General features: G+C 41.5%; 5 protein-coding genes and 1 long non-coding RNA gene across 15 annotated transcripts; 2 read left to right on the plus strand and 4 right to left on the minus strand.

Moving 5' to 3' along the window:
• Window positions 1-22,333: 22,333 nt before the first annotated feature.
• RIBC2 (RIB43A domain with coiled-coils 2) lies at window positions 22,334-38,593 on the minus strand. Of its 3 annotated transcripts, none has more exons than XM_079975389.1 (9): window positions 38,505-38,593; window positions 37,908-38,056; window positions 36,476-36,557; window positions 30,074-30,418; window positions 29,423-29,541; window positions 27,374-27,601; window positions 24,802-24,968; window positions 23,616-23,736; window positions 22,334-22,805 (listed from the first exon to the last, which is right to left on the minus strand). In XM_079975389.1, exons 2-8 carry the CDS (start codon window positions 38,022-38,024, stop codon window positions 23,655-23,657), a joined length of 1,140 nt encoding a protein of 379 aa, XP_079831515.1. In that variant the 5' UTR covers window positions 38,025-38,056; window positions 38,505-38,593; the 3' UTR covers window positions 22,334-22,805; window positions 23,616-23,654. The 3 variants fall into 3 exon arrangements, with proteins under 3 accessions (XP_079831515.1, XP_079831514.1, XP_079831513.1); XM_079975388.1 differs by having other exon boundaries at window positions 22,334-23,003; XM_079975387.1 differs by lacking the exon at window positions 22,334-22,805 and having other exon boundaries at window positions 23,561-23,736.
• Window positions 38,594-39,619: 1,026 nt separating this feature from the next.
• Window positions 39,620-84,051, plus strand: SMC1B (structural maintenance of chromosomes 1B). 6 transcript variants are annotated; one of them, XM_079975100.1, is made up of 26 exons: window positions 39,620-39,779; window positions 41,000-41,108; window positions 43,804-43,992; window positions 46,238-46,350; window positions 47,813-48,016; window positions 49,597-49,835; window positions 52,512-52,770; window positions 53,226-53,366; window positions 54,812-54,894; window positions 56,594-56,801; window positions 58,179-58,364; window positions 58,708-58,887; window positions 61,852-61,998; window positions 62,610-62,747; window positions 63,997-64,113; window positions 65,817-65,923; window positions 66,727-66,868; window positions 68,602-68,747; window positions 69,469-69,622; window positions 70,240-70,338; window positions 76,232-76,388; window positions 78,335-78,489; window positions 79,365-79,516; window positions 81,777-81,846; window positions 82,830-82,940; window positions 83,160-84,051. In XM_079975100.1, the coding sequence occupies exons 2-26, from the start codon at window positions 41,000-41,002 to the stop codon at window positions 83,283-83,285; spliced, it is 3,732 nt and encodes a 1,243-aa protein (XP_079831226.1). In that variant the 5' UTR covers window positions 39,620-39,779; the 3' UTR covers window positions 83,286-84,051. The 6 variants fall into 6 exon arrangements, with proteins under 6 accessions (XP_079831226.1, XP_079831228.1, XP_079831229.1 ...); XM_079975101.1 differs by lacking the exon at window positions 39,620-39,779 and adding an exon at window positions 40,721-40,847; XM_079975102.1 differs by lacking the exon at window positions 63,997-64,113.
• A 1,392-nt stretch (window positions 84,052-85,443) lies between these two features.
• On the minus strand, window positions 85,444-101,528 carry FAM118A (family with sequence similarity 118 member A). Its single transcript, XM_079975395.1, has 9 exons — window positions 101,447-101,528; window positions 99,014-99,071; window positions 96,736-96,988; window positions 94,409-94,630; window positions 92,938-93,066; window positions 90,181-90,466; window positions 89,063-89,095; window positions 87,323-87,406; window positions 85,444-86,056 (listed from the first exon to the last, which is right to left on the minus strand). Exons 2-9 carry the CDS (start codon window positions 99,058-99,060, stop codon window positions 86,028-86,030), a joined length of 1,083 nt encoding a protein of 360 aa, XP_079831521.1. The 5' UTR covers window positions 99,061-99,071; window positions 101,447-101,528; the 3' UTR covers window positions 85,444-86,027.
• Window positions 101,529-103,869: 2,341 nt separating this feature from the next.
• On the plus strand, window positions 103,870-117,978 carry LOC307216551. Of its 3 annotated transcripts, none has more exons than XR_013839139.1 (5): window positions 103,870-104,054; window positions 107,040-107,155; window positions 108,051-108,124; window positions 111,447-111,525; window positions 115,045-115,083. It is a non-coding gene; the product is annotated as an uncharacterized lncRNA (long non-coding RNA). The 3 variants fall into 3 exon arrangements; XR_013839140.1 differs by lacking the exon at window positions 115,045-115,083 and adding an exon at window positions 117,863-117,978 and having other exon boundaries at window positions 103,871-104,054; XR_013839141.1 differs by lacking the exons at window positions 111,447-111,525; window positions 115,045-115,083 and adding an exon at window positions 108,947-109,021 and having other exon boundaries at window positions 103,879-104,054.
• LOC307216550 (uncharacterized protein) lies at window positions 110,107-117,950 on the minus strand. Its single transcript, XM_079976960.1, has 5 exons — window positions 117,850-117,950; window positions 115,404-115,559; window positions 112,809-113,046; window positions 111,633-111,712; window positions 110,107-110,710 (listed from the first exon to the last, which is right to left on the minus strand). Exons 1-5 carry the CDS (start codon window positions 117,929-117,931, stop codon window positions 110,574-110,576), a joined length of 693 nt encoding a protein of 230 aa, XP_079833086.1. The 5' UTR covers window positions 117,932-117,950; the 3' UTR covers window positions 110,107-110,573.
• Window positions 117,979-120,463: 2,485 nt separating the features above from the next.
• Window positions 120,464-129,450, minus strand: UPK3A (uroplakin 3A). The gene is made up of 6 exons (XM_079978548.1): window positions 129,369-129,450; window positions 126,691-126,849; window positions 126,092-126,371; window positions 124,574-124,656; window positions 122,778-122,910; window positions 120,464-122,373 (listed from the first exon to the last, which is right to left on the minus strand). Exons 1-6 carry the CDS (start codon window positions 129,421-129,423, stop codon window positions 122,259-122,261), a joined length of 825 nt encoding a protein of 274 aa, XP_079834674.1. The 5' UTR covers window positions 129,424-129,450; the 3' UTR covers window positions 120,464-122,258.
• Window positions 129,451-135,820: the final 6,370 nt, after the last annotated feature.

The following is a 135,820-nucleotide window of genomic DNA, read 5'->3' on the forward strand; positions in this document are numbered from 1 at the left end:
TTGCGTGTGTTGTGAAAGAAAATGTTTTGAAATGATTTTATTGATTACTACTGCATGTAGCGCACAGTTTTATAGCTTAGGCCTTCTTTTGCAGGTCTCAAAAATGAAGTGTAAAACCTTGGGGTGATGTGCCAGAATGCAAAGTCAGACAGTTCTGCTTGGTTTGGTTCTTCTGCTAAGCCACCAAGCATAGCCAGGCTCTGACCTCTGATCTGCAGGTGGCACCCCAGGCCTCTTCCAGCTGTCCCTAGGCTCCAACCCACAGCCCACCATCTGCCTGTTACCACAGCAACCACCTCCTGTTACCCAGATGCCTTCACTTTGAGAACCAGGGTCTGAGATTTGACAACCATAAAGGGAGTCTACACTTTTTCAAGCTTATGATTAAAACCATTTTTCCTTCCATCCACATTTGATTGGCTGATTTATCTTGTAATTGGCAGCTTGTACACTACAGGAAATATGGAGTGCAATTGTTTGAGTTGGGAGTCAGGCGTCATTTCCAGTAAGTATCTGTGAAAGGAATTTGCAGTGAATAATTTTCCAGATAAGCCTACCACCAGGGAGCTGGTAGCCTCATACTTCTGGTCACTGATCACTTTTGTTTATATTTAGTCTTATTCCATTCTGGTTCCAGGCACCTGAGTGCTAACAATAAAAATAAGATTGCTCTGGATAGAACTAAAAAATATAATAAAATCCAGTGCAGGACTTGTCTACAGGGGAGTGGCCTGAGACAGTACAGTGGTACCTTGGGTTACAAACGCTTCGTAACCCGAGGTACCACTATAATCTGCAAATGATTGCAACTTCTACCCTTCTTATTTTTTGGCAAACACACTGGTTTCCCATTTGTACAGGTCCAGTTCAGCTAATACAGGGACATACAGGCAGCCAACGGGACGTGGGTGGCGCTGTGGTCTAAACCACCGAGCCTCTCGGGCTTGTCGATTATAAGGTTGCCAGTTCAAATGTGTGTGACGGAGTGAGCTCCTGTTGCTCTGTCCCAGGTCCTGCCAACCTAGCAGCTCGAAAGCACAAAGTGCAAGTAGATAAACAGGTACCACTGTGGTGGGAAGGTAAATGGAGTTTCCGTGCGCTCTGGCTTCTTTCACAGTGTCCCGCTGCACCAGAAGCGGTTTAGTCCTGCTGGCCACATAACCTGGAAAGCTGTCTGCAGACAAACACCCTTGGCCTGAAAGCAAGATGAGCACCGCACCCCATAGTCAGGTTTGACTGGACTTAACCATCCAGGGGTCCCTTACCTTTTACTTATATAGGCAGCCAGGAAATATTCTTATTAGGTTGATAAATCTACTATACTGATTAATATTTTTATAATCAATTTTTATTAAAAGTTTTAGAATACAATAAAAGTAAAACAGGTGGGGGGGGAGGAAAATCATAAAAAGAAAAGAAAATGAGGAATAAGATGAAGAAGAGAAAGAAAAAGAAAGAAAGAAAGAAAGAAAGAAAGAAAGAAAGAAAGAAAGAAAGAGAAAGAGGAAGGAAGGAAGGAAGGAAGGAAGGAAGGAAGGAAGGAAATGAGGAAATACAAAGCCCTCTATCTTTACTCTTAGTCCACACAAAGGGAGCTAAGCCATCCCTGCTCTCACCTGGGGGCTTCTCCCTCTTCCCCCAGTCTCCCACCCTGGGAGATCCTCTCTACCCTGCCTCTCACGGAGGGCCTTTCATCTTCCATCCGTCACAGAACATAAATGTAGAAAGAGCTAACGAAAAAGAACAAAGTTTGAAAACCATAGAAAAAAAAAGATATAAAGAAAATTTGATTTAAAAATTGATCAACAGAAAAGGAGCTGCTGATTAATTACTGAGTATTTATATTTTTAAAAATAAAAAAATATAAATAATTTTTAGTTCAAAACAAAACATCTTGAAAGATGCATTCTCTCTCATCACACAACAGAGAATGCCTCTTCTAAGATGGTGCCTACTGTGATGTGTGCATGCATCATCCAAAATAAGTATGTATTTAAATCAGAACTAAGGCTTAATTTGTATGCAAATTTATGTAGAATTGCAGGGCACTTCAAAGAGGTGGAACTACCAAATCCAAGGCCGTGCCAAGCTGGGTAGAAGGCTGGGAAGAGCAGTATCTCAGCTTCAGCCTCCTGTTTCTGGGTGCAAAGAAACCTGAGCGTTCAGTCTGAGAGTGTGCCAGGGCAATGGGGTAGCTGCCCAATCTCCCTCTATTTAAAGGACATATGTTCCTTGAAATAAGAATATTAATGTCATTTTGTATACATCCACAACTTAATAATTTTCTTTGAAAAACAGCATTTTAAAAAATCGACTTGAGTTCAATCACCCTATAAATAGGCTTTTAAAATCCTTCACATGGAGAAAAGATCTGCTTTTCAGCTGTTACACTATGAATTATTGACACCAGCTTAAAACCTAATATAGCAGTTGGATTTCTTCTGTTAATACATTTCCCATAAGTTTTTTGGAGGAAAAAAGACTTAATAAATGCTGCTGTAAATATATGAAAAGCAGAACAGTCTATAATTGGGAACATGTGAGGAGAGAGGCTTAAAAAGAAGTAGTTTAATGTTAAAATATGTAATTTAGAATATGATAACCTACCATTTAGGGAGGCCTGGCTAGAAGGCCCCGCAGGAGCACGTTCCATCTTTGGGGACGGGTCTGGGCCCAGAGCCCTTCCTGGGACCCCCCACCCTTAAGGGAATCCTTTCAGGGTCCCCCCCCCTTGTAGCAAACAAATGCTTGGGCCTTCTTTTTCATTCTTCCCCAGCACCAGTGATGCACTGCTATGTTGGGGGCATAGTGGGGCATTAAAAAGACTTGGTGTTCCTCTCAGGGGCAGAAGGCACAGATTAAAAAAAGAATTCTTAATGGAAGTTACAAGTCCTAGTTCGCGCAGCCTGCCTATACTGAGCCAAGTGAAGCTAGTTTGGAAATCAGATTTCCTCTTTTGAAATTGCTAAATTATTTGCCAGAGCAGTTTTCTTGTAGCAAGGAGTTCTGCAGCTCACCTTTCTCCAAGTTAAATACATATATTCACTCTGGAAGCCCTGTGACTCAGCTCTCCATTTTAAGAGGAATTTGCTGCTCCGGAGCCTCAAAAGAATACAGCTTTTCATTTTATATCTTTCCCTTCCCCCACATCTCTCAAGCTGTTTTTGCTCCTCTTCTGCCATTTCTTCTCTCTGTCTTCTTTCACACTTAACTTCCACCCTCAAACTTTATTTCATCCCTCCTTTTAAATCCACCCCCCCTGCAAAACAACCACTAGTTTCCCTCTCTTATCCTGTTCCTTTCTCTTCCCACTTTATTATTTTAAGAGATATGAACCGTTCATCTCTCTTTCTAATTCCCTTCAGCGCTCCCCCGCCCCCAACATTTCTCTGGCTCTCCTACAGGGCAGTTTCAGTTCAACCAAGAAGCAGCGCATGAACATGAGGATGCTGAGCAGGTGGTGGCGCTGAGGTGCTCAGCCCAGAGGGGACTGAGGTGCTCTTTGGCCCTCCATTTCAGCCAGTCAAGTTGGCTGTTGTTATGTACTGAGTTGAATAGGATCCAATCTGCAGCAGTCTGATTGGTCCTAGAACAATAGGATCCAAATTGCAACAGTCTGATTGGTCCTAGAACAATGCAGCAGTATGATTGGTTGGCAGGAACCACCCAATCATGCTCCAGATATAAGTGAATCCACAACCTGATTGGCTTACAGTAGAATTCCAGAATTAGCCAATCATGTGCAGCCCATTGTGTAAATAATGTATATAAAGCAGATACTTTGAGGGGACTTTCATTCATTCCTCCTCACCACTAGGAGGTGAATAAAGAGCATGAAATCACTTTGCGACTCTGAGTATATTTCAGCTGTGTTCGGGGAAATTGTATCACAACTTCGGCAGGAAGTCTCCTGAGAAATTGTGCTTGTGTTGTAGATCCACACATGCATCTTTCCTCCTCCTCCTCCTCCTCCTCCTCCTCCTCCTCCTCCTCCTCCTCCTCCTCCTCCTCTTCTTCTTCTTCTTCTTCTTCTTCTTCTTCTTCTTCTTCTTCTTCTTCTTCTTCTTCTTCTTTGCTTCCCCTTAAGTCCCTCAGCTCTTCTTCCTGAAACCTGGACTTTCTGGCCCACCCCTCACGCCTCCCTCTCCACAAACGTCACTTTCCCTCAAGCTGGAAACCATTTCCTTTCCACATAAGCGTCACATCAACAAGGAAATTCTTAATAAACACATTAAACATGTTGCATGTGAGCCTGTATCAGTCTGAAAGCTGGGGTCCAAATGCAGTAAGAAATCATTACACAAATTAACACAGTCTCTCGGACAGGCCTTCCAGCCTTGAACATGGCTGACGCAGCCCCCTTTCCCCTCAGGCCAAGACACAGGGAACCAGTAATCATTCAAATCATTGTTTGGGGCTCCCTCTCCAGCTCTGTCTGCAGAGATTAAAGAGGCAAGCACATGCAAGGGTTGCTACATTTTGAAACAATTTAAATTATGCCCTGTACATTTGCTTTTCAAAGGAGAGGGTGGAGAACCAGGCCTGCTGATCATGATTGTCATTTCCAGTCACTTCCACAGACAACATTTGGTTCTTATTATCAAAAGATAACCGCATAAGCAGGGGAAGGGGGGCGTGCAGAAACAAAAAAGACTATCCAAAGTGCCATAAGAATTCCTCAATTTGTTACTGAGGCTTTCGGAGACATCTGTTATTTTTTATTTTGCATGTCCAAGTAAATTTTATGTCTTGTTTCCTTTGTATTATCAGGATTGACAAAACATTAACGTTTGATTTAGCTGAAAAGAATATATATAAAGAACACCCTGTGTATTTTAATACTTTGGATTGAGAAGTGAATTAAATACATACAAATGACATTAAGGATTACCTAACCAAGGAAAAATAACAAAGAATACCAAATTTCTGTGCACTTTTTCTGTACTCTCTCAGAATCACAGCACACATCCAACCCTGGAAATAAGACTAGGCCAGCTTGCATGTTAGCTTGCAACCATTTTGGAGTACTGTACATAAATGAGTGAATAAATAAATATATGTAAATTAATTTTTGCCTTTTAAATTAATGCATTTACAGTGGTGCCTCGGGTTAAGATCTTAATTCGTTCTGGAGGTCTGTTCTTAACCTGAAACTGTTCTTAACCTAAGGTACCATTTTAGCTAACGGGGCCTCCCACTGCCGCCACGTGATTTCTGTTCTCATCCTGAAGCAAAGTTCTTAACCCAAGGTACTATTTCTGGGTTAGTGGAGTCTGTAACCTGAAGCGTATGTAACCCGAAGTGTCTGTAACCCGAGGTACCACTGTATAGGACTGGAGGGTATGGAAGCACTTTTACAGTCAATATCGCATTAATTCACACAACACAACTTTACCATAGATACATACGGTAAATATCAAATAGAAGACTGCATTCTGTCAGAGGTACTTGCTTGTTACACATATACAGTGATGGTTAGGTAATTTTAGACTCTGAACTTAATGGTTTTATGGTATTATCCATTATCCAAGTTCAAAATGTGTTCATCCAATGCTGCTGTGCTATGGGACCTCCTTCCTGCTCATTCTGTCTTGTCCTCCTGCTCCTGGGGCTCAGGCAGGGAGAACCCCAATGTATTTATGTAATGATGACGAGTGCAAATGTGGGACAGAGAGACATGAGGATGACCGGGGGGTGGGGGGACGGGGACGGCTTAACACAGTAGGCTGTCTTTATTGCAATACATATACCCACCTATAAATGTAAGACTTCTAATCCCGCTCCCTTCAGCCTTAGGACTGCATTTCCTCTCTGCATTTGGGAATGGGAACTAAGGAAGTCAGACCCTTCTTAAACTCCATGGCCTGAACAAGGAAATATGCCCAAGAGTTTTAGGAGTATTCACATGTCCCCCACGTGCAAGGCTTATAAGTGACCAGAAGAAGACGAAGGTAGAGTACCCAGCACAATGGATCCAGGAAGGAAAGTTGCTAAATGTGCAACCATCTCTGAAAAAGATCCAAATGATGCAATCTGCTGAGAGTTTCTTTATGCCTGTTAAAAACTATTTTATTACGGCATAAGTGGACGAACTCCACTTCATCAGAGACATGAACAATAGACATTAGTTGGCAGGTCTGTTGTAAAAGAGCCAGATTTCAGGCAGCATGGAAGTGTGGAAAACCAGATGGTATCCTTCACAAAGGCTTTTGAAACACTGCTGCCAAAATGACTCCAGGCAAGGAGGGAGCATGTTGCAATTACAGCATCCTCACCACATGCTTTGTTAGTCGGGATATGGGTTGAAAAGCATGGCAACAAGAAGCCACGATAATATGCTGGGGAGATGCATGCTGCTTTGGAACACTGGTTTAAGATTATTCAGGGAGAACTTAAATTCCTCTTCCCTTTAAATAATATGCCAATATGATATAAATCCAGATACACATGTTATATACTAAAGACAATGGCATAACTATGGAGCTAAAGGTGAGATTATAGAAAAAACAACCCTGACCTGCTCCAAGGAGGCTGGCTGCTTCTTCTTGAGGAAGGCAACTCAGACGTCTGGTGGGGGCCCACGCTTCTTTCTATAAACTATTCTCCCCATGCAGAGAACACGATATCAGGGGAAAGACGCTTGTCTGCTGACAAACTACTTTTCTGTGTGCAGGGATTTATTTATTTTTATTATGAAGGAACATTCAGTCATATGAGACCCTAGTTGATGTCTGAAGTGGTACAGCTCAGTCACAGGTTTACCACCTAAACAAGGACTTGACACAAGAAGCTTAGTTATTGGGTGAGATCCTTCCTCTCTGCAATGTGCACAGCTCTGTATGGAAAAGAAAAATAGGGGTGGAGGCCTGCATCTGGTTAACCCTCCACACAATCCTTCTTTTTATTTTCCAGGCAGAGCCTTAATAAGCATGTGTAATAAATTCCTGTGACTGTCATTCATTTTAACTGTTTTTAATACGGAATTTTAAATGACTGTCACCCGCCCTGGGGCCTTGGGTTGAAAAGTGGATTAAAAATTTAAATAAATAAATATTACCTCTTGCTGAAAGAGAAAGAACTAAGTTGTGGGGATGTAGAATTCTATATGTGCTGCATCCCTATCCCAGATGATCATCTTCATTTTTAAACGGTGTTTTACATCTCTTAATCCATCTCTTAATCCCTTTCTATTAGTGATGCCATTCCCTTAATAAGCATTGGTTCTTGCATCTACGCTATGTTGGGTTTTTACCCCTCATTAAGTTCTAGGAAGCTTAAGCAGGGAACATCTACAATCCACTACACCATACAATAGGATAGCATTATTTTCAACACAAGGCAGCACAAGGTACAGTTCTAGAAACATAAAAACGTACTGATGGCAAATACCTCCAAACGAAGCTGGTTGCAAAGATCTCTGAAGAAAATCTTTTTGAGAAGAGTAATGGCATACTCTGCATACTCTGGTTCCTCAGTTCCAAATTTCTTAAACCTACCCCTGGTAGACCACTATCCCTGTTTTGTCTTTCAGGTGGGTTTTGACAAAATTGGTTTTTTAAAAATCCTTTCCTTCCCCTGGTTCCCTAGAAGTTAAATCTTGGAAAGTAGGACAGAGGTGCATATGTAAGCTGACAGGGCACTACATCAGAAAGCTGTCTGGAAATATTTGCCCCTGGTTATAATTTGTAGTCAATAGAATTTGACCAGTTGCTTCCTAAAAGCCATGGAATTTTCAAGGTTATGTTAATATGAGAAGAACTCAGCTGGCCAGAACATTCTTAAAGGACTGAGCCAAAAAGCCTTAGAGGCCCTCCCTGTGCTGAGGCTGGAAGGATTCCGATCTACATCATCAAGAAAAATATGGGCTTGTCTGCTCTTCCTAGCTTCCAGCTACTATGAACTGCATTGCAAACAATGGTCTGAACTGACTGCTTTTATTTTTTTTATTTTTTAAAATATTTTATTAAGAGTTTTGTTAATACAATAAAGAAAAGACATAACAAACAGATAATAGACATAGAGAAGAAAAAGAAGATTTAACATCTTATAATACCCATCTTTTCATCATCTTTTGGACTTCCTCACATCTCCCGCTCTTACGTTCCACATTTATAAAACTTTAGCCAGCAACTTATCCCCTTGTTTCGAATCTTATTATGCGCATTTCCAGTGCTTTGTGCCAACTTTGAATATTTTTATCTAAATCTTAAAACCTAATTTTGACACAATATTTATTCAAACTTTATTTTTCTCATAAGGTTCACTCATTCCCATAATATTGTCAGCTAACTTTATGGGCCCTGTTATTTTAAAATCTCTCATCCTTCTTAACACTCATATAATTTACAATGTTTTTGCACATAGTCCTTAAATTTCCTCCAATCCTCTTCCACGTCTTGCTCTCCCAGGTCTCGGATTCTGCCAGTCATTTCTGCAAGTTCCATATAGTCCATCAGTTGCATCTGCCATTCTTCCAGCGTGGGCAAATCTTGAGTTTTCCAATATTTAGCGACGAGTATCCTTGCTGCCGTTGTTGCATACATAAATGATGTTCGATCATTCTTTAACACCCTCTGGTCAACAATGCCCAAAAGGAAGGCCTCTGGTTTCTTGGGAAAGGTATACCTAAATACCTTTTTCAGCTCATTATATATCATTTCCCAGAAGGCCTTGACCTTAGGGCAGGTCCACCAGAGGTGAAAGAACGTTCCTTCAGTTTCCTTACATTTCCAACACTTGTTGTCAGACAGGTGATATATTTTTGCTAGCTTGACTGGGGTCAGGTACCACCTATATATCATTTTCATGTGGTGAAAATGCTTATCTGTGGTGATGCACAGGTATGCCTTTATAAAGGCTAGATTCAATGTTTTCCCATCAAATGTGTTGGGTAACAGACTCTCCAACGGACAGATCTCACTCCTCTGTGACTGTAAAAGTGGATCTATAGAATCGTTATATCATATAATCTTCTGTTGTCCTATACATTCGGCTTCACGGTCCAAGTTTCTGGCCCCATATTTATCGAGAATAGCTGACAGACCTCAGGAAGCCCAAATAATATACTTATTAAACGACGAAGACTCAAGTAGATCCCTTGCAGTCGCTAGATACCTGATTAATGTCTTATTTCATAAGAGGAGAAATGGATCACTGTATGACTCTGACAGCTTAGCCAAACTTAAGAACCATCAATAAGTGCCAGAACTAAGACGCATATCCCCCAAAATCTGAGGGATTTGAATTGCGGTTGACATAGAGGGAGCTTATTGTGTATAGTTTACTTAATTGAAGTAAAATTGGTTTTATAGGGGTGTTTTAACTTGGAACTGTTTAAATTGTATTGTTTATGGATAAATTTTGATGTATTGTTTTTAGATATGGGCCAATGGCCGTAATAAACCAATCAATCAATTTTCATAATATTTTCTTTCAAGGCATTACATGCCGTAAACTTCATACCGGTGGTCCATAACTTTTCCCAGTCAGCAAACATAATATTATACCCAATGTCCTGTGCCCACTTTATCATAGCTGATTTAACCGTTTCATCCTGCGTGTTCCACCTCAGCAGCAAGTTATACATTCTTGAAAGTAATTTAGTCTTAGGTTCTAACAGTTCTGTTTCTAATTTCGATTTTTCCACCTGGAATCCTAACTTTTTATCCAATTTAAAAACCTCTTTAATTTGAGCATAGTGTAGCCAATCTCACACTTTATCTTTTAGTCTCTCCAAACTCTGCAATCTCCAGTTGTCTCCATCTCTTTCTAATATTTCCCAATATTTTGGCCATTTGACCTCCATATTGGGTCTTTTCACAGCTTTCGCTTCCATAGGTGATAACCACCTCGGGGTCTTATTTTCTAATAAGTCCTTATATTTTGTCCAGACATTAAACACTGCTTTCCTGACAATATGGTTCTTGAAATTCTTATGTATTTTAACCTTGTCATACCACAGATATGCATGCCAACCAAAAGCATTATTAAATCCTTCCAAATCTAAGACATCAGCGTTTTCAAGAAGCAGCCAATCTTTCAACCAGCAGAAAGCTGCTGATTTATAGTAGAACCTTAAGTCTGGCAGGGCAAACCCCCCTCTTTCTTTAGCATCAGTTAGTATTTTAAACTTAATTCTGGGCTTTTTGCCCTGCCAGACAAATTTAGAGATATCTCTTTGCCACCTCCCGAAACACTCCATTTTGTCCACAATCTGTAAAGTCTGAAAAAGAAACAGCATCCTTGGCAATACATTCATTTTTATAGCAGCAATTCGACCCAACAAGGAAAGTTTCAATCTTGACCAACTTTCTAAGTCCCTCTTAATTTCTAGCCAACACTTTTCATAATTATCCTTAAATAGACTCAGATTTTTTGCTGTTATGTTCACCCCTAGGTATTTAACTTTTTTCACCACATTTAACTCTGTCTCTTTCTGAAACCTCTCTGACTCAGAAGTTGTCAGATTTTTTTCCAGTACCTTGGTTTTTTGTTTGTTTAATTTAAATCCCGCCACCCGACCAAACTCTTGAATCAGTTGTAATGCCCTTTTCGTACTGGACACTGGCTCCTGTAGGGTCAAAACTAGGTCATCTGCAAAAGCTTTAAGTTTGTACTGTTTCGCTCCGACCTGAATTCCTTCCACCAACCAGTCCCCTCGAATCATATTTAGGAGCACCTCCAGGACCGAAATAAATAACAAAGGGGAAATAGGGCAACCTTGTCGTGTTCCTTTTTCAATTTTAAACTCTTCTGTCACCACATTGTTAACTATCAGTTTAGCCTTTTGATCTGAATAGATTGCATCAATCCCATTTTCAAATCACCGTCCCACTCCCATCCCTTCCAGGTTTTTCTTCATAAACTTCCAAGAAATGTTGTCAAAGGCCTTCTCCGCATTTATAAATATTAGTACTGCTCTTGTATTAATATTTGTTTGCAAAAGTTCCAAAATGTCAATAATGTTCCTTGTATTAGCAAACAAATGTCTTCCTGGGAGAAAGCCTGCCTGATCTTTATGAATCACATAATTTAAAACCTTTTTAAACCTGTTTGCTAAAATGTCTGCAAAAATTTTGTAATCCACATTGAGAAGGGAAATGGGGCGGTAATTCTTAAGTTGTGTCTTTTCCAATTCTGATTTGGGTATCAATGTGATGAAAGCTTCTTTCCACGTTTCCGGTGCCTTCTTCCCCTCCATAATCTCATTGCAAACCTCCATTAGTGGGTGTATCAAGTGGTCTTTCAAGGTCTTATAATATTTGGAGGTAAGCCCATCAGGCCCTGGGGATTTTCCTAATTGCATGTTCTGAATGGCAACTTCAATCTCTTGTGGTGTTATTTTATAGTTCAGGATTGCTCTGTTTTCTTGAGACAATCTTGGTAATCCATTTTTTATCAAAAATTGTTCTATCTCAGCCTCATTTTGCGGCCCTTGTGTATATAATTGTTTGAAGTATCTCTGGAAGCACTTCCTTATCTCCACAGGGTTCTGAACACTTCTTCCATCAATCTCTAAGTTGGTGATCGTCTCTTTTTCAACTGCCATGCTAGCAGTTTTCCACATTTATTTGCCGAATCAAATGATCTTTGTTTCATTAACTTAACTTTCCACTCCACCTCCTGATTTATCAATTTGGAGTATTGTGCCTGATGAAATTTAATTTCTTTCAAAATCTCTTTTGACTTCGGTTTCGATCTTAGCTTCTTCTCACATTCTTTAATTTTCTCCAAAATCTTATCTTTTTTCTCATTTTGTGATCTTTTCTTTATGGTGTTCTGTTGTATCAGAAACCCCCTCATAACCGCTTTACTTGCGTCCCAGACAGTTCTTTTTTCCACCGTGGTGTTCAAATTTATCTCAAAGTAGTCCTTCAAAGCTTTTTGGGCTTTTTTGATAATATCCTGATCCCTAAACAGATTGTCATTCATCTTCCATCTAAAGGAACCGGTTGGGGTTAGTCTCATATCCATCCTTACAGCATTATGGTCGGAGCAGGTCTTTGGGCAGATTTCCACTTTTTTTGTTTTGGGTGCCAGACCCTAGTTATCCATATTTGGTCGATTCTTGTCCATGTCAGTTGGGCTTCAGAAAAAAATGTTCCTTCTCTTCCCAGGGGGTTCTTTGTTCTCCAAATATCAATCAAGTCCATATTGTCAGTCAGTTCAAAGAATGTTTTAGGTAGTCTGCCATCTTTTGTCACATTTTGGCTGTGTGACTTATCCATGTTGGTTGATGACACCCCATTCATATCTCCCATCATAATGATGTTGTCATAGTTCAGATAGTCCAGCATTATCTCATGCAGCTTCTTATAAAATTCCGATTTCCCCTCATTTGGTGCATAGATTCCTAATATCAAAAACTTTTCTCCTTGGTTTTGTATCTCAATTGCCAGAATTCTTCCTTGCTCATCTTTAAATAAAAATTTTGGTGACAGGCTCTCCTTTGCATATATCACCACTCCTCTTTTCTTGACTCGGTCTGAAGAGATAAATTCTTGGCCTAATCTTTTGTTTATTAACACTTTTCTGTGGAGCCTGGTTACATGTGTTTCTTGCAGGCAAATAATGTCCAATTGTTCTTTTTTCAATATGTGAAATATTCTTCTCCTTTTTTCCGGGGAATTGGCGCCATTGATGTTCCAGCTCAGAAGTTGCAGAGACATCCTGGACAAATCTATTATTCCTCTGGTGGTGGTATCTTTTTCTTCTGGTCTTCTGACCCCGAAGGTGTAGGTGTAGGTGCTGGTCCGGACCCTGGAGGTCTTTCAATCCCTTTCTGAAGGTCCTCTCCATAGGTACTCAAAAATTTATCTTTATCCTCAGCTGTTTTAATTTTAACCTTCTTCCCTCTGAATGTAAAAGATAGTCCTTGAGGGAATTCCCACCTAAAGACAATTGAGTTGCTCCTCAGCAATTTTACTAACGCAATATAGGTGGATCTAAGATCCAAAAGTTGTTTAGGAATGTCTTTGTAAATTTCAACCCTTTTGTCCGAAATGTCCAGTGACTTTCCGTAGTGTAGGCCTAGGATCTTGTCTCTTTCCTCCTTGGATCTCAATATAATCAGACAGTCTCTGGGCCTATCTTTCTTTGCGAATTTTCCAAGTCTAAAAGCAGTCACAATTTTAAAATCCTTTTCCTCCTCCAAAGGCCAAAACTTGGAGAATTCTTTTGCCAGGGACTCAATTAAATTCCCTTGTTCCAATTCTGGTACTGACCTTAACCTCAAGTTGTTCTCCCGATTCTGCAATTCAATCATAGACAGATAAGCCTGTTGTTCACCAACCAGTTTGTGCAGTGGTCTTACCTCTTGTTCTAATTCTTCAACTTTTTGGCTGGCTTCCTCCACCAATTTGCGGTTTTCTGCAGTGGTCTCAGATAAACTTCCAATTGATTGAGTGTTTGATGCAACTTGTTCCATTAATTTATTTGCACTGGCTGTGTTTTGTTCAATCTTGGCCGTTTGTTCATCTACCTACTTCTCCAAAACTTCCAGTTTTTCCAATATTTTCTCTAATATTGAGCCAGATGCTCCTGCAGCCATATCTTCCGTCAGTGGTTGCACAATTCCTACCTCTTCTTCTGACAAAACAGTAGGAACAGATGATCTACGCGGCTGTGAGGTTAAATTTAAAGTTGTTTGTTTGGCTTTCGCTTTGGCTGCTCTTGTTCTGCCAGTACCACTCATTCCAGTTTTATCAACGAGTCAAGGTCAGGCTAAATTGTTCCCATGGGAGTCTAACAGCCCAGAGAGTAGATAGTCAAATAGGAGGAAAGGAAAGAGAAAGCAAAGCCACCTACAGCTGTAAATCCAAAGGCCTCTAGAGGGAGTTCGAATATATCTTGAGGAAAGAAGCCAAATTGTAAATACCAGTTAGTTTCAGCTGTCCAATTAAATTTCAAAAGGGACCTTCAATTTTTCTTGCAGTCAGCAGAGTTGGTTTAAAAAATACTACAATGTCTCTAACCAGTGCCAGAAAAGTTGTTTCAATATAGCAAATCCAGAAAAGCTCAAATTGTAACACAGTCAAAAATTACAGAGTATCTATTTCTGCACTCTGACAGTTCTCTCTTTCAGGCAGACCCTCTACCTGGGCAAATAAATTTATAAGTTTGTAAATTCCAAAGGAAGAGGTAAAACACAGTCCATAGAACAGAAAAGTCACTTAAAAAAAGTTAAATCCTTATTTAGCATAAAAGCAGCTTCAATGGATGTACAGATTAGTTGTTTTTAACGCCTCTTCAAAGGCTCCAAAACATCCAGGTCTTTTGCTTTAGATCTTAAGTAGAAGCGGAAGACGGACTTCCTGTTTACGTTTCCGCTTTCGGCCGAATTTAAAGCAATTTGTTTTCAGTTCTTACTGTCTTTTCTTACTCACGGATTGTTGCTTTTCAAAGTTAGATGTTTCCAGGAAGAAAGGTCAGCGCTCACCGACAGCGGCTATGCGGCTTCACTCCACGGGAATAGCGATCGACTCACAGCGCCGCGATACCCCCTCCACGTTCAGAGACCCTTTATGGGGTCCCTTCTCCGTTTCGGGGGGCGCTTCTGGCGCCCGCCGAGTCCCACGGCCACAGGCTCTTGCTGCCTGTGGTTTTCCGATGCGGGTCTCCGCTTCGCTGTAGCGGACGACCCGTTTCCGTGGAGCTCCCTCTTCGCAGTTAGAAGAGGGCAGCCATTGCCGTTTGCGCCGCCTCCGGAAGTCCTGAAATGACTGCTTTTAATGAAAGGGCAGGTGCCGTGCTGTTTTTATTGTAATTATTTGTATGTTTTCAACTTACAGTGGTACCTCAGGTTACATACGCTTCAGGTTACAGACTCCGCTAACCCAGAAATAGTGCTTCAGGTTAAGAACTTTGCTTCAGGATGAGAACAGAAATTGTGCTCCGGCGGCGCAGTGGCAGCAGGAGGCCCCATTAGCTAAAGCGGTGCTTCAAGTTAAGAACAGTTTCAGGTTAAGAACGGACCTCTGAAACGAATTAAGTACTTATATGTATATACAGTAGTTTTAATTCTATCAATGTTTAATTGTTTTTTAATTGTTGTTTCTTCTATGTTTTTGCAACGTTTTTTATTATCTATACCTGAAGGAGCGTCTCCACCCCCATCGTTCTGCCCGGACGCTGAGGTCCAGCGCCGAGGGCCTTCTGGCGGTTCCCTCATTGCGAGAAGCAAAGCTACAGGGAACCAGGCAGAGGGCCTTCTCGGTCATGGCGCCTGCCCTGTGGAACGCCCTCCCATCAGATGTCAAAGCAATAAATAACTACCTGACATTCAGAAGACATCTTAAGGCAGCCCTGTTCAGGGAAGTTTTTAATCTGTGATATTTTAGTGTATTTTTGGTTTTTATGGAAGCCGCCCAGAGTGGCTGGGGAGACCCAGCCAGATGGGCGGGGTACAAATAATAAATTATTATTATTATTATTATTATTAGACACCTTGAGTCCAACTAGGGAAAAAGGTGGGGTAGAAATAAATACATTAACAACAAACAGCTGCAGCTTTGCATATATCAACATTAAAAGCACTGTTAGAAAGGGGGCAGAAATTCTCCAGTATATTTTTCTGCTGTTTTTCTCTTCACCCTCCAACTCTTCCTTACAATTTTAAACTCATATCTGAGATAAAGCAATGCTATTTACATACATCAAAATTGTATGTTGAATGGAACGAGAATTGAGAATAGCACAGTTATTTCCATTGTGTATGTTGTGTGCATTTGAACTCTGTGAGCCCGAAGTACCCACCTATGATGGAGGCTTCCTGCTACATCTCTGCATGACTCCCTGCTCCAACCTTTCTCTCCTCCACCTCAGTTAATCCCTGCTGGGAGCAGGTAATTCTGCCCCTTTTCTGCATTGGTTGCAGAAATGTAGTAGAATTACTTGCTCTCTCCTAGGAGCCTGCTCTGGGCTCCCCCCTCCCCCCCAGGTATTAAGAGTATGCTTCAATTTTAATCTAGGGGGAAAAATCTCTCTGTTATCAGAAGTTTGGAACGAGGAGAATAGTTGGACTGCAACATAGGTTTGGAAAATATGTGAAACTGCTGGAGTGGAAACATTTAGTTCAGCAAAACCACAGACACCCTCTTTATATACATTAACAGTTAGTTTTAGCATCAACTGCAGAAATAAAAAATGGCTGAATTGATATATTCTGGTCCCAATCTAGCAAATTAGATCCATCCACTTAACTGATCTGGTTCTCACTGAATTCTGAGGCCACTAATTGCCGCATGCAGCAAAGTTTAACTAGAATGGAGCCACTGCATTAGTTCCTTGGACTTCTCATACAAAAAAAATAGCAGCATGGTTCTCCCATCAGTGGGGATAATCAGGATTTAATCTGATGGGATACCTGACAGCAGAGCATATTCAAATCATTAGAGTGGCTCCATTTCAGGGATAAATAGCACCTCCTAGACACAACATCATAATCCTGTTTTTCTAAGCCCCAATTCTTCTGAATCCAAGCAGTTTATGGAAACCAAACAGTATTTCATTAAACTTGCCAAGAATAAGAGCACCGTTTGGGATTGCAAACTATGTTACGTCAGTGCTAATGCATTAAATGATTTTACCATTTACTTTAAAAATGTGAATGCTATATGATGACTAGGTTTCACTGACTGGAAGCTGGGGGCAGACAATACAGTTGTCTACTTCTAGGCAGGCATTGAATAAAGTTTTAGTTTGCCTCTCTTTATATTATATTGTCTCTATTAATTTGCTTTTAGCCTGCTGCTGCTTTGTATTCTTTATCTAATTTGTGTCATCTGTACTGAAATGGTAAGCCATTGTGAGTATTTTTGGTAAAGAAAAGAAGTAGAAATTGGACTGCAGAAATAAATTAGCAAAGGACTGATGGTAGCATGTGGATTTCTTTTCCTATATTCCACCTCCATTTCTGGTCACAGAGTTGACAGGTGTTATAGTGCTATGGAAACTCTGCAGGAGCAAGATTATGATGCTCATTTTTAGCTCCTCCGAGAGCACTTTGTCCTATAAGGTGAACCTAAAATGTTACAGAGAAATGAACTCCTGATCTGCTCTCCCACAGTGAGTTAGAATTAGGCAAAAGTGACCCTCTCTCAGCTCTGCTGGTGGTGATGGAGGGGCTTTAGCACTCTGGGCTTCCCCACTGCCTCCATTGCCACTGGCAATGCTAGCCAATGATCCAATGATAAAGATAGATCACTCATGTGAGGTAATCAATCAATTACTTAATTGGCTGGATCCCTAGATCTAAAACATGGGGCTAAAGATACTCTCTAACAAGAGAGAGACCATATCAGTTAAAAATCACAGAATCATGGGACTGTTAGACTGTTTAAATATCATTCTCTAGCCACTTACAGTGCTTCCTGTCTCTTCCCCTCTTGCAATGAGCAGACCACACCATTTAGAAAGTTAAAATGCCTTACTTACAAACTCAAAAGGCCAAATTCATATGTTATTCCATGTAGAAGCAAGAAGAACACAGGTAGATATTTGGGGATTCAAAAGATAGTGAAAAGGCTACATTACTAATTATTACATTTCTACCACATAAAGAGGTTATCCCCACCCCCCAAAAATGAACCCAGAATGTGAAGCAGCACATGTATGTGTCTGTATGTCACTATGCTTTCTGTGATTTTAACTCCTGTGTTAGAATTCATTGGATTAGGCTTTAAATTGTATTTATGGAGAGACAGTCATCCTATATGGTCAAACTCTCAATGTATGGAAAGTACAACCAGTATTGCTTAACCTGTACTTACCAGCATTCCTTTTAGTGCCCTGGCAAGCAAATCACAGAAAGGGATCTTCTTTGGGCCAGATTTAACAATGATACAGTCCCATCCCCATGCTTCCCAAGATAACTGGGAATGTGATGGTGGTGGGGAAGGTAGGGAGACAGAAGTGCTTAGTCTCCCTTGTTTCTCTGGAAATGATGTTTTGGCTGCTTTTTTTTTTTTTTTTGTAGAAAATGGGTGAGCGCGGGAAAGGCTACAATTCCCCCCAGCCCATCTTTTCCCTGAGTCTCCACTGCAAATCTCCCTGGCTTCTGTCCCATATTAGTATTACAAGGAAAACATGATGTTGGGAAACCTATTTCCCTCAAAACGTCTCTTTTGGCCCTATGTTCATGCATAGAGCAAGGGTGGGGAGTCTCTAGCCCCCAGGCCAAATGTGGCCCTCCAGGACTTTTTGGCCCTCAGCACCCTTCCCAGGCCACACTACCTGCTCCGCAGGTCACATCCTTCACCAGACCAGACTCCAGGCTCTTCTCAAGTACCTCTTTCTGGCTGGAATGTGTTCCTGAACTCAGATAATAATGCCTCTTTCTTGCCTGGATGGCGGAAAAAGGTGTGTGGAAACTTCTGCCTTTTATGTTTCTGGAATGTGGCCTACGATGGAAAAGTAAGCCACATCTGTTGCATCGCCTGCTTTTGGCTGTAACCCTGTTCTCTCAAAGTTGCCTATTAGGAAATGTGGCCAAGCTGAAAAAGGTCCCCCCCCCCCAGCTGATTAAAACATGTTTAATCCTCTTTTGCATTTCTGTATCCCAGAAGAATGGGGTAATCAAATTAGACCTTGCTTTGTTACTAAAACAGAGCTGCTTGTAAGCATTCTTTCCCTGTCCAAACGCAGATAAAGCTAGGAAGAAAGGGTAGTGAATCAGCCCAGAAACTTGTGATATGCCATTTTTTAAAGGGTTACAAACTGACAATGTAAGACTGCTTATTTTCTTGTGGTTTTTTTATATGGAAGGATTTTTGTGGTGCCTTTTGTGAAAAGGCTGGATTACTAATAAGGCACAGGAAATAGATTTCTCAAGCCTATTATTCACTTGCATTATTTCATGCTGCACTGTGTAGTGTTGTCTAGATCACAATGTGCAGATTCCTACACTTAAGAGTGGTTGACTTTTTTTTCTTTAACAGAGCTTTCAAGCCATGATGCTTCAAACCTCTGGATTTTGTGTGGTTACTTATTATATATATATATCTATGCCTCTGGGGTCTATGGGGTATTAAGGGAGGGGTAGTAGTCCTGGTGGGGGACACGTGCTGTTCCTTCTGGGGTAGTTTTCCACCTTTGGTCCCCACCCTGCAGTCGGCTCTGACCTGTGGCTCCTAGAAGCTGTCAGCATGCGACAGCGGTCACAGCCCACAAATGGCTTTGGCCGGCCAACTAAACCAGGTGAGGGTAGCCGATGGGTCTCAAACCCTCGGTGAGTTAGGGACTTCCCCCTGCATGTGAAGACACCTCCAGGGGATTGAGCAGATGGGACCAATAGTGGGTCCAAGAGTCAAGAAGGCAGTTTCTGCATGTGCTGTAGAGGGAAGTGAGAGGCAGATGGCACTCATCCACCTGGGAAGGTAGCCCATCTAGAAGGAAAACCTATCATCCTAAATCTCTGCTGCCTTGAGTAATATCTTCAGGAGAAGAAAAGGCTAAGGATTAAAATCTACACAAATCTGGAGTTGAGTCCTCAAGATGGTTGGATGGTGCCTTGTACGCAACTCCTGCAGCCCAGCTGGTGCCCAATGTCTTGCTCTGCTTTCCTTTGGACCACTTCAGTGAGGCCAAGAGGGGGGTCTTGTCGTCTGGGCAGCCCTGGACATCCATGCACACTGCCCAGGCTTGCACCCCGGAGAGGTCACTTTGGTGCTGCTAACACAACAGCTTGAGTTCACCCCCAGAGGCACACCCCACTGTCTCTCAAGACTGACAGATGCCAACAATGTGTGCCACTCCATTAGGAAAGCATGGATTTCAGCTGCTGACATTTTTCAGTGCTTCCAAAGTTGGGGTAGACAATCTGTGGCTCTCCTGTTGTTGTTGTATGTCCACCTCCCAGAAGTCCCAGCCAGCCCAATGGTCAGGGATGATGGGAGTTGTAGCCCAATGACAATCTGGAGAGGCGAAGGTTTCACACCCCTGTTCCAAACAACTGTATCTCCCTCTCAATGCATGGAGGAGACATCAATGACTGAAAGAAGAATGGACTTCTGTAAAAATTAACGGCAAGTACCGGTAGTTCATCTTGCCTCCTTTTCAAAGTGTTAATACAAAAGGAGGATTCTGAACTGAGTCACTAATCTTATTTTCTCTTGGTAAATGAGGCTCCTAAGCATGAAAGGGATGTGAAATAGTGAGACTTATACATCTGTCACTGATTCCAGCTTCATCTGTTTAGTTATAGAAGAAAAAGAGATGGTAGTATCTACCAGCTGCTGGCTTCAGATCTGAAATAAAATCATAGCTGATTACGGAAATTTTCCAGTGAACAGCATAAGGTAAGTCACAATGCTGAGGCACTGATAAAAAAATTCATTATTATTTTTTTAAATGGCCAATTGGGCTCAGTACTGTAACACATACCTCACATGCAAAATATGTCAGGTTTGATTCCAAGCATCTCCAGTTCAAAGGATTATTTTGGGTAGCAGAGCTAGGAAATACCTTGGGAGAACTGCAGCCAAATGGCGTCACCCAGTATAAGGCAGATTCAGAAGTTCTATATTTCAGGTGATTCCACTTTTTAATTTACCACTTGTAGTTCAGGAGTAGAGAGTATTTTCTATTACTCCTGTGAAAATATGCTCAAATAGGTGTTCTAGCTTTTCAAAGAAGCCAAATATGCATACAATTGTGCCACAAATTATAGAATAAGTGTATGTTTTAATTCTGGAACCAGTCTTTTTAATTGAAAGGAAATCTACTAACATACATAAAGAAATACCAACTATTTACTAAAAAGTAGAGCATGAAACTCTTAATCTCAGGGTTGTGGGTTTGAGCCCCACATTGGGCAAGATTCCTGCAATGCAGGGGGTTGGACTAGATGACCCTCATGGTCCCGTCCTGCTCTGCCATTCTGATTCTATGTATAACAGGAAAACTATCATTTGTTAGGGAAGGGGAAAAAGGATGAAAATGTTTTTGCTTTTGAATAAATGAATTTGGTAGGCTTAATACCATATATTTAAATGAAAAACTTTTGTGATGTGAGGTTATTGTACATTTGCTCTGACTTCTGTTGTGAGTGAGAAGCTCAGGATTGCCACACTTGCCTGTGCTTGATTTTGTTGAGAAAATCACTTATGGTATTTTGTAATCTGAATTTATTTACAAATATACAAGTTGAGTTTTGATAGAGGCACTCAGTTCAAAAACTCCCTACAGAAAGCTCTACTACCTCATATTTGGTCCGCAGAGAGAGGCGGACACCCCCACAAAATTGCTGCTACCTTAGACTCCAAAACTCAACTTTCTATTTTTGTCCTCCTAACTCAAGCTTCTCTTTGTTCCTTTTCCACAATAGATTAATAAATGCATTATTTTTGTTGTTTTTGTTTTGTAGAGTGAAGACACCAGTAACATTATCTAAGTATCGTACCCTACAAAGTGTATGATGCCGCCACGGGACATTGTCATTGTAAATTGCTTATATATTCTGTTGATAACATACCTGCTCCTTTTTGCTATCTTTGTTTGCCTGTTTGTTCTTATCTATGCATCCAACCTTCTCTTCGGCAGCAAGAACACTGACTGAAGACCCGCAAAATACAAATGCAAGCCAAAATTTAATGAGTCATATTTGCTGACTTCCTTCCCACAGCATTGAAATGTATCTCTGAATCTTGTACAACATCATCATATAGCTTTGAGAGACTGTGACTTGGTGTACACATGGAGCAAAATGGAGTAATAAAGATGACAATACTATTACATACTAAAGGTAGGAAATGTCATTTTTGAATGTTTCCCCACATTAAAAGCTCCCTGCAAACAAAACTTTTCACTTCTCAAGAGACAAGTTCTAAGCAAGCCACCCGCTGCCATGTCAGTTTCCTGGTTTCAGGGAGATGTTTGGGTTCTTTGGTGGTTTTTTGTGTAGAGGAGCAGCATTCAAAACTGGGATTCCCGCTCCACCTGCCGTCTGAAGTGGTGCAGGACACTCCAAGGAAAATGCCCCTCCGTTCCTCTGTATTTGTAGACCAGGCATGTCCACATACTGCTCTGCTGGTGCAGATGAGGGAGACACTCTTAACTAGTTACCCTGTCTCGTTTCCCCAAATGGTATTCAAGCTGGGGGTAAGCTTATCAAGCAATTTTTGAATTTAGTAGAGGAACTGTTGATAGGGAAAAAATAAATAAATAACTCTGACATGCAAGTATGTCTTTTGGATGTGTGGCCATGGGTAAATTCTTCCCAAATTTATGGGACAGAGACATGTATAAAAGATGCAAGACTAGTGAAGACTGAATTGGGATTTCTGAGTAACTGCCAAAGTTCTCCCACTGATGGTTAAAATCACAATTCTCCATGCTCCTCAGAATTCATTCATTTATTTTTAAATTCTACAAAATAACTCAAAAGTAAAAATGGTTCAAGAAGACACAAAAAGACCTTCAACCCAACTAAGCAAGGGGGCCCAGTACTTCTCCAAGACATATATAAAATAGTATCTAAGTCAAACTCAGAGTAGATCCATTGATATCAGCAGATCTACTCTGAGCATGACAGAGTTCGATAACTTTCTAGAAAGCTTATGGATGTTTTCTCCTGGGAGAAAATTCCATGTGAAAGTCTGAAAAGAGACCATGAAGACAAATTTTGGACAAACTTTTCCTAGTTGAGATGAATATTCTGGATAACATCCAATGTCAAGTGAGCTGATTTCTTCTTCTTCTTCTTCTTCTTCTTCTTCTTCTTCTTCTTCTTCTTCCTCTTCCTCTTCCTCTTCCTTTCCAACCCTGATGGACCCCTCTGTCCACATCTGCTCCAGAAGATCACCAAATCTCTAAAGCAGATTTTTGGGTTATTGGGGATGGGGGCAGTAGGGAGAGGGGAAATCTGTTGCACCAACTATGTGTGTCCTACTAGTGGAGTTTTCTGGTCATTCAATGAATCTTTATGCACAGGGTTGGATGTCACAAATGAGATGGGAATGCCTTTGTTCAGGTTTTCCTCCATAACATATAATATTGCTTATCTACTCCTGCCAGTGGCAGCCAATGATTTGGAATGGAGGTGGAGAAATGCACAGGTGATGGTGTTATTATATGGGGTAAGTGATACCATATGATACAGTGCAGAACGCAACATAGGAATGCTGTTTTCCATACTATCCGTCTCCTGCAACATATATTTCTGTCAGTAGTTTCATTGTAAAAACAGTCTGTTATCTGGAAACATTCTTATATAGATGTGTTTGTGCACTGAACAATTGTTAAGCAATCCATTTAATTTACTGTTTCCCAAAATTTTGCTCAATTTGTATTTGCTTTTATGAATTGGGCAGCATTAGATTATTCTGCTGAAACTGACACTGGAATCATTCGATGAATGGTGGGGCTACAAAATTCTCCTATAAATTCTTCTAGAAGCATTATAGCAGTATCAACAACTTTTACTAAGAACTGCAAATGTTCTATTATATTGTCTTCACTGTACATTTTGTATTTCTGCATTAATATTTCCTTTTGGAACCCCCCATCCTCTTGCTCATTATAAAGGCTTAGTTTCATAATATCCATATGTCAGGTAAAAAACATATTAATGTGGTTTTCTTTATTACAGTTTTGAAGTTGAAGCAAATACTTCTGCAAACCTTTTGGATATATCCAACTCGATAATATTGATCCAAACATCACCGGCTAGTGGTGTTAAATTGTGTGTAATACTGGCCAGAAGGAAAATTTGAATACACCTCTTCATCAATATATGCTTGCCTGGAAATAAATATATTCAATTAATAAAAGTTCTCATAAAAATGTAAAGTTCATTCTTCCTGTGTGCTGCTTACGCTTCAGATAACTGCTATGCATAGTAAAGTAGTCACCAAAAGCATCAATAGTATCATAGAATGACAACAGGTAATTGTTATTAAGTCTGACATTTTGTAAAAACTTAGCATGCTTATTTTTAAAGATTATGACAGATCACTGAATGTAGAAAATAGCAAGTTCTCTGTGGAATTTCAGTAGGATGAGCATTTTGGACCAAGTGCAACCAGTTTGATCAAAACAGAATAACTCTGCCAAACTCTTTAAGATGCCTTGCACAGAGTCAGATCATGGGTCCATCGACTTCAGTGGTGTCTAAAACGACTGGCAGTCCCTCTCCAGGAGACATACCCAACCCTACCTGAAGATGTTTGGGACTGAACCTAGGACCGTCTACAGGCAGACCTTTCCCCAGAAGGGGGTGTCTCCACATCAGGGTTTTAAAATGGAAAGACTAGAAACCTGAGCCTAAAGAACAATGAGCAGAAGACACTACAGTGGTGCCCCGCAAGACGAACGCCTCGCAAGATGGAAAACCCGCTAGACGAAAGGGTTTTCCGTTTTGGAGGCGCTTCGCAAAACGAATTTCCCTATGGGCTTGCTTCGCAAGACGAGAATGTCTTGCAGGTTCCTGCGGGGTTTTTTCCCTTTCCCCCCCCTTTTCCTAAGCCGCTAAGCCGCTTATCAGCTGATCCGCTGATAAGCCGCTTAACAGCTGATCGCTAAAAGCTGCTAAACCGCTAATAGCGCTAATCCGCTAAGCTGTCAATGGGCTTGCTTCGCAAGACGAAAAAACCGCTATACGAAGAGCCTCATGGAACAGATTAATTTCGTCTTGCGAGGCACCACTGTACTCTATTGATCAGCTAAAAAACAAAAACCAGGCTACTAGCCTTTATACCAGGCCTGATCAATGCCTGCTATTTTCTGGTGAGACTGAAGATGGTCATATGTGTAGATGATAGCTTACCAGACTAGGCACATGAGGTACGTGGTATAGACACTTCTTACCTTGTCTTTTGTTCCTGGGAGAGCTGTGCATTAAGATTATCTAATGTTCTCCGAAGCTCTCGATTCTGACGCTGCTGATGCCGTTCAAAAAGCACTTCTGCCCTAGCTTCCTGAATGCGCTTTCTGTCCCACTCCGCATTTCTTTGACGTTCTTCTTCTTCCAACCTCTATGTCAAAAAGGAAATGCTTGTTATTCCTTCATAAAAGGTAAAGGTAAAGGGACCATTAGGTCCAGTCGTGGCCGACTCTGGGGTTGCGGCGCTCATCTCGCTTTCTTGGCCGAGGGAGCGTACAGCTTCCGGGTCATGTGGCCAGCATGACTAAGCCGCTTCTGGCGAACCAGAGTAGAGCACGTAAACGCATTTACCTTCCCACTGGAGTGGTACCTATTTATCTACTTGCACTTTTGACGTGCTTTCAAACTGCTAGGTGGGCAGGAGCAGGGACTGAGCAACGGGAACTCACTCTGTCGCAGGGATTCGAACCACTGACCTTCTGATCAGCAAGCCCAAGAGGCTTAGTGGTTTAGACCACAGCGCCATCCGCGTCCCTATTTCTTCATAGCCAGCAACAATTCACAAACACCCCAATCCTAACTAGGGCAACCCTCATACCATCAATATGATGTACGTGTGCATGTATGTACGTGTGCAAATGGTGCTGTGCATGCCTTCTGTGTTTCAACAGACCACATGCCGGTGGCAGGGTTGGGATAACTAAGACAGTGGCAGAGTGGATTTCAAGCCCACAGCTCAGAACTCTGATCAAACTGCTTCCTCAGTCCTCATTGTAGGCAGGAAGTCTACCCACCCACCCAATAATGTGCTGGTTCCACAGTCTTAATTATGCTGGATCTGATGCAGATCAGGGCCACTGCTGGTGAGTTTCCATGACTGAAATTGGCATATAGTTATGCTGAGAGTTGCAAGTTGCCTGCCTCTGGCATAAAGGCACAATTATACAGAGCCCAGAATGTGGAAATACATTTAGAGAAATCCATGCAACTGACATTACCAGCTTTACATAAAATATTTGCCAAGTAGCATATGTCTCCACATAAACATATGAACCCTAATATACTTAATTTCTTCTGTAATTATCAAGGAGTAGACATACTGCGTGTTTGGTGGGAATGTGCAATGAAATAGGAGTTTTAGTTACAGTTAAGGACAAATGTTAAAAAGTCAACTCTATTAGTTCCTGTAATTATTATCTTAGGATATTTGGAAGATCAGTACAGTAACAGGAAAGAGAACTGCTATTTATAAATAGCTGTACATATTTTAATTGCACAATATAGAGGGGAAAGACACAATTATGAAACACGACATTAAGAGTTGGTCAAATTAAATGCATTAGCTTTCTGTCCATCTGGGCACAGTTTGGGCCTCCCCTGCTGGTGGTGTTCATCTTTGGTGACCGAGGCTAAGAAGAGAATGCACTCTAATACACCACACCTATGGAGGTACAGGAGATCTGCTTTCTGTCCCTTGCTAGATCAATGCAGCTGAGATGAGAGGTGTGGGCAGCCTTCCCCCTTCTCTTCCTTGTACCAACATGTACAATTTCAAGGTTCCCACCCACTGACATCAATCATCTTCTCAAGTTTCAGGGCTTACAGAGTTCTTGGTGCTTTGGGGAAACATGTCAGAGGAACAAGGGGATTCAACTCCAAGGCTGTCCGTGGCACACCCAGTCTTCATATGCAAAGACACACAGACACACACAGGTGTATCAGGGGCTCGCACAGGGATGTATGGACTACTCTGCTGACAAATTACACAGGCCTTTCAGCCAGACTCTGGCCAGCTACAGGACTGCAGCCTGAATTGGGCTGAGTGGATGAAGCATATTTTCATTTTTAAGGTTGTTAAGAAAATAATGAAGTCATTGGTAGGGCCGTCTTAAGCATATCCGGCACATGGTGCAAAGCTCCCTCTGCCCCCCCCATTTCCCAGAGTTTTTTAGGTAGGACGGCGCTGCCAGCGGGGCTGGAGGAGGCAGGCAGCGCCAGGGGGGCAGCTCCTCTGGCGGGAATGAGGCAGAGGCTGGACGTGGTGCCTCCCAACTCAGCTGGACACTTCGTGCTGCGGTGGTCACAGCAGACGGAGGCTCTGGGCGCGGCGCTGCTTTGGCGCGGCATGGCAGAGGCGGGCAAGCTGATGCCGGGAGGCGCCACATCCAGCCTCTGCCTCTTCCCTGGTGCCCTGCACCACTAGCCTCTATGGTGTTGGTTAATGTGGACAGATTATGTAATTGTTTTGTAGTTTTAATCATTACAGAGTAGCATTAGTAGATTTTATGAAGGAATAGTAATGATGATCAAAGTTATGGAATTATATTTTTCTTGATATGTTACACTGTTTTTAAAAAATAAGTGTCCCTGTGCAATCCCAAAATAATTGTGTGGTCAGGGTGGCAATGATGTTAAGTGTGAATTACGGTAGTTCTTACAATGAATTCTGGAAAACTGGTGAAAAGCAACTAAGTATTTGTGTTTTTTAAACATTCTATTTCAAAAGAGGATTCATAAGTTTCTACTGTAGCACAGTGGCAATATGAAAGTGAATACCAGCTTCTCCAGAACTTGTTGCAGCTGAACGTCACGTATTTCTTTCAGCTGATCTTGGTTCATTCCTTTCCATCGGTTAGGAATCACTCGACCGTTACCAAAGGAACTGGCAGCTTGCTGTGGGTTTTCAGAGAGCAGGTCTCCTCTAAGCAGATTTGAAATCTCAGCTATGTTATCTTCGTCTTCTTGCTGCTTTTCAAGTCGTCTTCTTGATGCAATGTCAGCAGCCTTAAAAAAGACATTGTTGTAGGAAAAACTCAGAAAAACAGCAAACCCTATTAATTATTCCAAAAGATTTACCTTGTTAAACCATGCACAGTTCTTAATGAGTACAGCATGATATTGTCATGTTATCTAATACACTTTACTACAATCCCTTCTCTTCAGCTCACAGGAGAAGCAAGATAGAAAGATAAATAAATAAGGAAGACCTAAGAATGGAAACATTAGCAACTGAATTGGACTAAATGAACTGAGGAAAAGGGAGCCAACATAGAACAGAGAAACACAAGAGGATGAGAATCAGAGGTAAGCATCCTGCTGCTGACTGTTTTTACTCAACTGAAAAAAATTAATCTTGCTGTTTTATTGATTTTAGTTATTGTATTTCTGAAGTGCACTGTCAACTGCTTTCTAAAGTTGTGAAAGTAAAGGTAAAGGGACCCCGGACCATTAGGTCCAGTCATGGCCGACTGGGGTTGCGGCACTCATCTCGCTTTACTGGCCGAGGGAGCAGGCATACAGCTTCCGGGTCATGTGGCCAGCATGACTAAGTCGCTTCTGGCGAACCAGAGTAGCGCACGGAAACATTTATCTACCTATTTATCTACTTGCACTTTTATGTGCTTTCGAACTGCTAGGTTGGCAGGAGCAGGGACCGAGCAATGGAAGCTCACCCCGTTGCAGGGATTCGAACCGCCAACCTTCTGATTGGCAAGTCCTAGGCTCTGTGGTTTAACCCACAGTGCCACCCGCGTCCCTAAAGTTGTGAAAAGTGGTATGCAAATACTATAAAGAAATAAAACAACAGAAGAAAGAGGAACAAGATGGGAAAGCGGCAAATCAATAAGTCGAAATAAAGGAAGAGAAATGACAAGGTAAAACTCTCAAAGATTAGAATGGGCCAAAACAGACAAGATTCACTAACTGACAAGAGTTAGTAGTAGTCTAACAAGTGGAAAAACAGAAAGAGAAGAATCAAAACTCACCCACAGCTTAAAAACAAGATAGGAAAGAACCAGATGAAATAAATAAATAAAAAAATGCAGAAGGGCCAACTATAAGTTTAAGAGACTAAAGTTAAAAAAAATTAAAATCTGCTCATAATTCATTAAACCCCACTTTATTTTGGAGGGAACTTCCTAAGCTGAGCCAGAATAAACCAATGATTTAAACATCAAAAGGTCAAGCAAACCAAATGTCAGATATCACTGTTGTTGGTTCTTTCTCTTACTGGAATCATTCATCATAAAATACGAGCCAATTCTTAAGTCATGCAGGATTCACTTGGAACGGGAGTTTTCCCACAGGCCTGCGGAGGACTTATCCCCCTACCCCTTAGAAGTCCTGAGTTTTATTCCAGGAACAAAAGGTTGACCACTTCCAAGGGGGGGGGGGAGGGGGAAAAGACAGTGCTTTGTACATTTGAAGGAAGTCTTTTTGCAGAAACTGAATAGGGATTGTTTGGTTCTGAAAGGGCCCTGAAAACATTCCATAAGAATAGCCTGTTCCATCGAAAATGTTGGATGGCCATTTGTCTTGGGATGTTTTAGCTGCGATTCCTGCATCGCACGGGGTTGGACGATGACCTTTGGGTCCCTTTCCAACTATACAATTCTATGATTCTATGAAACTGTTTTTATGTATGTTTTATTGTTAAATTGCTTTGAGATGTTTTATGGGAACAGATTAATAAATAAAATAAAGTATGTCTCTAGAGGATGTCTAAGTATTCTGAAATGTTTTTTCAGTGTCTTCTTTGTTACACTATATTACACTGAACTTGGAAAATAATAGTTCATCTTCTTTTCCCTTTTAATACTGATTTACCAGAGCTTTATTAAATTCTGTAGTAGTGATGCAAATGGCTCGTCTTGTTTCTTCATCTATTCTTTGAAGGTTCACAGCCTTTTGATCAAGTTCCATTCTGTGTTGGTCATGGAGATCATCTAAATTAGTGAAACAGAATTGGACACGTGTACACATGTAAATCAGGGGGCGGACACCTATTGTCTCATTCTGTTGCTTCTGCCTGTTCCTTGGACTCAAGTTTCCACGTTCACCTTACACAACCCAATTCATTTGCCCTGCTCTCCTGACAAACCAGTAACTTCTCTAAGCCCTAGATTCAGCTTTCTCCCTCCAATTAATACGCACCACATGCATATGATTCTGCAATCCAATGAATGTCTACTCTTATGTAAATCCCACTCATTTCAATGGGACTTATTCCCAGTAAATAGGTACTGAATTGCTCCACTGCTCCAGACTGTGGATTAGGGCTGACAAAACTGAAATGTATTCCAGCCAAAAAAACCACAAAAAGGCAACAAAACTAGTATGTCAGGGAGAAGTGTTCTAAATAAAAATATGTAAGAATGCTTTTGTCTGGCATGCAGCTGAACAACTTGACGACTGTTTGGCCAGCTACCTGAGATATAACTTTCAAAACAAATTCAAAAATCTAGGTTAATTTATTACCAGCATATTTTTTGTCTGCCAGTGCGTTCTCCCAATCTTTTTGTTGTTGCAAAAGCCATTCCCTTGTTTGCTCCTTCTGGAATTTCCACCTATTCTCACTGTTCAAATCTTCTCCCATAAACTTCTGCAAGCCAGATATGGTACATCGAGGGTCACTGTCTGCGAGACGAGCTGGAGTATCTTTCTTTAGGGCTTGTGGGTCAGACAAATCAAATTCACGCCGTGTTTCTGGCTGCTGATAAGTTTGGCGAAATTCATTGACAGCTTTGTTTAGAATTTGAGAGTCTCTTTTCTGTCGTTCATCTAAGATGCAGAGGATTTTGTCATTTTGTTTCATTTCAGCAGCTGGATTAAAAAAAGGAAAAAAGTCTCATACACAACCCAGATGAAACATATACTCTTTTTAACTATTTATCAATAAAAGAATTACAAACTTGTTGACCAGCATCCAAAGACTTGTATGTGCACATTTCTGATGGTTCCATGTAGGGTTATGCCAGCTGTTAGGAGGGTGAGACAGCCTGCTCCAGAGAGTCAATTTCAGACTGCAAATGCTCTAACATTTTTACCACCATGCAGGTAAGTGAGAGATGCCTTTTGGCACCAAATGTCTTTGAGCTGTCGCCAAACTTTTTCTTTATTAAATGTATATCTCACCCTCCTCCCAAAGGAGCCAGGGTGCCCGTTGTATGCATGCAGCATGGATTCCAGCTACCATTCTTCACACTTCTGTACCACAGGCTGCTGCTATGAAGCACATGCCACCCCCGGTTGTGGGGGGGGGGATCTTTTTCAGTGGCACTGCATGCAGAAGAAGAAGAAGAAGAGTTTGCACTTGATATCCCGCCTTTCACTCCCTTTAAGGAGTCTCAAAGCAGCTAACATTCTCCTTTTCCCTTCCTCCCCTACAACAAACACTCTGTGAGGTGAGTGGGGCTGAGAGACTTCAGAGAAGTGTGACTGGCCCAAGGTCACCCAGCAGCTGCAGGTGGAGGAGCGGGGAATCGACCCTGGTTCACCAGATTACGAGTCCACTGCTCTTAACCACTACACCACACTGGCTCTGCACTGCAGTAGGAAAAGAAGCCTCAGAATCCTCAGTATTTTTGACGCAAGCAAAGCGGTTATGAGGGGATTCCTAATACAACAGAATGCAATTAAGAAGAGAACTCAGAATGAAAAAAAGGATAAAATCCTGGGATAGAGGAAGGAGAGAAGAAACTGAGAGCAAAACCAAAGTCACAGGAGATTCTGAAAGAGATAAAGTTATACCAAGTACAATATACAAAGCTGATGAATCAGGAAATAGAATGGAAGATCAAACAGATGAGGCAAAAGACATTTGAATCGGCAAATAAGTGTGGAAAATTATTGGCCTGGCAAATGAAAAAAAGACAAAAACTAAATACTATTATGAATTTGGAAGTGGAAGGAAAGAATATACAGAACCCAGTGGAGATTAGGAAGTGTTTTCAGAGATATTTTAAACAACTTTATACACAGGAGAAGCAGAAAGAAATGGACATTGATTGATTTCTGAAAATAAATGGACTACACAAAATTTCTCAGGAAAAACAGCTAATGTTGAATTATAAAATAACTGATCAGGAGGTAGAAGGGGCCATCCAGAATATGGAATTAGGTAAATCTCCAGGACCAGATGGTTTGACTTCAAGATACTACAGATCTTTGAAAGAATGGTTAATACAACCATTGAAGGAAGTCTGTAACGAAATTTTGGAAGGGAGAAAGGCACCAGAGTCGTGGAAGGAAGCTTACATTACACTTATACCAAAAACAGAGACTGAAAAGACACAGCTGCTTAATGTGGATTATAAAATTTTTGCAGATATTTTGGCTAAAAGACTAAAAAAGGTTCTAGTTGAAGAAATTCATAAAGACCAAGCGGGCTTTCTCCCGGGTAGACACTTGTCTGACAACATGAGGAATATAATTAATATTCTAGAAAAATTACAAGTGAATATCAATACCAAGGCAGTTCTGATATTTGTGGACGCAGAGAAAGCCTTTGACAACATCTCATGGGGTTTTATGAAGAAGAATCTACAGGGGATGGGGGTAGGCCAAGGTTTTGAAAATGGTATAGGTGCAATTTACTCAGAACAAAAGGCAAAATTAATTGTGAACAATGTGGTGACAGAAGAATTCAAGATTGAGAAAGGGACACGACAAGGTTGCCCAATCTCTCCATTGCTCTTTATATCGGTCCTTGAGGTTTTGTTAAATATGATTAGAAAGGACCAAGAGGTTAAAGGTATACAAGTGGGAGTTAAACAGTACAAACTGAAAGCATTTGCTGATGACTTAGTGTTGACTTTACAGGAGCCAGAATCTAGTACTAAAAGGGTATTGGAACTGATTCAAGAATTTGGACAGGTAGCAGGTTTTAAGTTGAACAAGATGAAAACTAAGGTTTTAGAGAAAAATTTAACTGTGAATGAGAGAGAAAAGTTCCAGGAGGAGACAGGATTAACATTGGTTAAGAAAGTGAAATATTTAGGGGTAAATATGACAGCCAAAAATGTGAATTTATTTAAGGATAATTATGAAAAATGTTGGACTGAAGTGAAAAAGGATTTAGAAATATGGACAAACTTGAAGTTATCATTGTTAGGCCGAATTGCTGTGATAAAAATGAATGTGCTGCCAAGGATGTTGTTTTTGTTTCAAACATTGCAAATTTTGGATAAGATGGATTGTTTCAAGAAGTGGCAGAAAGATATTTCCAGATTTGTTTGGCAGGGCAAGAAGCCTCGAATAAAATTTAAGATATTAACTGATGCTAAAGAAAGAGGTGGATTTGCCCTGCCAGACCTTAAACTACATTATGAATCAGCTGCTTTTTGCTGGCTGAGAGAATGGCTGCTTCTTGAAAACACTGACATGTTGGATTTAGAAGGTTTTAATAATGTATTTTGTTGGCATGCATATTTGTGGTATGATAAGGTAAAAGCACACAAAGCGTTTAAAAATCATATTGTTAGAAAAGCATTGTTTAATGTGTGGATAAGATATAAGGATTTGTTAGAAAAGAAAACCCCAAGATGGTTGTCACCAATGGAAGCGAAGGCACAGAAAAAACTCAATATGGAGGCCAAATGGCCGAAATATTGGGAAATTTTGGAACAAGATGGAGACAGAATAAAATTGCAGAGCTTTGAAACATTGAAAAATAAAGTGCGAGATTGGCTTCATTATTACCAAATAATGGAGGCATACAATTCGGACAAAAAAGTTGGCTTCCAGGTGGAAAAATCAAAATTGGAAACAGAATTGTTTGATCCAAAAACTAAGCATTTGTCAAGAATGTATAACTTGCTGCTGAGATGGAACACTCAAGATGAAATGGTGAAATCAGTTATGATTAAATGGGCACAAGATGTTGGACATAACATAATGATGGCTGACTGGGAACAGTTATGGACCACAGGTATGAAATTTACGGCATGTAATGCCCTAAGAGAAAACTTAATGAAAATGATTTACAGGTGGTACATGACACCAGTCAAGCTTGCAAAAATTTACCATTTGCCCAATAATAAATGTTGGAAATGTAACGAGACTGAAGGTACATTCTTTCACCTTTGGTGGACATGCCCAAGGATTAAGACATTCTGGGAGATGATTTATAATGAAATGAAAAAGGTATTTAAATATACCTTCCTGAAGAAACCAGAGGCCTTTCTCCTGGGCATGGTCAGCCAACTAGTGTCAAAGAAGGATAGAACATTTTTTATGTATGCAACAACAACAGCAAGAATACTCATCGCAAAATATTGGAAGACACAAGATCTACCCACCCGGGAAGAATGGCAGATGAAGATGATGGACTACATGGAATTGGCGGAAATGACTGGCAGAATCCGAGACCAGGAAGAAGAGTCGGTGGAAGAAGACTGGAAAAAGTTTAAAGACTATTTACGGAAATACTGTAAAATTAATGAATGTCAGAAAAATGTTGGAATGAAGTTATATGGCTTTAGCAGAAATGTTATAAGGAATTAAGGACAAATAGATTAATAGAGTATTAAAGGGAAAATAAGGTTAGAATGTGTTAAGATAATTATAGGATTAAAAATAGAGGAAGATGGAAAGGAATTGCTGAAAGAATTAATAGAAGTGGAATACAAAAAGGGAGGTGTGAGGAGGTCACGGAAATAAGGGAATGAAAGATAAGATATTGAAATTATTTGATGTGTTTTAAATTGTGTTTGTTTTGTTTTGTTAGTTTAATGTTAGTGTTTTGGTTTTTTGTTTGTTTTTTGTATTGTATTGTATTGTGTTGTGTTGTATTGTATGGTTTTCATTCTTTGTAGTGTTTAAACTGTTGGAAATGGTAATAAATATTATTATTTTTTAAAAAAACAGAATCCTCAGTATTTTTGAGTTCCCCATGTGGTCAACTGGATCACTCCTTATTTTAAAAAAATGCTAAAGAACCATTCTTGTTATTGAACCAACTTGCTTTGGTGTAGAAATATGCAAATATTTGAGCAACAGAGAAAAGTGGGAGCATGAAAAGAGTAAGGGTGCAATTCTAATCATGTCTACTCAGGTAAGTGGGGTTATCAGGTAATCTGCCATCTTTCTACTCCAAAAGGCCTTGCTGCCTTGGCTGATTTTCAACCTGTGAGGTTCAAAATCCACACATGGATATGTAAATACCTGGTCCACAAGAGGGGTGGGGGTGGGGCCAGCTAGGACTGAGGAAACAGCAGGCAGGAGAAAGGCGAAGTTTCCCTTCTGAAGCTCCTCTTCTTTCCTTTTTCTAACAGTCACTAGAATTCTATTACACATATTTGTAGTATTTTGAGTTGGGGGAATCTTCTAATCCCTGGATCCAGCAAATGTTAAAATATAACACTTTATAGGCACTATAACAGAAGTATAGTGTCAAGATCTGGAAAGTCATAGTACAGCTCTATTCTGCCTTGGTCAGCCCCCCACCTGGAAGATTGTGTCCTGTTCTGGGCAATACAATTTAAGAAGGATGTTGACAAGCTGGAACATGTGCAGAGGAGGGTGACCAAGTTGATCAAGGAACTGGAAACCAAGTCTTATGAAGAATAGTTGAATGTATGTTTAGCCTGGAAAAGAGGAGACTGAGGGGAAATATGATAGCCATCCTCAAATATCTCAAGGGCTTTCACACGGAAGAGGGAGCAACTTGTTTTCTCCTGCTCCAGGCGGTAGGACTCAAACCAATGGATTCAAGTTACAAGAAAGGAGATTGTGACTAAACATCAGAAGGTTGGTTAAAGCAGAGGTTGGATGGCCATCTGTCACAGATACTTTAGTTGAGAATTCTGCATTGCAGGGGGTTGGACTAGATGACCCTAGGGTAACTTTCAACTTTACAATTCTATTATTCTATGATAAGCAATGATTCAAATTCCTGGTGAAGTGATAGTCTAGGCAATGGGCCATTAAGTGAACAAACAAAGTGGATCTGTGCCAGATAACAAACGGGTGGGCCACCATCCCTCAACTGGCTGTTAGTTAGAAAGACTAAAGGCCAGATGGAAGTGATCTGAGCTAGAAGCTAAAAGTGGGAAGCAACAGGCTCGGAAACCAGGGAGTCAGAGTGATGTTTCTGTTTGAATCCAAGGCTGCAGCTATGAGGTGTCAATGCTGTGAGGCCCTCTATCGTAGGCTCAGGTTGTATAGATGTGTAAATAAGCCATATATCATAAAGGCACCTCAGCCTCTGCTGTACCTTAGTCCAAAGGAAACACCACCCCTGTAATCTTGCACCACTCGGATATTGCGGTGGCATGCAACAGTACAGTAAGCAGGATCAAATTTGCATTGGTCCTACATTGGGTATATCTCTACTACAAATTTATAACGGATTTACGCCAGTGTAATTTTGATGCCTTCCCAAAGAATCATGGAATGGGAGTTTGGTGAGTATTCTCAATAAGAACTCACACAACTACAGTTCCCATAATTCGCTGGGGAAAGAAATAACAATTACACTTGTTTAAGTTAGTGGTGAACATATGTCTTTCTGTTGCAACTCCTACTGGCTGGAAAAACACACACAAAGACATATGCACCTCTTCCATGTACCTGGGGTTAAGTCCCACTTAATGGCACTTGCTTCCAAGTAGACATAGAACCGTAGAATTGTAGAGTTGGAAGGGACACCAAGGGTCATCTAGACCAACCCCCTCCAATGCACGAATCCTGCCCACAGCTAGCCCTGGGTGGAGGGTTGAGCTGTTACTATCTTATATAATGCTGGCAATTCATGACTTCCATCTTCACAGCAGAAGATTCATAGAAAATGTAAGGTGTTATTTAAGAAGAAAATAGTAAGAGAACAAATTTGGATAGTTGTTTGATAAATTACTGATTTAAAACTATTAACAAATATACCAATGGTGTCATCATATGCCCTCTGAGTTGCTTCTTGGATCTTTCTGTCTTTGATTTGAGCATCCAAAGCTTCCGTGTCAACCTGTAGTTAAAAAAACCCCCACCACAAAACTGGTTCAAATGTATAAATTATAAAGAAATTACTGTATTACCAAAACTATGCGCGGCTAACTTCAATACAGAAACTGCTATTCAAGATAAAGCATTTAGAAATGAACTAGTGATCAGATTATCCATGTAACTGCTCCAAGACTAATCCTTTCCTAGAATAGGATGTCATTATAAGTTCTCTATACGGGAGTAAAAAGGGTATTAATATATTTTGCAAACTCAAGATACTAGCTTGAAAATAAAGACTTGTGTTCATCTAATTATGTATCCAACGTATTTACTTCTGGAAAACAAGGAAAACATGTACATTTCCACTGAGAACCAGTGTGTTACAGAATGCTGGAATGGGATAAGGGAGACCTGTGCTTAAATCCCCTGCTGAGCGGCTTGGGTTCATACTGAGAGTACAACTGTGTTCACTGTGAGCACCCTACATAACAAACAAACAATATATTAGTAAGAGATTTCTGTCCTTAAACACATTATTTACTTGCCTTTAGGAGCGTCTATCCAAACATTGCTCTCAAATGTCTAAACATGATTTTACATAGATTTTTAAGAGCATGCCACAAACACTTGACGTACTTGCTTTGGGAACTACAGTATTACTCTGTTATCAGAGTAATTACAGCTAGTGATAAAGCATGGCATTTTCTTTAACCATGAAGTTCACTGAGAGGACTTTTGTCTAATCACCATTGCTCAGGTAGTGACCAAGCTTTTGTAAATTCAATGTCTTCATTGCATTTGTAGATATGATAAATGAGCAGTAATTAACAAAAGATTACAAATGAAAATAAAGGTAAATATAAATAAAATTGGGAGGGATTAACAGCAGTCTTAGTAGTAGCTGGTGATGCGAGTTATACAATATCAGAAAGAAAATATCCTAATAATTCAAGGAATGTCTATGTTTTCAAATTATTTTCCAGTGTTTTCCAAATATTTCTGTGGATTATTCATAACATTTGCAAAGGGAGTTTGCAAGAAGAGTTGCAAGTCATCTGAAAAAGTTTTATGCTGCTCATTGGGACATTGCGGTACCATTTATTTCATGATTGTATTGATCAGGCTACAAGAACCAACATTTTCAGTAAAATCAATTTTGACATTCCAATTTCAGAAATTTACAGGCAGGATACTTAAATCAACACTTTGGTCTAGATGTCCTAAAAGCAAGCATTGCCCCTTCCCAGGAGTCACTCTGCCCATTGCTAGAGGCACTCTGCCTACAGTACCAGAATTATTATTATTATTATATTATTATTATTATTATTATTTCTATTATTTATTCCCCCACATCCCTCTCCCGCACACTTACCCCGATGGTCCTGACCCTGGCGTCGAACACCCGGCTTTGCCTCTGCAGCTCCCGGTAGCGCCTCCGCTGGAGCGCAGCGTCCTCGGCCAGGTCTTGGCGGTAGTCCAGTTTCTGCATGGCGGCGGGAGGAAGGGAGCGCGTCTAAAAACCTGCAAATGGCAAAGCAACAATTGCCACTTATATGTCTGCGCGTGTGATTGTGTGTGTGTGTGTGATTTATATATATATAATCCTTCTTTCCCCCTGACAGGTATAATAGCAAAAGCTAAAAACATAGGGGGTAGGAAACACTTGTTAAAAAAGCATTAAACATTAAACAAAGCATTAAAAAAAGCATTAAACATTAAACAAGCATTAAACATTAATTGAATAAAAGCTACTGTATATGCATTAATCGAATTAAAGCTATATGCATTAAAGCTATATGCATTAATGCATAATTAATAGCATTATGCAGTTAATTATTTATATATATATATATATATATATATATATATATATATATATATATATATGAGATTTATATATATGAGATTTCTCATATATATATGAGATTTGCTGGAGTTACATCCAAAGCAGCTCCCAGCCCGCTCCCACCTGGCCTTCTCTCCTCCTGGGGATGCTAAGCAGGGTGTCAACAACGCGCGGTTGCCAAGGGAAACAGGCCGCGCCCCCCCGCCATGTTCTCTTCCGCCTTGCCCCATAAGCCACGCCTCTCTCTTGGCTCCGCCCACCCCGTCTCACCATCGCGCTTCCTCTCGCGCCTTCACTCTGTGAAGAACACGCCGCCCTCTTCCTTACTGGTACTTCCGGTGTACCCCCCTCGGACCAAAACACGAGGCGGGGCTTCACCATAGAGGCGCGCAGGCTAGAGCGACGCTGTGCTCCTCCCGATGCGTGCTTCGAGTTTCTTACGTGACTTTTTAAGGCTTCGCAGGGTCAGTTACACGTGTGTCTCGGATGCAGGCGGCGCGCTCCTCCTCCTGCCCACGGAGGGGGGGGGGCTCGCCTTCTCCCCCATGGAGGGGTCAGAGGCTGGACTCGCTTCGGCCAAAGTGAACATAAAGCAGTGTTTCCCGACCTTGGGCCTCCAGCTGTTTTTGGACTACAACTCCCATCATCCCTAGCTAGCAAGACCAGTGGTCTGGGATGATGGGAATTGTAGTCCGGAAACAGCTGGAGGGGAGGCCCAAGGTTGGGAAACACTGGCATCAAGTACTGAAATACTGTTTCAACGCATTGGATGAAGTGTTTGTTTTCTAAAACCTGCATCTCCATACTTCATACCACAGTAGACAATGTATTTTTAAAGTAAAATTAAAGGTTACTCTTCTAGTACAACCTAATTTTAGTCAGGGAGAGGATTCCAGGGTTCATTTATTATGCATTATGGTGCATAACTGATTTATGTTTATAGTGTATATTGATTTACTGCTTGTAATAACGAGAAGATTGTAGCGCGTAACTGATTTATGTGCTTTATTATTTGCCCCATTGAATCGCATGGAGCAATTTCATCAAAAAACGCGAAATAATTTCGCCGCTAAATCGAAGTTGGCCAGCCGCTCTCGGGAGTCCAGCGCCGGGCGCCCCTTGGCGGCTCTCGCCACCTCCCTCGGGCGGCGCAGTTTCAGCGCCCGCGCTACTCGGAAGCGGAAACACCGCCCTCAGAAAACGGGAGCCGTTAAACTCGGGGCGGGGCTTCCTTTCCGATTTCGGCGAAGCCCTTGGAACTGCCCCGCCCCTCTCCTGGGACTCTCGCGAGATTTTGTTCCCTTATGAAGAGCGGGGCGAGAGAGGGCGGGTGTGAGAAGAGACGCTCTAGGAAGAGACGATAGAGAGGGGTCTGTGAGGCGGCCTCCGGGCGAGAAGGTGGTCTTCTTCTCCCCGCTCCTCCCCTTCAAAGTCCTTGGGCGAGGAGACCCTCGGGGCTCCCCTCAGCTTATTTGTTTTGTATGATTTTATCGTGGTTTTTCTTTTAAAAAAAATGAGACTTATTTTCTTTTGGAACTGCCCGTTTGAATATGTTTAGCGCCACCTGGAGCTTATATTATATCATTACACATATATTTTGAACATGAGGGTGTGGAGAAAGCGGGTTACGTTATATCCACCTGTATTAAAAAAACCACACACGCACCACTGTACATATATACAGTATATGTGTGTGTGTGTGTGTGCGCATATCTATATTTATATCTACACACACACACAGTCTTGAGATTCCTGCATTGCAGTGGTTGGACTAAACGCCCCTCGAGGTCCCGTCCAACTCTACAGTTGTGCTTAATTTTACTTCTATATAGTAATGTTATATGGCACCTATTTTATTAACTATGTTGGTAATTTAAATATCGGGTGCTGAATACTGTATTGTCACTGACTTGTTAAAAATATTACTTAGGCTGCACCCCCTGCTCACCTGGGTTCAAAGGATTTAACTTCTGGGTAGGCTTGGTTAGGGTGGTGCTGCAAGAAACGTTTTTAAAGCGGGAATTAGACAAATTCATAGAGGATACATATCTATCAATGGCAGCTAATGGCAGTGGAATTTGTGGAGTTCTGTGTTGAGCGCCAGTTTAGTAGGGTCAGATTGGTTGGAGAGGGCAGTTGCCTTCATTATTATTTATTAAATTCGTGCCTTTAAGATGTGCTTATATTAAGGGGAATATGGGAACATGGAGAATATATATCAATAGCAGTTTATATTATTATTATTATTTTATTATTAACATATTTAATAAATTAATGCATAGCTACTGGCCTGCCTGTTCCAGCAATGTTTATATGTTACGACTATTATGTGTAATACAGTGGAAGGTCTCCATTTAATGGGATTAATGATTTATGGTATAATCCTGACTATGTCTCTTCAGAAATATATCCTATTGAATTCAGTGGCACGTACTCCCAAGTGAGCAGTGTTAGCCTGCAGCCCTGGTAGTTATCCATATCATTTCTACTGAGCAACTCTCATATTCAAAGGGTTGCAGTGTTTGATTGTTACTTAAAGTGTTTATTAACTATTGAGGGGAAATTGTCTATATATTTTTCTTTCAAAAATAATTTTCTCTCCTCCCTGTAATCCACAGATGGGATACTTGCAGCTTTTGATGGTGGAAAATTTCAAATCATGGCAAGGGAAACAATGCATAGGACCGTTCAAGAAATTCACATGTGTCATTGGTCCCAATGGTTCAGGTAACACGTGAACAATTCAGACAGACTTCTGCCCTGTTATCTCCACACTGTTGCTAGAGTTTTTCTTTATCCTGTGTATTATTTGTCTGTGATGTACCAAGCAAGATTTATTGTATGCTACTTTGAATGCTAAAAGGTGGCTCACAATTGCTTCTAATGAAATACATTTTTAAAAATTGATTGGGTGGAACGTAGTTCTACCTACCCAAATTGATTAATCTGTATTAATATAACCCATTGTAAACTAAACTTAACAAACTAGCCCTCTAGGGAAAGTTTGCTGAAGGTTTCTCAGTTTGTGAGACAATGGCTGTTACTCAAATATCAAGCTTTTAAAAGTCTTTAGCCCCCACCAATAATGCCTTTGAGGATCTTTCCATTCTTACCCCAATATAGAATTCTTCATATACAGTATGATATACCTGCTAAGTCTGTAGGTGGCATATGCATTGCTGAGGTTGCAATGTTTAATCTTCTGAGTTCTTCCGAGGTACCCTGTGTGCTTTTTTCCCTTTTTTCACTGGAACAACTCTGTGACCCTTACTTTCCTCCCCATATGCTATGCTTAAATTCTGTTTTAAGCATAAACAAGCTGTCTTATATACTTAAATTCATATTAAAACTAGAAAGTAAAATACAAGCTTATTCAACTGTAATTACTGAGGTAATAATTCATTTTATGTTGCAGAGGGGAAAAGTGGGGCTCAAAAAGAGGAGTAAACTTACAGCTGAGTAAGCTTATAGGTGGCTTTCATTTCAAAATGTTCTAGAAGAGATAGTTCCTGTCTCTTCTAAGATGGTACCTGCTATGGCAGGTTTGTATATGTTACAGAAAAATAATACATGTTTTGTCCCTTACGAATTATTATTAAAATTAATTTATCATTAATTTTTATAATAGTTCTGAAGGAAAAAACCTCATATATTATATAAAACTCTTATATAATATAATTACCCTATAAATTACCAAACCAAGACTTGGGGGTATGTGGTAATGATTTCGATGTTTTCTACAGTGAAGTCTTTGCTGTTTGTGCTTACGGTTAGGGGAAAGAAAAGAGTATAATTTAATATTAAAATTTGGCAGCACCTCTTAAGTGAAGCGAGGCATCTATCAGTGTCCTATCAATGAAGCAGTTTTATGGGGTTTCAGGGCTTTCCAACTTTTTTTGGTCAGTAGGCACATTAGGAATTTTGAGGGCTCCAGTCACAAAATGGCTGCTTTGGGGTATGCAGTGTGGCATAACATAAAATGGCTGCCACATCTAAAAGAGCAGAAAGAGTACAGCAAAATGGTACAAGCCTTCCCCTGCTCCCCCTATCAGTGGGGAAAAGGTACCTCTAGCAGCCACAGCTGTGCTTGCTCACAAAAAGGCACTTTTTGCCTATCTCATCCATTCAGAACAGAAGGAAAGTGTCTCCAGCTCTGAAATTTAATGAAATGTGAGTGTGATCAAGAGAGTAAGCTCAGCACAGGAGAGGTTAGAGATGTTGAAGGAAAACAAATAGGAAAATGGTCAGGGGGGCTTGATTTTTTTCTGAAAAAACGGGGGACACCACATTTTCCCCTTTTTTAATGGACCTTCACATCTTTACAGTACATGAACTGGGCAGGAAGAGTGAGCAGACTCGTAGGCATTGTGGGATTTGGAAGGGAACTTTTGTGGGTGGTTCTCACAGGCCCGGGCAGGGAGGCGCACAGACCCCAGTAGGTGTCCTGTTGGTGATCTCAGGCATCCCTGGGGCTCTTGCTTGCACCAGTATGGTGCCCCACACTCTGTGGGAATTGCTGTGTGAGGCACTATTTCAGAAATTGTGTATCTAGAGGTATAAAAATGTATTATAAAGAAGAAACCTGAGTTATATAGTCTCCTGTTACCTCTGCTAGTGATTTTTAGTCATAAAAGTACAGTGCAAAACTGTTTCAACCTGTATCTATGGCTGATAGCAAATCTTATTAAAGTTCAATATGGCTTAGTAAAATGTGCGTAGAAGTGTGTGCTAAATTGTGGAATTATACTAGCTCTGTTTATAATCTAACATAAAAATAATGTCTGTGAGTTCATTCTCACAACTAGGAGATAAAACATAGCTGTGGTGATACACGAGTCATGAATCTTTGCCGCGTATGAATCAAATATTAGTCAGAAGTTTTATCACACCACACAGTATTTTAAGCTTTTTTTGTTGTTATGGTTCATTTAGTATTGTTAATGGTTTTTACATGCCCTCAAGGTTTCATATCATCATGTATACAGCAAGCCTTCATTGTTATTCTTGAACTTTGGCTAGGCAAATGAAATAGAAGTCATCGAATCTGCCTTTCAGCTCTTCAAAAAGTTGGGTTACCCACTATGGAGTGTGTGATGAAAATTAACTTTCAAGCTTGGCTAACCTCGTTAAATTATGCCCTTAAAAAAAGAGGATAGAAAGGAATCTGAGAATAACTTCATTTCCCCCTAAATTCGGAGGGTTGGGTAGATGATACCCAACCCATAGAACCAAGAAAATCTGTTGGACATGTTTAGATGTACATACTGTCAAGGCCGTGCCAATGGATAAAAATATCTTAGTTAACGGGAAGTTTTTGAATTAAGAGTCTCTTAAATCTGATCTGAAATGAAAATAAAGATCCTTGTGATTATCTAAACTATATTTGAAAAGGGTAATATTTTGATCTTTTATACAACTGAAGGGAAATCAAATGTAATGGATGCACTTAGTTTTGTAATGGGTGAGAAGACATCTAATTTGAGAGTGAGGCACATCCAAGAACTGATACATGGAGCACATATCGGGAAGCCGGTTTCATCTACTGGAAGTGTTAAAATGGTGTACATGGAGGAAAATGGAGAAGAGAAAACATTTTCAAGAATTATTCGAGGTGAGTGGAGTTTTTCTAAATCATGGGTAGGCAAACTAAGGCCCGGGGGCCAAATCCGGCCCAATTGCCTTCTCAATCCAGCCCGCGGACAGTATGGGAATCAGCGTGTTTTTACATGAGTAGAATGTGTGCTTTTATTTAAAATGCATCTCTGGGTTATTTGTGGGGCGTAGGAATTCGTTCATTCCCCCCCCCCAAAAAAATATGGTCCACCCCCCCCCCCAAGGTATAAGGGACAGAGGACCAGCCCCTTGCTGAAAAAGTTTGCTGACCCCTGTTCTAAATAGTGGGTATGAGGTTTATATGGAAAATACATATAGAAGCTTTTCATTATATATGTTTTTATTTTAAGAAGTAATTATAGAAAAAAAATACATTAGCATAATCAGCAACATACATAGAAGCTTTTAAGCTAATTTGTATGGTTAAATATATAATTACTTTAAATTTTAAAATAGCTTGCTTTTTAACTGCTGTTGATTTTTTAGGTTGCTTTTTGTCTTGTTTTTAGGGTGTACATTTATCTTATTTTGTACTGTGTCAGTTCAGTGTAAACCACCTTATGTACTTCTGTAGAAAGGTGGATTATAAATTCATATTAATACTATACTTCTGTGTGGTGTGCCTAAATGTGAATATCTCAGTGATTAGCTGTTAACGACTTCTGGGGCCAAAGAAATTTGACATTAGAAAGCAGACCTATCACAGTGATTTGTTGTCGTTTAGTCGTGTCCGACTTGCAAATGTTGATGGCTCAACTGCCTAATTCTCATTTCAGCATAAGGCAGTCAGTGTTAAATCTTACCCCCTCCATTTCCTCCTATTGTGACACACAAGCGCCTCCCCCCTCCCAGCCTCCATCTCACCAATCTCCCTTTTTATCAAAGGGAGGACAAGCAGGCAAAAAGCTTTCTCTTTCTTTCCCTTTATTTATATAAGGGAAGCTATTTAGGGCCAACAAACGTCTTACTTGTACACAGGGGGAAAGGGGCTCTGTCCCAGCCTCAGATGAGCATTAAAGGCACCAGGAAGGGGAGAGAAATGACACAAGGACACACACAGAAGGGGAGAAAAGAGAAAGAGTCTAAAATAACAGGGCAACTTTTCCCCCTCTTACTCTGAAGAAAACAACCAGTTTCTTTTTTCATGGTGGGTAAGGCAGGGGCAAAAGGGAAAGGGGCTCCCAGCAAGAAGCCCCAAGCCAGCTCAGAGCAGCATCTCTAAATAGCACCTACCAGCCTGGCCCGCCAGCCCTACTTTAAGCAAGCAGAACCTGCTAAGTTTCTGCTGCTGGCTGCCTGCTGCTTTCCCAGCTGCTTTCTAAGTGTCATCTGCTCTTGTGATTAGTTGCCTCTGCAGCAGGTATTGGAGCTGAGCTGCTGCTCGCTGCAGAATGGGGGGTGGGGAGCCTATCATGAAGGCTGCTACACCTTCTCTTGTGAGTCACTCGCTGCCCCTGCAGGAGGCAGCGGAAGCCCTAAGAATCACTGGCTGGCTACATGGTTTCCCCAAAATTGGGATGTTTGCCAGGTGACATTTTATGAAACCATTATGATATGGACTTCGAAACCAGTTTTGGATTGATATATTGGTCCCCATCACTCGGTTAAGCCATTAATGTCAGTCTTGTCTGGTCATGCACTGCAAAGCTGCAGGTTATGAGCACCTTCTCCTTACATACTTTCACTTAGTGTAGTGTCTAGCAATACCTCCGCCTTCTGAATTCTCTTGCCTCTAAGACACATTTGTTGTATCACTTTTCAGACTTTCTTGGGAAGGCATCAGACAGTATCCATCTTGGAAGGAAATATTTGTATGTTTTCAATCACAGTAAAAGGTTTGGGAGAACCCAGTACAGTTAAAAGAAGACCCATGACACAAGGCATTCTTGTTGGTTTTTCTGGAATGCTAATAGATGACCTGGGTCTCACAGGAATGGAGAGACAACAGGCTTTGCCTCCCATTGCTTAGGAAGACGCCTGGTTCCTCCTGAGATCCATAACGAGCAACTTGTTTGGCTTTGATGCTGCCTACTTACTTTCAAAGGCATGCTTCTAAGCTTTTTGCCATCTCCGTGTAACACGAGCATACATGTGAATGCATGCACTAGTGCAAGAGCAGATCTGGTAACAGTTCAGAACTAAAGACCACGTCAGAAAATAATGAACCGTTTTCTTGGCTTGAGTAGTCATTATCTCTCTCAAAATGGATGGATTGTATAATCTGCTCTTTCTTCCAAAACTAGGCAGTGGATCTGAATTCCTTGTTAATGACAAGATTGTCAGCAGATCTGTTTATACAAAGGAACTTGAAGAAATTGGTATAATTGCTAGAGCAAGGAATTGCCTGGTTTTTCAGGTAAATATTTGTGTTGTAATCTAATGTATCAGGAAACTAGAGCATAACTTGACAGAGGTCTCTGCAGCTTCAGAGGCATGGAAGAATCTGGGAAGTAGAATGTGTGACATCCTGTGTCCGGCAGCCTCACACCCATTGATAGATTGAAGCAGGTACTGTATTAGCCTTGTATTTTAGCACCAGCTTAGCAGCCATGCAATGAATTGTGTGCAGAGGAAGGATAGAGTGCTCTGCCTTTGCCTGTGCCTGGCATAGAAACCAAGCAGGGCTACCAGAGGGCAAAAGCCGCCTCCTCCTTGTTCAGCATAGAAATGTGGCAAGCTGTTTTCAGCTCCCAGCAGGCTAGTAAACATTTTTTGCAGGCTAGTAATTTAGGCTTACTTACAGAACAAGTTCAGAAGCTTTTGTTTCCTCTTAACAGTTTCTGCTTAACTACACTAGAATTGTGGTTAACATTAACTGTGGTTAGTTGCATCGCAAGCCATAGTTTGAACCTATAATAATAACACATAAAATGACAATGTGAAGAAGCTCAGTGTTGGAAAAGCAGAAACAAAAGCTTCTGAATTTACCCTGGTCATAGAGGAGGAGGAAATGGGGGATGCACAAGACCAAAGCTAGTTGTGGTTTGTTTTTGCTTGTGCATGTCTTTCTAAACCATAGTTTAATGTAGGAGTGAGAAACTTCCAGCTTGCTGGCATCACCAAGTCCACCAGGCTTCACAGATTGGACAGGCTGTTTCGGACAAACTAGCCACCTTTCCTGTGTCTGATGTTAAAAACTGCAGTTCCCAGGATTCTTTGTGTGATCGGGAAAAGGGCTTTGAATGTACTTTACATGTACAGTGGTGCCTCGCAAGACGAAAAGAATCCGTTCCGCGAGTCTCTTCGTCTTGCGGTTTTTTCGTCTTGCGAAGCAAGCCCATTAGCGGATTAGCGCTATTAGCGGCTTAGGGGCTTAGCGGATCAGCTGATAAGCGGCTTAGCGGATCAGCTGATAAGCGGCTTAGCGGATCAGCTGATAAGCGGCTTAGCGGATCAGCTGTTAAGCGGCTTAGTGGATCAGCTGATAAGCGGCTTAGCGGATCAGCTGTTAAGTGGCTTAGCGGATCAGCTGATAAGCGGCTTAGAAAAGGGGGGGGAGGGAAAAAACCCTGCAGGAACTCGCAAGACATTTTTGTCTTGCGAAGCAAGCCCATAGGAAATTCGTTTTGCGAAGCACCTCCAAAACGGAAAACCCTTTCGTCTAGCTGGTTTTCCGTCTTGCGAGGCATTCGTCTTGCGGGGCACCACTGTATGTGGCCGAAGTTTGTTCCCAATTCTTTAAATCAGATGATGGTGTCATATGACATGCAAACATGGTCTTTGTTTTTAATCACTTTCTCATTTTTGTTGCTGGTGACAAGGTTTTGCTTCAGTTTTAACGCTTTGTAATTCTGTAGTTTGATCCTACTTCACTGTAGGGTGAAGTTGAAACAATTGCTATGAAGAAACCCAAGGAAAGAACTCTACTTTTTGAACAAATTAGTCATTCAGGAGAACTTGCTGCTGAATACGCAGAAAAGAAGAAGAATATGCAGCAGTCGGAGGAAGAGGCACAGTTTAGTTATAACAAGAAGAAAAACGTTGCAGCTGAGCGCAAACGTGCCAAGTTGGAGAAGGAGGAGGTAATTCAAAGAATAGCACAAAACATTTGGCTCTTAAAGTTTGTGTGCGAAGTTTAGCAATATTGTTTTTGGTTCTTAGGTGGTGTTTTTATTGTTTTCGGTAGAAATTCATGATTTAAACCAGGGGTTTTTTTTAAATAATTTCCCATTATAGAGATTTAGCTCATAAGCATAAGCACCAGCATTATTGTGCCAAAATATGCTTCCTCTGAATTCACTTTAACTATTTGTGCAGAAATCTTATAAATCAGGTTTCATTTGACATTTTTCTTTGCTTCTCCTGGTTCAGAGCTGAGAATCATGTGTCTGGGTCTTCTTGTTCAACAGTAGAAATAATAATCAACTAAAATAATCAATGGCTCTGCAATATCAGCAGTGGTGTAGTTTCTAAGGCAAAAGGAAAAGAAAATGAAAGAAAAATAAACTGCTCTTTCTGTTGTCCCAGTTTCTGCTCAGCCCTCTCCCTACCTGCTGCTTCCCTCCCCCTTCCCCCATGGATCCAGCTTCCCCTTTTTCAGTGCTTCCCTGGCAGCTGCTTTTCCTACTTCCCAGGCCCACCTTTTCTTTTTCAGCCAACATACTACTCTGTCTCCACTTCTCCTTCTGTCCCTGCCAACTAAACACCTGGTAATGGAATCTGTCCAATCAGAAGGGAAGTAAGTGCAAACAGTGAAAGGTAAGTAAAGAAGAGCTGGACCTTGAGCATGCAGCAGGAGGAGTGTGCACGACAGGGTGTGGATTGGCCATCCCCACAGCAGGCATACAGTTTCCAGAGGTTTGACCATAAGAAAACCTGGCCCTTGGACCAAAGAAGGTTAGCCATACCTGTTTTAAGGAGCAGAAGAGACATTCTGGCCTGCTTTTGTGCAGATTGAAACTGTGGCCCTTATGGCAGGCATGCCAATCTTTAACCTAGACCTGGCCTTAAAGTGTGTATCCCTGCTATGGATCTGGTCCTATTCCTCCAACACCTATAACCTGTTGTGACAAACTAAAGAATAATATAATTTAACAATTATCAAATAATATTGCTTTGGAGAAGGCAAAACCTATGAATGGAGTATGTTTCCTTTCCAGCTCTGTTAACCAGTGGCTAACATTTTATCCGTATCAAGGTGGTGAGTGTTGTAAGACAAGAGAGGCTGGGAGAGAGAGTTGACAACAATGCCTAGGCCATGCCCCTGATAGATTGTCAAGGCAGAGATCAGGGTAGGAGACCTTCCTTCTCTGATTCACACAGACCCAGCCTGCAGGAAACCAGCACTCAGGGCTTGGGCTGCAGCATGGCCAGATACCCATCTGCCCTTCATCCACCCCTCCCCCCCACAAAAACCACTGGAACCTTTGGTATAGTGATGTCTATTAAGAAATTTCTAATATTTACAAATACTGTTTTAAGGATTTAAATATACAGGCTGCATCTATAAATCACAAATTATTACTAATATACATTGTATGTATATTTAATATAACTGAAAGAAATGCAAGTTTTTTGTTTGGCGCTTTGCTTGCAACTTTTAACTACCAATATCCATTGCTGTTAAATATCAGTTAGCTGCTAATAATTTGGTTGTTTACAGGCAGAGCATTACCAGATGATGTTTGACAAATTAAGGGAATGTAGAGAGAAGCTGCAGATGTTCAAGCTGTATCACAATGAACAAAAAATTAACTTTCTGAACAGCAAATTGGCTGCAAAAAACAAGGATATTGATTCTAACAAAATTGCTGTTTCCCATGCTGAAGATGCAGTGGGAGCCAAGAAAAAAGCGCTTGGAGCATTAAATAGAAAACAGCAGCAGATCGAAAAAGAAATAAAGTAAGTGCATAAATGAACATTGTTGGGAAATGTTTGTTTCTACCCATCTCTCAGAATGCTGTGCTACACCTAGTGGGTGAGGATTTTGTTTCCCCATTTTCAGGAGGCAGTATAATGTTGTGAACTGCTTTGAGTGGGAATGCTTCTATTTACCGTATTCTCTTTCAGCTCTCCAGAGCCAGCCTGCTGAATCTGGAGATTATGCAAAGCCTCAGTTTCTATTTACTGACCAATATTGCTAAGAAGCTAAAATCCCAGAGGAGTTCAATATATATTTTTAAAATCTGATTTCACCCCTTCCCTTGCCAATCCCAGCTTCTTAGCATAACAGAAGAGTGAACAGAGCCTTGAAACCCAACCTTATGCCATCACAAAACAGGACTGTCCAGGGCCACTTTCCTGACATTTCAGAATATGAATTACCAGATTCCCCTTACTCCAGTTAAGGGCAAGGGTTCTTCTAAACCTATCAGCTCTCTACCTAGGGACCTGGGTAGAAGTGAGACATTTCTTCCTGAGACTCAAGAGCCTCCCTCAGGAGACACCTCATGACTTAGATAAGGAGAGAGGCCAGGGGAATGATTTGCCCAATGAGGAGGTTAAGGGAGCCAGATTATTTAATGCCTTGGCTTATCGTAAAGGCCATTTCCCATGTGGTTATGTGCTCTGCTTAACCAGTTCCAGCAAAGGCACCATCCAGGGCAGCTTCAGTCTCTGCATCTGTCAAAGTATCTCAGAAGGCAGCCTCTTTCCCTGCAATATTAAAGGATGTAGCAGAATCAGAGTGAGCCTCCCCCTTGAGTACTCTGCTTAACCAGTTCCAGCAAAGGCACCATCCAGGGCAGCTTCAGTCTCTGCATCTGTCAAAGTATCTCAGAAGGCAGCCTCTTTCCCTGCAATATTAAAGGATGTAGCAGAATCAGAGTGAGCCTCCCCCTTGAGTACTTAGAAATCAGATGTGTCCCAGTATATTAGATTAACCAGCCATGGGCCTTTTTATATGGGCATTGGGCAGAATTTCCAGGTAGATCTCTGGGTGATTTGAATAAAGTAACCCACCAAATGGATGTCTCCTTATGAAGTCATATTCAAAGTAAGTGGACCAGTGTTTATTTGGAAAAAGGTTGATGACTTTAATGGAGCCTTTCAAAATTCTTTCTTGAATTCCTTTGAAAAGTACCGTAGTTTTCGCTCCAAAACATGCACTTTTTTGCTCCTAGAAAGTAAGGGAAAATGCCTGTGCGTGTTAAGGAGCGAATGCACGGATCGGAGCCATGGCTGCCGTCAGTCAAGCAAAGCGGGAGCCGCTTACACACTCTACGAGGCTCTCGCTTTGCTTGCTTTAAAGCGACCTGGAGCCGGGGAGGAGGGAGGGAAGGAGAGCCATGGCAGCAAAGCGGGCAGCAGCCGCTTACACGGGAGGAGGGACAGACGCTAGCAAAGGTCCGTGCGCTCTCTAAACAGAGCAATGAGGCTGCAGAGGGACGGCAGGAAAGATAAAATTTAAGCAACCAGCAGCAAAATAAAACCAACCTCGAGCTCTGAGCCACGCAGTGAAAACCAGGAAATTAAAAAAAAAAGGCTGGGGATGAGGGAGAGGGGAAAACTTCGCAAATCCCCGGGTCTCAGCTGATCCGCTGGGAGGGAGCAGCTTGTTTTCAGGCAGGAGAGATTCGAGCATTGTCTGGGTCCTAGTGCCCCTACCACTTTTTTTGTGCTCCATTCTATTGCTGCTGGTGGCTGCTTATCACTCAGGCTACAAGGAGGAGCGCTTTTACACAGCTAATGGTGAATCCCCTGCAATCCAAGTCCTCCTCACTTGCTCAAATCTATTCTGCCTCAAAACAAGGAGCAGAAGGAAAAGGCTGCAAACTGTTAAATGGAAAAAAAAACCCAGGCACAGGGCAAGTACCTTAAGTATACCTTTAAAGCAACAGTGCTCTTTCCCTCCCTCCTCCCCGCTCAGCTCGCCGAAAAGCTCCTTCTCCACGCGTGCTCCTTGTCCCTTGAGTGCTTTTCCTTCCCTCCCCACTTAAAACGTGGTTACAAAGCACGGATCCACATGGATCCTCAGGATTTTTGCATTGGGCTACCCCAAATTCATGGGACGCAGGTGGCGCTGTGGGTTAAAGCCTCAGTGCCTAGGGCTTGCCGATCGAAAGGTCGGCGGTTCGAATCCCTGCGGCGGGGTGCGCTCCCGCGGCTCGGTCCCAGCGCCTGCCAACCTAGCAGTTCGAAAGCACCTCCGGGTGCAAGTAGATAAATAGGGACCGCTTACCAGCGGGAAAGTAAAACGGCGTTTCCGTGTGCGGCTTTGGCTCTGGCTCTGGCTCTGGCCAGAGCAGCGATGTCACGCTGGCCACGTGACCCGGAAGTGTCTCCGGACAGCGCTGGCCCCTGGCCTCTTAAGTGAGATGGGCGCACAACCCCAGAGTCTGTCAAGACTGGCCCGTACGGGCAAGGGTACCTTTACCTTTACTTACCCCAAACTCACCATCAGATCACATGTCTGTGGCCACAGCATGAACCATAAAAATCATGCACCCACTGTTTTGTTCAGAATATTTTTTTCTTGTTTTCCTCCTCTAAAAACTACATGCGTGTTATGGTCAGATGCGTGTTATAGAGCGAAAAATACGGTACTTAGTTCAAAGATCAAAATATATCCCTTTTTAGGTCTCTGGAAGTTTTGCTGAATCAAAAAAGACCTCAGTATATTAAAGCAAAAGAAAGAACCTCTTACCAAATAAAAAAAGTAGATACAGCTAAGAAAGATTTAAGAGATCATATGAAAGAACAGGCTAAGATAGAAGAAAACAAAAAAGAACTAGAGACAGAACTGATGGATATTGATAAAGCTTGGAAAGCATATGAAAAAAAGGTTGAAGAGGAAGCACTGCACCGAGGAAGAGAGGTTTTGCTGGAAGAAAGTCAGGTAAATTTCAAAACAAGCAGAAAAATGCTCAAGCTTTAACTCTAGGTAGTTTTAGACATATACTTAACACATCAGGAGTTCGTTGTTTTCACCATTTCATTTTAAATTCTTTTTAATTCATTTTTGGAGTGATTATTATGTCTTAGCCACATAAATCAGGAAGTTGTTGTAGTAGATATTCATTATCTTTTGTATGTAGAATATTAAATGATGTTGGGGTTTTTTGTTTCTAGTGTCCCATATAGTCCTACATGTTATTTTAAAAAGTTAATTAAAACCAGAAATAAAATAACTTTAAATACCTTAAATGGACAATGATTTGGAAAATTCAAGCTATAAAATTACTACATGGTGGATTTTTTAAAAAAAGAATAATATTTTACTGATTGCTCTTGAGCACTTTATAAACTTGGTAAATAGCTTTTATGGTAATATATGTCCGATCTTGTGTCCAGATACGTAAATATAAGGAGCTGAAAGAACTAGTTAGGAAAAAAGTAGCTGTATTGACTCAGCAACTGAAAAAACTGCACTTGGAGCAAAAGGCAGATGAGGACAAGATGGCATTTGAGCAGCGGAAACAGAGAGAAGTTGAGGTACTTGTAAATAATAACAAACCAAAAATTATTTTGGGGCAAGAGTTGTATTCAACCTGTTGGCCCTCTTGGTTTTCATATTTCTATGTTAATACTGCACTTGCTGTGCAGTTCAAGAAACGGTGTATTTTCATGCATTCGGTTTTGCTAACAAACAGCACCAAGGCAGTTTTTTCTCTGCCCTCCCTATTGCATCTAGTTAGTCCGGTAAAGAATAGTGATTGATGAAGATCCCAGCACATAATAGTCCTCCAATGATCTTTGCATGGCAGAGTTGAGGAAATTGAGGATGGAAACCTCAATTGTTCTGGAAACAAAACGGTGTAGTAGGAAGGCAACTAGATAGAGATGCAACCTTCAGGGGAAAAGGGAGCTGGAGACTGAACAACTGCAGGTGTTCCTTCATGAGACTGATTATCTAGATCCACTACAGTCTGGGTTCAGGCCCAGTTTCAGAACTGAATCAGCCTTGGTTGCCCTGATGGATGACCTTTATTGCGAGAGGGACATGGGAAGTGAGACCCTGTTACTTTTGCTTGATCTCTCAGTCGCTTTTGATACTGTCAACCTTGATATTCTCCTGGACTGACTTAGTGGGAGGGATATCAGAGGCAGTGTATGACAGTGGTTCTGCTTGTATCTTGTCCAGTAGTGTGTTAATAATTTTTTCCTAAATAAGTGGGAGACCAGGGAGAGAAAAAAGAAGGCTTACAAGCCTTTAGACACAGCTCTGGAACGGGAAGGTTGGCAGGGAAAGGAGGAGATTGCTTTGTGAGCTTCACAGGGGGAGAAACGTGCCTCTTGTGAAAGATGCTAACCTGAAGAGCCTTAGGGTACCAGGGACCCACCAGGCAGACTCTCAGGTAAATGAATGCTTTGGGGCTCTGAGAGCATCCTCCAGCAAACTCACAATGTTTCCTCTAATAAACTTTTCAAAGTGAGATCTTTCATTCTAAAGCCACTAGCATTTTAGAGGTAGAAGAGAGACAGTTTGCTACTGTTCATGGCATTGATTCTCTCAAGCCCAGAAGACCTGAGGATGTGTTTCCAGTACAAATGGGCAGTATTACGTAGATTGTCTTCTGAATCATTGGCTCTGTTTGGGGGAAGGGTTAATATGGTCATCTGTCATGGATGCTTTAGCTGAGATCCCTGCATTGCAGAGGGTTGGACTAGATGACCCACGGGGTCTCTTCCCCATGGTTAATGGTTGATTGGATGCCAAATTATGCCCAAAATGGTTTATTCAGCAGCATTACATCCTGAAGTTCTTCCAGTTGGTGGGAGGGTTAAGTACAGAGTGCTTTGCTTTGCTCTGCCTCTGAAGTAAGTCATAGGAGCAATCCATCCCCTGGATAACTTCCATCCACTAGGGAGAGAATAAGGGGAAGCCTCACATTCCTTTTTGATAAAGTAGTATCTTTTGACATTCTGTTTTTGTTTAGGCAAGTATGAAGCAAGTTATGGAACAGATAGAAGATCATGAAAAGCGGGTAGAGAAGTTGACAGAGTATAGCAGCACATGTGTGTATGTATTTATAAAATCTGATTAAATTTAAATTCATCACTTTTTGCACAAACATGAGCTATTAGCTTAAATATTTTGATAGTTCTTTGTTTGGTTTTCCGCATAAACCTGCTGTCAAAATAGTATATTAAAGGGAGAGCATTGCATGCAAATCTATAGGTGTATGCTATATAGTTTTGAGATGTAAACTGGCTTTCTGCATATACCCAGGTAAACTCACAGAGCTCTGGAGTGGGCTGAGTTTCATAAGTTTACTTATTTTTAATACATATAAAAATTATATCCTATGTTTTCTCCCAAATGAACCCAGGGTGACTGTCAGGACACTGTCAGAGGCTCCTGGCTGGTTGCCCTCTTTCAGCGGGTCTGGGAAGGCTCCCTCACAGAGGGAAGCATGGTTGCCCTCTTTCAGCGGGTCTGGGAAGGCTCCCTCACAGAGGGAAGCATTCATCACCCCGGGGAGCCCATCGCCCAGCCCTTCCCTGCTCGCTTCTGTGAGCCAGGATGGGCAAGGATCAAGGAGACAGGTGGTTGGTTTCACTCATCCAAGCAGCTTGCCCACACCTATACTGTCTTCCATTTTCCTCCTCCCTGAAGGGTCAGGATGGGGAGGTAAGTCTCCACCATTCCTCCTTCTCTGCCCAGTTCCTGACAGTGGCAGACGATACAGTAGTAAGAACAATACTCTCTCCCAATAAATCAGTATGAGCAAGGTTGTTTTGGTGCTAACACCACTTGAGGTGAAAAGGATAATGAAGGAGCATCTCCACCCCTATCGTTCAGCCCAGATACTGAGGTCCAGCTCCGAGGGCCTTCTGGCAGTTCCCTGACTGCGAGAAGTGAGGTTACAGGGAACCAGGCAGAGGGCCTTCTTGGTAGTGGTGCCCACCCTGTGGAACGCCCTCCCATCAGATGTCAAGGAAATAAAGAACTATCTCAGTTGTGGAAGACATCTGAAGGCAGCCCTGTTTAGGGAAGTTTTTAATGTCTGATGTTTTATTATGTTTTTAATATTCTGTTGGGAGCCACCCAGAGTGGCTGGGGCAGGGTATAAATTAATAATAATTATTGTTATTATTACTGGTCTTACATATGTACATTTTTGTAATGGATAGAAAGTGCCCTACCCAGCCAGGAAGGTTACTGTGCAAGGTGTGGGGGTGGAATGGGGAGATTCTTGTCTTAAGAATTTAGTTTAGTAAGTTTTACATTTGGGGGGTCTTTCTCTCACTTGAATGTATCTTTGGTTCATACTGTTTTTCATTGTGGGCACTTTGGATGATCAGGAATTTTCTCCTATAGCAGCTTTTTCCAGAGAGTTGTACTTCTATTTGCAGATCAAGATCCTGTAACTGAGTGTCCCCACCTAAGATCATTTACCTAGGGGTCAGGTAAAAATACTGTTGCCTAAGAACAACCAAGAGCCTTAAAGTGCAATCCTGATAGTTCCTTGGCAAGCAGGGTTTCTATTTGGCACTAAATGCAGCCCTGCCCGGACTGGCTTTTCTCGGCAGCTCCCGAATGGAGCCCCTCCCTGCTGAAAGTGATGGCAATCTGTTGATTGGCAGGTCCTTCAAGCCCTGCTTGATTTGACTGGGATCCTCCCTTGAAGGATGGCCTTCAGGATTCATGGCAGTATTGCTTAGTTGACATTAAACTAATTGGGCTGTGTTTTTTACCATTTTGCTTTGGTTTGAAGTGAATCTTTAGCAGAGAAAAAACAGGAAGAAGTAACACTCACAAATGAAATTGAAAGGTCAAAGATACGAATGACTGAGTTAAATGAAGAACTGAATAAAATTGTCAGTGACCTACATAATGCAAAAATCGATGTCCATGAGGGGAAACGCCAGAAGACAAGGGCTGAAAACTTGGAGAGCCTCAAAAGACTATATCCTGGTCACGTGGTAACTAGATGAACTCATTGTTACATTTTAAAGTGTTCAGTAGACTTCAGAATTTCGCCTTGTGAATAGCCAGTTGTCTTTATCATGTTTCCTACTTGGTAAATGCTGAGAAGTGTTGAACATAAGTGCAACTGAGAACTAGCAAACCATTTTTGAGCATCAGTATTTTTCTAACTGGGTAAATAAAGTAGCACTATGGTGGCTACATAACTTTTATGCTCACTAAAAGTGAGAAACTAGTAGCTAGCTAGCTATTTCATAAAATACATACCCCACCTGATTAAAAATAAATAAATCTCAACTTGGTTTTCAAAAAGAAACTATGGAACCACAAGAATATGTTTCTCCAACTGGCAGTAAGGGACAAGAGGAGCAGGACGTTGGAAACTCCCCGCTGAACCGCTCTGAGATGGGTGGACAACGCTAGGAGCCAATCCTAGTTTTCCCATTGTATCTGACTGTCCATACCGTTGGGAGGAGTATTGTGCTTTTCCTGCGTCTATGTTGCATCAGCACAGGTGAACATGATGTTGAGGCTGTGGAGAAGGTGCAGTTCACCTGAGCAGTAGTTTAATTCTTGGCACTCATTCACTTTAATCTTTGCAGATTAAAAAATACGTTTTTATTTTTAACAAATGATCACTAAAACATTCCATACACCCCCTTTTAAATAAATAAATAAATAAATAAATAAATAAATAAATAGTGTTTTAATTATTAGAATATCACTGACGCACCCATTGCAGACACTGTCTTTTTAGCAATGTGTTCAATGGCTGCGCTCAAAATGAATTTTCTAGACAATAAAACAATCCTTTTTATTATTATCGTTATGGCAGTGATGCCCTCCAGATGATGATGGACTACAGCTCCCATCATCCTTGACCATTGCTCTTGCTGGCTAATAGCTTGAGTCCCACAGTGTCTGGAAGACTCACATTGGCTAGCCATATAGTATGATATTAGGACTCTCATTCAAGTGGTTTTGCACTGAGCTAAAGCTGGGAAAGTGTTTTAGCAAGTTTGTTTAAAAATGGTGTGATAAAACATTGCCATAGTAATACACCAACATACCCAGAGGTTTCTAAGATGCTCCACATAGTAGGTTCTCATATGTGCTCAAATAAGGTTCATTTAGGTAGAATGCAGTGAATGTCTTTTCATAATGGATTTACTGCTCTTAAAAACATTCCTGTATTTGCTTCTAGAATGAGGATTGTAAGGTTCGGTTTTTCTGATGCCTCTTGAAAATGGATGCTTCCATCAAGAAAAAAAAATGCAATTTTAATTGAAAAAAATGGGAAATTAGCTAAAATGAAATGTGTGCTGCACAAACTCAAAAGATCAGTTTGCTTATTATTGCTGTTCTGTTTTTAGTTTGGAAGACTGCTTGACTTGTGTCACCCTATCCATAAAAAATATCAGCTTGCTGTCACCAAAGTTTTTGGCATGTATATGGTTGCGATTGTTGTGGCTTCAGAAAAAGTAGCTAGAGAATGTATTCGTTTTCTCAAGGAACAAAGAGCTGAGGCTGAAACTTTCCTTCCTTTAGATTACCTTAAGGTACACTTTTATTAAAAGTATATTATTAGTTTTTTAGTCACAAAGCTGATTGGGGATTACTTTGACATCGAAGAAATTTTGTTAGTTTAAATTTGCTTTAAAAATATTTTGTAAGATGTGACTGTAGTCTTAGAAGATTTTGTACAACAATTAAAGTGTCTAGGTTTGTATACTTGGTCTCTCTGTGGCTCCTTTTGGGCCCAATTAATATTGCTTTATTAATTTATGAGTGTCTGAAAGCATGTTTCGTATGTTAGAAACAAAATCTGATAGGATACTTGTAATCTTTGTTACAGGCTCTTTCATTGTATTTAAGTAACCTTTTCTAAACATTTTTATTTAGGTAGAACCAATCAATGAACAGTTGAGAGAGATAAAAGGAACTAAAATGATGATTGATGTTATACAGACATCGTTTCCTGCACTGAAGAAAGTAATTCACTTTGTTTGTGGGAACGGTTTAGTATGTGAAACAGTACAGGAAGCAAGACAAATAGCATTTGAAGGACCATACCGACTTAAAGTAAGCACAAAGAACCTCACTTTTAAAATAAGATTTCCTGTTGGCTTTTAAACACACAAGGTACATGTTCAGAAGAATCATGGAGCTCATCTTTCCAGAACTATATAACTTGAAATGCTAGCCAGTGCCAGAAACATTTTATAAAGCTAAAATAGGCTAGACTAACAATGTGGTTACAGAAGAGTTCAAAATTGAAAAAGGAACACGACAAGGCTGTCCTATCTCCCCACTGTTATTTATCTCGATTCTGGAGGTGCTCTTGAATATGATTAGAGGGGACCGGTTGGTGGAAGGAATTCAGGTCGGAGTGAAACAATATAAACTTAAAGCTTTTGCAGATGACCTAGTTTTGACCTTGCAGGAGCCAGAATCTAGTACGAAAAGAGTATTACAATTGATTCAAGACTTTGGTCGGGTGGCGGGATTTAAATTAAACAAACAGAAAACAAAGGTACTGGAAAAAATTTGACAGATACAGAGTCAGAACGGTTTCAGAGAGAGACAGACCTAAATGTGGTTAAAAAAGTAAAGTACCTAGGGGTAAACATAACAGCAAAAAATCTGAGTCTATTTAAGGACAATTATGATAAATGTTGGTCAGAAATTAAGAGAGACTTAGACAGTTGGACAAAACTGAAACTTTCTTTGTTAGGCCGAATTGCTGCTATCAATATGAATGTATTGCCAAAAATGCTGTTTTTATTTCAAACATTACAGATTGTGGACAAGGCGGAGTGCTTCTGGAAGTGGCAGAGAGATATTTCCAAGTTTGTCTGGCAGGGCAAAAAGCCCAGAATTAAGTTTAAGATATTAACTGATGCGAAAGAAAGAGGGGGATTTGCCCTGCCAGACCTAAGGTTGTACTATGAGTCAGCAGCTTTCTGCTGGCTAAAAGACTGGCTACTTCTCGAAGACACTGACGTATTGGATCTGGAAGGTTTTAACAATGCTTTTGGTTGGCATGCATACTTATGGTATGACAAGGTTAAGATCAATAAGGCCTTTAAGAACCATATTGTCAGAAAGGCAGTGTTTAATGTCTTATTGGAAAACAAAACTCCAAGGTGGCTCTCACCTTTGGAAGCTAAGGCCCGAAAAAGACTCAATAGGGAGGCCAAATGGCCAAAATATTGGGAAATACTAGAAAAAGATGGAGACAACTGGAAATTGCAGAGTTTTGAGAAAATGAAGGATAAAGTGCGAGACTGGTTACATTACGCTCAGATTAAAGAAATGTTTAAAAATGACAAAAAGTTAGGATTCCAGGTGGAGAAATCGAAATTGGAAACAGAACTGTTAGAACCTAGGACTAAGGTACTTTCAAGAATGTATAACTTGCTGTTAAAATGGAATACACAAGATGAAACGGTCAAATCGGTCATGATTAAATGGGCACAGGATATTGGACATAATATCATGTTTGAGGACTGGGAAAGGTTGTGGACCTCTGGGTTGAATTTCACTGCATGTAATGCTTTGAAAGAAAATGTTATGAAAATGATATATAGATGGTACATGACCCCAGTCAAACTCGCAAAAATATACCATTTGTCTGATAATAAATGTTGGAAATGTAAAGAGAATGAAGGAACATTCTTTCACCTCTGGTGGACCTGTCCTAAAGTGAAGGCCTTTTGGGAAATGATATATAATGAGCTGAAAAAGGTATTTAGGTATACCTTCCTTAAGAAACCAGAGGCCTTCCTTTTGGGCATTATCGGTCAGAGGGTGGCAAAGAAGGACCGAACTTTTTTCCTGTATGCAACAACGGCAGCAAGGATACTTATCGCTAAATACTGGAAAACCCAAGATCTACCCACACTGGAAGAATGGCAGACACAACTGATAGGCTACATGGAACTGGCAGAAATGACTGGCAGAATCCGAGACCTGGGAGAGGAGAGGAGAGGATGGAAGAAGACTGGAAGAAATTCAAGATTTATTTGCAAAAACATTGTAATTTGGTTGAATGTTAAGAAGGATGCTGGATCATAAATAATTTGGCACCACTAAACTAGATGGAGTAATGAAGATAAGCTATGTAACAATTTAAAATAATTTAAAATTTTTTGAATAATTATTAAATTATAGTTAAATTTCTAAGATTTGGTTAAAGGGGATTGGAGACCAGAAAATTAGATATAAGAGTAGAATCAAGATGATAAATTGCTGGCAAATTTTATTGGAATGAAGGTAGGAGCGGGAGATGAGAGGAAGTCCAAAGAAGTGGTGAAACTATGCTGAGATATATGTTATACTGTTTATTCTTATGTATTGTATTAAAAAATCTTAATAAAAAAAAAAAAAATAGGCTAGACTAAAACACTTCCCCCTGACATGATAACACTGGTGGTCCTCTGAACATTTGCTTTTGAAAATTTGTGAGTTTTATCTATTTTGATTATTTTGTTATAGCTACTGTTTTTATTGCTGTTTTAAATTAAAATAAAATGTTATATAAAATATAATGCTAGGTTGGCAGGAGCTGGAACAGAGTTTATAATCTAATGACACATTAGCTACTGAAGTTAAACATTGTCCCACTGAATGGGTAAAATAGGAACCTTCAGAGCTTAAAAGTCACCATACACACCAGGCTCATAAGACAATTGACATCCAGTGCAGGTCTTTTAAAATTGCTGTTATGAGAGACCAGCCAGAGGTTCTGGTTAGCTATAAGCTAGCCAGAGGTTATCACATATACTACCTTTCATCCAAGATACAGGATAGTCAGATACACACTGTATTATATAATTGTCTTAATCCTGAACTATTTCACTGGTTTTATGTCCCGTTTCTTTGTGTTTTATTGGAAGGCAAAATTGATTTGAATATAGCTAGTTTGGAATATCCACCCCCCCCCATATACTTGCCCTCACCTCAGTCCAGGAATTGTTAGTATACTTATGCCTAATTGCCCTCTAGTAATATTGATCAATTCAGAAAAAAGTGTTTAATTTTCAGACAGTGGCTCTGGATGGAACTTTATTTTTGAAATCTGGTGTAATCTCTGGCGGCTCAAGTGATTTGAAAAAGAAAGCTAGATACTGGGATGAAAAAGAGGTGAATGAACTTAAAGAGCAGAGAGAGAAGCTGATGAATGAACTAAAGGTAAAGCTATGCAAATTATGTCCAACAGTATCAGTGTTCGAAACTCCCATTGTTCCAGGTGCGTTTTGCAACAAACTACAGAATGGAAGGAAAGGAGGACCTTTTTCTGCCTCCCCACTTCCAGCCACTCTGAAGACTGGAGAAGAGACCCTCTTCAGAATATGAGGGAGGGCAGGGGAAGCATGGCTTTGTTTTTTTTCAGATGAGGACTAGATCATTTGAAATGAACATAATATTTTAGCTGTAGTGCATTCTTTTTCAGCTTTGTATTTTTGTTTTAAAAAAGCGTGCCTAGACATTCCGTTGTTGGGCCCATAACCTAAATTAAAGGTGCCAAAGTATCCTAATATCATTACTGTAATACTGTAAAAGGAACAATTCAACTTGTGATGAATTGATTCAATTTTCCCCCTAATGAACACATTTTTGAAATGCAATGTCCCATAATGTTATGCATTTTTTTGTTATTTTCACTAATACACAGCTTCCCCTAACATTATTGTACATATTACCTGGCTGGAGAACTGCACCGCAAATTTTTTACAGAAAGTGCGATTTAGGTAGGTTTCCCTCTAAATGCAAACTAATTCAAATTTCTCTCCTATACTTAGGACTTGATGAAAATCAAGCGCAAAGAGGCTGATTTAAAGCAGTTGCAAGCTCAATGCCAAGGAATTCAAACACGACATAAATATTCGCAAAATGAACTAGAAGTTCTTAAAAAAAAACATATTGCTAATTTCTATAAGGTAATAGTAAACTCTCAGGTGGCTGTTTTCCTTGTCTGGGCAAAATGACTTGCTTTTTGGTTTTAACTAGGACATGTTAAATGGTAACATAATTGAGTTTTTTTCTTTACCCGTTGAAGAAATAGAAGTAATATTTTTTTAAAAACCCATAATTTAGGAGGGAATGTTTCTATTGAGAGACTTTCATTTTTATACTTTTATACTCTAAACATGAAGTCTACATTTAGATGAACAGGAAACTAAATGTTGGCCTTTTTGTGTTTGGGTGTTGGAGTGGGGTGGCTTCTTCTGATCTCCAGACTGGCTTACAGTGGTGCCTCGCAAGACGAAAAGAATCCGTTCTGCGAGTCTCTTCGTCTAGCGGTTTTTTCGTCTTGCGAAGCAAGCCCATTGACGGTTTAGCGCTATTAGCGGCTTAGCGGATAAGCGGATAAGCAGCTTAGCGGCTTAGAAAAAGGGGGGGAAAGGGGAAAAAAGTCGGAAAAACTCGCAAGACATTTTCGTCTTGCGAAGCAAGCCCATAGGGAAATTCGTCTTGCGAAGCGCCTCGAAAAACAGAAAACCCTTTCGTCTAGCGGGTTTTTCGTCTTGCGAGGCGTTCGTCTTGTGGGGCACCACTGTACTTTTTTATTGTGCCAAGGGCTGCATTGCCCTTGATCAGTCATCCAGGGGCCACAGTTTAAAAGTGAGTGCAACCACATTTTTGTCAATTTTGTTTATAAAGGACAAATCTTGGGAGGACACAAAAAACTTCTGTCATCACAGTAGCATAGTGAAGTTTACCTTTGGAAGGAGTCAATAAAACCATTTCTTTAAATTAAATTTAAAATTATTTTGTAAATTAAGAAATTTAGGTTGGATTTGTCTGGCCTCAAACATGTTGCTGTCACCAGTTACAGCAGGAACCAGTTACACCAGTAACAAATAATTTCTAAGAATTAATATCATTAAAATCATTAAATGTTTAAAAAAGAAAAAAAAATGGAAGGCCCCACAAAAAGCCTTTTTTGGCATCATGGTCTCATAGTGGGGAACCCATAGAGCAGTTTTAGGGGAGGCCTCACCAAAAATGGTTTTGGGCGCAAAATACAGCCAGTGGACTGCAGGTTAGCTACCTATGTTCTGATAGTTACATTTGCAGTACAATTGTGTGGTTCCAGAATAAAATATCCTTACAACATAAATAATTAAAACAGTCAGACTAGTTATCCATTGTTTTTAAAGACTGTTCATATTTATTTGTATTTAGGAAAAATCTATGCTGGAAAGTGTACTATTAAATAGCCAGTCAGAACATGTGATGTTGAATGAAGGAGTTTTACAAAGAGCTGTTAAAATGGATGAACTGCAAAAGAAAATTGATGAGGTATAAGTTTTTCATTCATGGCAGCATATAGAATGGCTGTCTTATGGGAATTGGTTGTAGATGTGTGTTCCTTGTGTGGCTGCTTCTGAAACCCACTGATCTAAGGGGAAAGCTCCAGACCTGCTTTTACACTTGTAATAAACTTAGTGCATATAGCCAAAGGCCTTTGCAGACTTCATGTTCACTCAGACCACAGATTAATAGTTTACCAAATAAAATGTATCCAGGCTATGTACATAACCCAGGGAGGGGGAGTTCAAAAGCTCAACAAAACACTTTCATATCCAAAAGCTATATAGCACATAAAGCTCAGTTAAAATAAATTTCAACGTTGTTAATAACAAAAACATAGAAAAGTGTTCAAATAATTTTCTGGCATCTGGAAAAAAGGGCACAATGATGGTCTAATGTCAAAGATCCATCTTTCAGAGGTTAAGAGGACAATTCTTTGACAACTTACAACCCTTTGTGGGAACCCTGCACAGTTTAGTAAGACCCATATCTTAGGTTTCATTTAAATTGAACCAGTATTGTAAGTAAGGCAGGTCAGCTTTTGCTGCCATAGATAGTGATCAAGGTTCAGCTCTCTAAGAAGAACTGATGGTGTCCCTGAAGAAGTCCTTGACTCGTTCTTGGAAATATGTTCTACAGAATTTCTAGTGCTGCCTTTACTTCTCTTTGGCATTTGCCCCTGTATAATAATTATGTTGATTCTTTAACAGAAAGGAAATCTTCAAAATGGGCACCAGCACTTCATTTCTATTATAAAATAAAATTTGAAATAGTTTTAACCAAACACCAATTTCTGTAACAGTTCAGGCCAAACTAGATGTGATGCTGTTCATGCAGTTAGCAAGTGTGTAAGTGTGTGTGTGTGTGTGTGTGTGTGAATAAAACCAAGTAAATAGCTATGCTGAAGGGTAGACAATTTAACCTTTTTCTTCCACCTTTGTCCTGATCCAGATCTCTCCTCCCAACCCCCATATTTGCACTGGGAGAAGAGCTCCCACTTGCGCCAAAGGGAATTTTCTTCCCAGTGCAGATAAGAACCATGGGATGGGGACAATTAGGTGGGGAGCAATTTAGGTGGGGAGCATAGAGGGGCTAAAGAGTTGAAGACTCCCCCCCCCAGCTGCCTTACAGTCCCAGTTCAAATCACATACATGCCATATGGCTACTATTTGTGTTTGTACAATTGCTACTTTCCTTAATAATGTAATGTCTAGCTTGGCCTGATCTCTACCAACCAAATATTCCTTAAAAGGTGTGTCTGCAGTAAAAAAAATAGTAGTGAAATTTTTCTGGACCTATCAAGCTTTTCAGTGTTCCTGTGTTCCAATTAACAGGTGAATAATAATGCATTACTGAAGAAGAAAAGGTACAAGTGAGGTTTCTTTCCAGTGACTCTGTGAAAGAGGTCATTAAGAAAATACATGTCTTGACAATGTTCCTAAATGGCACATTCACACATTACACACAGACACAAGCATTTGTCTATACAAATTCATTTGTATATACAAATTATTGTTATTGTTGATTTGCATAGCTTGACTACTTGTATACTTGTTGAATGTAATATGTGAACATCCCTACAATAACAATTGATACTTCTTACATTTCTAAAACCTTCATATACTGTGTGAAAGAACTTCTTTTAAGGAATTATATTTAATTGCCTGCTTGGTGGGGGGTTGTTGCAATAGGTGGAAGACAATGTTTTCAGTGACTTCTGTGCAGAGATTGGAGTAGACAATATTCGTGTATATGAAAAAGAACATTTGCAAGAGCAGGAAGAAATTGACAAGAAGAGGTAACTATGCAGAAGTGAATAATAGTGATGTTTTGTAACATCATTCTGTAATCAGAATTCCTCTGTATTCTGTATACATACATACTTAATGTTTCTGCCTAAGATATTGTTCAGCTATCATCATATGATGATTATTTTATTGCTAAATTGAGGTCAGAACTATGTTTGCATAGAATGCCCTCGCTACTCCTTGGGGTTGCAAGTACATCGGGGGAGAGGAATTGTCACTAGCTTTATTCTTTTCCAAAGCTGTTTTTCCTATCCTATCCCTACCAATAGGGATGTTTGCGTGTAATGTTTTTATATGTTGCTTCCTTATTTACCCCTAATTCCAATACCTTTTGCTTCCTTGGTTGTTTCCCTTGGATTGAAGATTAGATTGTAAGCTTTGGGGGATCGACACTTCAAAGCGCCATGCATTCTGATGCCACTTTATTGTTATTATCAAATAATAACTTGTTTTTTACCTTGCATTTAGAGAAGGGAGGGCAGCCTACAGCCACATGGACGCCCACCCCTCTGCAACTGATCAGTTCAGCCTTTTAGCAAGTGTGACCTGTCCCTCCCCTGGCAGTCTGCTGGGTAGAGAGGAAGAGGGGGCAAGAGAAAAATAGGTGTGCCAGAAATAGAGAGAGAAAGGGGGTGCCCCCCACACTTCTGACTCTGTCCCTTCCCACTGTTGACTTTGGCCCTCCCACAGTCGACACAGATCCCTTGACATTATTTCTGAGTGATGTAATGGCCCCTGACAGGAAAACATTGCTGTCTCCATCTTAACATATTACTGTATTCTGTCTGTTCAGGTTCCAGTTTGAAAACCAAAAAACACGACTGAGTGCTCAGGTTGAGTATATTTGCAGCCTGGTAGACAAGGCGGTGAAGAAGAATAAAACGTTAAAGGAGAATATTTGCAAAGATGAAGCTTATATTATTAGCCTGAAAAAGGTAACCAATGGTTTGTTACAATAATTTATATTCAGCTTTTCAAGTTTTCACTACAATCAAGCAGTGTATAAAATTTCTTATTTCTTTTTTAAATAGCTTTTATTAAATTTTCCATTTTAATAATCCAATCAAATCACATTAAGTATTCCAAATTATACAAATACATATCTATAGTCCAGATATTCTGCCAAATTATAATTTTTTGTTGGGGCTTCCCATGCTTCAAGTTCAGTGGGGTTCCAATCATCTTATGTTTCTACTGCCTTGAGTTTCCAATAGTTCCTTCTTTAAATCTTCCTGTTGTTATCCTTCCTTCTTTCATGCCCTCTGAGCTGTTTCCACAGGCGAGTTGAAATAAACAATGTGCTTCTGTGTGAAATTTGTATGACTCCCTTTTTTTTGCAGCTGGTAAGTCTGTTGTTCGCAGAATGTCCTCACACGCTGGTGTTTATGCCAAATCAATCCAAAAGTCCTTCTCTGGTGGCAGATGCCATCTTCACTCAGTTCCGATGAAATAAAATCTGGGCGTTTGCTCATTAATTTTCTCAGACAGGTTGCATCAAACATTAGTCTTTCTAGGGGAGATTTGCCAAATCGGACTTGGAAGTACAGATATAATAACAAATTAAGAGCTCACCTTCCCCAAGACTCTGCAACACATCCTTCTCCCATAATGGCGGATCCCAATTAAAAAATGCGTCACATCATCCTTCTCAGAATCCAGCCAAAGTTTTTTGGTGTCTCTCCAGCGGCTAACGAGGTTTTGCTTCTTTCTAATATCAATATTTGGAGAGTCTTTTATCTTCTTCCAAACGTTTCAAAAAACAAAAGCTTTAGTTATATAGTATTATTATTTCCACACAGTTTATATTTTTCCATCTCACTTCCTATAAATAATGTAAACGGTTCTTCTGGGTGGGGGGGGGGTTGTTAGGTATTATCGTAGTAGAAAAAGAAAAAGTTTTATTCCCCCTCCTTTCCATTCCGTTCCAACATACCGGCTTAGATGTTATTCTTAGATGTTATCTTTCTTCCTCTCTGTCACTCTCGGCACCTCAGTGGCTGGCTTAATTGGCAGATTAATTACCCCTTCTTCGCTTGAAGTATGTCCAAGAACTTAAATCCAATTTTTTATCTTAAGTAATGGAACTTGGTGCGCTCGTGGAGACAGCGTCCAGGAGATCCGAACTCCCTCGGGGGCTTTCCATCCAGTGCCCCCACCCCCTCCTTCTTTATGAACTCAGGGGTGGTTTGTTGGGCACCGCGGATGAGACTGCATCTTCCCTTCCTCCAGGAAGAATTTGGGAGGCTGATTACTCCCATCTCAGCCTCTAAATTACCTCGTGGGAGCTGGAAAGATGGTATTGTCGGCCATCTTCCGCGGCACTCCTAGCGGAAGCTCCGTGTATAAAATTTCTTAAAGTAATAAAATAATCAGATTTGGTTACAGTCATTTACTTCACAAAGAAATTGGTTTACCGGTACTTATTTTAGAAGACCTCCTTTTCTATGCATTTTGCACTATGCGCACATTGCATGTCTATAATATATGAACATATAAATGTAACTAAGATTAAGGAGTGAGATGGGAATTAGGAGGGGAAAATCCATGTAGATCAACCCAACACAGAGACTATTAGAGTGTTCCATCTCTACCAATGGGTATCTGACTATCTTGTCTGGATAAGATTACCATGAGGCTATTATACTTTATAAATACTTTTCGTACATAGGATGAGGAAAACTTTTTACAAATGGTCGAGGAAGTTACGGTGGAACTGCAACAGCTGAAGGAAAGATGGAATGTTAATAAGGCTGATGTTGCAGAAGCACAGAATCAAGTTGAGGAATCAAGGAAGGCATTGCTAACTCTAATAAGGTAAGGTGTTTAGAATAGGTAAGTGATTTGTGGGGGAGGAACTCCAGATAACTGAAACTTCTCTCACTAATTTGTGTGAACAGGAACATTTAAGTTGAGCATTGTATATTTGCTAAGATAGTACAATACTGTACAACTGCTATGACCTAGATCCGAAGGTTTGTGATGGAGAGGTTCTTTGTGTACAACAGGGTGTCTCCAATACCATCTTCATTGCAGCCTGACAGGCCACTCATGAATTGGTGGAAACTTAGATGCAATCTCCGGTGCAGAGCAGGTTAAGAGATCCAGAAGCCGATGTGCACATGTTCAGCTACGGTGCTCGTTGGAGTACCACCACAGGGTGCCTTTGGATGGTAAAAAAGTGGCAAGAGCAAATGTGTAAATGACTTGGATACAAAACTGTTTCTATCTTTGAAAGAGGGCATGCAAATCTTTCCCAGTTACCTGTGTCTGCTTACACATGTCACTGAAATCAAGCAAGCAAGCTGAATTTGATGGGGAAGTAATTGATTTCTAGAATGGATTGAGATACTTTGTATTTGGGTTAGAAACTTAAGCTTGAAGTGTGGTTCAAAAGTACTATCTCATGTGTTTCTCAACCCGGGTATTAAGTCTAAATTAATAATATAATATACAAACTATTCTTCTATAAATTTTAAACCTTCAGTAGCTGAAATATCAGTGTTATGTTTTCTTTGTTCTTGCTTTTTGGTGGCAGAGAGTTGGCAAAGTTGCAAAAGGAAGGTATTGCAATCGAGACCTCTCTGGAGCAGAAAAAGTTAGAAAGGCATAATACCTTTCTTGATTGCAAACTCCAGGACTTAAAGATAGGACTTCTGTTGGGATCTTTGGATGACATTAGTGAAATAGAGGTAGGTTTTGTGGCATATTAAATAATTTAATACAGTTGTGGAGTTCGTACATAAATAAGGTCTGCCAGACCTTGATCTAACTAGAGTAGTGTTTTCCAAACTTGGGTCTCCAGCCTTTTTTGACCACAGCTCCCATCATCCCTAGCTAGCAGGACCAGTGGTCAGAGATGATGGGAACTGTAGTCCAAAAACATCTGGAGGGCCGAGTTTGAGAAACACTGAACTCGAGTTTTATCTGGTGGCAAGTACCAAATTTTTAGAAGAGCTAACGCTGAGAGGGCGCAGAGAGAACCAGAACTGCAAAGATGTTCTCCCGATGGGTGTTTCCCCCCCGAATCCAATGCTATTTTATTCAGATGCTAGGATGTATATTTAACAATTGATGCTCTTGCCCCTCAAAAAGGGAAAACGTGTAGAAAGATATGAATAGGAGGCTGGATAAAATTGAGACATCACTGGTTTTCATGAAGAAGTAAACCGTACCTTAACCATAAGTAGAAGGATGGGAGAGGAGAGAGAAGCAAATGCTGCTGCTGCTGCTGCTTCTGCTGCTATTTTGGATTTTTCAGTTTTAAGTATTATGTATCTCCATTAATTTTGCTGGCTGTTTGTTACAGCTGGGATCTGATACTGAAACTACAGAAATGACGGCTGATATCTATGAAAGAGAAGAGGCAATTCATGTAGACTATAGCAATCTTGCAAAAGAGCTAATGGTAAGAGAAGATCTCCATTTTAATATTGTGTATGAAAGCATGTTTTCATGAGCTTGGTTCCACAGTTTATTTTCCTTTTGCCTGGCCAATGTGGTTAAAAGGAACATCTGGCTACCATGATTCCTTAGATATTCTCTGCCGCATGCAACTTGCTCAGTAAGCAGGACTGCAATCAATCACCCCAGAGACTATCTATTCTGTGGTGTGCAGGACCACTGAACCGGTTCCTGCTACTATTAACCATGGAGGGAATCTTTCATGGACGGACAAGAAGCAGCTTCAGGGAGAAGGGTGGTTTTCATCAGCATGTGGGGGACTTTTTCCCACAGCTTGTGCAGTCTGCACTTCTTCTTTTTTTAAAAAATGATATTTTATTAAATTTTAACAATAAAAAAGTTGTAAAACAAACAGTAGAAAAAACACAAGAAAAAATACAGAAACACAAAAATACAAAAATACAGAAAATACAAACAATTAACATAAGGACAAAAGAAAACAGAAAAACAAAAATCCCTCTTTTTTATCTTCTCCTCTTTGGTTAACTTATTTTCCTGACTTCCTCACGCCTCCCTTTTTTGTATTCCACTTAAAAATTTATTCAGCAAATTCATTAATTTCAAACCTTCTTCTAACATCAGTCCAATTCTTACATAATCTTTACTTTATGAATGTCATCAACATTCAAAAATTTTACAATGTTTCTGTAAGTAGATTTTAAATTTCCTCCAATCTTCTTCCACCAACTCTTCTCCCTGGTCTCGGATTCTGCCAGTCATTTCCGCCATTTCCATGTAGTCCATTACTTGCATCTGCCATTCTTCCAAGTTGGGTAGATCTTGTGTCTTCCAATGCTTTGCGGTGAGTATTCTTGCTGCTGCTGTGGCGTACATAAAGAAAGTTCTATCCTTCTTTGGCACCAGTTGGCCGACTATGCCCAGGAGAAAGGCCTCTGGTTTCTTCAGGAAAGTATATTTGAATACCTTTTTCATTTCATTATAGATCATCTCCCAGAAAGCCTTAATCCTTGGGCACGTCCACCAAAGGTGAAAGAATGTGCCTTCAGTTTCCTTACATTTCCAACATTTATTATCGGGCAAATGATAGATTTTTGCAAGCTTGACTGGGGTCATGTACCACCTGTACATCATTTTCATAATATTCTCTCTTAGGGCATTACATGCCGTGAATTTAACCCCAGTGGTCCACAACTGCTCCCAGTCAGCAAACATAATATTATGTCCTATATCTTGTGCCCATTTTATCATAGCAGATTTTTTCCGTTTCTTCCTCAGTATTCCGTTTCAGCAGCAAATTATACATTCTTGATAGTATCTTAGCATTGGGTTCTAACAATTCAGTTTCTAGTTTTGACTTTTCCACCTGAAAACCAATCTTTTTATCCAAATTGTAAGCCTCTCCTATTTGAAAATAATGTAGCCAGTCTCGCACCTTGTCTTTAAGCTTCTCATAACTCTGCAATTTCAATTTGTCACCCTCCTGTTCCAAAATTTCCCAGTATTTTGGCCATTTGGCCTCCATATTAAGTTTTTTCAAAGCTTTCGCTTCCATAGGTGATAGCCAGCTTGGGGTTTTACTCTCCAAGAAGTCTTTGTATTTTATCCAGACATTAAACAATGCTTTTCTGACAATATGATTTTTATAAGCCCTATGCACTTTAACTTTGCCATACCACAAATATGCATGCCACCCAAACGCATTATCATAACCTTCTAAGTCCAAAATGTCTGTGTTCTCGAGGAGCAGCCATTCTTTCAACCAGCAGAATGCTGCTGATTCATAGTATAGTTTAAGGTCTGGCAGGGCAAATCCCCCTCTTTCTTTAGCATCCGTAAGTATCTTGAATTTTATTCTGGGCTTCTTGCCCTGCCAGACAAATCTAGAAATATCTCTTTGCCACCTCTTGAAACAATCCATTTTGTCTATAATTTGCAATGATTGGAATAAAAACAGCATTCTTGGCAATACGTTCATCTTTATAACACAATTCGACCAAGCAAGGAAAGCTTCAGGTTTGACCATATTTCAAAATCTTTTTTCACTTCTGACCAACATTTCTCATAGTTGTCCTTAAACAAATTCACATTCTTAGCAGTCATATTCACCCCCAGGTATTTTACTTTCTTTACTAATGTTAAACCTGTCTCTTTCTGAAACCACTCTCTCTCAGTCAGTGTCAAATTTTTCTCCAAACCTTGGTTTTTAACTTACTCAATTTAAAACCTGCCACTTGACCAAATTCTTGGATTAGTTCTAAAGCCCTCTTAGTGCTAGATACTGGCTCCTGTAATGTCAATACTAAGTCATCTGCAAAAGCTTTAAGTTTATATTGTTTAACTCCGACCTGGATACCTTGGATCAAGTGATCCCTTCTCATCATATTTAGCAAAACCTCCAGGACCGAAATAAAAAGCAGTGGGGAAATTGGGCAGCCTTGGCGTGTCCCTTTCTCAATTTTAAATTCTTCTGTCACCACATTATTGACTATCAATTTAGCCTTTTGTTCAGAATAGATCGCACCTATACCGTTTTCAAAGTTTTGTCCAGCCCCCATCCCCTGAAGATTTTTCTTCATAAAACTCCAAGAAATATTGTCAAAGGCTTTCTCCGCGTCTAAAAATATCAAAACTGCTTTTGTGTTAATATTCTCTTGTAGCTTTTCCAAAATATCAATTACATTCCTCATATTGTCAGATAGATGTTTACCAGGGAGAAAGCCAGCTTGGTCTTTATGGATCACCTCTGCTAGTACTTTTTTCAATCTTTTGGCCAAAATGTCAGCAAAAATTTTGTAATCCACATTCAGCAGGGATATGGGGCGATAGTTCTTAAGTTGTGTCTTTTCCGATTCAGTTTTCGGTATAAGTGATATAAGCTTCTTTCCACGACTCTGGCGCTTTTCCCCCCTCCATAATTTCATTGCAAACCTCCTTTAATGGTTGAATTAGATAGTCTTTCAAGGTTCTATAATATTTGGAGGTTAGCCCGTCAGGCCCTGGGGATTTGCCCAATTGCATGTTCTGAATGGCACCTTCCACCTCTTGTTCGGATATTTTATAATTCAACAATAATTTATTTTCTTGGGAAATTTTTTGTAATCCATTAATTTTCAAGAATTGATCAATTTTCAGCTCAGACTGTGGCCCTTGTGTATAAAGTTGTTTAAAATATCTCTGGAAGCAACTTCTAATCTCCTGTGGATTCTGTATATTCTTTCCATCCACTTCGAGATTGGTAACGGTGTTTAACTTTTGTCTCTTTTTCAACTGCCACGCTAACAGTTTCCCACATTTATTGGCTGATTCAAAAGTCTTTTGTCTCATCTGTTTAATTTTCCATTCTATATCCTGATTTATCAATTTCATATATTGTACTTGATGTAACTTAATTTCTCTCAGGATCTCTTGCGACTTTGGTTTAGCTCTAAGCTTCTTCTCTCCTTCTCTTATTTTCTCCAAAATCTTTTCTTTTTTCTCATCTTGGGTTCTCTTTTTTATTGCATTCTGCTGAATCAGGAACCCTCTCATTACGGCTTTACTTGCGTCCCAAATTACTCTTTTTTCCACAGAAGTCTTCAAATTTATCTCGAAATAGTCTTTCATGATTTTTTGGGCTTTCTTGGTAATTTCTGAGTCTCTAAACAAGGTGTCATTCATCCTCCATCTAAAGGAACCAGTTGATGTTAGTTTCATTTCCATTTTCACAGGGTTATGGTCGGAGCAAGTTTTTGGGCAAATTTCCACTTTTCGAATCTTGGGAGCCATTCCTCTGGTTATCCAGATTTGGTCAATTCTTGTCCAGGTCTTTTTGGCTTCAGAAAAGAAAGTCCCCTCTCTACCTAGGGGGTTCTTAGTTCTCCAAGTGTCAATTAAGTCCATATTGTCTGTCATTTCAAAAAATGTTTTTGGCAGTCTTCCATCTTTTGTTACTATTTGTCTTTCTGACTTATCCATATTTGTCGATACCACTCCGTTCATATCTCCCAACAAAATCATATTACAGTCCATAAAGTCCAACAACGTCTCATGCAGTTTCTTAAAAAAATCCGATTTCCCCTCATTTGGTGCATATACGCCTACTATCAAGAGTCTCTCTCCTTGGAATTGTATTTCAATTGCCACAAATCTTCCTTGATCATCTTTAAAAATAAATTTTGGTGATAGACTTTCTTTTAACTTTGTCTGATGAAATAAATTCTTAACCTAATCTTTTATTAATCAATACTTTCCTGTGTGTTCTAGTCACATGGGTTTCTTGCAGACAAATCAAGTCCAATTTTTCCTTTCTTGTGCAGTCTGCACTTCATAGCACAGCTAGCTGTTGAGATGAGTGCTTCTGCATTTCATAAGTTTGTGGTGAGGAAAAAATTGGGAGAATTATGTATGCCACCTTGAGCTCCTTGGAGGAAAGGTAGGATATTAATAAGAAAGAAAAGAAAATGAATTAGTTCTGCATTCATTCTGCATTACTGACACTGCACACTGTGTTGAGACTACGTATTGTTGTTTGTAGGTATTCACAGCTATATTAGGTTTGTTGCCTGAACCAAATTCCCCCTGAATTCTTTAGTCCCTCAGATGGGTAGATACTGCCATCTGCCATCCACTGTCAGGAATTGCAGAGTTGGGGAAGTAGATTTCCTCCTAGAGACCCTGGTCAGTTTCCTGCATCCTGTCCAGATGGTTTTGCCTTTCATTGCTCATGACTAGCCTCACATCTTCGACTATTGGGTGATTTATCTTCCCCTTCCTTCCCTGCTTGCTTGCTTGTTGTTCATTATGGTGAGCTTTGAGTGGTTTGGGTTATTGTTTTTTCCTGACAGTATTTTAATGTTTTCTTCACACGTCTCCTCACATCTGCTTGGCTTCTTGGCCCAGTGGTTTGGTGTTTTGCTTGTTTCCTGGCCCCCCAGCTTCCCCACCTGAAGTGAACCAAGTTTAATTTTATTCCATGGTAGTTGTGGTTGGTATGTGAGCAAATGTCTTTTTTAAAAAAATAAAAAATTATGAGAGTTTCCAATTTAATGCAAACATAAAAACCACAAAAAGAACAAATAATACACCGGGGGGGGGGATACATAAATACCAAAAATACACAATTAAAACAAAACAAAACAAATATAATTCCCATCACTTATTTCCATTACCTTATATCTCGGACCTCCTCTCACCTCCCCCTTTTGTATTCCAGTTCAAATCTTAGTTCAGCAAATTCTTATTGTAACTTAATATAAATTATTTTAACCTATTACTCAACCTTTACATTACAGCTGGTAACCACTTAATTTCAGTCCAACATCATTCTAACATTCATTAATTTTGCAATATTTCTGTAAATAGTCTTTAAATTTCCTCCAGTCCTCTTCCACCGACTCTTTTCCCTGGTCTCGGATTCTGCTGGGGTATGTGAGCAAATGTCTTCAGTCTCTTCCCCACACCTGCTCTCCTAAGCCACAGCAGTTCTTTTTCTTCTCTTAGTAGCTTTTGCACCCAGACCTTTCCTGAAAGCCTTTTTAAAACGTGTTTTTCGTTCTAGTGTGTTTCCCTTATTGTGTCAGTACCAGTACCTTAAAAATCATACTTCCTAAACTCTGCCGTTCCTGCTTGTGGGTGATAGACGGCAGTATCCATCTGATGGACTGTGTATGCTCTAAGAAGGTCAGTAGCACTATCTGCGTCCACAAGGATAGGAGGAATAAGCATGGCACTTGCAGCCCCACAGGGACAGTCAAAATGTTGCGCCTGCAGCAAGTTCCTCTGGTGTGGACATTATCTCCCCCCTCCTTGTCTTTTCTTTTAAGACTTTGAGGCAATTTTTAATAACCCAATACCATTATTCATTGTTTTTATACTTCTTTATTTCATTTTACATCTAGGACTTGCGCTCTGACAAAGATATTGAAACTCACCTAACAAAACTTCAGCAGGAAATAGCATCTAGAGAAAATGTTTTAGCAAAAACAGCAGCACCGAATATGAGAGCTCTTGAGAGATTACATGTTGTTACAGGCAGATTTCAAGAATCAGTTGATGGTAATATTGAACCTTTTTAATTTGTAAAATTTTAATTAATAAAATTAATAATAAAATTAACCTTTTTAATTAGTAAAATTAATAATAAAACGATTCTGTGATTCTGATAGTAGTAATGAGAAAGGTGTTTTTGTAAACCCAGATTGCTTGGGTGCCCTTGTGGCTGTTTGATCACCCCAAAGTGCACTTACATCCCAATTTATTACATTATTGCAAGTCTTTCAAAATGTCCTAGCAGGAAAGAGGCGAAAACATGTCTTAGATTAAAAATCAGCCACAACTTTTATTTATTGTTTGCCTTCAATAAGTAATTGAGATAAAATATTTGAAAGGTGGGCAGGAGGCCTCCCCTTCCGCCTCTCCCCCCCCCCCCCGGAGAAGTGGCTTGGATGTTTGTCCTGCTGGACTATCTGTTGGGGCCTTTTTCCTCTGGTGAAGCCCTCTACTTGAGCATATGGTTAGGTTATGAGCAGGCCCCTTCAGCACATGCTCCCAGCCCTGCTGGGCAGTCCCCAGTCCATCCCCTATGGACCTTACTGTTCTGCCTGGCAAGTTGTCACCATTATTTGCATCAAGCAAGGACACCCCTTTCTTTACATGAGTAAAGAAACAATTTGAATGCGCTCTAAACATGCAACACCAGATGGCGCCAGAGAGCAGGAAATCTTTATATGTGTTTTTCTAAAGGGTTTTTTATTTTGTTATAACGATCTAATTTCTGACTTATTTATAGCATTTTTTTCTGTATGTGTAGCTCCACAAGATCCCTTAGGCAATATTCCAAGAAAGTAATCGTCATTGGCCTCCCCCCCCCCCTTTCTTGAGATACCACTTTAGGGACCTGAAAACAGCTCTCGGTTACAACATTTAAAAACTTCCAAATAGTTTAAATAAAACATTATAATCACAAAAGCATGGTGCCTCCTAAAAATATACAGCTCAGGTGTCAGAAGTCCAAGTAATAATAGAGGCCTTGCCTGAAATGTTTCTCAACTCTCACAAAATCCCTTTCCTTGTAAGATACTCTTCTTTGTCCCTCCCGTGATGACTCAAAGCTTCCATTCATCCCAAGCGTTACCTCTCAGGCCCGCAAGGCTTGACAAACATCCTGGGCACTGCACATCCTGGTTGCCCCAAAGGGCTTGTGGGGCTGGGAAGACAGTGCTGCCTTCTCAGGCCCCACAACATTCTCCCTCACTGGAACTTGCAGGTGAAGGGGCCCTATGTCAGAATCTATACTGCAATGACAATTTTTGCAAGGATGTTCATTTTTATTTGTCCCTTTAGGGCAATAGATGTAGAGGTACTGAAGAAAGAGAACATCCTGGTAAATCCAGTGTTCCATCAAAATAATAGACATTTGCAAGGATTTTTCTTTCTTTCCATGTAAGTGTGAAGCAGTTCAATTTTCCACCATACACAGATAGATAAATGGGCCACAAAAGCTACAATAAAGTTTGAATTTAAATAGCACTGCAAACATGTAATGTTCACTGAGAACACTTTTTAAATTGCAAGAACCTGGCCTTGTACAGCACAAACTTGTATGTTGAGAAAAGTGGCTTTCTGTTGCAAAAGAATATCTGCATAAATACTGTATTCTTGTGTTTGTTTGCTGAAGTTGGTAGGAAATTGTGGGTAGAATCCAGCTGGTGACCTTTGCTCTCATGGAGGGGCTTTTGATTCAGCGGAAAAGGAGAAGGGTTGATTTTTGCTAAGCTCTCCACACCACCTTCAACCCTCTGCTGGAGGATGACAACTATCTGAAACGAATTTGAGTATGGCGTAAATCACCTATCTATGTTCTTACATTAGCAGAGGCATCCACCAGAAAAAGCTCTTCCTTGAATGCAAGAACATTAATTGGATTCTACCCTTATAAAATTAACTCCCAATATTTTAGTGATATGTTCTGTTAAAAAGCTAGTTCAATTATCCTTTTACAGTGTTTGAGACTTGTAGGACAGAAGCCAGATTATGTAGGCAAGAATTTGAGAAGGTGAAGAAAAAGAGATACGAGCTGTTCAGTCAGTGTTTTGAACATGTGTCAGTAGCTATAGATCAGATCTACAAGAAACTCTGCAGAAACAGTAGCGCTCAGGTTTGTAATTTTTCAGATATTTCATTTAATACTCTTTAACAACAACAGTGAGTGTACTGGTTGTAAATTAAGGCTAGATTACTGGTCCATCAGAAAACGAATCATTCAAGGAATTCTTCTTCTTAGTTTTTAAAACAGAAATATGGGCAACCAGATTCAGGATTCAAAATAAAGTGATCCAAGGCAAACAGCAAATGGTCCAATCCCTCTGCTTCCATGACTTGGAAATACAGAGTTAGCTGGGCATGGGGAAATGACAGAGCTGGTGAAAGATGACTTACCTGTGAAGCTGCATCAAGGCTCCACGGTAGAAGAGTTTATTTTGGGGGTGGGAAGTTTGTTCTGTGCAAAGTTGGCATGCAGTTATCATGAAGGTTAGGTTAACTTGCCATGTGCAGAACTAGTGTGTTCTCAAGCTTTGTGCTCATGGACACAGAAAGGAGCTCTGGCTTGTTTCCAAAGCAGCTTGTGAATGATTTTCTGTTGTTCTTTTCCATCCAGTACAGATACTGCTTTGGACTTTCACATCTAGATGCTCCCTGTTTTCCAAATTTACTTTGAAGAATGTTGTATTGTTTGCATCCGTAACTTGAATAGGATTGCATTTTTGTCCAAAATAATAATTTAAATTGCATTTCTGGAAACCAGTATTTTTTTAGCATTCATGAAATCTGGAATAGCCAGTATGGTGTCCTCCTGATGTTGCAGACAATAACTCCTGTCTTCCCTGTTTGTTGGCTCTTCTCGCTGTGGCTGATAGTTGTTCACAGCAACTGGAGGTCACCATGTTGACAAGCCCTGCATTAAATTTTTTACAGATAAAGCTAATGCCCATTTTTTGTTATTAACTGAACAAGGAAGCTGGTATCTTTCAGGCATTTCTTAGTCCCGAAAATCCTGAGGAGCCTTACTTGGAAGGTATTGGCTATAACTGTGTAGCTCCTGGAAAAAGATTTATGCCAATGGACAACCTGTCAGGTGGTGAAAAATCTGTTGCAGCTTTGGCTCTTGTGTTTGCAATACACAGGTAAGAAATGCATTGCACTTCAAAAAAGAATACAACCATGGTATCGTTTTGGAGTCACTCCATTCTTCATATAATGTTGAGATTCTACCTCTGGGCATATATGGTGGACAAGATGAGAAAGAAGAGCAACATATATAAGCTTTCAGTTTGTTCTGGAAGTGTGGAAAGGCAAGAGAGGATTTGGTCTGTTGTTGGTCCTGTACTTATGCTTCGAAGTTCTGGAAGTACCATATTTTTCGCTCTATAAGACGCACCAGACCATAAGACGCACCTAGTTTTTGGAGGAGGAAAACAAGAAAAAAAAATTCTGAATCTCAGAAGCCAGAACAGCAAGAGGGATCACTGCGCAGTGAAAGCAGCAATTCCTCTTGCTGTTCTGGCTTCTGGGATAGCTGTGCAGCCTGCATTCGCTCCATAAGATGCACACACATTTCCCCTTACTTTTTAGGAGGGAAAAAGTGAGTCTTATAAAGCAAAAAATATGGTAAGTTTGGAAAGCTGTTGATCACGTTTTGTGGCCCTGTGTCAACACCCGGTTTCTAGCGGATGTTCTTCCTATATTCAGTCCTGGCTCAAGCTCCAAGCCAGAAAACCTGGTTCTCCAATTTATTTAGCTAGATCAACAAGAGATAGGCAACATGGGGAGCAATACACAAATAGATTTTCGTCTAGAATGTGCCACTTTCTCCCAAGGTCCACCTATTCCAAAGGAAGTCTGTCAGGGATGCAGCAAGTGAGGGGGCTTCTTCCAGGTGCAGAATTTGAGAGTGGTGCAGTATTAATACTCCTAGGGAATGCAGCTTTTGCTACAAAGATAACCATCTAAGTTATTCATTAAGCACTTCCATGCAAATCAGTATCCAAATAGATAAAAATTATACAAAGTAGCTCCTTCCTTGGGGCAAAATTACTCTGTTTAGAATTCAACATGGGTTAGTGGTCAGATGAGCACCATTATTTAAGGGATATATAAAATATCGGTGAGAAAGTTTACATAAATCATTTACCGGTACTTGTGGTAGTTGCCTTTTTTTTCTTGCTGATTGAAATAAATGATTTAAAGTGCCTTTATTGATAAGCCCAAATCAGGTAGTAGGAAATGTATTTAAATTATTGTGTTTGTCTTTTATATTGTTTCTTAGTTTGTTTCATTATGTAATCTTTTAATTTTTGTAATTTCTAATTATTGTGGTCTTATATAGTAATTAAAATAAAAAGGTTTGAGAACAATGAAATGCACTCCAGCTATGTTCACACAGAGGTCATTACTTCTGTTCTGTTGCTCACTAATTCTATAGCTGATAGTCAATAGATACCTCTTACTTCTGTAATGATCATATTCGTTTTAAGAACATAATGCTGCCTTGCCCCACAACAGGAGGATCATGTTGAATGAAGTTTGTCTCCTACTAATCTTCTAGGGCTGCTACCATGCTAGTTGTTTAGAATGGAATTGCCATCCTTCTTACTCATTCTTCATAGTGAAAACAGACAGTATGATTGCCCACCCAGTTTTTTCTTCTTGTTGTTTTTCAAATAAAATGCAATTGCAGCATCAGTTTTTCCAGGGTAGACTGCTGTTCTCGGGGAGGATACTGTGCCTTTAATTAGAAGCTTCTTCTGCCTCTACTTCTTGTTCGGTGTAGAGTGGCATTGGTAATTAATTGTTCCTTAATTAGGAAGTTTCTGATAGGATACCATTCAGGCAGTTATTTTCTGGCTTGACCTTATATTTTCCTTTTTCTAAAATCACAAAATACCACTGTACTGGAAAGGGTCTAGTTAAAGTTCCAGGCTACCTCTGCTTAATTCCCTTTTAGGTCTTGGCTATGGAGGTGGAAATTGCTAGATAATACAGCACTGTATTAAGTGCTATAATAATATAAATTTATTAAAGTGCTACTTTTAATTCCATGCTAGCTTGATACAGAAAAGTAATACTGCCTTGTTTAGATGGCAATTTGGTAAAGAGAAGTAGAAATATATTTCTATATTTCTGTACCACTGGCATATTATAAGGTGGGGGAGGCTGTATACTATATGGCACACTTGTTTTAAATTCTGTATTTATGGGGGATTTTGGCTATATATTAAGAAAAAGTAAAAAGAAGTCTTGAAATTCAGAATATGCAGTCATTAAAGTAGAAAGCAGGTGGTGGCAGGTGCACACTCCATTGGTGAAATTGTTTCTGTTACTCTTATAGGTACAATTGGACTAATTTACATTCCATTAATAATTGTGCTTGCTTTGTTGTTTCAGCTTTAGGCCTGCCCCCTTTTTTGTTTTGGATGAAGTAGATGCAGCGCTAGATAACACAAACATTGGCAAGGTAAGCTATCAGTCTCTCTTTCTTCCTAAAAGAAAAACAGCATTCCATCTCAGAAACGTGCCTTTTCTTTTTATATATGAAAACAATATTTTTAAGCAAGGGCAAAGAGTAAATAGCAAGCAAACCCTTTATGAAAGAGATTACACTGGATATGCTGCATATATCAGACACTATTTGAAATGGAAGGAAGCGAATTGCATCTCATGCTAATTCCCTGTTAAAGGAAGTTTTGATTGTTCACTTAAGAATCTTTCCATGCTTACCCAATGCATCTTAAGATTTACTAGTACTTTCCAGCCACAAGAACTGTTAGTTCTTGAAAGCCACTGTTCATTGGGATCTCAGGACTCCAGAAATTGTCAGTGAGTAGACATGCATTTGCCTAGGGACCAAGGCAGGTGTGAAGAACCTCCAGTCCACAGACCTAACCCAGCCCACTAGGCCATTTTGACAAACCCTGCCCATGTAAAGTGAGGTAAAGGCAGGGCTTGGCGAAGGGGCTTTGTAGCACTTCTTGTTCAGCTGGTTGTCGGGCGCTTGGGATGTACTGTGCAAGGGCTTTGCAGGCTCCTTTGGAAAGGAACCTGCAACCTTCCACAATTTTTTGACAGTATTAATCAAACCTCTGCTGTAGCCTATTAGCACGTGAGGGTTTTAATTAAGATCCCCAAATAGATAATAAATTATTATAATTAAGACCCTCCCATGATTTGTTCTGCACTTATTTGTTAAGCAACTTCTTACAATTCCTCCAAGCCATAATGGTGTGGGTTTTTAAAAATAAAATACTGTCTTAGTGAGTAGAGATATATTGCATGAGGAATTTTTATTCCAAACAGATTCTCTAATGTATTTTATAGCATAGTCTTGTATTTGAGATGTCTTGACAACAGTATGCTTACTCATTCTATAAAGCAAGTTTCTTTTCTAATCATTGTATTTCTGCATGTATCTAACAACCCCTTTTTTTTCTTCTCAAAAAGATATCAAGCTTCATTAAAGAGCAGGCCCAAGAAAAGTTTCAGATTATCGTTATTTCTCTAAAGGAAGAGTTTTATTCTGAAGCAGAAGCTTTAGTTGGAGTCTGGCCTGAGGTATATATATGCACACAAAACACACTCTTGAGTGATAGTTTCCGCACCCTAAGTGTTTCATAGAGAAAACAGAAACAGAATATGGCTACACTTCTATAGAATCAAATCCCTGGTGATTTTAAAGGGTTGGGTGGCAGAAATGCAAAGAAACCGAACACCTACAGCTTCATCATTATGGCCTGGTGTGCTATGATAACTCTTGATCGTTTCTCTCCTTAGCAAGAAGATACTATCTACAGTCAAGTACTGAGCCTGGATCTTACTCTGTATCGAGAGTCTGATGATGAAAATGAAAAGCAGCCGAAAGGCCGAAAGAGCTCTGCATTGAAATATGATACAAAGTGAATTTATGGCTGCGGGCTTTTTTTTAACCACGGTGTGACAGGTTTGAATGTTACTTATTAGAATTCAGTATAAAACTAAATTCACATATATTTAATGTGAAAATTGGTTGTTTAGCATTATATTAATATGCTTATTCTCTGTGGAAGTTTAACTGCTAAAATTTGTAATAGTTAGACATTAGATACAGTTTCCTGATGTCTCTATGAAAAAGAAAAGCTGCTGGAGGGGCAGATGGGATTGAATGCGGAAATAGTATTAATTATTTCCCCACCATTCTGTCCCATTCCCACCCACCCACACTTTAACTTCGCCACTACCTTGAGAGGTTTCAGATAGGTATTTGCAAGAGCAAACATGTGAAAAGTCATGGGGGTGCAATCTGGAATGGAAGAATGAGTAGGTAAACACACCCTATTAGCCACTCCTCAAAGTGTGGCTCCAGCAGTGTGTTCCTGTTTAAAACAGGGTCATGACACACAACTACATGTAACATCTGCATTGGCCTGAGTTATAGTTAAAGTTTCACACTTTTTTGGTGTTTTTGATCTGATTGTTATCCTTGGTCAAACAAAGACTGGGGACCAGTGACATTAACTAATAAAAAGCATATATAGACAACTAGAACCACTGACACTGGTCACTGAAGATGTTGTGCAACAGTTTCTTACACAAAATATTTCTTAGTGTTTCCATTAAATTTGTTTTGCTTGCATTTATATTTGAAAGTTGCTAAATAAACTATTCAATGTTTAGTTTCTAATTAAAACTAAGTTGTAGTCACTTCTAAGCATAGCTGCTAATATAAGTGGTAAACAGCTTTTTTTCATCTGGAACTCGTCAGAACTCAGTTCCAGCTCCTCTCAGGTGGGCGCCATTGCCATTCTAAGAGAATAATTGTTCATGGTGAGTTCTGGCACCTCTTTTTCTAGAAAAATAGTGGTGGTGATTACATTTTACACTGCAATTCACTATTGGTATTCTCAGAGATGCATATGTTATACACCTGCTTTTTTGGGGGGGGGGCGGGGGAGAATAGAAACTTTTCATGAATGATTAGGTTCAGTAATTCTACGCTGGGTGCAGTTTCCAGATCAAGAGGTTTGTGAACTACTGTGGTCAAGCTGTCTTACTTGGTTATCTGGGCCTTCAGAAACACCCCACAGGCTGCATTACCTGCTATTTCAGTTGGAGTGCAACCCCATCTTGCAACAAGAACCACTCGCCCACAGTGCCTCCATCATGCCAGGATTCAAGCTTCGCTTATTTCCCCTCATCTGTGCTAACACTGCATCCCAATAGCAGTTCAGATCCTACACAGCCTGTCCTGATTCAGATGTCTCCAGGATAGTGATATCACCTTGCCCCAAAACTCCTAATGACTGCTGCTAGTGGCTTCATATACTTATTAAATAGCTAACCACCAGGCAGTTAATCAATCTCCCAGTGCTACTTTCTGGACTTTTGAGTACAGTGGTACCTCAGGTTAAGTACTTAATTCGTTCCGGAGGTCCGTTCTTAACCTGAAACTGTTCTTAACCTGAAGCACCACTTTAGCTAATGGGGCCTCGCGCTGCCAGAGCACGATTTCTGTTCTCATCCTGAAGCAAAGTTCTTAACCTGAAGCACTATTTCTGGGATAGCGGAGTCTGTAACCTGAAGCGTATGTAACCCGAGGTACCACTGTAGTGTTACTTTCAAGTACTTCTGAACCACAGGTCCCCCAGTTCCCATGGCATGGAGCCGGTCCAGGATAATACAGTGGTCAACTGTATCAAAAGCTGCAGCAGTCAAGAAGCAAGTGCAAAGTCAGAACTGCAAGGTTGGAAGGGACCCCGAGGGTCATGTCCAGCTCTGCAATGCAGGAATCTCGTTAAAAGCTTCCATGGCAGATGGCTGCATTCTTCTTGTCATGCTCTCTGTAAAGGTCATCATATCAGGACAACTCAGTCCTAGCCCTGAATCCAGATTAGAATAGCTCTCTTCCCCAAGAAGTGGGTAATTGCTGGTCAGTAGCTACTGTAATAAAACCATGCTTTACACCGTTCTAACAAAGCTCCTCTACTAGTTTCATAGCTTTTACCTTCTATTTATGTCCTTTATTTTATGACATTTTGCTAGGTTTTTTTAAAATATACAGAAAACAACAAATATTTGCTCCTGGGTTTCACATCTTTTTATTAAAATGTACATAAATTAAAAACCCTTACTGTTCCCCACTGAAACCAAGTTTTTTTTTAAACTTAGAAAATGTGCAAAATCTGTTTATATTTGCAAGGGGTAGGAGTAAGCAAAATAAAAATTACCATTACTGCTGTTCCACAAATGTTTGCACAAGAGTTCACTCTGATGGGTAGGTTCTATAGCAGTTCTCATGCACTTTTCTCACAACTGCCCTTGTGAGAAGAAGATTTCTAATACTCACCTTTGGATTCAGACAAACAGAAACAAAATTAGTCCAATTCAAAGAAGGTAAAACGCTGTTTCACAGATTTATGTCAGAAGCTATCCTTTTGCAGTATTTCTTTGCTGAGGTAGTTGCAAATTGGTTAATGGATACCCTTAAAATGTACATATCCTGAATCGGTGTACAAGTCTGTAATAGAAAATCCATTCCTAAACAATTACTAAACAATGCATATAAATTTAAAGGGTCCTCTTGGCCGCTGTTGGAATCCTTATCTGTGATATAATCAGATGACACACTCATCGTAGACCACTGTTGTTCAAGTTACATTCTTGTATTCAGAGAGGGGCAACATCTTCGACACTACCTGTTTTTGAAAAAAAGTGTTTTCAAATTGAAAAAATACTATTTTCTTTTATCTAGACAAATTATAGAAGCAATGGGTATGCACAGGTGCCAGGAAATTCTACCTCTAGTTCTAAAAGCAGCTGTTTTAAAACTTTGGCAGAAAGGAAACTGCCTTGTAGCATTTCAGGTAGATGCTGATGCTCTTCTAAGGAGCAGTTTATCATCTCGTTGTGGATGACAAAAGCCCACACTTATGCTGAGATACAAACTTAATTCATAATTTATTTATCCCTTTATCTGCAGAGAAATCTGTTTCCATCAAGATAGCTCACATCATCAACAGCAGTTGGAACCGACTAAAGATCTCTCTGGGACGCAGGTGGCGCTGTGGGTTAAAGCCTCAGCGCCTAGGGCTTGCCGATCGAAAGGTCGGCGGTTCGAATCCCTGCGGCGGGGTGCGCTCCCACTGCTCGGTCCCAGCGCCTGCCAACCTAGCAGTTCGAAAGCACCCCCCGGGTGCAAGTAGATAAATAGGGACCGCTTACCAGCGGGAAGGTAAACAGCGTTTCCGTGTGCGGCTCTGGCTCTGGCTCTGGCCAGAGCAGCGATGTCACGCTGGTCACGTGACCCGGAAGTGTCTCCGGACAGCGCTGGCCCCTGGCCTCTTAAGTGAGATGGGCGCACAACCCCAGAGTCTGTCAAGACTGGCCCGTACGGGCAGGGGTACCTTTACCTTTACCTTAAAGATCTCTCTAAACATCTCCAGATTAGGAAATGACTACAGAGTTTGGAGATGCACGAGTTCTCCAATTGGTTCTAGATTGCTGGCACGCCACTCCCCTGTTTATATGGCAAAAATAAGATTCCCCACCTCTACCACAGAAATAAACATAGCAGGCTGTTGATCCAGGCAGGATAGTGTTTATGAAATCTGCACAAGGATTCCCCCCCCCCCCCCGGTAACTATTTTGGCATTTCAATCCACACTTTTATTCTCAAAATGACCATTTTAGGGTCTTACAGTAATAAACAAATATTTATTTAACCCAAATTAGGACTTGGTGATAACTAAGATGCAGTGCAACTTTCCCCATGGTGTGGCATGACTCTAGGCACATGTTCTTGAAAATATCAGCTGCATGCCCCATGACACACTATTTTTACACACCATGCATTTATTTAATTCTGTTTACAGACTCAAATATGTGCTGTGCACTGTTTGTAGGCTTGGAAACAATGTCCCCTTGAAAATAAAAATAAATGTCAAATAACAGCTTAGAATTACCATTATCTGCAAGCCTTGGTCTCTTAAGTTGGTCATTACTGCTCTCCCCTAGCCGTCTCTTGGCACAATCCACGCAAGATGTTCCTGTGAGAACAAACAGTATTACAAAATCGTACGCATGTAGTGAACATAAGGATTTTCATGAAAAGACTGGCTCCAACTAAGAACGTATTGAACTCCATTAGAATTCACATCATAATCCTGTGCCGCATGCCAGATGTAGGTAACCATTGTGGATGGAGGTCTGCATTCACCATTGGATAACCCTTCGGGGGTCGCACCAGCAGAGGTAGAATTTGCACCTGCATCCATTCGGCTGCGCATCTACTTTAACTTTTTTTTCCTTTGCTGCTGCTGCTGCCCAAACTGGTGGGGTTGGGGGCTTTTTCAGGTCCCTGAACCTGGGGGGTTAACCAGTTACAAAAGGTATGCCAGAGGGGAGATTTCCCTGCTGAATTGAATTCATGCACATTCTGGGCCCCAGAGGCCTGATCTGGCCTCCTAAGACCCCAGATAAAGGAGGCAGGAAACGGGAGTGGGCAGAGAAGGTTAATGTCCAGATTGCCCCCTCCTAACTTGATCTGCACAGGTTAGCTGAGGTGCTGGCCATACACAGCGCTGACAGGCATGCCCCAGAGGATTTTCCCCTTTGAATAGAAAAATGAGGTGCTTGTTTCAAGTAGTTTGTTTGACCAGGTAACAGTTTTATACAATTGTAACTGTTTGAAGTGGTACCTCAAAATCCAAAGGAAAATGTGTTAAAATTGTGGCTGTGCACAGAAGAAACACACAAATCACCCTTCAGTGGTATTACTCTAGGGTTCTCCTGACAGACACAACTTTGAGGTAGCCTTCAAGTGTTCCTGCCTTAAGCACTACGATGCTGAAACAAAATCTCTGAGAAACGAGAAACTTTCTTTCTTTTCTTTCTTTTTTGAAATGATTTTTTCTTTATTTTTTATGTATTTTATAACTTTGTATTTTTGTGTATTTGTTCTTGTTTTCTTTTATGTTTGTTGTTCTTCTAAAACTTAATAAAATATTTATTTTAAAAAAAAAAATCTCTGAGAAACACCTATACATTTACTGCTTGCAAAATTAAGGGCTTAAATAAGCCATAAACCAAAATAAATAAACCATAATAAAAGTTTACAAAACAAACCCTATTATGCCAAGGCAAAGTAGATAATATATTCAAGCACCCCCTGTCAGTTTATCAACTATATTTGTTCATAAGCTGAGGTGAGTCCTTGGCCATTTTCTTCCTTGCTTTCAAATGAAATGAAAGTGAGACCAAACAGGTACAAAATCATCCTCTTTTCTTTGGCCCCTAAGGACTTAGTTTTTCTAGCACAGCAATATTCCACGCTTTAGTGTACCAAGTAGTAAGAATGGCTCAATTTCCCCCAAATTGCAGTGGTGGTTCTAGCTGCTATAAGAAGGTGCTATATCAACTCTTTATTATGCAAATGTTTGTTAAATCTGTCAATTATAAATAAAACCACTAACTGAGAAGTTGAGGAAATGTGACAGTTTATCAATTTCTCTGAATACTATTGCCAGAGAGAGGGTTTATTATTATTATTTTACTGTTGTTGTAAAACAGAATATAATTACCCGAACTTTCAAACTAGCACATAATTTTACATGAGTGCAAAATCATACTATCCCAGTTCTTCCCAAGACCCACCCCAACTGAATATTACAAGGCCTGCATTCAAATTAAAAAATGTACTTAACCCAAAAGTGTTGTACTGTCCACCCGATCTGCATCTGGAGAAAGAATGAAAACTACGTCATGAACAAGATAGGATAGAATTTAGCTACATTCACTTTTCAGAGTTGCTAATAAACAAGGTTGCATCAAAGGCATCAAAGATGCACAGAGACATCTTATCTAGGACATTATTCACATGTGACTCTTTGCACACACAATATTATATAATGTAATATTCCTATATTATATAAAGCGGTAAGTTTCTCCATGGAGGCAAACCACAAATAATGATTTACATTTAACTTGTGCTTTTACAGGTCCAAGAGTCTACATCCTCAGTTCTGCAGTACTGTATCGTGATAGTATTTCCATGATAGAGTAGTCTAGATACTCTTGGGATAACAGAAAACAGCTCTTCTTCCTAGAACTACTGGGCCAAAGATGGGATAGGGCAGCATGGGGGCCACCTTCTTGAAAATGGGATATTTGCCCATTGGCAATACTTATTAACATGTATATTTTGCTGTATCCCAGGCCTTCCAAAATAAAAGAGCAAAACATTGTGGTACATGTGAAAAGCATCTTGTCTTAGTAGACCACAGGCTTAACATGAGTCAACAGTGTGATACAGCAGTAGCAGCCAAAAATAAGCTAATGCTATTCTAAGCTGCATCAACAGAAGTCTAGTGTCACCCTATTCTCATAGTCCCACCCTATTCTCCCTTGGTCAGACCACACCTGGAGTTCCGTGTCCACTTCTGGGCCCCACAATTTAAGAAAGATATTGAAAAGCTGGAATGTGTGCAGTGGAGAGCAACCAAGATGATCAAGGGTCTGGAAACCAAGCCTTATGAACAATGGTTGAGGGAATTGGGTATGTTTAGCCTGAATAAAAGGAATCCTAGATCTATAATTCTATGATTTGGCTATCATTTCCATGATTGTCATAGGCAGTACAGAAACAAGGGATGGTGGTTGCCACAGACGATTTTACAGATGAATGTGGTATCAGAAGAATGAAGTTTCACACACATTTAAAGCAATACCCTTTATTCCAGAAATATATGAAACTTAAAACCACTGGTAAATGGAGAAGAGAAAAAATGTTTTGACACAACATTTGACACACACACACACACACCTGGACTCCTCTGTTTGCAAATCTGAGTGGAGAGATCTTGAACATACTCTGGAAAACTTTCAAAGCAATTTCCATAGGATACAACTTTTATTCCATGTAGGAGCATATCTGCCTGGAGTTTAAAAAACTGGTCTTCATTTTCTTTAAGCACCAGCATATAATGTTCTAGATCCACCTTGTTTTTGACAGTGTACAGAAAGAGGGCCTGAAATATCTGATCACGAAGGGTTTCTCCACAGCCCACAAACAAAAATGATTTTGTCCGGTACAGGTTCTGCAGAGCCTCCTGTAAACAAGCAGTTCCTAAGTCAACATTAGGTCACAAATAAGATAAATGTTTAATTGTAAGGCAGCCTGGGCTCATAAATGGCCCCTTTCCTGATTGATAGTGGGCCAAAATTGCTTCCAGGTAAGGAAGTTTCCAAACACTTAAGACAATAGGTTTTCCTTCAGCTTGTCACTGCCACAAATGACTAATAACTGTACATTTGGGCTAGTAATTTTTTTGCAAGTTAGTATATTTGACGGGTTCATTACAAGGCTCTAGATAACATAACCATTTGCATTTTTATGCCCAAGGAATTTGGTAGTATAACCAGTTGTTACTTTTCAAAATATACACATATATTAGAAATATTTTTGTTAAGATGTCATGATCAAGAGGTTGCTGAGCCACTGTCTGCATCCACTTAATTAGAATTTCATTAGAATATTGTATAGTGGAAAGAATGGGTTCAAATCCTTCCTCAGAAAAAGAGTAGTCTATAGCATAAACTCACATAGCTCTTGTAAAAACTACATATATAACAAATATGGATGCTGAATGCAGGCCTGAGTTCTACCCTCTCACACTCCACATCTGCACTTCATCAAGGAGTGACACATACACTGGAATAAGTATCAGAAAAAGTTTTTTTAACAGTTCAAAATACAGTAGGCCTGCAACTTACATGGGGGTATCATGCACCCAGGCTTGCAGACTATCGCTGCCCCTTATTACTGTACGCTGACGATGCGGTGATCCTCTCTTATTCTCGAATCGGTTTGAGGAGGGCCCTTAAGATTTTTGCGTTATACTGCCAAACAAATTTACTTACTATTAACCATTCCAAATCTAAAGTCCTAATTTTTTCCAGGAGTCGTAAACTGTATAGATGGGAACTCGAGGGGAAGCCAATTGAACAAGTTTACAAATTTCAATATCTAGGAATTTACTTCCAGTATAATACGGGATGGAAAGCGCATATCACATATTTACAAAATAAGGTTAAAGCCCTTATCTATGCTCTATTACGCTTCTTCTTTACTGAGGGGGCTATGCATGTTCCATCCGCCTTAAAAGTTTATAGTGCGAAAGTGGTTGCAACTATGGCCTATGCGGTCCCTTTATGGGGCGCCTTTGTAAACCTCTTGCCTCTGGTGACATTGCAAAATCTTTTTCTAAGACGCCTTTTGAAACTACCCTCCTGTGTAAGCAACTCTGCCATTCGCCTAGAACTTAAGATCCCCTCCCTAGAGATTCTGATGTGGAGACATGCCTTTAATTATTGGCTGTCCCTTTGGCATAAATTGCCAAACTACCATCTTATTCAGTGCCTTTGGAGAGATGAATTCACCAACCCATGGGCAACAAAAATCCACTCCAAACTGTTGTCTTATGGAATCTCTCCTTCCGATATACTTAATTTAGATCTAATTACAGCTAAAAAGGTCATCAAACAAAGATTGGAGGAGGTAGATTTGCAACAAAATCTTACTGCAGGTGGAGGTACATGTTCCCCGATAAATCAGGGCATCACATCTATGTCCCAGATACCTCGATATCTGTCTACTTTATCGGCTGCGTCGCATAGATTCGCATTTGTTAGAGCCAGATTTAATGTGTTCCCCTCAAATGTTCTGAGCAATAGATTTTCTAATGGTAAAACCTCTGTTTTATGCGCATGTGACAACAAATCAATAGAATCCCTCTATCATATCTTGTTTAATTGCCCCTTATACATTGTTCCCCGATCAAGGATCCTGAGTTCAATCATTCTGGAAATTGCTGCTAAACCACCTGAATTACATCTAGCTTATCTACTCCAGGACATTGACTCTTATAGAACACTACAGGTTGCTAGATTCCTGATCTCAGTTCTTTCATATAAAAGACTTCATGGAATGCTGCATGACTATTAAAAATCCAGTAAACTCTATGCACCATCTTGATCTTCAAGGCCATAACACGGTACATCTAGAGATTGTAAATAATGTGAAAGATTATGCGATGAAATATTTTAGTTGATATTTTAGATTGTAAAATGCTATTTTATCTATTGATTTGTTTTACCTTGTGGGCTTATAGCCGAATAAAGTATTATCTATCTTACATGGGGGTAATGCTCTGGGGATCATGCCTAAAGTCAAAATCACACATAGTCAAAACCCATCGGGTTCAATGGCGGATGGAATTACTAAAGTCATTCCCCCCCCCAAACCCTGCAACTTTTTAAATTTGTTGCTGCACGTGTGAAGCTGAATGTGCACAAGTTCAATGTGGGCAAGTTGTGGGCTTGCTGCACAAAATTCCTCCTCACACACAAAAATATGTATCATATTAAATGATACAACATGGGCAACAGGGATTCATGTAAGGAGATGGAGGCCACGGAAGGCAAGCTCCCCAACAAGAGAAATATGCTTTTGAAGCACTTCCTGATTTATAGGCGACATAAATTGAAAGAGAAGAATCTCCTGGTTTCAGGGTGCACATACCATCACCTCAGGGTCTTGAGTAACGTCCTTATATCCTGAGGGATCCAACACCATTCCACAGGGATCAGCATACAGGCCGTGAATGTGAAGCACTCCATATTTGACGTGTCCTTTTGCCCATTGGAGAACCTGGAGAGAGCCAAACACTTTATTAATACTGCCAGGCATGAGGCAGAAAGGGGCTGTGCCTCAAAAGGGACATGTGATTTATTCATTTTGGTGACAGTACTATCACTTTCCTCATTTACTTTAAAAACAACAACCAAATCTGAAAAAGGAACCCACCCAAACTGCAGGCTGCAGCATTCACACATATTTCATTTGCTACCTGTTGAAGGCTTGCCGTTCTTTAGAGAATTGTCTAGGCTGCAACATGGCATTTGAGAGATAAGTTTCAAATTATTAAATGCAGAACAATATTCTGCAATAATGCAAATTCTACAATGGTATCATTTCAAACAAAATGGGGGAGGGGATAATCTGCAAATCAAAATATACATGTTTATTTTCCTTTTCTATTTTTTAAATGGAAAAATACAGCAATGTTCTAGAAAACAATAGGGTGAAAATGCATCCATCAATCCAGCTACCTTCTACAGAAAAATGTCAGTACAAGTTATCCAGTTATAGCCATTCAGATGGGCAACAGAATATTGTCAACCATGCCACTTTCTTAACCAGCTGTTTCAGTTTACCTGGGGCTTTCAAAACACCCTGTGATTTCACAGCTGACCTTTATTTCTACTGCAAAACATGCTGGATCCCTTGCGCTGCTATTCGTTTAGTTGTTATGATGTTATAGCAAGTCTTGGGTCTCATACCTGACTGCTTTGGGGTAATATAACACCACTGGATCCCACATTCACAAATCCATGGGCTCCTACTGGCTTGCTTAAAGAGTACGGAAATGCACTAATATAATAAGCTTTCCTAATTTGCAGCCAAACATTGAATTCTCTTCGAGCCTTGTTATTGCAAAGGGACATACTTCTTTAGCTACTTATGAAATAGGTTTTCTAAAAAAAAAACAACACTCTCCCAGAGTGAGTGCAATGGCTGATTGACATGCTTCTACAGTGTATTTGATTTTTCCCAATTTTTCCAACATATTCATTTATGTAAGAAGTCATGTAAGTAAAATGAGCTAAGTTGTGGGCTTACTGTATATTCAGCTGCTTTCAATAGCAAAAGAGACAGACAGTTATTATGTCAACAGTAATTCCTAGTTCGCCAATATCCAAGAACCAATTAGAGCAGGACTTTTAGAGCAGGAAAAATATTGCAGCTGCTCTGATTCTGTACCCCCAAATAAAGCCATTTTACCTCTGAAATACAGCTCAAACAGAAACAGTTGACTTTGAGGTGGATGAACCACCCTGAAATATATGGATGAAGGGTGGTATATGAATTTAATAACCACCACCTGATAAATTGCCCTTGTTAATTTGGTACAGCGGTAGTCTTAGCATACCTTGTCCTTATCCTTTAAGTCAAGAGATTCCATTGGTTTACTCTGCTGCTGACCAAAGATTTCAAGTAAGTTGTCATAGTTTGTGGTCAGCACCATAGTGCCTCTCTCCATTAGCCGAAGAATTGACTGCAGAACAACAGGATTCTGAATGTGTTGCTCCAAGTTATCAAAAACTTCCATTAGGCAGTCCTGAAAAAAGTTTGGCTTGGCATCTCCAGTGCGCTGCGGGAGGAAAGAGAAGCACAGAAGGAAGATATCTATGTAGAGGCCTTTGACAGCAAAATAAAAACTGTGAAAGCATCAAAATTCATGGGGGATAAAGCTATCAACACCTCGTGGCCCTGTTGGCTCTATTTTACCTTCACGGTCAGAGGCGCAGAGCCTCTGAGTATCGGTTGCTGGAAATCACAAGTGGGGAGAGTGCTGTGTTCAGGTTCTGCCGGTGAGCTTGTCATGGACATCTGGTTGTTTGCTGTGAGAAGAGGATGCTGGATGAGACAATCCTTTAGTCTCATACAGCAGGCTCTTCTTATTTTCTAATAGTGCTCATTTACATTACCACAAAGCCTGCACCATCTGCAGACTACCGGCCATGTCTTCTGGTCTGCCAAGGTCTGAAGTTGAGGTTGTGAGCGCACAACTTGCTGTAGTTGAGGATGAGGGGATAGCAGAAGGCTGCGCATTATGCTATGCTACAAAAAGTGTTTTTCCCCCCTGGGGACAGTAAATAGTAACTGCATGCCAGGATAACTTTTGCATCCTGGTGGAACTGTAACCACTCTCGTCCACAGACAAAACAAGAAGGAAATAGAGAGCTACGGCTCACCACATTAATATACCTGAGGTAAGTATATAACCTTGTCCTCCTGAACCATTTCAAATAGCCCCTGCTTCGCAACATGCCTTCCCCCAATTTGCCCTGTGCGAACAGGACGGCGTAAAAATGCAAAAATGGAGAAACTGCCAAATAGCTTGAAGCAGGGCATGGAAAAGACCCACTTAAGCCCAAGCAGTGACTTAAAGAGGCTAGTGCCAGTGATTCAGTAAAGGTAAAGGTAAAGGTACCCCTGCCCGTACGGGCCAGTCTTGCCAGACTCTGGGGTTGTGCGCCCATCTCACTCAAGAGGCCGGGGGCCAGCGCTGTCCGGAGACACTTCCGGGTCACGTGGCCAGCGTGACATCGCTGCTCTGGCCAGAGCCAGAGCCAGAGCCAGAGCCAGAGCCGCACACGGAAACACCGTTTACCTTCCCGCTAGTAAGCGGTCCCTATTTATCTACTTGCACCCAGGGGTGCTTTCGAACTCCTAGGTTGGCAGGCGCTGGGACCGAACGACGGGAGTGCACCCCGCCGCAGGGATTCGAACCGCCGACCTTTCGATCGGCAAGCCCTAGGCGCTTGAGGCTTTAACCCACAGCGCCACCTGCGTCCTCTAGTGATTCAGTAAAGGTAAAGGTAAAGGTACCCCTGCCCGTACGGGCCAGTCTTGCCAGACTCTGGGGTTGGTGCGCCCATCTCACTCAAGAGGCCGGGGGCCAGCGCTGTCCAGAGACACTTCCGGGTCACGTGGCCAGCGTGACAAAGCTGCATCTGGCAAGCCAGCGCAGCACACGGAAACGCCGTTTACCTTCCTGCCAGTAAGCGGTCCCTATTTATCTACTTGCACCCGGGGGTGCTTTCGAACTGCTAGGTTGGCAGGCGCTGGGACCGAGCAGCGGGAGCGCACCCCGCCGCGGGGATTCGAACCGCCGACCTTCCAATCGGCAAGCCCTAGGCGCTGAGGCTTTTACCCACAGCGCCACCCGCGTCCCTGGTGATTCAGTACTGAAGTCCAAATCTAATATTTCTTGGTTGCCTTGAACCTGAGCAGGAACCAAACCCCTAATCACAAAAACTGGTTCAAAAGCAATAGTTCAATAAACAGGTCAGGACAGGAGGGACCTTAGAAGGGCCCCTCTCTTTCTCCATCTTCCAACAGAAAGGCAGGCAAAGCTGGCCTAAGTATACAAGGTCAGCTACCTTATATCCAGTGCTATTTTTCTAGAAAAGGAGGTGCTGGGACTCACCATGAACACCTCCCTTGATCTCTTACAATAGCAATGGCGCTCACCTGAGAATTGCCTGAACTAAGTTCTGGTGTTTCCTCAAACTTGGGTCTCCAGCTGTTGGACTACAACTCCCATCATCCCTAGCTAGCAGGACCAGTGGTCAGGGATGATGGGAGTTGTAATTCAACAACAGCTGGTGACCCAAGTTTGAGGAAACGCTATTGTATGGTAATAATGCGCGTCCAATATTGTTTGTTGCAAAGCTATAGTTATGTGCTTACCGGTGACATCTTTCTGATGAGGTCATGTGCCACCACAAGCAAGTCTCGCTCTTTGACCACTTTTTTGCGGAATTCAGCCACATCCCCTGGGTGTAGCACCTCCAGCTGATCTGCGGCTTCAATGACGGCTTCAATGCAGCTTCGCCAGGAGCACAAAGCTGGAATTCCTGGTGCTACAGCAGCACTCACTCCCGTTCCAATCACTAGCAGGAGGTCTTGGGGCTGCTTCCGCACAAGGCTTTTTAAAAATTTCCTGGGGAGTAGAAGTCAAGCAGAAATTCTATTTATGGCCGCAGCTGACATAGCCATATTTTGTTAATCAACGGCATAGAACATTACCGTATTTTTCGCCCTATAGGACGCACTTTTTCCCCTCCAAAAATGAAGGGGAAATGTGTGTGTGTCCTATGGGGTGAATGCAGGGGGGAGGCAGGCAGGAAAAGCTCCCAAAAGCCGCACACAAGCTCTTGCGGGCTTTTCCTTAGGAGGGACAAGGGACTGACGCTGCCAGTCAGTCCCTTCTCCCTCCTCGTAGAAAAGCCCACAGGAGCCGCGTACTCCTTAAAGGGTGCGCGGCTCTTGTGGGAGGTGGGGGTATTGCCATAGCCCCGCGACCCTCTCCCAGCTGGAGAGGTGACGCGCGGCTAGGGCAGGAGCCTCTTCTGTTCCTCCTCCAGCTTCCCAGCGAGGCGTCTGTCCTGCAAAGCCGGAGGAGCAGTGGAAGGGTCTTCCTCTGCATCCCAAAGCCTGCATCCCGACTTCGCGCTGGGCTCCCACGGCTTGCGGAGAGCTGCCTATTCTGGGGGCTGGGGTCAGGGGAAGCTCGGGCTTTCCCCGACCCAGCCCCGCACCTGGGGGGAAAAAATAATTCCCCCCCCCTTTATTTCCCCCCCCAAAAAACTAAGTGCGCCCTATGGGGCGAAAAATACGGTAATTAATCAAACTTTTCTTTTGGAACTCAGCAGAAGTTCTCAATATGGTGTCCATGGTTCTCCCTCCCCCCCCCATACAATCCTCACAACAACCTTGTGAGGTAGGTTAGGCTAAGAGATAGTGACTGGCCCAAGGTCACCTAGTGAGCTTCATGGCTGAGTGGGGATTCGAACCCTAGTCTCCCAGGTCCTAGTCCAGCACTCTAACCATTACGTTACAAGAAAGGAGATTCCAATTAAACACATGGAAAAACTTTCTGGTAGCAGGAGCTGTTCAACAGTGGAACAGTCTCCCTTGGGAGCTTGTGGACTCTCCTTCCTTGGAGGCTCTTAAGCAGAGCTGGGCTGGCCATCTGTCATGGATGCTTTAGCTGAGATTCTTGCATTGCAGGGGTTGGGCTGGATGACCCTTAGGGTCCCTTCCAACTCTATGATTCTATGATCACAGATGCCAGGCATCAACTGGGTTCCTTTAAAACCAGGAACCTTTTAATTAACTGTGGAAGGGAACTTAGCTGAACAGGACTGAAAGGGTGGAAGCAGCTTTAGTGTGGAAGAAATCGCAGTTCCTCATCCTCTCCAATCAGTACAATCTCCCAGAGTGTGCACTGCCTCAAGCTCACAGGAGAAGAGGCACAACAGAAGTATAATAAATAAGAATAACAAATAAGAATAAGATATTGGTAGTAGTATGTATGCTTTCATATTTCTAGGAAAATACTTTTCATGGGGAGGATATAGATTTGGTTCACATTTAAAGCCCCATTTATCAAATCCACATTCTCTGAAACAGTACGACAAACAAAGCCAACCTTCAAAGCACACACACACACACACACACACACACACACACACACCATGATTCGTGATCTTTTGCCAGGTCAAAAATTATGAAACCGCTATCACGATCTGGACTTCAAACTGGTTTTGGATGATATATCGATACATTTCCCAGCCCTAAAAATAACATGCAAAAATGCATCACATTTGGGGGAAATGCTTGCAAAATGTATACATTAGTCAAAACTGCACACAAAAATGTGTTTATCAGAAGAAATGTGCACAAAAAATCTGACCAATTTTCATGAGCATTTAAAAAAATGCAAACTGCTACAGAAATATGGACAACAGAATTTAAGATTCATAAAATGAGAAACTGAGGGAAGCGACTCTGAGAGATGTTTCCATCCCTACTTTTGGCACTTATAAAATGTAAAAGAGAGTTCTCCACACAGAATTGTTGTGGATATAAAATGGAGAGGCTGTTCCAAACATTAAAAGTATCAGCAATAATCCTCATGTACCTAAAAGTTTTCTTTAAAAAGGGTTTAAAGAGTTGTTTTCACCTTGATTTTTGTTCACTTCTATTTGTAGCTCTTTCAGCTGAATCCATTTCGCCAGCTCCTGTGAAATAACAATGCAAGGATTCAATAGACTAATTACAGCTGACACATTAATCAACTTTATCAATATATTAACACATTTTGGACCAATAAAAAAATTGGCTCCAATTAATCAGGTCAACTTCCCGCCCGCTATACTTGCAGGAATCAAGCCAGCCTCTGTTAGGTCACAGCACTCAGCCAGAATGATGGGGTGGACATGAAAGGAACCCTGGCATATTTTACAGAGACGGCAGCAGCAAGAAAACTAGGTTCCACTTGCAACCCTTCATTGTTCAGTATCCTCAAACTGCCACAGCCTACTCTTGAGGAGCCATGGCAACCTAGTTTGTCTTCCAGAGAATCCCTTTCTGCTGCCGTGGCTTTTGGAACATTGGGGCGCCCCCTTGGTTCACAGGGTTCTTCCTAGACTTACTGGGTCTGTCAGCACACCAGGCATACTGAATGTGCACCCCAGGAGCATTCCCCATGCTCTCCTGCAGGCTGCACCTTGCAAGGAACAGATCAGCAAAAGGGGAGGGAGAAACAAGCCACGTTCACTTTCAGAGACATTTGCCTGCCCCTGCTGAACTTCTTACTAGCCGGTCCCTGGGAAGCTTCTGAGAGGGACGGCATGCAAGGTCACCCATGAGGCAAGGTGAGGCGACTGCCTTCGGTGGCAGGATCCCTCAGGGCAGCGGATCCGGCCTCCAAGGACTGCATCACCTGCTGTTGCCACAGTGGCAGCAATGGCTGCAGCCCGCTCCTTGGAGGCTGGATCTACAGTCTCCTTCGGAGCGGGCCCACCCTGCCGCCACTAATGCTGCCCCTACAGTGGTCTCCCTGCCACTCACCCCCTGGCCATAGCTGCCCTCTGGAGACTTTACAGTCCCCTTGTCCCCAATGTTGGTCTTTACACCCTCTCCCTTCAGGGGGGCACCATTTGGGGGTTTGCCTCAGGTGCCAGAATGTCCTGGGCTGGCCCTGACCCCCACAGCCCCACAAAATGCAGTTTGGAAGCCCCCGTTTTTCTCAGAGGGAGCCTGATCCGGACCCACCAGTGATCCTCAGGGCCACATCCTGCTCCCTTGCCTCTCCTCCCCAAGGATGCCTGGCCTTCTGGCTGGAGTAAAAGCGGCCAGGAGATAATAATACAAGGGGGGAGGAGGAGGGACGGACTTCTTCCTTTGAGGGGAAAGGGCCAGATGAGCTATGGAAGGGAACTAGCAAGTGAAAGAAAAGGTTAATGTTTAACCAAGGAAACCAACAGAAAATGGAGTAAGAGAGGAAAGATCATTTAAAGAGAATTAAGTGAAGATAAAAGGACCAGGAAGGAAGGATTAAAGAAGCTGGTGGGATGGGGTGGAGATAAGGCGAGTGGAGTGAGGAGAAGTTACAGGGGGTGGGTAAAAAACTTCGGGTGTGGGGATAGGGGAATATTACAAAGAAAAGAACCCTTATCCACTTTGAGCACCCAGATCAACAAATGCTGCCTAAAATGGTGTGTGGCCACAGAACAAAAATGCCTGTTCTTAGTTTAAGGAAAGCTGAATTACAGAACTCCTTGCCACAAGGAAGACGCTGTGCCAAAGAATTCAGAATTTCCATATATGGATTACTAGATAATGAAGTCAGAAATTGCCAGCTGGTTGTGCCAATGTCTGTCTCCATCTGACACCATTTTGTGACTGGCTCTGCCTAGGCAGCACAGGTGTGTGTGTGTGTGTGTGTGTGTGTGTCTGGTGCCCCTCAGTAATTTCCGGCCATCTCAAGTCAACTCTGGGAGTAGAAAGTCTGAGAACCTCTGCACTACAATATAGAAACATATTGACCTGGAAAATGGAAACTAACCTAAAGGGCATGTAACTGTTTTGTGCAGAGGAATTTATAGCCACTCCCAACATCCACACGTCACTGCGTATCATGTAGGGTCGCTATTTGTACTTCAGCCGTGCCCTTGTGCCTTTAATAGCTCCATGCCAGATGAAAATCTGCCTCCAAAACGTTTCCCATCACTGGTCTGTATGCTAGGAAAAGCTTCACTTGCTAAGTTTGTGTTTTGTTACACTGACGTTAAATTGACACAAGGGCCTTCCAGGGGGGAAAGTTGACAACCATAATATGGAATATTTACCTGTGGCTAAACCACTTTGGGATTTATGGGGGGGGGGGAGTTTACAATCAAGAGGTGTATAAATTTTGTGAAATAAAGTAAACCAATTCCTGACTGATCTCTCAAGAAAAACTTCACTCCTCAATAAATGCTTAGACTTTGATCCTAACTACATACACTTCAAGGGAATTAAATGAACAGAAGTTAATTTACTGACATTTATAATCCCTAATGAATGGTAATCACTTCTGAATAAACATTATTGAAAATAAAGGAGCAAATACATTTAGGATTGAGGTGCCAGTCATGATGTCCTGTTGTTGAGGCCTTCATTTTATGTTTTTTCTCATAACACACACTTCATAAATTGATCACAATGACCTAAGTACATGCCCATTATTACCTCATTGATCCTTACTGTTCCAATACCTAACAAGTGCAAACCGGTGTTTCATTCTATCCAAAACAACCCCAAAGAAAATCTCTACATTAAACTTTCATTTCAATTAAATTAGTTAACAGGTTTCTAACAATACTAGACGCCAGACTGAACGTTGTATTCACACACAAAAACCTCCCACAGACATTCCTTCATCCTGTTCCCTATCTGGCACAGAAACGGCTGTTTTGCTTGGCGAGTAAAAATAGCAGACATTAGAGGTGCTATTTTGACCAATGACCGCCTGTTATTTGACCTCAAGCAAGGCTCTCTGGTGTCTCATCGCTAAGCTCTGAGGTCACAGTTACCAGGGCAAAGATGTCAAGGCAAAGTAAAAAATATCCGGAATTGCACCTTAAGGAAGCAGAAACAAATAAGCAGCAGCTGGATTGAAATGTGTGTCCTCCTTCGCCTCAAGGGATGAAGACACAATGAGGTGCAAAAGAGAAAGAGAGACAGCTGACACACTGCGCTCACTAGAGAAGCTAAGGCAAAGAGAAGAAGAAGAGGCGGATGGATGGCCTTTCAGATGACTTTTTCTTAGCTGAGAAGACCTAAGGGGAAAGTGCCAGTAGCTAAACTCAGTGGGTGCAGTGAAAGTGGATTAAAGGATTCTGTCTCTTTAGCACAACAAATCCACTTTATTGCTTTTTTTAAAAAAAAAGGGAATCTGGACTTTTTGCAGTTTGGAAAGTGGCAGGGAAATGCATTGACAAGTGTGGGACGAACAAATGGCTAAGGAGAAGCCCTCGAACAGCTCAGCAATGGCCGGATATAATCTAAAATCCACGTAAGCTTTGTGTAAGCAAATCAGAGGGAATGCTCAGTGAAGAGGGGCCAAATAACAAGGAGAGTTTGAGGCTGAAAAGCAGGGTTCAAACTGAAGAAGAGAGAATTACAGCAAGAATAAGAGAGTGGAGCCGGGGCAAAAAGGGATACGCATAAAACCCCCAACAGACACAAGGTTCTCTTCCGTACATATTTCAAGTGCTCACCAAAACCTTTTTCCCATCTCACTCAGTTATATAAGCAGAGTCCTTTCCTGTTCCGTAGGGCTTCCTGCTTCCGTAGCAAGCAGAAATCCCGCAGCTTCTGTTGCTGGAGGAAAGGCTTCACCTGTTGAACGCCGGCCTGGCCATTCTGGTCGGGGGGGGAGGCCAGTCAAGTTACAAATGTTACCGAGACAGAATGACTTGGGTTGTTCCCTGGGCCGAGCGAGAAGAGGCGCCTTGGCGGCCGAGGGGGCTTTGCGGGGCGCGGAGGAGCCCGGCTTGGAAGCGAGCGATGCTTCCCAAGGCGCGTCGCCGAGGAAGAGGCTCCTTCCAAGGCAAGGAAGGCGTGCGCATTATGGGATGGAGAAATCCTCGCCATTTCCTCTCCCTCGCGCGCGCGCCCGGCTTGCAGGGGAGGGCGCCAGCCCAAGGCCCCCCGCGCTCCGGGGCCCCCGCCCGCAAGTGCTTCCCCGGCCCCCCCACGCGACTCGGGCGCCCCTCACCTGCCGCCGCCCCGCTTCCTCGGTCTCCCGTCCGGCGCAAGGCGACGCCGAGCCCGAAGAAGGAGCGAAAGGGGCTGGGCTCCTCCTCCGCTCCTCCTCCTTCCTGCCATCCTTCCTCGGCTCCAGGCTGCAGAAACGGCGCCGCTTTGCGCCTGCGATCCTCAAACTTTCCTCTGCGGTCCTCCCTTTCCGAAGGAAAACTTGCTCCCGCCGCCACGCCGAGTGCAAGAACTGCAACTCCGAGCAGTGCTTGATTTATAACATAGAACACACAGCTACCTTATAATATTGTAATAAAAAAATTAAGCTCTGATAGATATAGATATAGATATAGATATAGATATAGATATAGATATAGATATAGATATAGATATAGATATAGATATAGATATAGATATAGATATAGGAAATCAGCCCTGAGTGCTCATTGGAAGGACAGATCCTGAAGCTGAGGCTCCAAGACTTTGGCCACCTCATGAGAAGAGAAGACTTCCTGGAAAAGACCCTGATGTTGGGAAAGATGGAGGGCACAAGGAGAAGGGGGCGACAGAGGACGAGATGGTGGAACAGTGTTCTCGAAGCGACCAGGATGAGTCTGACCAAACTGCGGGAGGCAGTGGAAGACAGGAGGGCCTGGCGTGCTCTGGCCCATGGGGTCACGAAGAGTCGGACACGACTAAACGACTAAATAACAACAACATAGATATAGATATAGATAATGTGGACCACATTTCTGGAGCAGCACAGGAAGACCGCCCTGAAACCATTTTGACTCCCAAAGTGACCAAATGTTTTCTCTGCAAGGAGCGAGGGGGCGAGGGAACCTCCCCATTGTCTCAGGAATTGGGGAATCACCATCTCAAAGGAATGGCCAGAGTACCAGGAAAGGCAGCCAGATAAGGCATTGTCAGATAACCTGGCAGACAGGAAAAACAACAACATTCAAATTTCTGTGATGGTAGGTATGATGTTTGTGGGGGGTGGTCTTGGGTTACACCCCTTCTGTGATGTATGTATGATGTATGGAGGGGTGGTCTTGAGCTCCAGGGCAGGGAATTTAAAATATCTATAAGGGCAGGCACACCTTGGTTCTGGGTCCTCCTCCTTTCCTGCGTGTGAGGGGAGCACCCTGTTGCAACAGATCAATAAAGATCAGGCTTACGAGCTGCTTTGCTTCTCAGTATTCTCGGGTTGGCCTCTGTTGTCTTCTCCTACCAATGGAGAACCTACAAAAGACTCTTGTGCTCTTGTGTCCCCCATAAGGGAATAAGGGCAGATTTTGTTTACTACAATCTATATGATCATGGGACATCCAGAAAGCTATATAAGAACACAAGTCCTTCCCAAAGGAAGTCTCTCCTCCGAGAAATCCAGCGGCCTGAGACTCCTGGCTAGGAAACACGTGAGAGTCAGGGAGAGCCAGCCCAGCACGCCACCCTTTGAGAACGACTCTTCTCATATATGAGAGTACAAAACCTTGTAAACATGGGACAGTAGTTTATGACTTGAGGTTGGGGCTCAAGTAACCCAGAACTAATAAGTCCCTCTGAGTTCAATGGGGCCAACTCTCAGGTATAGTCCTAATTAATCCCCTGGAATTTGTAATTGCACAGTGGCACCTTCAGAGCCAGCTTGTCCTTGGGAGGTGGTTACTACTACTACTACTACCTACTCCATCCCTAGAGATAGGCTATGGCAGAAGCTTAGTTACACCAACATAGATAAGAGGCTCCTCCACCTTCTTATGGAAATTCACAATGATATATCGGCCAGAGTAAAATTTGGCCCTCTGGGAGCCCTTTCTGATTCTTTCCCTCTGAATAAAGGGGTCAAACAGGGCTGCCTCTTGGCCCCTTTTCTATTTAATTTCTACATCAATGACATTGTTACAACCATGAAGGCCCTAAACCAATCTGCCCCCTCTTTACAACAGCTCAAGATCCCCATATTACTCTACGCGGACGACATGGTGATACTGTCTTTAACCAAGCAGGGCTTAAACAACATGCTCAGAGGGCTCATGACATATTGTGATACCAACTCCCTCAAAATCAATTTCGCCAAAACCAAAATTCTTACTTTTGGCACGAAAACTCGGAAGCCATTCTGGAATTTTGAGGGCCACTCTATTGAATATTGTTCAGCATTCAAGTATTTGGGTATCACTTTTCAGTATGGGCTTAGCTGGTCAGCTCACCTAAATATGTCCATCCTGGCTGCCCATAGAACCATCAAAGCTTTGGAGAAATTCTTCTATGCAAAAGGCGGCCAGTTGGTTCCACCAATCAGAAAAGCATTTATCAGCAAAGTCCTCCCGATGCTACTGTATGGGGTTGAAATCTGGGGGTGGAATTTAAAAACACTACAACGGCTCAAGATTCTACAAAACTCCTTTGCACGAAAGGTACTGGGTCTCCCCAAGGGCTCAGTTGCTGCACAGTTAAGAACAGAACTGGGCCTCCCCTCCATTGTTGCGAGAGCCCACATTAGAATTATTAGTTTTTATTGCAAATTAATCAAAGCCCCAGGTTCCCTTTTAGCCAGGCAAGCCTTTTTAACTAGTTCTCATAGCAATAAATGGTCCAAGGCCATGGAGACTATTACTGCACGCTACTCCCTCCCAGATCTGGACACGCTGTCAGCTTGGGATCAACATAAAATCCGGGCCTGGATTCTTACTAGAGACGAGGCCATGGACCGGGCACAGTCCACCACAGCTCGCCTCTCCATGTGGCTCCCTAAAGTGAAAGTGGTAAGATCACTTGCCAACTACTTGATAGACCTGACGGAGCCCAGTTTGAGAAGAGTGTTTACCATGGCCCGTTTCCATTCTATACCCACGGCCTTCCTGCAGGGGATTTATTCTAAGACCCCTATTACTCAGCGTCTATGTCCATGCACAATGAATGAAGTAGAGGACTTCATACATTTCTTTTTCTACTGCCCTATTTATGAGCTAATAAGAACTAAGCTCCTCCTCTTGATCCCGTCCACCATCACATCTAAGGAAGACTGTTTGAAATCGCTTCTTGTGGACGCAAATCCCCAAGTTACACGTGGGGTGGCAACCTTAATAGTGCAGGCCTTGAAACTCAGGGCTACTCTGACGGGGTAGTGTGTCCTAGACCTGGACCTGTCTTAATTCTTTTATTACCTTTTTAACCTAATGTCCCGAGCCTATTTTGGGGCCATTATATGCTTTATATACATTCGTAGTAATATCGCTTTGAATTTTGTTTGGTTGTTTGTCTCTAGCATTTTTTTTTTTTATATCCTGCTATGGCTGTATGCTAATGCAATAAAGGTTTGATTGATTGATTGATTGATTGATAATAATATTGTTGTTATTGTTGTTATTAAATTTGTAAACGTAAAAAAAAAAAAAATTCGCAAATTTGTAATTCGTAAATTAAATCTTTATTAAAGCCTATGCAAAACGACCTGGCCAAGCTAGGGCCATTGAGAGAAACTTCCTCCTCCCTTGCCCTGAGGGGTGAACAGAGACTGGAGATTTGGAAGGTTGCCAGGGTCACTGGGTGTGAGGTGACAGGAGGAGAGGCTTAGAATCATAGAATTGTGGCGTTGGAAGGGACCCTGAGGGTCATCTAGTCCAACCCCCTGCAATGCAGAAATCCCAGTTAAATCATCCCTGACAGATGGCCAGCCAACCTCTGCTTAAAAACCTCCAAGGAAGGAGAGTTAACAACCTCCCGAGGGAGACAGTTCCACTGTCAAACAGCTCTTGCTGTCAGAAAGATTTTCTTGTTTAGTCAGAATCTCCTTTGGTTCCATATGTTTAGTCGGAAGCCATTGGTTCAAGTCCTATTCTCTAGAGCAGGATAAAACAAGCATGTTCCCCCTTCCACGTGACAGCCCTTAAGATGTTTGAAGATGGTTATCATATCTCCTCTCAGCCTCCTCTTTTCCTGGCTTAACATACCAGCTCCTTCTACCATTCCTCCTAAGGCTTGGTTTCCACAGCAAGTGTTGCTGGGAAGAAGAAGTGGGAAGGAAGACTGAAATCTGGACTCCCTCCATGCAGACTGAAGGTGTAAACAGGTGAATAAACCATATTTCTTAAAGCTACGACATTGTCCTGAACACACCGTTAACATGTTTTGTAATGAGGAATGTTCAATAAAAGGACAACTGGAGGGGCCTTTACTTTGTTATATATTCTACTTACATTCATGCCAGACTGAAGCCCAGACCTACTGAGAAAGCCAGTGGAGTTGTGGGCGGGCAGCTGGGACCTCACTCTGACCTGGCAGGGGGCAGAGGGATGCCACCCATGTCATTAGGGCTCCCAGCCACGTCACGCCCCCTGGCTGACCAATCGGGTTAGCTGGGGGCGTGGCCAATGCTGTTTAAACTGCAGTGCAGCTGTGGGGGGGGGGGCAACCTCTATTCGCCTTCTTGTTGGATCTCCCAGCCCGCCCACCCTCTTTTTTATGCATTGCTTGATTGTGGCCTTTCTATGACTAATGTCGGCCGCCTGGTTGTGGGGGCCAGGGAGGAATTTTTCCACTTGGCAAATTGGCACCAGCCATTTGGTTTTCACCTGCCTTGTACCAATCGTCACAACTTTGTAAGGCTAGGCATTGGGTAAGCCTTGTCATGGGAGGGGTGGTTCTTGCCTCTGGCCTGCCCCTCCATGTTAAGGGTATCCCGTTAAAGGCATCCAGGGGTGTGGAGCCTGTCCGAAGCCTGGGCGTGGGCTAGGGCCATGCCACGGCCCCATCGGTGACCCTGGGGGTGCTCTTAATTGATGTATATCATAGGACTCCCCCTGTCGGTGGTTGACCAGAGACTTTCTGCAGACGGGCAGGAGTCAGGATATAGTCTGGCTTCACCCAAATGCCTAAGCCAAACTGCTCACATCTGTAACCAATAAAGTTGTAGCCTAATTTATCCCAATTAACCCAATATATTCGTGTCTGTGTGTTTATTTCAGAGGGAACTGGGGGCCCGGGGGCCTCACAACACAACCAAACAACAAAGAAAGGGAAAGAAGAAAACAAAGAAAAGGTGAGTCGGTAGGAAGAGAAAGAAAGAAAAGAGAGAAAGTGAAGGGGGAAATGGAAGTCTTGTGTTTCAGGAGTCTCTCTTCAATATATAAACCCTTTTCCTCACACAGTGAGCTCTGCTATGATTTTACTTGAACAAAATGTCGCGACTTATATTTGCCACATTATTTGTCCATATTTTGTGCTTACTCTAGGTGGCGCCATCTGCCAGTTTCCCCCTTTGCTTATAATGGAATGGCACCACAATCAAAAAGGGAAACAGTTTTTTTAAAAACTTTAACCAAACAAAATGTTCACTGCTGCTATTACTGTATTTATATCTCCCATATTTCAAGTACAGTGGTACCTTGATTCTCAAACTTAATCCGTTCTGGAAGTCCGTTCAACTTCCAAAGCGTTCTAAAACCAAGGCGTGCTTTCCCATAGAAAGTAATGCAAAATGGATTAATCCGTTCCAGACTTTTAAAAAGTACAAGTAGTGTCAGGAGGGGATCAGATCTCCCTATTCTTTTTTTAAAAGAAACCCTCAATAGCAGTCAAGGGGGGAGGGGCAAATGAAGTGGGACAGTGCTTCTGGTGGAGAAGTTTAATCCTTTCCTAGTGCCATGTTCCCAATTAAAATCACACCATCAGGTTGTTTGCCCTATAGGGGAAAACACACATGTGCAAATAAATGATTCTATGAAATAGCAGCTTTGCGGGTGCCATCATGATCTGACCTCCCCCCTCCATAGTTCTGCTTCCATTTTGTTTAAAAATGCAGCAGATCCCCAATGTCACACTGAGTTTGGCTCTTAGCTATAGAATCTCCTCCTTATTCTAGCTGCCTGTCTAGCTGCAGTGAGCTGTACTTGGTGATGAGATAATACTAAGGATACCTTATGTCTTGAGAGGAGCAATGGAAATATCACCCGATTTTGCTCAACATGGTCCTTCTTTTGGGAGGGCAGCATCATTTTCTATACAGTGGTACCTCGCAAGACGAATGCCTCGAAAGACGAAGAACTCGCAAAACGAAAGAGTTTTTCGTTTTTTGAGTTGCGTCGCAAGACGGATTTCCCTATGGGCTTGCTTCGCAAGACGGAAACGTCTTGCAAGTTTGTTTCCTTTGTCTTGCAAGTTTGTTTCCTTTTTCTTAAAACCGTGCATTCACTTCGAGGAGCAACTCATCGCACGCGGTGTGGTAGCCTTTTTTGAGGTTTTTGAAGACTTTGGTGATTTTTGAAGCTTTTCCAAAGTCCGTGCTTCGCAAGACGAAAAAACTCGTGGAACGAATTAATTTTGTCTTGCGAGGCACCACTGTACAATGTGAGTAAACAAGAAAGAAGTAAGGTGCACCCTCCTGTATTGCTACTTCGCAATAAGTTGTTCACATGTTAAAGGGATTAGAAAAAGAGAGGTTCAAACACCTGGGAGCGGATCAGAAGGGTCTAAATGGGGCTGTCACACTAATCACTCAAACTACACTTAGCCAGTAGGATGACTAAAACTGCAATCTTGGAATAAGCCTGACTGAACTCCATGGGGCTTACCGTACTTCTAAATGGATATGCATAGATTTTAGAATATAAACCCTGCAGTTTTTTCTCACAGTGTTACAGGTTTAAGTCATTTATTATTATTATTATTATTATTATTATTATTATTATTATTATTATTATTATTTTAAACCAGCATGCATTGTAGCATACAATCAGAAGCTAAAAGACAAAGAAGACACAAAGATTAACAATTTATTATTTCTTCAATTTGGACACAATGATTACAAAAGCCTTTTTGTGTGTATTACATGACATTGGAGCATTTAGGACTGTACAACGTTTGATCATTTTTATTTTATAGTAACAGAGCACAGAAAGTAGACCAGGCCCGTCCAAAAGCGCACTTGTATAAATGTGAAAGACATGAAATAGCAAGCTGCCTTATAGGACCAAAGTCCACCAGCCTTTGGGTTTTGCAGATGTATTCTTTTTTTAGGCATATGCACCTTTGTAGAAGTTGGTCCAGTTAAAGGTGTCACTTTAAGAGTTTTCCCTCCTCATAATTCTCTGGAACTTCCATTCCCCACGCTAAAGACATTGAAATTGTTATTATGATTCAGTCTCATCTAAGCAGCATTTCATACATTATGCGGCAACAACAAAGGTTTGCCACCAATGAACATACAGGGAACCACAATCTCATTTTCAGATATATAGACTTTAAAAACATACTGTGGGAAGAGGCCACATAAACAGCATAAATTCTGCAGTCATTGTAGGTTAAATTCTATCAAAAAAACAACAACCCAAAACATTTTTAAGATACTCTCGTTCTTCAGAATGCTTGTTCTTTGACTGAAAACATGTTACTAAAGTACATTCTTTGATTCTCTGGAAAAATCCTGCAGTTGATTCTTATCTGTTGTTGCCGCTGTTCCAGAAGAAAGGAAGTGCTGAGTTGCCTGCTCGCTATTTCTTATTTGAAAGAGCTACTGCTACAATTAAGGCAACCACTAGGACAGCCCCACCAACCGAGACCAGAATGGTGATTACTATCATTCCTCCAGCTCGCTCAAACATCACATCAGCAGTTTCATAGTTTGTCACTGGAATGCAAAAGGAAAACGGGTTCAAGAATTAAACACAGGGGTCAGCAAATTTTTTCAGCAGGGGGCTGGTCCACTGTCCCTCAGGTCTTGTGGGGGGCTAGACTATATTTTTTGGGGGGAGGGAATGAACGAATTCCTATGCCCCACAAATAACCCAGAGATGCATTTTAAATAAAAGGACACATTCTACTCATGTAAAAACAAGCTGATTCCCGGACCATCCACGGGCCGGATTGAGAAGGCGATTGGGCCGAATCCGGCCCCCGGGCCTTAGTTTGCCTACCCATGAATTAAAGCAATCAAGACAGATTGGGTCAAAGTCCATTTATAAATGGTCAAAGTCCATTTTATATCCCTACTAAGGAAGTACTTTATACTTATGTATAACAACTAAAAATATTGCACTGAGGTATTCAGGCAGGACTTGTATAACACGAGTATACACACAACATATTCCTATTGAATCAACAAAGTGTCAGAGTGGTCCCACGTGACTGAAACACTCCTTCCTACAGAAAGAACATTCCTTCCACATAGAGAACTAGAGGTCAGGAGGACAAGTACCATATCAAGTACCATATCAGCATAGTCTAAGAGTTTTTAGTCTGGCCTACATGTGCACCTGTGAAGTGGACTCTAGTGTATGGAATCTATTGTCATAATAAAAGTGGTTAGACTTTAAGGTTCCACTTCTTCACAACTCACAAGTGTATCTATTTTTATTTTCACACAGTGGGTGGCATCCGTACATCAATGGCCACTTAGGTTACGCAGCAGTGGAAAACCCAGATTCAAAATCTTTCACATACCAAGTAGGTGAATATTTTCTGCTACCATATCTGTCCTTAACTGCACAGATATTTTTTAACTGGGCAATGTGTTACATTCTAGGATATATCTATTCATTTCTGAAACTCACCATTTTTGGTCTGTATTGCTGTTGACCAATCTGTATGAGCTCTTATTGTAGACTTGGCATCCAAGAAAAAGAAGTTGACCCTAGAAAACAGAGATTAAAAGGCCAGGGAAGATTCATATGCACTTTAAAATATCAAGTATGAAAATAGAACTGAAGACAATCTCATTGTAGTCTTTGCCCCATGTTTTAACATGTTAAATAGGAATGCTCAACCCACCATCCTGAATCCATAGTCTTAGCTTCTATTATTAAAATTTGGTATTGCCCTGGGGGGAATGTTGCCTTTTTAGAATACTGGTACTATGTACTTTTGCTTTTATATTGGAAAGTAAATGCAGGTGGTGTGCAAAAAATGGCCATAATTAAAAGTGTGCACACATACATAATAAAGTTATTGATAACAACCAAAATCACTTACCTGGTTCAACCTGTCTCTTGTACTATTTTATACTGTATGGTACTAGTTAAACCCAAAAGATCTTTCGTTAATAGGTAAGCAAAGGATGGGGAGTTTCTCCTACCCCACAAGCATTCTAATGGAACAAGAAAGCTTTTTACACCATTCCTGGAAACCCTGGTAGAATGCAGCCTAATTTTATTTAAGTGGTAAGCCTGTGTTGGACTATGCCACTCCAGATTGTACTAAAACTCTTCTCCCTATAAAAAGATTTCTTCCATGTAAAAAAAAAAAACTAGATACCAGGGGAGCCTAGCTTTTGCCCCATCATCACGCTAATTCTCCATGTGTATATACGGAGGAGATTTCAGACATAAGGACCCCTCTCTGTATTCTCAAATGGTATGGATCCCATTCACTGAGAACTGGAAAATAATAATAATAATAATAATAATAATAATAATAATAATAATAATAATTTATTATTTATACCCCGCCCATATCATGTGCCTATCCTGAGATCATTCCAAAGCAAGGTTCCATGTGACAGGTTTTTCTCCTGCTGATTGTAAACTATTTTAAACACAAGCTTGATGTTTGCAGTGTCCTAGAATGCTACAACCTCAGTTCCTCCCCTGCCTAGATGCAGCCCAACATACACCAGTAACCATCTGAAAAGTACAAATGTTTAGCCTCTAAAATTAGTGCATGGTCTGTAAATAAAATATACATTATTTTTAAAAAGTCAGAGGTGCATATATTTCAGTGTTCATAGTTACCTGTAAAATGTGGATGGCTTGAGGGCTTGGTTGCAGAAGGGACCTTTAGTTTGACGGCAAAATTCTGACCCCACCTGGTAGCCTACGACTGTCATGAGCTCATATTGGCTGTTATCTAAATCCAGTACCACAATGTCCCTAGCTACTTCACAGGAGACACTCTTGAATTCACCAGCAAAATAAAGAGTGGCTTGAGGTGTCTTGCGGAGATTTTCAATCTGTTCAGTATCTGTCACACCTTCAAAAGATGAAGAACAGCCCATAATATGATAATCACAAATATATTTCATCAGTACAGCACAAAGAGTCATTTCAGCATTTAGAAACAGAAAATGTTACAGCTCTTCTCGGATGGCACCTGTTCAGATGGCAGGTGAGGGATTGCATCTTTGATATGCAGCCAAGAATTTCTATGCATGGATGGCAGGTGAGGGATTGCATCTTTGCAGCTCTGTTCAGATGGCAGGTGAGGGATTGCATCTTTGATATGCAGCCAAGAATTTCTATGCATGCATAAAATGCTAGCCCAGCCTTCTTCTTGACATGCTGGATTTCTCTATTTGAGGGGCCTCTCTCTTTCCTTTTTCAAAAATGGATCACTGAAAAATGAAATCCCTTCTTCTTGGAAGCCTGCACTGGTAGAAATGAGAAAGAACACTACATGCTATTTCCATACCCTCCAAATTTTTGTTCCTAAAATTGGGACATCAGGAGGGACGCACCTTCTTCTGTTCCGGCACTCTGGCACTCGTTAGCAGGATCACACCAGAGGTGGCACAGCCCTGCTGATTGCACCAGAGTGAGCATCTTTTGGTCCAGCACTCTGGACCCACACCAGATGAAAAAACAGGACCTTCCGGGCAGTGGCAGAGCTTCATGCTCCGGTACCAGGGGGTGGAGAGCAGGCAGGGGCATGGCATGTGTCCTGGGGGCATGGCATACCACCTGCTGGGGCATGGCACCTAGCGGGGGGTCAGCCGCGATGGCTCCCCACCGGGATGGAGCTGCCAGGGGTGGTGCGCTCCCCCCGCACTCCTCTTCCTCCGCCAATGCTTCCGGGATCCAAACAGAAGCTGGGATTGGCTTCTGTGATCTGGTATGTCCCACTTAAAATGGGACACTTGAGGGACAGGCACTAGCAATCATGAGCTCCAAATTCTTGTCATCCAAAGTAGTGCCAGGTAAAGACATTTCAAGGATTATATAAAGCCAAGAAAGTAGAGAGAAGACTAGACTCATCATTCTGCTAAATTCTTCAGCTTAATGGAGGGGGAATGATTGTGTGCACCTCTCTGTGTCCCTCTATATCTGTAAATCCAAGCAAACAGAACAACATGGCCCAAGAGCTTAAGGGGACTAAAACGTGACCCAGAACCTATTCATTTTCCTGAATATATGACCACCTTTCTTTGTATTACAGGCCAACCGTCAAACCCAGTTGTATTTATTGTACTCCCCACCCTCCCACTTTGTACTGTTATGCTGGTTACCGCTTTGGGTGCCTTTGGGTCAAAATACTGTACATAAATAAGCCACAGCATAGCATAACATCCTTGGGGAGCCATTTCCAGTAGCAAAGAGCCCATCATTTCCCCAGTTTCCATTGCTCAAGTATACGGCTTGGCTAAATGACAGAAAAACGTTCTCATTTACAGTTTTAATATTGTGAGATGGACAGATAAGGAAGCATAAAATATTTTGTATTTTTCTTTCCTCAAGCACTCTTATTGCATGTCCAGATAAGGAAAAGAGAAAAAGATTACAGCACCCAGTCGCTAATTCTCTACTTTATGAAGGAGTCCCTGAAAAATTGTCCAAGTATTCTGTTGGCCATTTCAAAGCAAGAGGGATTGGGACTGGAAAGTCCAGCTCAGACGTACATTAATGGAAAAGGAATGAAGTAAAACGTGGAACAGAAATGCTGTAGTTTTTATCTTCAGTTCTTGATCAGCAAGTTTTGCTTGTCTGTGTGGTGCCACAAGACTGATGTACGAAGGATAAGGAAAACATCTGCCCCCCCAGGTCACATCTGCTGGTGACTCTTGTTATTTTAACCTTTCTCAGGCTGGACTGCAGATTTAAAACCTGGTTTTGAAAATCGTACACTGAGCACTTGGGATATAAATGGATATGAATGTTAATGTTTTTCCCTATGTTTCAGGCACTCGGCATTTAAATGCCCTTGAGGTGGGTTGCATGGGAGCTATGTGGAAATAAGTTTTTAAAATTCACACAGCCGCAGGTTCATCACTTCTGGAAGACAGCCGCAACAGACCATCCCCTCAGCTGCTGACTTCTGCTCAAAGTACAATGCTGAGGTTTGTCCTCTGGAGAAACATGTGAGACTTTTAATAGAAGGGTAACAATTATTAGACCAAGGGGGGCTACCCTTTGGCCTTCCAAATGTTGTTGAACTATAAAGCCCATCATTCCTGCCTACTGGAGCTGATAGGAAGTGGAGCCCAACAAGATCTAGAGGGCCACAGGTTCTCCATATCTGGATTAGAGTAACGAAATCTCTCAGGCACGATCCCGCTCATTCCTGCACGGCTGCATCAAATATTACATGCACACACACACACATAAATCCCATACCTGGCAAAGTGGATGAGTCAGGAAGCTGAGCTACAGCTATTCTCACTGTGGCTGGAGAAAACTTTGCGGTGGTAACACACTTTGGGATATTGACAAGAAAGTAGGTGCTCATATAGGTTGTTAAAAGCATGCTGTTGTTAGGGAAAAAATCCAATGCTGAAAAACAAAATGAAAAGTAACATCATGGTCTTGTTCCATGGGATAGCTAATTTATCACAAACCCTGCCCTGTCAATTGAATAAAGTGCACTTTTCAAAGTGCCTTGCTTGAATCACAGCCCCAAACTTGCAGATAGCCATCACTAAGGGCAAAGACATAAACAGACATTTATTGCTATGTTCAGAGCAGGCTCCTACTTTTAAACCAGCTCCATCCCCTCCCAGTCAGAAGGGGGCAAGAATTATTGTGAAACTTTCAGTGGTACTGCTTCTGAAAGTCCCAAGTTCACAGCACTGACATAGGCTGCTCCTATTCAGAAGCTGTTGTACAAAATGCTTGATGGCAGCTGCTGCAGAATGCCATACCATGTGCCAAATTTTCTCCACACACACTCAACAATATTCAATAGCTGAATGTGTTGTGCTGTTTCAAATTGCAGGCCCAGTGAGATGCTGAAATGGGCTGTCTGAATGAACCATCAGCCAGGTTTCAGCTTATTTCAAATGCAGGGCTTTTTGGTAGAACCAGCTCAGTTTAGCTGCCATTCTCAAGTGATGAGAAACTGCACACACATGGTTCTAAGTAATAAAAGAAGACTAATTCCTTCAGTTGAGTTTAAATTTTTCTCTATGAAAGAATTATGCTACTGAAGACTAAACTGCTCCCTGGTGAAAAAGAACTAATTTAATACTCAAAGATAGCTAGAAGAATTATGCTCTCCAAAAAAGATAGATAGATGATAGATAGATAGATAGATGGATAGATAGATAGAAGCACAAATGGGGGTGGAGTTTCAAAGGACTGGAGGTCTTCAATGTATATAGGTCAGGAGTAGGGAATGTTTTCCCGCCAGAGGCCACATTTTCTTCCAGAGAGGCTTCTGGAGGCCACATGTTAATGGTAGGCAGGGCCAGGGGCAAAAGTGACCCATAAATGTGAATGTTGCCATACTCCGAGGAGACCTTCCAGGCAGGCAAAAACACTGAAGTAGAGTTTGAAGCAGCGTCATTGAGGGATGAGGCCTTTTGAGGGGGGGGGGGGTGGCTGAGAAGGGAGACAAGCCAGGGAGAGTCGCAAGGACCAGAGAGACAGATCTGAGGTGCTGGCATAAGGCAAGGAAACATCAAACTTTAGTCTGCACAGGTGGAGGGCCAGTCAAAAAGGCAGTAACCCTACTATGGACACAGAGAAGAAGGAAGATTTTCACCCTATCAGTTTATCATAATAATCCATCTCTATTCAAATGTGTTTTTTAATCTCAGCAAACAACCTAAAAACAATAACCTGAAAAACTCATTAGCTGCCCATCAGCATGTTTGCCCTTCAGCCATCCAGGCCCACTGCTGCTTCCTTTCTGAAGAGAGCATCACAGCAGCAGCGTAACATGTTTTGCATACAGCATTGCAAGAATAATTGAAATATGATGTTAACATTGTAGCTTCTCTGATGTAATTCTGCAAACAGTGGCAGGGAACATAAAGCTTATTTGGTTTCTTCCCTAACAGCTTCATATGAAATGTATCTTACGTTGTTCTATTTATATCTCTGAATATATATCACAAACAAAATGATTTCTCCATTATTGCTTTAACATACAGATGTCCTTTCTAGCTTTCTACTCATGTCTTGAGGCTTTCTAGTCATTTGTCATTTCTCGGCGATAATCAGTTATAGCCTTGAAGGTTTCAGTTCTTTCTCAGACATATACAATGCAACTCCACTGAATTATTAGTTGTGATTCTTTGTTTTCTGAAGTGCTGCTTGGAACTGTACATAAAAGTAAATTTCCTTATGACAAGGATTGATTTATTGTAAGGTTGCCAAGAAAAAAACATTGAAGCAAAGTTATTATGCTTTTAACATCTGCGTGAGAAGCAGAAATTCAGCTCTTTGGGGGCATCCAGTTGTAATAATGGGGGAAGCTTAAGTATCTGAATTTTTACTTGTCACACAGCTTTTAAAGGTACAGGACTCTCCCAAGGGAAGAAAACAACAATAACAGTGGAAGAGAAAGTCTGAAAGTATCAGCAGAATCAGGTCATGATGAGAAAAAGATTATGGATTAAATATTTTGCAAGCAAATCATATGTGTAGTGTAGAACATAAACTGTTATTTAATATGAACAGTTATTTGCCGTAAAACATCACCCAAACATATGGACCTTCATCAATATAAATTTATGTACTGAGATGACAGTGGGCTTTATGTTCCTCTCCACCCAGATCAAGCTCTACACTTCAACACTTTGGCAACCTATTCCTGCTCAAGCAAGAAGGTAATACTTACTGATTTTTTCCAGGTCTTCCACTAGAACAGCCCATCCAGATCCCAAACTGCCAAGCAAACACAAGAGCAAACTCAGCTTCATGTTGTACAGCCAAGACTTAACTAAGTGGCCAACTGAAAGGACAGTTGATCGAACCACAAGTTTTCTGCTTTGGCCGGGCGGGGGGGGGGGGCGGGGGGCGGTGTGGATGGGCAGCGCATTCTTTTGTAAGCATGAAATGGGCCAGAAAAACAAGGAAAACAAGATAATCAGGTGCTGCACAAGCAAGACAGGGGAGCAAGGTGTGCTGGGCACTTATGCAACAACACAGTCCTTAACGTATTGGGAACTGCATACTTACCTATAAAAGCACTTACAGGAATGCTAAAAAAAATAAATTATGAGAACTGGGCTGAAACAAGATAGTTTTCTTTTTATATTCCTAATGCAGTCCATTCTTTCAGAAGAATATCAGGAGCATACCTATGGTAATATTTAACAATTACATACAGCTTCAGAGATTTAAAAAACCCAACTTGTTAGTGTGTGAGAGGTTCCAAAGTCATCTGTCTGTGCCCGGAGTTAATGTTGTTAATGTGGGGTAGACTGTAGAAAATAAATAACATACACATTGTGTGATCAAGGTAACTTGAGAGACCACCTTCCTCCTTCCATCCCTGGTAGCTCAGGGCATTCAGCAGGAGAGTCCTTAATGCTAAAATGCCTGCGCTACAGCAACTTAGAAGAGGGCTGTGGCTGCCCCTGTTTTTTGGGCATCATAATTTTGAGATACAACTGAAGACATTTTTGTTTCAACAAGCTTTTCCAGCTGGATGGAAAACTCACCTATGTACTCATCTCTGCCTTCGGTGTTCATTTTCTATTGTTTTAAAACTGATCCTTCATTTTCTCTGTATTTCTTTTGAACCTATTTTAGTTATTTTTATTGTAAATCACTTTGAGACTTATGTAAAAAGCAATTAATAAACTAATAAAATTATTATCATTTCCTTTCTTTAAAAATGAACTTTCTACTGTAAATGTACCCTTCCATGCCAAAACAGCATATGTAGTCTTTGGGAATTGGATAGATCTGCAGGTATGTATTTTTTCTGTTGTATTTGGGCTCATCCTCACTTCCGTTTGTCCTGTGCCTAGAAAGCATGGGGCTGAGCAGTTTTTGGGGGAGCCAGGGGAGCCATGACCCCGGGCACACAATATGGGAGGCTCAAACCAGCCCCCCCCCCCCGCCCCCAGGAGATCCCCATAGCACCCTGCTGGGCTGTGGCAGTGAGGGTTGGGTGAGCGCAGAGGAGGTTCTTCAGCCTCCATGTCCCACCTTGCCCAGCTCACAAGTGCCTGCCTGTCAGCGGTGAGGGCTGGATGAGTGTGGAAGCTGAAGAGCACCCTCTGCGCCCCACCCCTGACCTGGAAAACCAACTAATCTCAGGGGAAACCCACTGTTCAGCTCTAAATCGGAAGAAACTGCAACCCACAGAAAACCCAACAAGCCATTTGCGCCGACTGAGTGCTAAAGAACCATTTTCCCCAGGGGGAAAGAGGAAGTGTGGCTAAGCCCTTGACTCAAGAATAGTGCTAATGGGGTCTTCCAAAAAGTAGCAACTCCTCCCAAGAACAAAGCATGGATATCATAGAAGCACTACTCTTTGTTGCAGAGGGTTAGACCTTGTCCCTGTTTTGCCACAGCAGTAACTTGTCCACCTCTACTAGGCACCTAAGAATGCCATGTGTCCTAGTATGACCTAGTTATTTATACCCCTCTTGGCTTCACAGCCTCCTCCAACCTGGAAATTGTTTGGGTAGCCTAGGATTCTGAGTCGGAAGCCATCTGTTTTAAATGTGCTTGAAATATATGGTGTGTATGCAGCTTGAGATTCTTTTGCTCTGGTTTCTGACAGCGGAAAGGTCAGTCTTGTCCAGTCCTGTCCCTTCACCACTGTCCCTGCCTTTCATTCTGTTTCAAAGTTCATGACCTCTGCAAACAGGTTTAGCTACATGCTTTGATGACCTATAATCTTTAACTACATCATATTTGAGTACAAGGTGGTTCTTGCCCATGTTCCAGAGCATTCTCATCTCAATGGCACGAGGAGCATGCAAACTGGCTAGAGAAAGCTAGTGGTAATCAAATCAAGAGAAACTTGATTTACCACAGGGGTGGGGTTCTGTTTTGGCTCAGTGGGCCAGATCCTTATCTGTTCCCACCTTGTGGGCCAACGTTGACAGGTGGGGGGACAACCCACCTGCTAGTCAACTGACATGATTATGACATTATAACACCCTCCCCCCATGTAAAATAAGGCCACAGTTGTCTAGCAGGAGAAATCCAGGAGTTCAAGCCTAGCCCTTCCCTGGGCCTGCTGTGTTAGTTTTCAGTTTTCAGCATGCATTTGTAATGCAGTCCTCAACCTGCCATCCGAATAGCAAGGTCCTTTCCACAGCCCCCTGGGCGGGACCCATGATAATATCAAATTGACCACAAGGGAGTAAAGCTCTGTGAATGGCAAACATAGCTGAGAGGAGAGGAGAGACCCATTGAAACATGCAGAGCTTTTGACTTCTTCAAGGCAAGTTGTGGGCAGGAAACACAATGCGTTCCTCTGGATTGTTTATTCTCAAAAAATTACACACATTTCTGTTCATTTAACTCGGAAGTGCAACATACCACAAAGAACCAAGTTACATTTCTTCTCATAATGGACAACATAGGATCGAATACTTAAGAGCTATAGGCCTGCACACCTGAAAGGAGGAAATGTAAAGCTTCTGCTTCCCATTTTAAACTGTTCCCAGTTGCCCAAGACATCTGACGGCTGTGGGTTGCTTAAACTATGGTTAATGTGAACAAGCCCAAAGATCCCAGCATGTTTATTAAGCCAGTTTCCTGCAATGGTGAACCATCTGAGTCTAAGTCTCACTTTTAATGGGAAAGACAGTTTCTCAATACTGTACATATGAACCAGGCTATTGGGCAAATATAAGCGCAAATAGCTTCATCTGCAGTCTGAAACAAGACACAAGGAAGAAAAGTGACTGGGGACTGGGCAAGTTACAACTAAGGAGCACCGTTAAACTCTGTTCAAGCAGCGTTTTACCCATTCTTCAGCTCCCGGCTTCACAGCTTGGATACTCATGCTCCAGAACTTCAAAGTACCTTTCAGTTTTTACCACAACACTTTTGAATCATGCAATCAGCCAACAACATATTTTTTTTAAAAAAAAGCTTAAGCTTAAAGTATCTGGATTGAGATTTTTAGTTACATTATCACTTTACAAATCAAGTGATCAACTCTACACCAGCTGTTGCTAAACTACAACTCCCACCATCCATTGTCTACACTGCCTGGGACTGATGGGAGCTGGAATCCAAGTAGAGTTGGAGGCCACAAACTCCCCATCCCTCAGCCAAGTCAACAAAAAGCTTTTTTGGGATGCCCTTCATTAGGTCTCATGTAGATTAGACTGACAACAGGGCCAGCAAAAATCATAAACAGCAACTCTTGCTGCGTGAAAACACCGCAGATTGTGTTATTAGAGGAGCATCGCGTCAGAACAAGGTCAACCATGCTTCCTCCAATGCTCTATTGTTTGAAGCACAGGAAGATTTTCAGTAATCTCATGATGTACGTTAAACAAATGAGCATTCTGGAATGTGGTTTCCCATGCAATTCTATGTATAAATGTTGCTCAGTTTCACCCAAAGACAAAGCTTAAGCAGCCACAACAATTTTCAGATTTGTTACCAGTTTCCTCTGCCATTCCCCTCCCCACTTGGCCACGTTGACTCCAATTACTTAGTATTCTCTTCTTTTAAATTGGAGCTTAAATACAGCATCGATTATGATACCTTTAGAAGTTTAAATTTGTACTCTACTACAATCAATTTTCACAAATCAAATGATTGCTTTATAAAAACCACACATGCTAAATGACCCAGGCTATATCACTTAAATCAGGGTAGCCAGTTTGGTGTCTTCCAGGTGTTTAGAACTACAACTCCCATAATCCCTGGCCACTGGCTGTGTTGGATGGGGCTGATGGGAGTTGTAGTCAGAAATACTGGAAAACATCATATGGCCTACCCCCAACTTCAGTAACAGGACTTATAGCCCATTGCTCAAAGTTAAGAAGTCATTCAAGCAATTAATGTTAGAATATTATTTTGGACTACCCACCCAGAAAAGGTCCCCTTTTAAACTTAAAAAAGCCATATATTTAAGTTCATCACTGATTGAGAACTGGAGATAAGTTCATGAATATTCCTGTTCTATGCATGGGACTAGTCACACAAGGTCACAGTTTTTTAAAGATGTGCAGTTTTGTAACCAGACTTCGTATTCAAGCATCTGGGAGCATTGAAAGGACATCCACAGCTGGTTTGCCACCTTTTCTGACTTGAAGACTATATTTAGTGGGTGGAAGAAACTTCTAGTTCTGACTCAGAAGCTTCTAGCACTCTTGGAGACGTCTGTTGGGTTGTTTGGGATTCATATCTCATCTCAGTGGGAGTCTCTTCTGATGCCCTGGGAAAGAAAGAGAGAAGGAAGGAGAGGTTCACATCATGCAACCCCTTGATCACTAGCTCACTTACATTTTAAACCAACTTCACTGAAAAGCATAATGTGAAGCAAGATGAATTTAATGCATATGCAAGCCAGCCCTATTTATGCCAACTGATTAGGACAAGTTCATGATAGCTCAAGCGACACTTAAGCAACTGAAACAGAAAGCCACCTCAATCACCTTCCAGAGCTGCTCTCTTAATGGTGCTATAAGGCTACATCTAGGGCAGTATTTTTCTGCAGCAAAACCTTTTGGGTTTCCTTCCCATGTGCATGAAGCTCTGAAGGGGTTCTATTGGGAGATGTTGATTAGATCTGAACCTTAATAATGGGTAGAGACAAAGCAGAGCACAAAAGAAACTCACGTTACAGTCAGAAGAGTAGCAGCAAGAAATCCAGCCACGAGGGTGAACATCAGCACACTCAGGATGGAAGTTATGACTATCATCCCACCACTTCTGCGACCTGGCCAGGTATCAATGGTAGAGGACCATTTCACTAGGAGAGGAAGTGGAGTGATGTCAGCCTTCTGCACAACCTATTTAGATGGGACAATGAAGTAGGGTTGCCATATTTCAAACAAAATAAAAAAAATTCCTTCCAGTAGCACCTTAAAGACCAACTAAGTTAGTTCTTGGTATGAGCTTTCGTGTGCATGCACACTTCTTCAGATACACCAGTATTTCAAACAGTGAGAATTCGGACAGAAGTTGTTGATTTTCCTGGACATTTAGCCGATTTCTGCCTGGATGCTGCTTCTGACTGCAGTATTCCAGGTATGCCCACAAAATTCCAGATGTATGGCAACCCAACAATGAAAGAGCACTTGGCAACTGGTAGTTTGTTGCTTTTAACAGGAGGATTTGGTATAACACCGCTGGATGGCCAAACAAGAAATGCCACTCCCATGAAATGCCACTCAATAGGAGTATAGCATCTAGATCAAGGGAAGTAATAGTGGACAGCGCTGGCCCCTGGCCTCTTAAGTGAGATGGGCGCACAACCCCAGAGTCTGTCAAGACTGGCCCATACGGGCAGGGGTACCTTTACCTTTACCTTTATTCTGCTCTGGTCAGACCTCACCTGGAGTACTGTGTCCAGTTCTGGGCACCACAGTTCAAGAAGGACACTGACAAACTGGAACGTGTCCAGAGGAGGGCAACCAAAATGGTGAAAGGCCTGGAAACGATGCCTTATGAGGAACGGCTAAGGGAGCTGGGCATGTTTAGCCTGGAGAAGAGGAGGTTAAGGGGTGATATGATAGCCATGTTCAAATATATAAAAGGATGTCACATAGAGGAGGGAGAAAGGTTGTTTTCTGCTGCTCCAGAGAAGCAGACACGGAGCAATGGATCCAAACTACAAGAAAGAAGATTCCACCTAAACATTAGGAAGAACTTCCTGACAGTAAGAGCTGTTTGACAGTGGAATTTGCTGCTAAGGAGTGTGGTGGACTCTCCTTCTTTGGAGGTCTTTAAGCAGAGGCTTGACAACCATATGTCAGGAGTGCTCTGATGGTGTTTCCTGCTTGGCAGGGGGTTGGACTCGATGGCCCTTGTGGTCTCTTCCAACTCTATCATTCTATGATTCTATGAAACATACTGTTGCATGCCGCCCCAATCTCTGAGCAGTGCCAGATTCCAGGGGTTGCAGGTGCTCACCCAGGGTTCGTGTTTCTGTTTGGAATGAGGGACAGAATCTGTGGAATCTTTATGATGTATGGTTATTTACACATATGTACAACCTGAACCTACGATTGAGGGGTTCACAGCATCACCACTCCAAAAGGGTCTTGTTTCTTCCTTAGCTACAGCCTTGGATTCAAACAGAAATCATGCCTTGCTCTCAGGTATTGTTCTGACTCTCTCTCTAGCTTACTGCTTTACTTCTAGATCACATTGCTGCCAAACTCTGCTCTCAACTCTGGTTTTTGTCCTCACTTTCTGTGAGTTCCATTTGCCATCTCCCACAGAGCCCCTTCCTTTGTCCCCCTGAATGGCTCATCATCCAGGCTATCACCTCAGCAGGAAGCTGGCCTGCCTATTCCAAGAATTAGAAGCCTTGGTTAAATTTTAATACTTGCTGGATCCAGGGATTAGAGGGGTCTCAGCTTACAGTTTACTCCCCCCCCAAAAAAAAGCCCCCTCATAATAATACTTACACTTTCTGGTTTTGATTGGTTGAGACCAGGGAGTTTGGTCTTTCATGACACCTGCTGTACTGTCTACAAGGACGTATTTAAACCTGGTAGCAAGAATGCGGAAAAGGCTTTACTGTTCCGATAACAGAAGACAACATCTTAACGCACCAAAACCCTGGCCTCTTACCTGCAGAATCCTCAGTTCAGGCATAAGCAATAACCTATTAAGGCACTTGGCGAGCTGCTAGACTTATTATTAAGGCCTGGCTTGAGAATCTGGATCTCTGCTTGAAAGAGATCTCAAGATGGTTCCTCCCAGGCTTTCTTGCCTTCCCCACCCCCTGCCACCCTCCTTGCCCCAGCCACCTTTGCCCAGAAAACACATCTGAGTCCCAGCTGAGCAAAGGGAGCTTGCAGGGATAAAGCAGCAAGTGGAGAAGCCTGCATAGGCATCCTTCCTCCTGTCTTCTGCTTTAGATCAGTGCCCTTCCATGACGGCTTTGCAGCTGTTTGTGGCAGAGACCCAAATTCCGACACTTTGGTCTCTACTGAATATTTAATCTAGGATTAGTATACTAAGCATGTGGACAGTGGAAGAGGGAACTCTCCTGCTCCTGCTCCTGAATGCAACTCAATTTTTTTTTTAAAAGGCCTCTAAAAGCAGAGCGTTTCTGCTGGGTGCTGTAGCCCTCCCTACATTTTGCAAGGAGTATTCTGAATGAAGCCAACCTATTAAATCTGCTTTGGAGTCTTGGCGTATACTGTACGCATGTTTTGCTGATCTACCTCAGGCTATGGCAAGTGACTCAGAGGGCTGCCAAGGGACTGCAGTGAGGCTCCAGAGCCCTTGGGAAGAGACTTGCTGCAGTCACAGCTAAGTGCAGGTCAGCTGGCTTATTTTAAATTTGTACGCTGTTTTGAGTATTTAAAAGCAGCTTGTACAAACATAAAGCAGCAGCAGGAACAATACTGCTGACTTGGGAGCAAAAGAGGTTTGCAAAGGAGAGGGGGCCTTTCCTGTGGTGGTGCCCCAGCTTTGGAATTCCCTCCCCAGGGAGGCACTGATGTTTCTCAATCTTTTCAGCATTGGCCAAGACATTGGTTTTATGACCTCTGTTTTGCTTAATAGTCTTGTAATTCATTACCTTATTTCTACTGCTGCACTTAAGAGATTATATTGAATTTTTACTGCCCTGGAATCTCTGTAGAATACTTTAAAACAACCAAATTAAAAGAAGCAAAAGCAAGACAATAAGAATAAAAGCCACCAAAAGCCTCAGCAAATGTGTTCTAACTGGCTTCCTGAAAAAGCTCAATTTCCAAGCTGGGCACTACACCGAGGAGTCTCAAGCTCCCCCTCCAACCATCAACCACCCAATTTCACTTTGTGGGAATACCTGGGGAAGGATTTGGATGCTGATCTTAATTCCAGGAAGACTTATAATTATGCCACCATTCAATTGGATAGAGGGTGTTCTGTCCCTTTCAGATTACCCTGAGCACTTACGTTTTAAAAACTTTCTTGGGAGAAATGCATACCTGTAGGCTGTGTCTTGGGAGAGAGGCGGATTACAAGCATCTAGAAAATTTGGGTCATACAAACAAGTGGCATCATCACCAACTCTGACCAGATACTGAGACAGGATGGCAGGTGCTTTGGTGGCATCCACAGCATCAGACAGCTTGGGAAGCGACGCACAGTTTGGAACATTAAACATCGCAGCTTTGTAAGGCCCACTTTGTCCTCCGCTGGTTTGTTGGAAAGTAGCTTCAAGAGGTTTACTACTATTGTCCATAACAAAGGAACCTGACGTACTTGCTGCAGCAGAAATGGACACATGCAAAAAGTTTACATGACAGTTTGTACATGGCATTCACCAGCACTATCAGCTTATTTATTTAAGTAACTGTTAGCAGTGTTTTTTCTTGTGTCTTTGCAGGAGAATGGCCAGTGGCCATTTGCCAAAATGCCTGTCTACCCATTCCCTGCTCCCCATTCCAAACTTTGCCATCCAAGTGGAAACTGCTATCTGTAATTGGTTCTGTCTAGGAGCCTGTTACTCCAGTTCCAAACAATATAATATCAGCTTTTTGGGACCCCCCTTGATCAAGGAAAGACACAATAAGCACCCACTTACCAGAGTCCTTCATGACATACAGGTATACTTCATAGGCTGCTCCTTTCAACATCGAGCCATCAAACACACAGAAGGGCTTCTCTAAAGCAACTGTTGTGAGGGTGGGATTGTTTGTGGCAAATTTGGGGTTTGCAATTTGTGGTCCCAGAGTCTGGCCTTCTAGAATAAGAAGAAAAATTACTTGCTCTTAATTTTCGAACAGTCAATCACTCAGCCTCCCAGGCTCAAACAAGAAGCTGTTGTACTCTTTGAACTTAGGGAGAGGGGTATATATAGTCTCGTCATGTTGGCATGTGTCTGTCTTGAACCTTTCTGTTCTGTTTTTTAGCCCAAGCATGCACCCCACTTCTACTTTAAAACCATATATTTTTATGGTGGCAGTGCTGCTATGGCAACCCACATCAGAGCAGACGGTGACTCAGCAGTGGGTCCTGACCCACCAGTTGAAGACCCATGCCTGATGCTATCAAGACTAAGGGAATGACACCCGTGAAGATGCATTTTACCACAGCCTAAGTGGCTGAGTTAGAAGCAAGGAGATTCTCCAGTCAGTTTCTTACCTCTATAGGAACCTCTCCGTTTCTACCTGCTGCCTAAGAAAGGAGGGGGCCTTGCTGGTGCCCCGTTAGTGGAATGCTCTCCCACGAGATGCACACCTGCACACTCCCTGTGGTCTTTTGAGGAACCTGGTGAAGACCTTTATTTTTTCACAGGCTGTTTAAATTACAATGGATGTGGTCATTTGCTTTCTTTCTTAGACTCTTAGACTCTTTCTTAGACTCTTGCATCAAATAATTCACTAGCTGGTTTTATGCCATTTAAAAATTATGTTTTGCTGGTTTACTCTGCTTTGCTAGTTTTGTTTTTACTTTATAATTGGATTTATTGTTTTTATTGTTTTAAACTGACCAGATTCAGGGATTTGTTTGGGACTTAAATGTGCTTGCAAACCAGTGTGTGAGTGGTATAGACTTTAACAAACACTGTATGACTAGTCTATATATTTAACAAAATATAGTACAGCCTTAAATTAGTCTGTCACTGTCCCATCTGCAGTATTTGGATGACAATACTAATCTGCTTTACAGGAGTGATGTAAGGATTACAAAACATATGTGAAGTGATTTGAATATTCACAAGCACTATCATCTGTGCTAAGCTTCTTTCTGCCTTTAACACAGAAAAGAAAGTGGTTTGCCTTTCCATTTCCACAAACAGCAAGCTAACTACATCCTAAGTTACAGAGGTCAGGGACATTACAACTGCAGCACACCGTGCCCGTAGGTCATATGTTCCTGTTCCTTTAACAGTTATTACACTGATCTTTGGTCATCTTTAGCACTTCCAAATCCTTACAGCAGCTGCCACCAGTAAATACCCAATCCTATGCAAATTTACAGGCCCCCCCCCCGCAACCAATTCATGAACCAGATAAGAAGATGGCTGCTATATGTTAGTAGTGCAGAACATCGACAGGGTCTGCTTATCCTAAAGATTTTGCCTATAAAAATCACAGGCACACAAGCCCTTTCTATGTTTTTATTGCAGAGGTGGCCAGGCTTTAGATTTGTAGGATCTACTTTGATTTTATGAGAATCCCAAGGTCCACCAACTAGGTGAGCATAACAAACAGATTGAGTCTAGGGATTTGCAATTGGTCCCATGACCAAGCTAACAAGCCATTTCACACAAAAATCTGTGCCTCATTTTCCAGTTCCCTTCAAATATTTCCCCCCAGCAACCTATTTGGGTGGGAGCAGGGGAGAAAGCTCTTTAGTTGTTGCTATCCACAGATGTTTGAGAGTTAGGTCTCCAGGTGATTTTCAGGATATTGGCAAAAGTTTCTCCCTTAACAGAGAAAATAATACCCTCCTCTGCTTTGCACTCTTGATGCTGAACCGAAGAGCAGCACCACTAGGAGAAGTTGCTGCAACAGCTTATGCTGCTAATAATTGTTGTGGTACTTAGTTGTACAAACATTCAAGGCCAGAATTAACGCAATTGGTGTTACGTTGTTCAAAGCCACGGGCAAATATGATTAGTGATGCAAGACTTGAATTGTCAACAACACACAGCTATGAAAAATGACTCTTAACATCTATGTGTTAATTAATAAACCATGTGGAAGGAAGAGTAACGAAATTTAAACAGATATTGGCTTACCCAAGTATATTGTATCTATTTTAGTATCTTTTGAATTTACGAAGACTATTATAAAATATTGTCATTGGATATGTAATAATTGCACTCAATACAGCAGCACATACAGTGCGGCAGAGAGATTAACACTGACCAAGTTGCTCTATTATGGTCCCCCTTTAAGGCGCTTGATGCTCTGGGACCTTGTACTGAGGAGCAATCAAGGCACTCGGGTTATTTTTTGAAACAAAGGGGAAATTGTCAGTACCAGACATGCACACTTGAAAGCAAGTTCCATTGAACTTAATGGGCTTGCTTCCAATGCAATCTTATATGCTTAAGATTACATTAGAGTGCCATGTCTGAAAAGTATTTCCTAAAAATAAAGAAGGAAGAGTCTTCTACTTTGAATCCCAGAAAAAGAAAATTTCTCCTGCAGGGAGGAGTTTCCATGAAGAACCTTTCATCCCAGTTGTGTAGCATAAACAGTATTAGGGAACAGGTTAATGCAAGCACCACTCCTGATTCCAGTGACTTACCTATGCACAGCTGCCACAAACAGCAAAAAATCAGCTGCAGCCAGAAAGCCCACATAATCAGACAGTAGAGGAAGCCCCTGCTACCGGCAGCCCCAGCTCACAAATGCCAGCTCCACAGCTTGCACTAACTAAATCAATGGTTCTACACCTTCCACTAATTGCTCTGTTCCACCAATCAGCGGCTCACATTCTGCTCCCTTTCAAGCTCGCTTGCAGGCACCCTTTCTCATCCCTGCCCCAAACACACATTATCATCTGCATCTAATCTGTTGGGGGGGGGGGAAGCTGTGCCTGCCTCACCCAGTAGAAGCAGACTGCAGTCCTTCTATCACAGTTTTAGCAAGGTCTCATTTTTAAAGTTTGCTGTGTTGCCAGTTGTTACTGGAACTTTCTCATAGTTTTCCCAAGGAAGCAGCAGCTTATTCTGAAGTTAAAAGTAAAACCTCTTGCACAGGATGTTTTGCAACAAGAAAGGAAAGTATGTATGTATATTAAATGCCTGAATGGCACCTGTAATAACAATAGCACATTGTTAGAAACTTTATTAGAGTGGCCAAGAGACTGGCCTTCCCCAACCTGGTGCCCTCCAGCCCACGGCAACCGTGACCCCCAGCCGTGTTGGCAGGGGCTGATGATGGCAGTTGCAGTCCAAAACATCCTGGAGCTCACCAGATGGATTCAGGCTGAATTAGAAAGGCACAAGTTATCTTTGGTCAAATCTCTGGCCCTCATCCTCCCACCGTAATGTGAGGTTGAGAATCCTGACCTACCTTAGAGGCTTGTTGAAGGGATGGCCGCAATACGTTCAGCACTTCAAGCATTCTGAAGCACAATATAAACAGTAAATGTTTTTATGACCACGACCGCTAGTACTGGAGAAATGCTTTCTCAGAGGCCTGGCAGGCATAAATTTAGTAGGTTAGGCTTGCTTCTCTCATTCCAGTATCTCCGTGCTGGGAATTTCTTGTTCTGTTCCTAGTTGGTCATGGATTTTATTTGCTTGTTTGTTTTATTCCATTGATTACAATGTTGATAGTGCAGAAGTTGGATTTTTGAAATGTTTGCTGTACAGGGACTAGATGCTTGAATCAGTGGGAGCCTTGCCTGAAGTACTGCCGTCATAAAAAGTGCACTTCCTGGCTGCAAGAAGCACCTGCAGACCAAAATCTCGATACACTGAGGACTCAGCTACACTGGCAAAGAAAAAGTGCTTTATATGCGTTGTTTATGCATTCTAACACTGTGACACCAGATGGCGCTGTAGAATTCTGTTTTTGCCAACCCGATTTCTCATACAAAGTTTAAAAGGTGTTTAACCGAAACACTTCTTTGTTGTGTCTAGATCCAGCCTGAGCAAGAGTTGTGTCTCCCCCCGCCTTCCTTATTTACACTTGAGCAGCAAGATGTGAAATGAGGAAAGATTAAGTAGGCTATGGGAGCTGAAATGTTTGATTTTATTTTGAGCACATCAGTTGAGATCAAATAAGAGACGAAAATACTTCTATGTAATTCAAGGCATGCGCCCCAAGGCAAGGTTATTCCTTATTTTATAATTTACCATATACTGACAGCAAATATTCTTAGAAGAAAATAATGACTCCAGATTAGTGTTGCCTAGTAAGTAAGAGACATGGATTTGAAAGATTCTGATTCAAATATCTCCTTTGCTATTCAGCTTAGCAGAAGTGGATGGTTGCTCTATTGGAGCCCCTCTGCAATAATTGGGATAATAACACTAGGACCTGCCACGCAGGGTTGTTGTAAGAAAACAAATATTGCAGAGATTAGATAACCTTTTTTGTTTTTAAATGTAGGAAATACAGGCCTGATTCTTAGATGGTATAACATGGCACATCTTACAAATTTGTATGAATAAAATTATTAATTTAGGAACCCCTTGTTGTCGCTAACCTGATATGACAAGAATCCTGATTGTGGGGAGACTGCTAAGCATGTTCAACCTAGGATGTTGAAAGTCCTTCACACTGAAAGGGACATTTGGGGCAGCCTTTCCTGTGAGCCCCCTCCCCACTTGATATCTCATGTAATCTCACATATCTGTCAACTCACATATTGAGTTGTGAGCAGTTCAATGCTGAGTAATCAAGTGATGTGTGTGCAGATGTCAATGTCCCCTTAGGAAACGAGTGTTGCTGCTCTAGAATGTCATCCATGCTGAGCACACTGCTTTTGTGAGGAGAAGATTGTGAAGTGGGCTCTGGCCCATTAAAAATTATGTCACAATAAACTGACACACTTCTTCCTTCATACTGTGTTCTATTAATTTGTGGCATCGTTTTCTCTATTAACCTTGTGGGCATCAGCAAAGAAATTATGGACAGATACTTTTATTTAACATCTCTTAGTAGAGATGTCACATCTCTTAGTAAAAAGGTAAAGGACCCCTGACAGTTAAGTCCAGTCACGAACGACTCTGGGGTTGCAGCGCTCATCTCGCTTTATTGGCCAAGGGAGCCGGTGTTTGTCCGCAGACAGTTTTCCCGGGTCATGTGGCCAGCATGACTAAGCTGCTTCTGGCGAACCAGAGCAGCGAGCAAAAACGCCGTTTATCTTCCTGCCAAAGCGGTACCTCTACAGTCATACCTTGGGTTGAAGTAGCTTCGGGATAAGTATTTCTGGGTTGCGCACTGCAGTGACCTGGAAGTAATGGAGCGCATTACTTTCGGGTTTCGCCACTCGCACATGCGCAGACGGTCAAAATGACGTCACGCGCATGCGCAGAAAGGGCGAATTGCAGCCCACGTTTGCTTCTGGATACAAATGGGGCTCCAGAACGGATCCCGTTCGCATCCAGAGGTACCACTGTATCTATTTATCTACTTGCACTTTGATGTGCTTTCAAACTGCTAGGTTGGCAGGAGCAAGGACCAAGCAACGGGAGCTCATCCTGTTGCGAGGATTCCGCCAACCTTCTGATCGGCAAGTCCTAGGCTCTGTGGTTTAGACCACAGCACCACCCACATCCCACATCTTTTAGTAGAGATGTTAAATAAAACATCTCTTGGTTTGACTTTAAAACTATAGTTTTTCCTATAATTCTTGTATGAATTTGTTCTTCCTTAGGTGTGTGGGTATGGCAGGAGAGTTTGTTGAAGGTTACTTTTCTGTATAATATCTGTAAAAGATAAATGAACAGTTTTGTTTTTTAAAAAAGAAAGGCAACTGTATGCCGAATAAATACCCCTATTATTAGAATTTGTGGTTAGTGTTTAATCAGAAAACCAGTCCTGGGCATACATGCAGCTGGAATGCCACTAATCATGTTCTGAACTATTTGGCAATCTCCATTAATAGTTTGAGAACAGCGCAGTTCAGATTCAGTTTTTGATACCAACCTGTCTTCTTGGTTGGCATCAGTTTACAGCAGTTTCTCAGAAATGTGTTGTGCTATGGAAAGCAAGGCTTTGCATCCTCTAGCGATAAACCTGGAAGATAAGCAGGGTGTGTGTGTGGGGGGGGGGGGGTGATCTGGTGACTTTCAAGTACATTATCTACCACAAATCACATTTACTTTGCAGTCTGACACAATACAGCTGTCATTGTTCATGTCCCACAGGACTTGCTCCTTTGGCAGGTTCTCTGCCTTTATTGGATGCATATATCATACACTCTCATGAAAGGAACAGCTTCTCTTAATGTGAGAGAACACACAGTATTTATACAGACATTCCAGGAGGCTGAGTCCTACACATTTTTCTTTCCTTTTTTAAAATTTGTCCTCCACAGGTCTAGTTCTACCAGTTAAGCAAGAGGGTGGGGGAGAAAGACCCTTGCATTATTTCTTACTCTGCATTCTAAAGATATTTTCTCACACTCACACAAACCACTGTTGAGACCCAGCTTCCCCACCACTTTGGCCCATGCCAGGAGAATCTGCACCTAATGAGTTTCAGAGTTTCAGCCTGTGATTTTAAGCAAAACAGTTTTCCTCTCAAAAAGCTGGATGTGTATCTTGAAATCTCCAAATGTGCCTGCATGATAGCAGGTGTCCCTACACAGCAATTTAGGGGAATGGCAAGAGTTGTTGCTGATGGAACTTGTTGCTGATGTGAGGTAAAATAACACATCTGGTTTCCAGATTGCAATTTGGTGACAGTACATGGACTGCTTTAAGATTCATTTCCCATTGCTGTTAGATTACTAACCCACAGATGGCGCTGTGGTCTAAACCACTGAGCCTCTTGGGCTTGCCAATTGGAAGGTTGGTGGTTCGAATCCCCACGACAGGGTGAGCTCCCATTGTTCGGTCCCAGCTCCTGCCAACCTAGCAGTCTGAAAGCACATCAAAGTGCAAGTAGATAAATAGGTACAGTGGTACCTCTGGATGCGAACGGGATCCGTTCTGGAGCCCCATTTGCATCCAGAAGCGAACGCAACACGGGTGCGCGGGTCGTGATTCACTGCTTCTGCGCATGCGCGTGACGTTTGAAAGCGTGGCAGTGCAGGGGGGCCACCAGGTGGCGCATTGGAAGATGGCCGACAATAACATCTCTCCGACCCACACGAGGTAATTAAGAGGCTGCTATGGGAAGTATGCAGTCTTCCTACCCCCCCCCCCAAGGATATGGGGGGCTGCCTTGCCAGCGGTGGTCACAATGCACCCCCCGATTCAAAAGACGGGGTGAGGATCACTTGGCACAAGCCCTCTGTGAAGTCGGCTCCTCCTGAAGCCGTCTCCAATCAGCGCCCCGGTTTGCTTCAGCTCGGAAAAATAATTGGAAATATATAATTGGAAAAGAAGCTAAAGCACATACATCAAAGGGTAAGGCTGCCGATTAATGCATCTCTGTGATTGGAGCGACGGGAGGAGACAAATAAATCAAGCGATGAACCACCATTACGAAGAACACCATTTACGAGCGAAAAAAAGAGGGGTGGTGGAGGAAAAAACTTTTATTTTCTTTGCCTATGTGAGTATTTATAAACCTCCACCCCAAAGAGACGAATCATTGCCTTTTACTAATCGCAAGCAAGAATTTAAGAGCTGTGTGGAGTGAATTATTGATTGAAGAGAGGACTAGTAAATACTGGAGAGCGGAGGAAAAATTCTATGACGCAGTTTTTAATGGCGTCTTGCTAAGACAGGCTTGTCGAAGAAAAGTGAGGGGAGGAGGACCAGGGTCATTGGAATGTGAATGATGGATTGAAATGTGATAACCTGGCAGAGCCCCTTTGTGAAATACGTGGCAAGCTTGGGAAAATTAATAGGACAGACCGGGGATAAATTTTTGAAGAAGGGGAGGAATGGCTACTTCCGGGTTGGCGCCCCCGGTAATGGCGGAGCTCCTCCGATCGGGAGGAACTTGCTCCGTGGAAAGTTGGGTCTGTACTGCCACGGCGAAGGCGGAGACCCATTGAAATCACAGCCAGAAGAAGCTTGTGAACCTGGGATTCGGCTGGCACCTTTTGCGCCTCCCCTACTTGCGGGGAAACCCTGTTTTGGGGATCCGGAGCGACGTGGGGTGAGCGGCGCGGTGCTTTGAATTGACCGCTTCTTTCACGGAGTGAAGCCGCATTGCTGTTGCTGGAGAGCGCTGACTTTTCTTGTGGACAATTGGATTTTAAACAACAACCCGTGAGTAAAACAGAAAATTGGATCTTTAAATATCTTAATTTGGCATCGAACGGGGAAGGTTCAAAACAGGAAGTCAGCCTTCCCCTTTTGTAAATAGACTGAAGCAAAGAGCTTACAAGTTAAGGTCTCGGAAAGCCTTATGTAAAGGATTAAACTTCCATCGATTGAAATTATTAGACCCCCCTTGGAAGCAGGAGAAGAGGGGGGAAATTTTGGACTGTGTATCCTGCAGGAGAGAGTGATTAAAATTAAATTACCACTGCTCTGAACCTGCGAATGGGCTATATGGAGTTGACAGAAGTGGCTGGTAGAGTCCGAGACTGGGGAGAGGAGATGGTGGAAGAAGATTGGAAATTTAAAATCTATATATAGAAATATTGTAAAATTAATGAGTGATAGAAAAATGTTGGAAGGAAATTTTATGGCTTTAGCTGAAATGCTACAAGGAGTTAAGCTTAAATAAGTATACTAATCTTAATGGAAATAAGATTAAAAATATGTTAAGACATTTATATGATAGAAAATAGAGAAAGTTAGAAAGGAATTGCCGAAACAATTAATGGAAGTGGAATACAAAGAGGGAGGTGAGAGGAGGTCAATGATACAAGGGAATGAAAGATAGAATATGGAAAAGGTATGATGTATGTTTTTAAATTGTTTTTGTTTTGTTTTTAGTTTAATTTATTGTGTTAGTTTAATTTAATTTATTGTGTTAGTTTAATTTATTGTGTTAGTTTACTCTAAAGCCCCATAAGGACTGCTGTGCTCTGCTGCCCAGGAGGACTCTCCTGCGTGGGTGTCTGAGGGCCCTGCTCCTTCCTGCCACTCACCATCTGGCCTGGGGTGGGGCCTGAAG

Source organism: Podarcis cretensis (genome assembly GCF_951804945.1).
Source record: "Podarcis cretensis genome assembly, chromosome: 5".
NCBI classification, from domain to species: domain Eukaryota; kingdom Metazoa; phylum Chordata; class Lepidosauria; order Squamata; family Lacertidae; genus Podarcis; species Podarcis cretensis.

What these genes read in the sequence shown, in the direction of transcription:
- UPK3A (XM_079978548.1), bottom strand. Translation starts at nt 129,423, where the DNA reads ATGTGGGCTTTCTGGCTGCAGCTGATTTTTTGCTGTTTGTGGCAGCTG. An exon ending in ACCAATCAAAACCAGAAAGT is followed by an intron (nt 122,911 to 124,573) that starts GTAAGTATTATT and finishes TTCCTCTCCTAG; the next exon opens with TGAAATGGTCCTCTACCATT. An exon ending in GCTACTCTTCTGACTGTAAC is followed by an intron (nt 122,374 to 122,777) that starts GTGAGTTTCTTT and finishes TTTCTTTCCCAG; the next exon opens with GGCATCAGAAGAGACTCCCA.
- RIBC2 (XM_079975389.1), bottom strand. Translation starts at nt 38,024, where the DNA reads ATGCAGAAACTGGACTACCGCCAAGACCTGGCCGAGGACGCTGCGCTC. An exon ending in AACAAGTTCTGGAGAAGCTG is followed by an intron (nt 24,969 to 27,373) that starts GTATTCACTTTC and finishes TTTTTGACATAG; the next exon opens with AGGTTGGAAGAAGAAGAACG. An exon ending in TCCCAGGAACAAAAGACAAG is followed by an intron (nt 23,737 to 24,801) that starts GTAAGAAGTGTC and finishes ATTTATTTCCAG; the next exon opens with GCAAGCATATATTGATGAAG.
- FAM118A (XM_079975395.1), bottom strand. Translation starts at nt 99,060, where the DNA reads ATGGATTCAGCTGAAAGAGCTACAAATAGAAGTGAACAAAAATCAAG. An exon ending in ACTTAAAGGATAAGGACAAG is followed by an intron (nt 93,067 to 94,408) that starts GTATGCTAAGAC and finishes GGCTCTCTCCAG; the next exon opens with GTTCTCCAATGGGCAAAAGG. An exon ending in ACCAAGGCTTGCAGATAATG is followed by an intron (nt 86,057 to 87,322) that starts GTAATTCTAAGC and finishes TTTCAAAAACAG; the next exon opens with GTAGTGTCGAAGATGTTGCC.
- LOC307216550 (XM_079976960.1), bottom strand. Translation starts at nt 117,931, where the DNA reads ATGAAGCTGAGTTTGCTCTTGTGTTTGCTTGGCAGTTTGGGATCTGGA. An exon ending in GGAAGACCTGGAAAAAATCA is followed by an intron (nt 115,560 to 117,849) that starts GTAAGTATTACC and finishes TTTGTTTTTCAG; the next exon opens with CATTGGATTTTTTCCCTAAC. An exon ending in TGACTCATCCACTTTGCCAG is followed by an intron (nt 113,047 to 115,403) that starts GTATGGGATTTA and finishes CATCTTTTGAAG; the next exon opens with GTGTGACAGATACTGAACAG.
- SMC1B (XM_079975100.1), top strand. Translation starts at nt 41,000, where the DNA reads ATGGGATACTTGCAGCTTTTGATGGTGGAAAATTTCAAATCATGGCAA. An exon ending in ATGACATTAGTGAAATAGAG is followed by an intron (nt 69,623 to 70,239) that starts GTAGGTTTTGTG and finishes TGTTTGTTACAG; the next exon opens with CTGGGATCTGATACTGAAAC. An exon ending in GCAGAAACAGTAGCGCTCAG is followed by an intron (nt 78,490 to 79,364) that starts GTTTGTAATTTT and finishes GGTATCTTTCAG; the next exon opens with GCATTTCTTAGTCCCGAAAA.